Source organism: Micromys minutus (assembly GCF_963924665.1).
Source record: "Micromys minutus genome assembly, chromosome: 12".
In the NCBI taxonomy this organism is placed as follows: Eukaryota; Metazoa; Chordata; class Mammalia; order Rodentia; family Muridae; genus Micromys; species Micromys minutus.
The window spans coordinates 13,209,721-13,333,750 of NC_137981.1; the positions used below are offsets into that span (position 1 = coordinate 13,209,721).

Here is a 124,030-nt window from a genome sequence, read left to right on the forward strand (position 1 = left end):
CAGAATGCCTACCCCCAAATACGGGCTGTCCAAGGTATAAGAGATGTGGGAGGTAAAGGGGGCGTGGCAGATGGGAGGTAAAGGGGGCGTGGTAGATGGGAGGGCGTTTGCCTTTCCGCTCAGCTGCGTTCACTCTAGCCACTACTGCTAATTCCTTCATTGATATAGGAAGATGTGGCGGCAGGATGTGTTCGAACTTTAGAATGGAGAACATCACATAAGAAGCAATCCAAAAACTCTTCTTTGTTCTGACAAAACACGCTGCTGTGTGTCGAAAAGTATGGAGGAAGAAAGGAGGTGAATGGGAGCAAACCCCAAATTCAGCCTCTCATCCTCCTGTTCCCTACCCACAATTCACTTCTTCGATCTGCCCTTCTGTGAGGCAGGCAGGGTGGCTGACTGTAGCTGTCAGATACGTCCCTAAGAGAAATAACATAGTATCCAAATGAAACCTAAGTCATGGGACCTTTGGTTAAAAGTCAGAAGTTCTTTCTCAAGAGTGTGTAGTAAATTCACTGAAAGGCTGCCGTGGAACATCCTTTTATTCTGATTTCATCCCTATAGTAAGGAATTAATTGACTGCAATCTGGGATAAAATATAATTGAATCTGAAGTTAGGAAGTTCGAATCCCAGCTCTCTCCTTGGTGATGTCTGATTCTGTACATATTATTTAAACCCTCTGTGCTAAGAAGACTAATTTGCCAAGATTACTGGGAGAGGACTAGCAGGAATGAGCTGTGAGTGCAAAGGGCTTGCTGAGGTGCCTGAGACGGAGTGGGGGCTCCTGCTGCCATTTGTTTATAACTCTCCGAACCTGGATTTGCAGCTACATCAAACTCAGAGTTAAACCATGAAAACCCTCTCTCTCCCCTCAGCACACCACAACCACAGCTCTGGGAGTCCCTGAGCAAGGCAGTCTCTGCTCCTTAGAATCTTACCGTTTAGCAAAGGAGACAGGGACGTTTCCCTCAAAGCACATTTAATAATGCAACTCTACAACTATCTCGGTGTTCTATTGCTGTGGAGAGATGCCAGGACCACAGCAACTCTTATTAAAGGACAACATTAAATCAGAGGCTGGCTTACAGTGTCAGAGGGCTGGGCATGATGGCATACAGGCAGGTACAGGGGCTGAGAGCTACAACCTGATCCATGACAGACAGAGACACTCTAGGCTTGGCATGGCTTTTTGAAAGCTCAAAGCTCATTCCCAGTGACACATTTCTTCCAACAAGGTCACACTGCCTGATCCTTCTAAGCCTTTCAAATAGTGCCTCTTCCTGATGACTAAGCATTCAAATATATGAACCTATGGGGGCCATCTTTATCCAAACCACCACAGTGATGGTTAGGGATCAAATGACTCATGATTCTGAGGGAGAGGAGTCAGTCCCTCTGGTGGTAGGGGTTGGGGGAGGCAGGCTGAGAAAAGGCAAAGGAGGACACCAGATGTGAAATTCTCACAAGAATGTGACTTTTCACTTTCTAACCTCTTTCAGAAGCCCCGCCCTCCTGTCCACGCTGCCTCCGCTCCTCCACTTTGTTGAGGTTGTCTGATGTTAGCTTCTGGGTAGTCTCAGAAGAGATGCACCCACCTGAGGCACCTAGGATCACATTGGCTCCTGGCTACCAGCCCTGCCCAGATTCCCACCTCACTGTGGTAGAGGCAGCTTAGAAGTCCTCAGGCCTTACCAGATAGCTCAGTATCCATCTAAGAGGGCAGGGGGAGCTGTGTTCTCCAACTCCATCCACTGCATCTGCAATCTTGACCCTAGACATTCCTTGTTTGGGACAATAACATTGGGAATACATTTTCTTTTCTAAAAATGTATGGCTGTCCCTCCCTACCACTGTTTCCAACATGTGAACCCAGGAAGTTATTTCAAAGTGTACTTGAGAAACACAGGTAGATTGCCCTTTTTCTGAGTTTCCAAAGCCTCTAGCTGCCTGTTTTACTTTTAAAAGCAAAGGATTGTGATTTTTTTTTTTTTTTTTTTTTTTTTTTTGTTGTTGTTGTTGTTTCTGGCTCACTGCTCTAATCCAAAGGTTGGTGCACAGTAAGAGATCAATAAATGATTATGAAACAATGTAGCAAGGGTTTGGCCTAATGACATGATGAAGGGTCACATGGTTCATTGATGGATGAGCTCGGATCTTCACTTTTCTGTTCTCTGACCCTGCCTTAGTTCATCCTATTTAGCAGAGCAGGAGGCAGAAACCAGGTTGCTTTTGTCTTGCCTGCTGCAAAACCCTTCTTCCTGCTCTTCTTGGCAACATCCCACCATCTAACTCTAAACTATCATACACACACATATGTAAACAGACATGCTCTGACCAAAAATTGAATGTTTCTGTATTATTACAAAGCCAAACTTCTTAGCTGGTTAATTAAAGTATTTGTGTTTCACGTCTTTCTAGCTGTCCAGAGGTGGCTTCCAGCATTGTTGGTCTGTCTGTGTGTTTTGAGAAAGTGTTCCATGTACCTCTGGTTGGCATCAAACTCCATGTGTGACCAAGTCTGGCCTTGAGCTCCTGATTGTCCTGCCTGTCCCCACCCATGTGCTGATATCATAGGTGTGTTTATCAAACAGGGTCTGGCTTCATATACTTTAATTTGCAGGCACAACCCTTTCCCCAGAAATCCTCATTCCTCCCTCACAGGCCAGCCTAGAAAAATCCCATTAGTAAAAGATTCTTCCAACTTGACCTTGGGCTCAGCTCTCAGAATTTCCAAAGCAATATATCATTTCTGCCTCATAGTTCCTATTGTCCATCTTACTCTGCTCTCCAGGCAGAAATGCCTCTTCCCTCTAGAGACATCTCTGGGCATTCACTGACCCTCATGTCCCCACTGCAAGACACTGAGTTTTTACTGTACATGAGCCTTACAGAAGCTTGTAGGGAACCAATGGAAAGCTTAAAAAAAAAAAAAAAAAGCAATCAAACCCCCTCGCATTCTGCATCCACAATTTTGAGGATGTGTGAGATGAGAATTCTGTGTGGCCTTTTTCTCCATTACAACTCAGAAAGTCCAGCAGCAAGATCCCAGGCCTCACAGAACTGGCTCCAAGCACAGCCAAGAACTCAGCTGGAAGGCAGCCCAGTATCTTTCTCTCCAAGTACCTCGAAGGCCCAGAGTTGCAGCCACAGGAGGACTCAGCGAGAATCCCAAGAGCAGCTGCTTCATCGTCAGGACTCCAGGATTCGCCTGAGACCATCTTTGATTACCCTGTGAAATGGACTTCTCTCAAGAAACCTTATCTGTGTGAAAGCCCCTAGAGACTGATTAGAATCTCACAATACAGAGTCACAGGATGCTGCTTAATCAAAGGTCAAAATTATTGTGGGTTCTCTTTAGTTCATTTGATAGCTACTTAAATATCTCCCTCCCTCCCTCCCTCCCTCTCTCTCCCTCCCTCTCTCCCTCTCTCTCTGTACCTGACCAACATCTTTGTAGCTATTAGGTAAAGCTCTTGAAACACTAGTTAAACTTAGCTGACTGTTAGGTCCACCGGTCCTAAAACTAAGAATTTTACAGTCTGCAGCAGAAGTCCCCCTGCTCTTCTGCAAATTATCTACCTGATGTAGCCACATTAAACATACATTAGTGCTTTCTTTTCAACTTTTTTTTTTTTTTTTAAACTTCAGGTAAGTTCTTCGATAGTGGAACATGTCATTCAAGGCATCCTGGATCCTTGTTCATGGCCGCTCTTATTTGTCTCAGAACAAGCCATCTCTTACTCCCATCAGAACAAAAGCTGAGCAGTGGATAGACCAGGTAAGGGGAGAGATGGTTTCAGTGAGGGGCTCTAGCTCACTTCTCCACATAACCCTCCTCTCAGACCAACGCAGACATGATTAGAATGGGGAAATTAAACTATGCTGGAATCTGACACGTTTTAGTTCTCAACTTTCTGAGCTGAAGAATTGCCTACTGTGTTCTTTAAAATGCATGAACCCAATGGGCAAAGCGGTCACTCTCTGTGATTCCAGTGAAAGAGGCTGCATGCAGCAAGTTCAAGACCAGCCTGGGCTATACACTGGATCCCAAGGCTAGCTTGTCAAATAAACAAATTGCAGATACTTCCTTAAATAAATAAAAACAAAATGCAGATATCTGGGCCATGAACTTCAAGAACACAACTGAGTAGACTAGAGGTTGACCAGAAGTCTGCATTGAAGAAACAAACAAACAAACCCCAGAGATCTGGGGCTATAGCTTAGACGAAGGTGAGTGTGTTCCTACCATAAATGTAGCCCTGGGTTTTACTCCCAGCAGTGTATAAAACTGGGCATGGTGTCTGACACCTTACTCCCAGTCAGGAGATGGAGAATAAGAAGTTCAAGGCCATCCTTGGCTACATATCAAGTTCCAGGCCTACCTGGGCTAGAAGAGACTATATCAATTAAAAACAAACAAACAAAAAAGCCCAATGTGGTAGTACATGTCTTTGATACAATATAAATTCCAGCTCAGCAGACTAAGAAATCCTGCAGACTGGCATTTGGTCGCTGCTCAATAAAAATCTGACCACGGCTGAGCGCTAATGTCCTGGCAGGGGATGGAACCAACTGTTCAAGGAGGTCTGGGGTGGTGGGGATGAGGAATGTCCTCCATTGGGTGCGTAGATTTGAACATTTGGTCTCCTGTTGAGGGTACTCTTTAGGGAAATTACAAAACCTTTAGGAGAAAGAGGCTTGCTAGAGAAAATTCATCCCTTGAGCTGGGCTTTGGGGTGTTACAGCCTCCCCCTACTTCGTGCTTTCTTTCTCTGCTTCCTGTGTGTGGATAAGATGTGGCCTCTCTGCCCCCCTGCCCTACTGCCACACTTTCCCGACCATTAAGGACATCTAGCCTTCTGGAACTCTAAACCAAAATAGTATTTCCACAAAATAACAGAAAGGTAACCAATACAAGACAGCAAACCTCCTTCACTATTGTGATTCAAATGGATACTAAGCCATCCTGTCAGAGAATGGGGTGGATCCAAGGAATGCTATAAAAAACCAACATGTCCCATGGTCCCCTCCAACATCAAACTGGATAGTGACTCTGGATTGGGGTTGGAGGGGTTTCTTGGACACACATACACAAGTGTGCACACACATACATGCACACACTAAGGCCCAGTGAACTGAGCAGCTGATCTCAATTTGGTTTGCAGCAGCTTGTGTTCTAAGGAGCAAAAGAAACTAATTACAAAGCAGCAATGGGGAGAGGGAAGAGGTCACTTGAATTCTTCAGTCTTCCAATCCTGAGTCGGTTTCTGTGGCTTTCCAGGGACTTCACAGGGCTGTCTGGATCCTCCCTGTGTTCCAGGAGCCCAGAAAGAGTCCCAGGGCTATCAGCATTCAATGGGTGTGAAGATGTCCCAACAGTCTGGAGGTGAGGCAAGATTTCCAAGGACAGCTCTCTGAATAGCTTGGGTGTAACTTCTCAAGGTGAATGGAACCCATCAACCTATTTATGCACCATGTCTACCAGGCTCTAGGCAAGCAAGTACATAGTCTGACTTTCCCTGGCTCATTGCACCTTGGTCTAATTGACCGTCCAGATAGAGCTCAGAGCAGGCTTCCTGCGAGGATATGTTAATGACAATGGATGTGCCAGCTATGCAGGAGGCCAGCTCGGACATATCTGCAAGATAAGCCTGGTGCTCATGGATGCCCTGAGCCCCAAAGGAGTTCAGCGCTGTTAGGAAAACTGCTTAGCTTCCTGTCATCTACTACTAGTGTACAAATATTTCCAGACTGACCTCATAATGAGGGTCAGGGACTCCATGGCTAGGCCCATGCCAACCCTTCCTTGTCCCCTCCCTCACTTCAGTGGATGAGCCTCTGGGACCCGAAGCATCTGGGTTAGCAGATATGTGCAGTGGGACAGGAATCCAGGAAGGCAACACTGCTATGGGGCTGGGTGATTTCAGGAAAGCCTGTTCCTCGGCTGGAAGCTCAGATTGCTCTTCTCTAGACAGGTGTTTTCTCACCTTGACTATAAATCAGAATCGCCTGGGTGGTGGCACAGCAACCTGAGAACTCAAGGATTCCAAGGCCTCATCCCAAAGCTAAGGAACCCCCCAGGCCCCACCATCAGGAAGATTCTTAGGATTCATTGCTCCAAGCCATACCTCATCTCCTCCCTACTTCTTGGGCTCCTTTGGGCCAAAGGCGGAGTAAGATTCCACCACACCTTTCTCCAAAGAGCTCTGGAGCCTGAGGCACTGGTCATCGAGCAGTTTATTACCCATCACCCGGTCCAGCCTGCCAGCATCACAGCCTGTGCAACCTGGCCATCATCTTCATCCCAGTCAGTTCTGGTATGCTGCCTCAGGCTCCACCCTCCCAGTCCTCCACACCCTCAGACCCTTCGAGGCAGCACCAGGCCTGGGGCCACACCTCAGCTGGGAGAGAAAGAGGGTACAGGGAAATGGAAGCTGAGCAAAGAGAAACTAGAGTTGGCCCCCAAGCTTCTGGAGCCAGCACCCCAGTTAAGAGGGCAAGGAGGCGGGGCTTCTGGGGCTACTACATGTGCTTCAGGCAGGAGGCTCTTCTCCAGGACGTGCAGGGAAGCCACTCAGGTCTCGGCCAATGATCTCACTCACTGTAAAGGAGGGGCAGTTGAAAGGTGGGACTAAGGCAGGTCTTTTCCTTTTTCAGAGACATCCCCTCCCCTTCAGTTCCAGGCAGGGCTCCAGCTAGAGCACTCTGGATTCCTCTTTGGCTGGGCCTCAGTTTCCCCAATGTCTCCTAACAACTTCTTCTAACTAAATTTTGCTCAACTCCATCTATGTGGGTTCCCAGTCCCGCATCCCTCCAGCTTGGCCTACATCTGTGGTAGCAGGACAGATATCAGTGTGGTCAGTTGGAGAAAGCGACAGAACGGGAAGGTCTTCTTCACCAATTCGAACTACAATCACCAAGGAAAGATAAGGTGAGGGAGGACCACTCGGCCTGGCTTTCCACAAGTTTCCTCCCTGAAACTTACTGCCTGGATCTACAATTCAGGGAACCAGAGGGAACAAATGGTCTGGAAATACTTCTCGGGCTGTAATTATATGATTAGGGCAGAGACAGAAAAAAAAAAAAAAAAAAAAAAAAAAAAAAAGGCTGGAACAGTTACTCTGTGTGCCCTTCAGAATTAAGTTGCTGAATTCAGGTGGGACACACACACACACACACACACACACACACACACACACACAAACTTGCTCCTCACTAGCCCTGGGAGACTAAGAATGCCAAGTTCCTGAACAGCCAAGCTCCAACCTTCGAAAACATGCCAATTGATCTCTTGCACTCACTCACACCCACAGCCCCCAGTCCCACACCCACCTTCCTCCAGGGTGATACCCTGGATAGGTACATTGTCTCTGAAGCCGCTGCTGTAGCCACCCCTGGATTTCTCCTGCTCCGAAGCCCCCTCCCCAGGGGTATAGCCTGGCCCCACCTCATTGTAGCCCTCGGCAGGTAAGGGGTGAACGGCACTCTGGGGATGGAAGGGGTCTTCAAGTGGTGGGGAGGAAGGTAGTGGAGGCCTAAAGGGGGCTGGAGGGGAGAATGGAAGCCCGAGGGCAAAAGAGGAACCCTGTCCTCCATATTGATCACCAGGAAAGGGGCGCGGAAGAAAGGAGACTGAGGGTAGGCGGGCACAACCTGCGGTACCCCCAGTCTCAGGGAACATCCGCAGGCCAGATCTATAGGACGGTGGGGGACCCGTCTGGGGATACAGAGCGGGTGTGCTATAACCAAAGCCTTCTGACGGATAAGGAGTCTCATAAGCAGGGTCTTCATGGGGGTAGGAGGGGTAAGGGGGCCTGGGCGGTGAGAAGTCCATGTCAGGGCCAAAGGGGGGAGCCGATGAGGAAGGGAAGCCCCGGAGAGATGAGTCTGGTAAGGGCTCCTCCTTGAAGATCACTAGGAAGATGAAGAGGCAGGAAGCTAGTGAAGTTCTGGAGACCAATTCACACCTTCCATCCTGCCTCCCTTTGCATCCACCCCTTAGCCCCTCACATCGGGGTCCACACCCTCTGCCCCACCACAGGTAGTCTTAGAGCGCACCAGGCAGGAACTTGAAACTTTGGGTAGGACTGCGCTTCCTCCGCCCATTGGAGACATAAAAATAGACCTGGACTGGCCGGGACACCCGCTTGTTGCTGTACTCAGGGATGGTCAGAGTCAATGTCACCTAGGAGAACAGAGGATGTGACAGAAGTCCTTGGAGGTCTCACATCACCCCAGTCCTTCTGTGGACCCAACCCTTAGCTCCTAGTTCCACAGCTCAGGAGGTCCGTTGCCTGGAGATCTTCCTACTCGAGCTACTAGACCCTCCAGGTCAGAAAAAGTTACTCTGGATGCCAAACCTATGGGTAAAGGGGCTCTTGAGAACTTCCTGGCTTCTTCCACCCTTCATCCTACCAGGTTGGGTTCCCCCGGGGACAGTGGTACCTCACTGCTCTGCAGCCGGTTCACCGCCGCCTCCTCCTCCCATTGCAGTTTTCCATCTATTGGGGAGAAAAAGAGCTTCAGCCCCGCTCTAGGGTCCACCCCCTGCCAGAGTCCTCTACCCTGTCCCCTCCTGCTGGAGTCAACATCGGACTAAAGAGTTCTTAGCTGGTCTGGCACAGAGTATACTAGGTGTTTAGCCAATGAGAGAGACAGAACACCAGGCAAACCAACGCAAAGGAAATGGCTGGGACGGAGAGTTAGAAGCAGCCCAGGAGATCTCTCACCTACTAACTCACACATCCCCTCCCAGGATACCTGCAAAGTGGTAGGGAGGAATGGGCTCCATCCTGAAGGGAGGTGCTAAGACCAGGGCTAATAGCGCGGAACCTCTGGAGTTTCTTTGATCTGACTCCAGGGTGCTAAATGTGGGTCTTGGGGCTGGGCTATCAGTGGGCAAGGTGAAACGAAGGAGAAGCAGTTTGGTGGCTGGATGGAAAATCCTAAGTCTCCCATTGCTCCACCCCTTAGATTCGTCTTGGGGGACCCCACAGGCTCTCGTGATCACAGCTATGCTTTTCTCTCAGGACAGGCCCAGGGAAATCTGTGACACTGAGTTCCTCATACATTTTATCTTCACGACTGTCTCAAAGCCCCTTCCTCTTCAATAAGCCCAGTGTGCGTTTTCTTTCTTTATGGCTTATTTATCTCTAGTTTTTATTCCGTATGCTTCAAGTTCTGCCTGCAAGTATGTCTGTCAGAGTGTCAGAGCCCCTGGAACAGCAGTTACAGACAGTTGTGAGCCACCATGTGGGTGCTGGGAATTGAACCCAGGCTCTCTGGAAGAACAACCAGCGCTCTAAACCACTGAGCCTTCTCTCCAGCCCTAGAGATATATATTCATGCCTTTGCTCACTGTCCTTGGAGTTTTAGATTGTGGTCACAGCCATCTCCCCGTGAGAAGCTGTGCTGAACCAGGAGAGGTAAATAAAGAAACTGGGGCTTTAATTTGGTAGTTTTGTGACAGTGTCAGTTTTGCCTGCTGGTTGTAGGTACTCACCGGGGCCCCTCTCAATGAACACCACTTTAGAGTCTGGCAGGAAGTTGGAACCAGTCAACACTAGCTCCTCCCCTCCTCTCACGGAGCAGGCACTCGGGCTGTAGGCCTCCACCTGGGGCAGCTCCTGGGCTGAGCGCTGGGCTGCAAGGTAATAGAAGAAGCCGGGCTGGGCTGAGCAGAGGAAAGACAGCCCTCTCTACCACATGCAGCCTTAGGGGAGGAGCCCACCTTTAGCGGCAAATATGAAAGGTAACCAATAGCATCATGAAACCACACAGCTGTGTAAGGACTCCCTAAGCAGACACAGAGCAAATAGGACAGGTTCACCTGGCGTCCTGGAGTCTATAGCAGGGCCAAATTAAAATATCACCTTCACCTCTCCCTCATCGTCATAAAACAAAAGCTGAGACCTCTTTCCCCGCTACCCACTACAGGCAGTGCACAGGATACTTTGTAGCAGGAATAGATAGCAGGCAGACAAAGGAGCTGCAAGACTCAAGGAACTGCTCAGGGCCTGTTTGCTCACAGCACTCGATGGGCACCGATGCTGCCTGCACAGAGATGACCTTCCCGCCGCCCTGAGGCACGTGCACACGGAACACCAGCCGCACACGTGTGTTCTTGCGCCCGATGTCCGTCTCCCCTTTCCGTAGCTCAATGTCTGAATTTCGAAGCTTCAGGATTCCAGCACAGTCAATGCTGAAGGCAAAGGAGAGATGATAAGCCTTTCTAGCAAAAACGGGGACAAGGATGCATTTTTTCAGAAGGGAAGCCCCCTTGCCCTCAGTCCTCGAGTCATGAGTGACTAGGGGTGCTTAGAGGGACTATTTTCTAATCTAGAGATGGCCTCTTCAGAAAGCCTCCCCGTCTCAGAACTACCTAGGATCAATTCCCAGGACTTTAGGGGTGAGGAACAAGTTAAAGTTGCCTGGGGGCTTACTTGGCAGCCATGTTGTTCTCTGGGAGCAAAGTCATCTCTAACACTTTGGTACCGCTGACTACAGCTTCGTAGCTGGCTGTGGCGACCATCTTGCCAGTAATACGGTGCACCTGGTAGAAGGCATGGGGCCGTAGGCTCCTCTCATCCGCCGTGCCAATGAACATCTGTAGAGTCAGTGGCTTCTCACTGTAGCCTAGGAGCTGACAGAGGGGGACAGAGGCCACCTGTTTGAAGGCCCCAGTGTTTTTTAACCTTTATCCATCCTTGGATTTTCAGTCCAAGGACGAGAATGGTGAAAGATAAAGAATATCCTAGAAGGGATTCCCTGTGGGAAACTGGGCATCAGTTGTAGAGAAAATGTGGCCTGGAGTTCACAGTGTTATTCTTGGACAGTCCAAACTGGGCTGGGCAAAGGAGGAAGAGCTTCCAAGAAAGACTAGCCCAACTCAATATAGAGAAAACCTAACTCCCAGTGACCTTTGGCCTCCGCTGAAACCCTCCCCCACGTCTGGCAAGTCACCATTTTCCAAAGTAGACTTGAGGCTGATGTCCCATGGGATAAGGGTGGGGTGTGGGGGGGAGGAGGAGAACAGAAAAGAAGAGTAGAAAGTATATCCGGGTCCTTGCTATGTACCTTCCTCCCCCAGTTCCAGTCCCTCCCCTAGGCTGTCTGCAGGGTCACAGCTGAGAGTGTGGGAAAGGGCAGTGCCAGGATTCTGTGCACAGCTGAAGCCCATTTGCAAGAACCTGGAAGCAGAGAAGAGAGAGAACATGGGGCCTGCCTTCTGCCCTTACCTTGACCACAGGGTGACCTCCAGGAGCAGCTTTGACAGCTCCCCGGCTACCCTCAGTCTCGTAGTGAGCTCGATGGTGAGCTCTAGGCTGCACCTCAATCCTCAGCTCCAGCTGCTCATACTGGCTGGGTAAAGGCCAGTCCAGGGGAGGTAGGGCAGAGGTCCTGGATAGAAAGAACATGGTTGCCTGGAACCTCAGACCCATCAGGATCACACTGGGTTTGGGAGGGAGGAGGAACTGTGGGGATGAGCGAGATAAGAAACCACAACAGAAGTAAATTCTAAAAGTTTAGAAACAGGGGGATTAATAAGAAACGGAGTCCCTTGAAGAGGGTGACAGACAACACTCCCTTCTCCCAAGTTCTAGACATGGAATGTAGAAGCTTTACCAAGAAACAGAAGAACCCAAAGGCCATGCTGGTCTTCCCCCCTAGAAACTCAGGCACATCACAAAAATGCCGCTTTAGACCAGAGAAAGCATCAGAGACTGAGGACAGAGCCTACGTAAAACCTAGGGTTGGCTACTCGGCTACTGGGCCAACTCCTTCCCACTAGTTGGGGTTAAGTAGGTAAGGTTGCAAGGGCTAAGAGCTGCTCTTCTGGAACTGTACTTACAGATTATCTGCGAGTAGATCTCAACTGGTAATCCTGTGTGTGCACATGCACACACACACTGCTGATATTTGACAATGTATTTTAATTGCTATAACTGATGCAAAATGGGGCTACTTGTGGCTAGTAAGTAAAGGCCTGGGAGGATGCTAAACCATTAGACAGTATAACCCTGCACTTACAAACTTCCCAACTCGGACAGTAGTTTTTGAGTTTGAGAAATGTTGACCTATTGGAATCCCAGAGGACTCAGCTTCCCTCTAGAAGCCTGTCAGGATGGAGCTGTCTCAGTCTGACACCCCTCCCCCCAACCCCTGAGGTCTGAGACTATTGAAATGGGCAGAATTCTTTGAGAGTAGAAGGGATAGAAACACAAGTTTCAATGTAAATTCTTTGATTTGCAAATGTATGTAACTTTATTCCAGTGTGAAGTGATGCTCTTAATCGCTGAACCTAGAAATGAAGAGTCAGAGGAGTTTCTTGTATTGGAGGATAGGCCTGTACTATCGGTTCTGTCTAAACAGCCAGTGGCTAAGGTCAACCTGCCTGGGCCAGGCCAGAGCTGGAGGTATAAGAAACCCCGAAGGAACTCCGTTTTACTTAACTGTTTCTCTTAGACTACTGAAGGATGGGGTAAAGAGACTTTTTCTAATAGGTTCATAGAAAGCTCAGCCCAGCTGGCTTTAAAAAAAAAAACCTAAATTGCCTTAGAACCAATTTTTGGTTTTAGCCGTAGCCATGTTATTGTAGAAGCTCTTACAAGATGTGAAGAACACCACGGATTATGACTTGTTTTGAAACTCATCCTTTGACCTCTGCTAGAGTGGGTTGAAGAGCTCAGGAGTGCAAGATCTGGCCCTCACCTGAAGATGGGACTGTGTCCCCCAATCCGGGCCTTGGACCAAGCAAGGGGAGAAGGCACTGCCAGGTAGTCCATGCCAGCCACCTCTTTCCGCAGAGCCCCCGGAGCAGCCACAGAGTCCTCTGTACCGGAGGGCAGCTTCCCATTGCACGAGGCAGGTTCCTCAGACCGAGGCAGGACCACTGCTTGCTCGTTAGAAGTCCTCCGGGTTTTCTGAGGGATGCTCTCAGTTGGTGGAGCACCCACATAGTCAAAAGGGCCAGGGGAACTAGGGTCCCGTACCAGAGGCAATGGGGGTGGTGGAGGTGGCTCTGGACCCTCTTCCCCAAGGCTGCCCCGGCGGGACAAAGCTGGGGAGGCTGAAGATGGGGTTCCGGAACTGGAATAGCGCCGCTTGCCGCAAGGAGAAGCAGGCCGAGGTGAGGCTGGGATGGGCCCAGGAGCGCTGAGGAGTAGCCAGCTATCATCTGGCGCTCGGCCTCCGGAGCTTGGACCGTATAGGCTCCACGGATCCTCCGGGGTCCATGGCCTAGGAGAAGCTCGGGGCGAGGGCAGTGGAGAGCTCAAGCCAAACCGGGAGGCTGCTTCATTAAGTTCAGATTCCACCTCATCGCACGCTGCGTACAGGGCTGCCTCATCTGAGGCGTCGGAGAAGAAACTCCACGAAGACAGGCTGCTGCTGCCAGGGCTCGGACTGAAGAAGGCGCCTCCGCCCTGACCTCCAGCCTCTCGGTAGCCCCCAAAACCTTCTGGTGGAGGGTAATCTCTAGGAGAGCCGTCCCCCCAAGTTTCAGGAGTATCCTCTATTGAGGTCGGTGGGTCAGGCGTGGGAGAGATGGAGGTGATCCGGATGCTGGGACACTCAAGAACACGACCGCCCCCAGCACCCCCCGCATTACCTCCTGGGCCCCCCAGCCTCACCGACCGGGCTGGCTGGCTCTCCCAGGTGCCAGGCGAAGGGGCGGGACGGGGTGGCGGTGAGTGCATCCCTGGCCGAGGGGGTGGGGGCCGGGGAATACCAATAGGGGCAGCACCATAAGGAAGGGGTTCCCCCAGGGCCAAACGACAGCATGAAGGGGCATCCTCTGAGTCCAGCTCTGTCAAAATGGAAGGGAGGTAGAGGGAGATGGGGAGAGACAAGCTGGTGAGACGTCTTAAGTTTCTCGGACGGTCAGCCCCTAAAGCCTGACGTGCTCAGTTAGGAGAGGCCTCCTAGTCTCGGAACAAAAGCTAAGTTGAACATCAGAAGACAGAAACGAGATGCAGGCATGCCACAACCTCATACTCTGACACCCTGATCCTGGGCAGGTGGGCTGAGGTGGTTTGGGGAATGTTAGAGCCCGGCCTGGAGGCGTGCTTGCCCAGGCTCTGAGCTGGGCTGGGGGCGACTCACACATGAACCCAATTAGCGACGGTTCCCAAACCCCCAAATGGTGCTGGCAGAAACCCCAGTTACCATCGAAACTGTGGCCTGGGGGTGGGAGGGATAGGGGCATGTCTGTGGTGACGAGGGGAGGCGGCTCCTCCCTCGCCCCCCCAAAAGGGGGCGGGGGTACAGCCGATGAGTGATGCGTGCGGGGCCCAGCCAACGGGGGGCGGGGGGGCAGCGGGCAGCGCGGATTCCGTGCAAGCGGCGGCCGCCGCCCCCGACTCATTCCCCGCCATCTGCCTCTTATTGCGGCCAGACAGGGGGAGGGGGAGGGGTGTCCCTGAGCTGCCGGAGGGAGCCCCCAGCCCCAGGCATCGCGTCTGCCGAACCAGGCCGAGGTCCTAAAGCCTTAAACTCCAGAGCCAAACCTCCCCTTCCCAAGCCAGCGCCTCGGGCTCTTGGGGACTGAGGTTCCCGTCAGCACCCCATCCCAGAGACAGTCGGCCTAGCCGGCAGGCGGCGCATAGCCAACAACACCCCCACTCCCACCCCAGTCAGGGCCTAAAAAGGAAAAAATGGTGCCATGGCCCCCAGCCTCACTTCCACAGCCTTGGTAGTCCCTTAGCTCCCCTCATCCTCTGACCCACCTCACCCCCCACCCCAGGCTCCGGGTTCCCAAACTGTCCCAACTCAGACTTCCTGGCCCTTCGGTCACTGGTCAAATGACCCCTACCCAGCCCCACACTAACCTTCCCCAGGGCCCCCAGGGCCCAACGGGGGGGCCTCCTTTTCCTCCCCGAACACCAGCTTAAATTCCAGCTCCTCATCCTCGCAGCTTGCCGCCCCCATGGATCCGGCCGGAGCCCCCAGGTCCCGCCTGGGTGGGAGGGGGAGGCTCTGAACGCTGCTGTAGCTTCACGCGAGGGTAGTTCCCTCCCTCCCTTTCTCTGAGACGCCCCCTCTTCTGTCGCGGCCACCTCCCTCCGGACGCCCCCTCGTTATTATAGAAACTTTTCCAAACTTTTTTCTCCTAAACTTCTTCAAAGCGGGCCCCCCCTCCAGCCTGTCCCTGATTGGCTACCCGGGATGCACCGGCCCCTCCTCCAGGGATGAGATGGGAAAACCACGCGCCCCTAGTCCTCCCCCACTCTCCCTCCCTCAGTCATCTCTCCAGTCCCACCCCCTCCAAAGGGGGAGAAAAAAAAACTGAATTGGAAAATGGTCCCTTCAAACGTTATAGAACCTAATGGTACCTATTGGCCCACAGTTGTGACAATCATTTCCCACCGAGGGCCCAAAACCTCAGCCTATTGGGGTGTGGGGGGGGGTCCGATCGCCTTGAAGAGGCCATATTTTGCCTTCCCCCACCCCATTGTAGCAAACCCACGAGACATTCTGAATCGTATAGTCAAAAATTCCCAAGAAAGGTCTCCTCACTGCACTTTCGATTCAAATCTTGAGCTGAAGAGAGTTCTGAGCTGCTCTGAGGAGGAGGCCATTCCTCCACCGTCGCTGAGACCAAAGAGCCTTTGCACTCCTTAACTATCACCTTTCACCAGCAATTCCCACCATTCCCTGAAGATGTAGAACTTTTAGCAGGCCTCTCGGACCTTTCTAACCCCAGGAAGTCTTTGAAGACCCGCAGCCCCTGCTGGGTGTAGCTCCAGGCCAGACTTTGCCGATACCCTTGTCCCAGCCACCTAGATAGGCCATTAATTAGTCTCCACGGAGGAAGTCGGCTCTCTCCTCCCAAAAGCTGCAGACTCGAAGGACTCTCTGATCCCAAGGCATTCCGCTCTCGGCCATCCTAAATTCTTGACCCGGTTTAGAAAGGGCCAGAAGCTAAAAACTTAGGCCCACCGGCTGGACACCTGTCACCTGGGCAGGGAAGGAAGACCCGGTCTGGAGTTTCTAGGAAGGGCGGGCATGAAGAGGTCCCAGTTAGAAGAGAAAGAATGGGACTGGAGATTCTTGATTTGGACTGGAGGCGCTGCGAGGCAGGGGAGCAGTTCACCATTCTCCTTGCACCCTTACCACACGCTCCAAACTACCTTAATAAACCTACCTGGCTGGTCTCCAGTCTCTAAATCCCTCAGGCTCCGGCGCGACCTCCCCGCCCCCCCCCAACAGCAACCCCAGCCCAGCACCTAAAGGGTTAAGCGCCGGCCCTCGGGTCAGACGTTTACAAACACTCGGGAGCCGGGCGGGGACCGCGCCCATTACTCTAATGAGAAACAGGCTCTGCGGGGCAGAGGGAAGGGGGGCTGGCTTGGCGGGCCCCAGCTCCTTGGCGGCGGAGGCGGCGCCCCTCCTTCCCCTCAGTCCTCCCCCGAGCCAGTCTTGGGGACCCCCCCCAGCCCCCGGGGACCCCAGTGACGTGCGGCGCTGCTCCGGCTGCAAGCCCAGGGCCGCGAGGCGGGAGGGGCGGGGAGGAGAGGCTTGGCCGTCGGGAGAGAAGAATGTTCCGAGGCCGAGCCCGGAGAGGGCCTGGTTTGATTTCCCTCCCCTCTCTCCCCTTCGGTTCTTCTCAGGTTACATTCCCGTGCTGCTTCACCTCGGAACTGGAGGGACTCACGGTTAGGGGGCGCGAGGAGCACCCCGAGAGCATCTACCGCCCTGCGCCTAAAAGAAGGGTGGGGGGTGGGGATCCGTGGAGAACAGACCCGGAAATTCGGCCCGGGCCCTGCTCCCTCATACCCCCCGCTCAGCGGCACAAGCAGACGCGCACATTCTTTTCAAATGTCATATTTCCTTTGATCCTGGGCAGTGTTTCTCCATGTGTCTGGCTCAGCCTCTGCCCAGCCAACCGCCTCCCCACCCACCCCGCTTTGTTTTCCTGGAGAACCTTCCCCCCTTCCCTCGTCTGGAAGACAAGGGCTGGCTGACTTCGACTTTCTTTCCCTTCTCCTCCCAGTGACTCAATTTCCCCACCGTGGTGTTGCAAAAGAAAGGAGGCAAAAGAGAACGATTTGGCGCAAGTGAGGTATTAATGTCAACCATTGCTCAGAAAGACAATCTATTTCGGAGTAGGGCATCCTCTACTGCAAACTCTCCAGTCTGCCTAGGCTTAGACAGGGATGGAACAAATGACCTCTAATTTGTCCACCCTGGCCTTAGAGGTCGAGGACCGGTAGTTAAGTTTAGGTTATCCTACACTACTGCCCCCTGGCGACCACAAAGGACAGTTGCCCTTCCTCCCTCTTGGACGTTCCCCTGCCCCCTAGCGTACCCACCTTTCCGTTCGGTTGTGGTAAAACATGAGTGGTTCTCAACCTGCGGGTTTCCGAAGCCGTCGGAAATATCAGATATTTATATTATGATTCATAACAGCGGCAATCTTACAGTTAGGAAGTAGCAATGAAAATGATGTTATGATTGGCGGTCAGCATAACACGAGGAGCCGGCATTAGGAGAACCACTGTTCAACAGGCCGTCTCAAGTAGTCCGGGTTGTCTTGGAACTCCTTTTCATCTTCTTCCTCCTCCCTTCCCAAGTACTGGAATTTTAAAATAACGATGCCTTTCCCAGGTTTGTGTTCTGTATCCTAATGGGTATTATTCTATAAACTTGGAAGTGGACATTGGCTTTTTTAAAATTATAAGTATAAATTTATAATTTATAATTATAAATGATCCAAGTCAGACAAAATAGGTAGTTAACTCTGGTAGTCCAGCTTTGTATCTGTTTAGTACAGGCTTGTACACAAACATGATCTTTTGTGTGTATGAGGTCATGGTAAACATATTTTTTCTTGACTTGCTTTTATGCCCTCAGTGACTAAATGGCAGCTGGACCTGGTGTCAGGCTTGTAACCTCAGTTCTCAGGAGACTGGGTCAAGGAGATTACCAGTTAGAGGCCAGCCCTGTCTACATATCAAGTCTGTTAGAAAAGAGAGGAGGGAGAGAGTTATCTATAGATCTTTTGTAAGTATGTGTGCGTCTGAAAGTGGCGATTACTCGTAGGACTGGGAAAATCCTATGTTGGCTGCTGAGATTGGGGGAGTCCTCAACAACCACACCATGCCCTGAACCTGTGAACTACAATGAGGCAGCAATAGTGAGAGAAAGATTTGGGGGTAACCAACTTCTTTCTGGTTGGATTTAAAGCCTGTTCCGCAGGAGGAAACTTGGTACTGTAAAGCTGACCAAAAATCCAAGGCTAGGTAGCTCTTCATGGCAAACCTACCACACTGAGTCACACTGCTCTCTGAGTGTATAGTCCTACATCCTTGGAGTGCTGTGGCTCTCAGACCTCATTAGAGAAATGCCTTTCTGTGGTGGATGGCAGTTAATACAGAAAATCACAACTGGCCGTATGTCTGTGTTCGTCACAAATACAACATCTGTGCCACTCTGCACAAGGACCACTGAGGAAGATGGGGGGAGGGGATTGAGAGCCAGAAACCAAGTGAAATAGTGTCTTCAGGACATTCTAGGATTACTGCGGTCATGAACTCAGAGCAGCTGTGGTTGCCTGCACAAGGTCAAGCCAGCCAACATTTTCGAATATCAGCAGGAGGGGCTCGTGAGCTCCCCCTAATTCTGGAGGAAGGAGCAGCAGTTTCCTCTAGATGTGTGGCCTCATATCCATGAATACACGCACAGCATAAATTGGACTCTGTGTGTTATTAAAAAAAAAAAAAGAATTAGATTGGGTGGGTCTAGAGAGCTGGATGGTTCCGTGGTTAAAAACACTTGATGTTCTTCCAAGGGATCCAGGTTTGGCTCTCCAGCACCTATATGGTGGCTCACAACCATCTGTAACTCCAGATCCAGGGTATCTGACGCCCTCCTCTGGCTTCTGAGAGCACCAGGCATGTATGTAGTATGCAGACATACCTACAGGCAAAACATATACACATAGTGAGATCTTGTCTCAAGAAAATAATTTAAAAAATTAAAAACTTCTCTATAAGAAATTTTTCTAGTATTGGTTGTGATTAAGAAACACATTTTTTAAAAACCACATAATAAGCAATGGCCAGAAAAGATATGCAGTTCCAAGCATACTGACACAACCCTTTAATCCCAACACGTCACAACCACAGCAAATAGATCTCTATGAGTTCAATGCTACCCTGGTCTACACTGAGAGATCAAGGCCAGCCCAGGGCTAATATTGAGGCTCTGTCAAAAGAAAGAAACAAAAACAGAAACAGAGAATGGGCTGAGGAGATGGCTCCTCGGGTAAAGCCCCTGCTGCACAATGTTGAGGCCTGAGTCCAAATTCTCAGAGCCCACTAAGGGCACATTAGGCAGATTGCTTCTGCAATCCTGCTGTTGCTAAGGCAGGATGAGAGGACTGAGACAGGAGAAGCTCTAGAAACTCACAGGCCAGCTAACCTAATATAGTTTAAAGGGCTGGAGAGATGGCTCAGTGGTTAGAGCACCGACCACTCTTCCAGAGGTCCTGAGTTCAATTCCCAGAAACCACGTGGTGGCTCACAGATCTGTAATGGGATTTGTTGTCCTTTTCTGATGTGTCTGAAGACAGTGACAGTGTATTCACATACATAACATAAATAAATAAATAAATAAATAAATATTTCTTAAAATGGTGCACAAAGAGGTCTATGTCCAGGTGGAAAGATAGAAGATAACCAAGGTTGCCTTCTGACCTTAGCGCAGGCATTGCCTCTTTAGTATGCTGCCTGCAGACTGTAAAAAACTTGCATTGACCTCAAATACATAATAATGCCAATATATATAAATAGATCAGTAGCTAGATGGTTGTATGACAGAAAAGGTATTGGATTATCATTGTAATTATATTAATATTACATTATATATAATATATTAATTAATATCAACATTACCATTATAATTACAATTAACTGTTACAATAATATACTCTTATATGTATATGGTGGGGGTATGTATATGTGTGTTCACATATGTTTGTCTACATGTGAAGGTGCAAAGTTGATGCTGGGTGTCTTTCTTGGTTGATCTCTACTTTATATATTGAGGCATAGTCCCTCTCAGAACCTGTGACTCAGATTCAGCAACTCTGGTTAAAGTAGCTTGCTCAGTGGATACAGTGTCTCTGCCTTCTCATAGCAGACAAGTCAACATTGCAGGAGCTTGAAGTAGACAGTCAGGTCAGCCCACAGTTAACAGTGGAGAGGAAGAAATGAGCCCATGCTTACCCACTTGCTAGCTTGTGCTCAGCTCTATCTCTTCCACCGGCCAGGACCCCCCAGTCTAAGGAATGGTACCGTCCATGTAGTGGGTTGGGTCTTCCCATATCAAATAAGACAATCCACACACACGCCTCAGGCCAACCCGATGTAGAGAGTCTATCCTTGTCATTGTCTTTCCGGTGATTCTAAGTGTGACAGACTGGCAAAGCTGCCCGTCACACCCACCGAGCCACCTTCCCTTTGGTTTTAAAAAGGGGGAAACTATATCTGAGTCGAGTGTGTAAAACTACTTGCTGCTAAACTTGATGACCCAAGTTCAATGTCCAAGACCCACATGGTGAAAGAAGAGGACTGGGGGATTGAGACCTGAAAACAGCTCAAGTGCCTATTTTAGCATACTAAAATGGACCTGGCCTCCGGGTGCTCCCAGCATCCTTCAGTCCCTACCTGGCATATCCCACCCTCTACCCTGAACTTTCCAGCCCAGGGGCTGGGCTTCCCCTCCCCCCAGAAGCTCTTCCCTATAGAATCCAGACATTTTGGTCCCTGCCCCCCTGCAAGTATACTTTCTCTCTTTTTCTTCCTCCTCCCCTTTATGTTCCTCCTCCTGGCAACTTCCCTAGCCTCCTTCCTTGGGACCAGTGAACTCACCGGAGAACTGCTTCCCAATAAACCTGCAACCTGCCTTTATACATACTATAATCTAGCTTGAATTGGCTTAGTTCGGGCACAGTGGGTGACCAGTTCTGCTCTGACACAGACTGGCCTTGCTATGCCAGCATGCTAGTCCAAGACTGCACCATGGCTCACATTCTGTCCCAGGTTCGTACCACTTGAGGTTATCAGAAAAACAAAACAAACAGATAGAGATTTGATATAGGGAACTGGCTTGCATTGCTGACAATAACAGAATCCTCAGTGCAGATCTACAGGCTCAAGACCCCAGAGAGTCAAAGGTCAGAGGGAAAGCAAAGGCTGGCTGGTAGACGATCCTCTCTTGGAGGGAGTCTGCTTTGTTTCATACAGGCCTTTCAGCTGATCAGATGAGACTCACCACAGTACTAAGGGCAAGTCTGTGTTTATTTAAAATTCACCAGTTTAGATCCTAATCTCAGCAAGAACATCTTTCCACATCCATATGTAAAAGTAGTCATCACAAGGGCCATGTCTCAGTTGGTAGAATTTAGCTGCCCAGAAGGCTCAAAACCCTGAGGTTGATCCCCAGCTCAGCATAAACTGGTGGGACACGCCTTATGCTCTCAGCAGAAGGACCAGAAGATCAAGGTCATCCTCAGAGATGCAGTGAGTTTGAAGCCAATCTGGGGCAAAAGAGAACTGCCTCAAAATAACACCAAGGTTGTGCACCCAAAGGAGCAGCTTGCCCACCTCCTGCTGTGACATCCAGAAAACAGGGAAGTTGTTGCCCAATCACAGATGTTATCACAGCCAATAAAGACCTACATCTGAGGACAGTTTTGACTTCCTGTTCTTTGTGTGTGCATTTCTGGGGCACTATCCAAACCTGAGTTTAAAGCTGCTACAACATTCTCAACAAAACTCCTAGCACAGGCCTTTCCTCCTTCCTGGGTCGAGATCTCTGTTCCTTCACTCTTTTTCTGAAATACCCCATCTAAAACACTGTATAGATTCCTGTCCTGACTCAGTTTCTCCGTTTGCAAAATCTAAGTTAGGCCGCTGCCCTCTCAGTAGCTGCTCACTCCATGACTCCTTTCCCCCTGCAGTCTCTGACTTTAGTCCACTAGTCTGTATGTATGAGGAAGGGAGATTTTTCTTGTTTAGACTTGCTGGTTTGGTCTTGTTTGTCTTGTTTGTTTGGGCACTGCTGAAGATAGAACCCAGAGCATCCTGAGTTCGAACACATACTCTAGCTCCACACTTGTCTCCAACCACACCCCCTTTTAAATTTTATTGGGATACATTGCTAGCCTCGAGTTTACAGTCCTCCTGCTCCAGCCTCCTAAGTAGCTAGGGTTACATCTGTACACCATCATGCCTGGCCCACAGTGCTTATTTCAACCAGGCTTCCAGCAACCCCCACGGCCCGGTCCCATGCTTCTTCTTTCCTGCTCAGCTCAGGTCCCTTGAGACCACGTCACGTGGCTCACCACATCCATACATGATCTGTTTCCATACTTGTGTCCCTTCTACGTCCCATACCTGGCTTTATGGCCTGACCTGTATGCCAATGTCCTGAAAAATAAGCTGAAAGATTCAGATTTTCTCATCCCCCAGATTGTTCTATTAATACCTCAGAAATAACTCTAGACCAGGGTTCCTCTTCTCCATTCCCACTGCATTAATTCTGTCCTCCATACCACTTGTCCTTCTCTAACCACAGACTTTGGTTTCCCTGTCTTCCATTTCAGTAAGCATTCTCTGAAGCCATTGCCTTGGTTTTTATGAATCATGAATCGATCTGACCCTGTAACAACATAGATTAGAGCCTTTCCAGTTTCTAATATTTAAAAAAACAAAACCCTACAAGCCTCTGGCAGAGAACTCTGAAAGGGGCGTCTTCAGCCCAAAGCAGTGGGTGCATAGGTATCCTCTGGGCACATTTGAGTTATTTCTCCACGGCGCTCCAGGGAGGTAGCTGTGGTTCTGGGTAGGACATCTTCTACACAGCAGCTGACTCAAGTTATATAAATTTCCTGTTCATAGTCCTATAAAAACAACAACAACAACAACAACAAAACCAGTCAACTTGTCACTTCCAAAATGGGCTTTCTTAAAAACTAAAGGAAATTTTAAAAGAAAATCCATGAAGTACACACCAAAAGTATGGCCCACAGAAAAGAAATAATAAATAAATAATAAATGAATGAATGAATAAATAAATAAATAAAAGGACAAGTGGGCTGGATTTTATCAAAAGTAAAACTTTTGCCCCCCACATTGGGTAGGTATAGTGTCATGGTAGGTAGGTGTAATCTTGGGAGGGAGGCAGATTCAGGGGATCTCTATGAGTTCAAGGCCAGCCTGGTCTACATAGAGAGTTCCAGGAGAACCATGACAGCATAGAGAGATTCTGTCTAAAAAACAAGGGCTGGAGAGATGGCTCAGCTGTTAAGAGCACTGCTGTTCTTCCAGAGGTTATGAGTTCAATTCTCAGCAATCATATGCTAGCTCCCAACAAACTGTAAAGGAATATGATGCCCTCTTCTGGCCTGCAGGTGTACATACAGACACAGCACTCATATTAAAAATGAATGAATGAATGAATGAATGAATGAATAAATAAATAAATAAATAAATAAATAAATAAATAAATAAATGGCAAAATAATTTTGCCCTTTAAAAACTACTTTGAAGAGAAGATATACTGGTGTGTGTAGTAATCATAGCAATGAACTGGTTGAGACAGGAGTACTGTTCATTTTAGTCTAGCCTGGGGTACATAGTGAAAGAAAGAAAGAAAGAAAGAAAGAAACAAACAAACAAACAAACAAAGAAAAAAAGAAGGTAGGAAAAGATGGAAAAGAGGGAGGGTGAGTCAGGAACAAAGTATTTTAACTGACCTCTATAAAAGGCTTGTATCCAGAATATATAAATGACCTTTAAAACTTAACAATGGGGGCTGGAGAGATGTCTCAGTGGTTAAGAGCACTGACTACTCTTTCAGAGGACCCGAGTTTAATTCCCAGAAACCACGTGGTGGCTCACAACCATCTGTAATGGGGATCTGATGCCATCTTCTGGTGAGTCTGAAGACAGCTACAGTGTATTCACATACAATAAATAAATAAATAAATAAATAAATCTTTTTTAATAGGAGAGAAAGATAGAGACTAATATCTCTGCTTAAAGAATGGTCCCTCTTCAGCTTTCCTGATTAAACTTCACTCCCAAAACACAGAGAACAAATCTGGGTTCCAAACCTTCACCTGTCTGTATGGATTCGGCCTGGTTACTTAACCCACTGCCCACTCTTTCTCATCCAGCTCACCTCTCTGACAAGAGCTTGGGCTCCTGTAGACCAGGCTGGTCTGGAATTCACTGTGTGTCTCAAGCTGACACACTCCCCGTAATCCTTTTGTCCCCACCTGCCAAGCAGTGCGGTGACAGATGTACAAAGCCTTGTTCAGCTTCCTTAAAAGAATGTGCCAGTGTACATTAGATCCCAGCTCTGAGATGTTTTGGAGTTGGCTCTGTTCACTTTCTTTTTCATCTTTCCTTGAAGACCGCAGCCTGGTCCCGGGGACCATCCTGAGTGAACAATGAGGAGGAAGCAGAGAAGGTGGATCTTGGACTGTGTTCCTCTGGGAACAGGGCCTAAGACCTAGATTGGAGCCTTCATTGGGGGTGGGGGGGGTTGTCCTATTTCGGAAGAAAGAGAGGAGAAAGGGAGGGAGAGGGTGCCAAACATGCATGTGTTGTTTGCCTCTCTCTGGTCAGGACTCTGTCCCTCTGGAGACTATCTGAAGTGATATATATATATATATAGCTGTATCACAAACCTCAGGAGGACCACCCTCAGAGCACCCAGTCTCATGTCTTCTCCCCACAGTTCAGCTGCTGGAGAGATGCAGAGGCCCTGTTGAGATCAGCAAAAGGCTTCCCACTCTACAGCTCAAACCAGAGACCACCAAGGGCTTACAACACCCTGACTGCTGCCCCAAGTACAGAGCCTATCCTCAGTCAGCAATGTGGCCTTATACCAGGCAGGCAAACATCAGGGGACTTTCAGCAGTGACCACACCCTTGTCTTGATTAGGATGGCAAGCTGGAGTTACTAACTTCCTTAGTAACTCCCTCAGGCAGGTGTCTGGGAGAAAGGAGAGACTATGGGAAGAGTGAGTCACTAAGCAGGCACTAAGAGGAAAGGGTGGAGCTGGACGTTTATCAGAAGGAAGTGCAGCCATTTGGAGCAGTCGTTAAATCAGCTTTCTCTGTTTTACAGAGAAAGTTGAGTCTAAATGCACCTTGTATTGGGAATTCACTAATGTGTGTGCAGTGGCAATTACTACTTACGAAGCACGCATTATGTGTTAACTTACTTCATCCCATCTTTACAATAACCTAGTCTAGCAGGCACTGTAACCAAAACACAAAGAGATTGATCAAACAGCTGGCAACCAACAAAGCAGAATTTTATTACTAGTACCAGAGTTTGTCCCTTGACCTCTAGACAATTCCCCATTTCCTCTGTGTGTGTGTTGTGTATTTTAAAATGTGCTATCACCAGGCTGCTCTACATAGTAAGTAAGTTATAGGACAGCCAGTGCTGTATAATAAGACCCTGTCCAGAAACAAATAAATACACTCTCCAAAGCTCCTTTTCCCACCCTGATGTCTTACATGAATCCTCCACACATGTTGTAGGTTCATTCGGTTTAAGAAATAACATGTACATGTGCCTTTAATCTTAAGAGGCAGAGGCAGGTGGATCTCTGAGTCTGAGGCCAGCCTGGTACAGAGTGAGTTCCAGGACAGAGGGGACCACACAGAGAAAAAAAACCTGTCTTAAAAAGCCAGAGAGAGGGAGAGAAGAAAGGAAGGAAGGAAGAAAAGAAGAAAGGAAAAGGGAGGGGAAGGAAAAAGAAAAAAGAAAATAAAGAACCACTGGGAAGAGACTGGTTAGGAAATGAGATCCTAGGCATTAGCCGGACACAGTTAGAAAACAGAAGGGCTCTAAATTACTGGACATATTCTAAGTGCTTATGCAGCCACAGCAGTTATGACTGCTCAAAACATTTTAAGATTTTGTTGGTTTTTGCTTTAGATGTATGAGTGTTTAGCTGTATGTATGCATGCGTACACCATGTGCATACTGAGGAAGGTGTTAAATCCCAGAATTGGAATTACAGGCAGTTGTGAGCTTCTATGCAGGTGTTGGGAATTGAACTCAGGACCTCTGGAAGAACAGTCAGTGCTCTAACCACTGAGCCATCTCTCCAGCCCCCTCTAAAATTCTTTCAGTCTCTCCACACTAATAAAGAATTTTGAGGTAAGTCCCCTTTTCCAGTGCCCTTGCCTTCAGGGTTCAAATAAGGGGCTTAGGTTTTGTGAGTAGAATTTGCTAATACACACGCCATACTCCTTTCCATGAGGGAATGGGGAAGGGTTTTGCTGTCCTGAGACAGGAAGCTCGGAAGGCACTGATCCAGCGGCTTTGGGAAGGCATCTCAGCCTCCATACAGAAAAGCAAGAGGGGCTCTGTCATGTGTGATCATGTAGAAGACCATACCTTCAAAGAGGGGCTTCCGAAAGAAAGCTACCAGGAGAAGGAAGAAGTGGAGTGTAGTAGCCGCTGAGGTCTCTCCCAGACAGAAACTTACTCTTTTTCTGCTCAAATCCTGGGATTTGTTTTATGACTTCTCCAAGTGCAGCACAGTTCCTCAAGGTGTCAGACTGTTGTTACCATTTGGTTTGGTTTTTGTTTGTTTTGTTGTTTGGCTGGTTTTTTTTTTTTTTTTTTGGTTTTGTGGTATTTTGTTTTTCCCTAAAGATATTTCTCCCTTCCTGGTGATATGTCCCATCAGTTAAGGCAGAGACAGGGGACCTGTAATGTTACCTTAAAAAAAAAAAAAAAAAGGCTCCGTTCCTTAATACTTTGTTTACAACTAGGCAAAAAAGAAAAAAAAAGTTAAGGGAGTTTCCTATCTCTTCATCTGCAGTATGGCCAACCTCAGTCTGTGGCGATTTGCTGATAGTGCTTTTTAAAGAATCATCTAAGAAAAAAAGGTGAGCTCTTGTTTCGGTCTCAATGGTGATGTCACGTTGATGCCTGGACAGAAAAGAAAACAGAAAGTAATGTCCTGTGAACTTCCTTGTTAGAGCACAACACCCTCCTGTACCGGAAACACACACACACACACACACACACACACACACCTCTAAGTTTATCTCTGTCAGAATCATAGGCAAACTCCATGGCCTAGTAATTTTAGTTAGGAAAAGCAGTTGGACAGCAAAGGGCTTCAGGGTTAGAGTATTGCGGGGGGGGGGGGGGGGGCAGCTCCATCTTGGCACAGAGCCCTGGAGAACAGGAGGCTGCAGTTAGTACACTCCTCATAAATTCACCTCAGAAAGATTAGACTATCAAGTTTTAAACAAGGACACAGAGGGCTGGGGAGTTGTCTCAGTAGTTAAGAGCACTTGCTGCCCTTCCAAAGGATCCAAGTTTAGTTCTCAAAGACAGAGGCTGATGGCCCAGCCTCTGACTCTGATTCCAGGGGATCTGACACCCTTTTCCACCTTCGTCTAAATAAATAACATAAAATACAAGAAAGTAAAAAAAGTCTACCCATGAGCTCCTCCTCCCTATCTGAAAACAACTCCTTGGAACTTATTCCTACTTGACCACTAAGTTTTGTTTGAGATAAAACATTACTACATAGACCAGGATAACTAGCCTCAAATTCATCATCCTCCTGCCTCAGCCTCCCTTGTGCTGGACTGATATATCTCTTACTCGGGTATTTTTTTCTGAACAGGTTTATAAGTACTTCTTTTCTTTGTTTCTTTTCTGTTCTTTGAGACAAACCCTTTCTCACCCTGTAGCTCAGGCTGGCCTCAAATTTGGTCTCAAATATCAGAAGATGACTTGAATTCCTCATCTTCTTGCCTAGACCTGCAAAGTGTTGTGATTACAGGCACACGTTACCATTCCCAGTTTTATAGATTTCTTTTATTCCCCAACAAAAGTTAATGTCTATACTCAGCTAAAATGCTTATTAATACAAACTATTAAATATTCATTAATCTGTCTTCATATACCACTCTCCCACCCCCTTTTTGAGGCAAGGTCTCAGGTAGCCCAGGTTGGCCTTAAACTCACTATGTAACTAATAATAACCTTAAACTTCTAGTTCCCCTGCCACCACCAGGAATGAGCTGGGATAATAGGACTCCAGGCCTGCGCTGCTGCTCCTGGTTAACACACATGCTGGGATCCAACTCAGAGCTTCCAGCAAGAGAGGAAAGCACTCCACCAAACCAGTTACGTTCCCCACTCCCTAAATCTCTTTTCTGATACATTAAAACTTATCTTTATCAGATCCTTTTTACGTGTAAAATGAGTGCAGCTCAAAATGAATCATTTTACAAACTTAAAATATATACTCTGGTGACATTAAGTAAGTTCATGTGGGGCAGGTAGGCCATGTTGGGAACCCTAATTCTTGGTTGAGATGGTCAAAGCCCCAGGAACGATGAGTGACATGGCAGTTCCGAAAAGCACCACACTTCCCCTTTGGGCATTGGCCATGCCCCATATCCCTCCTCCACAGGTAGATGTGACCACAGGTCATGCAAACTCCAGGCAGAAGCAGGATCGCCCCCAAATATGTAGACAAGGTGTTCCCAAGCCTTCAGGTCAAGCCAGTGGGAAGTACTGATTATCAGACTCCGAACCATTTCAAAAGTATATATATATAGGGGTGTGGGTCAAGAGAAAAGACACGTAAGAATCATTCCACCATCATTCCACTGCCTGAGAGCCTTTGTTCTAAAGAGCCGATAACACCTCCAATTGGGAAGACATTTTTCTCTCCTGAAGCTTCTTGTGACTCCATTCAGCCTGGCCCAGCACCCCTTCGCAGTCGGGCAAGCTGAGCCCAGCAGCAGAGGCCGCCAAACCAGTTTCTCCCTTTCCGTTAGCCCAAGCTCAAGCATACCAGCCAGACCCAGCGGCAGAGGTCACTCCTAGCCAGAGAGCTGTGTGGGATTTCTGGCTACAGGTCTCACACGTTCATACTGTCGCTGTTATTATCATCCGTTACTAGAACATATTTTTTAAAAAATGTGTTTTGAAGTCCCAGATAGATGGGGGGGGGGGAGTAAAGAATAACATTAACCAAAAAATCCTGTAACTACTAAAATCGCAGAGCCAGAGTCACAGCTGAGCATCTTGGTTCCCTGAAAAAGAGTCTCCTTTAAATGAGGCAGAGATAGGCAAGGCTGTAGAAAAGCTGTGTGCGAGGAGCATGGAGGTTTAACAAGCATAAATCATGCTAGAAGAGGGGGGGAAATGTAAGTGCTGATTGTATATCCTGCCAATGTAGTTTCTCGAGTGAAAAGATGACATTTCTAAAATAGTGAAAACTCACTTCCCCTCCACAGACTTAAGCATTCCTAACAGCGGAAACTAGGATTTCAGAAGCCTTGAGATGCATCAAGGAGAGGAAGTTTTCCAGCATATTTAACCCAAACCCCTGAGCATCCTTCTGAACCCATGCTGATGAGAAGGGTGACTCTCTTGTTCCAAACAGCATCTGCTACAAGCACTGCCACTTCCAAAAAGAACTGGAAGCTAGGATCCAAATAGGCTCTGTACAATGGTATTCACAGTACCATCATTTACAATGTTTGAAAAGAGAAAACCACCCAAATTCCCAGAATAGATGAATGGATACAGATGTGTGGTATAGAGTGTGCTAGAATAGTTTCAGCCTTTACAGATATTATTTAATTTTAATACAATTCAGGAACATCCCTGTTATGGTTTGCATATGCTTGGCCCAGTGAATGGCACTAGTAGAAGGTGTGGCCTTGGTGGAGGAAGTGTGCCACTGTGGGGGTGGGCTTGGAGACCCTCCTTCTAGCTGCCTGAGGATGCTCAGTCTGCTCCTGGCTTCCTTTGGATGAAGATGCAGAACTCTCAGCTCCTCCTGCACCATGTCTGCCTGGACACTGCCATGCTCTCCTTGATGATAATGGACTGAACCTCTGAACCTGTAAGCCAGCCCCAATTAAATGTTGTCATTTATAAGACTTGCCTTGGTCACGGTGTCTGTTCACAGCAATAAAACCCTAAGACAATCCCATAACAAAATTTACCTTGAAGATTCTGTGTCTGAATCCGAATGAAGTAAACCAGTCCTATAAGATGGTATGCGTTTTTTTGTTGTTGTTGCTTTGTTTTTGTTTTTGAGACAGTGTTTCTACATGTAGCCCTGGCTGTCCTGAATTTTCTTTGTAGACCACACTGGCCTGCCTGAGTATTGGAATTAATTGCATGTCTCTTTTGTAAGGCATCTGAAGTGTTCTTCAGTGAAGAGTGGAAGGGGGTGGTTACTGGGCCTGGGAGGAAGGAATGGGGGGGGGGTGACTATGAAGTTGCTCCAGAGTGTTAGCTGGAAGCTGGATCTTCCTATAAAGGACTGAATTCTAGGGCCGACTATCCAGTTATTTCTACCTCCAGCCACAACCATGCCATGGAGTGATAAAATATAGGGATCTGTTGTCGACTTTAATTTCTTTTTTACATTTAATTTGATTTTATGTTTTATCTGCAGGTAGTCTGTGACCACATGCATGCCTAGTGCCCACAGAGGACACAAGAAGGTGTCAGATCCCCTGGAATTGGAGTTATATATAATTGTGTGCTACCATGTATATACTGGGACTCAAACCTGGGTCCACTGCTGAGCCATCTCTCCAGCCACTACCTCAAATTCCATTTTACTTATTTATTTTGAGACAAGGTTTTGCTATGTAACCTTGGCTTGCCTGGAACTCCTTGTGTAGACCAGGCTGATCCTAGAGGTCTGCTTGCCTCTGCTTCCTGCAGGTTGGGATTAAAGGCATGCATCACCATTCCTATTACCCGACACTCTGACACTCCTTGTCTTGAAAAGCCTTCATCAAGAGTGTATGCTATTCTTGCCCAAAGCATGGGTCAGAGTACTTGCTGAAGGTGCCACACAAGGGAAAGGGTTGGAGGCCCTAGGTCAGACTTGCTGCAGCAGTCCCCACACAATGGCAGTAGCTCTACTGTGGGACTGGCACACCCAGCCTAATTGCAGTGCCTTGGTTAGACCTTGGGCCTTCCGGCTCCACAGAGTAGTTCATAGATCAGAAAGTCCCTACTTAGTAGCTGCTCTGGCTGAGCAAGAATTCAGAGAGAGGCTCTTCAGTGCATTACCACATGCCTCATTCCTCCGGTAGCCACCTGCGCCACAGCTAGACCTAGATAGCCCAGAGGCATTTGCAATCAATCAATCAATCAATCAATAAACAAACTAACTTGAGCTGGGGGTGGGGGGAGCAGCTTAGTAGGCAAAGCTCTTGTCATGCAAACATGAGGACCTGAACTCAGATCTCCACAACTCAAGAGGCATTGGGGACAGTAGCCCAAGTCTGCCACCCCAGTGTTCCTACAGTAAGATGAGAGACAGGAGAACATTAGGACAGTCACACACTAGATAGCATTAGGTACGCAGTGGAGAACCTATATCTAACATGGAGGACGGTTAAGTCCGATATCTCAAGTTGTTCTCCGACCTCCACTCACACACCATGACAAGCACCCCACCCCACATACCTGGCCGTGCACACACACAAATCAATTTTAAGATAAATAAATAAGCCAAGCATGGTGGTACACACCTTCAATCCCAGCACTTGTCATGAGGCAGAGACATATGGCTCTCTGTGAGTTTGCGGTCAACCTTGTCTGTGTATCGAGTTCCAGATCAACCAGGGCTACATAGAGTGAACTTGTCTCAAAAAAATTTTTTTTTAATAAATAAATATCGGCTAGCTTGGTGGAGCAGTTCTAAACTATTTCCATACTTACTTAGCCACACTATTTAGACTGTAAGTACTTGGGTTTCCTCATCTATAGAGAAGAAAATACAGTTGATCTAAGGTTTAAAAAGCCAGTATGTGTAGCTGGCCCAAGACAAACCTTTCTAGGAGCATTACTCCGTGATCTTAGGAGATCTGAGCCTAGGACCATAAAACTCTCCTGATCTCCATCCTCCCTTAATCAAAACGAGGTTGGCAAGGGGTGGAGCTAAGGGGTCCAAGAAAGCCTGGCTGCTGTGGGGAGTTCTGGATGGTGAGAACTCCTTTTGTTGCACACGCGGTGCCCAGTTACTCAGGTGCAAGCAGAGTAACTTTTGCACTTTCGAGGCAAGTGCACAGGAAATAGCCCCAAGGTTTTGCTCGGCCCACCCCAGGGGGCGGGATCTCAGAAAGTCTTTAAAAGGGAAGTTGTTCCGTCACTTATTCAAAGTCCGGGGGAGCGACCTGGGAAGCGGAATTCGGGGCCTGAACCTCCGTGCCTTGACCGATTGGTTGCTTCCATTGCGGACCCTGCCTTCCCTCAGTCCAAACTCTCAGCCGTAAGTGGTTCCAGCTCCATCAGTGTACACACAACTCCTGGAAGGCGCTAGCTCCCCGATGTCATCTGTCAAGTTATGGTAAGTGGGGAGTAAGCTGCGTTTCCGGCACACCACACAGGTTGCCCGGGGGTACACTCAAAGGATGCCTTTGCTGAGGCGAGGGACAAAGCTGGGGGTGAGGCGGGCAGCAGTGAGAAGGCTGGACACGCTGCCCACGTGCAGTCACGGAGGAATCTCGGCGCTTGGGAGACAGAGGATGCGCTGACCTGGAGGTGGGCCCCCTACTGGACGAGAACCTTCTCTCAGGCAAAACGGTGCGTCATCGGTGCCTGTCGTGCTCCCCGAAGAACTACAGAAACTAGAGTTTGTGGGCAAAGGCGGCTTCGGAGTCGTGTTCCGGGCATACCACAGAACATGGAACCTTGATGTAGCAGTCAAGATCGTGAACTTGTGAGTGACCCCAGCTGCAGGCAGGGTGTGGTCAAGGAGCCTGGATGAGGCAAGGTTGGGTTCTTTGAGAGGCCAATCCAATTTTGGCCCCTTTTTGGCACGTAGGGAGAAGATATCCAGAGAGGTGAGGGCTATGGCGAATCTTCGTAATGAGAACGTGCTGCTCCTCCTGGGGGTCATTGAGAACCTCCAGTGGGACTACGTGTCCGGGCCGGCTCTGGTGACAGGATTCATGGAGAATGGCTCCCTCGCAGAGCTGCTGCAACCTACATGCCCTCGGCCCTGGCCTCTCCTCTGTCGCCTGCTGCAGGAGGTGGTGCTGGGGATGTGCTACCTGCACAGCTTGAACCCTTCACTCTTCCACCGGGACCTCAAGCCCTCTAATGTTCTGCTGGACCCAGAGCTCCACGCCAAGGTCAGTCCATCTGCAACCTAGTGCGGGGGCTTAGGACCATGTTGATACCCTCGGCTGTCCCTCTGAATTCAAGACCCAACTAGGTGACAAGACCCAACTGAGTTTTATCTCTAGTCATAGCAGGTGGCCTTCCTTTCCGCCCTGAATCAGTTCCACAGTCTTAAAGCCCGCCATGGACCCAGGCTGACTTATCTCAGGCCTACCCATCTTCTGTTAAGGTCTCAATGACTTTACCTTTCCTCAGGTTCTCCATACCACTTTCCAAATAGCCAAGGCTGTGTCTTCTCAGGGCAAGAGAGGGAAGATCTCTGGCTCCCTTCATCTAACACCTTCCCTTTCCTTTGCAGCTAGCAGATTTTGGCCTGTCCACATTTCAGGGAGGGTCACAGTCAGGGTCAGGGTCAGGATCCAGAGATTCAGGGGGCACCCTGGCTTACCTGGCCCCAGAGCTGTTGGCTAATGTCAACGGGAAGGCTTCTAAAGCAAGTGATGTCTACAGGTAAACTATCCACCCTCAACACACTCCAAATGTCTATACCTATTCGGGCCCTTCTAAAGGGTATGATATGGGAACATCGTCTTACCAGAGACCATCTAAGCCTCCACTTTGTGTCTGTGCAGCTTTGGAATTCTCGTGTGGGCAGTGCTAGCCGGAAGAGAAGCTGAGTGTAAGACTCAAAGTGGACCCTTAACTCAGGTGCCTGAAAGCACCTAAAACCCCAAGAGCCCTCCCTTTTACCCTGACCTACTAAGAGTGCCCTGTTTCTACCCCACCTCCCTGCTTCTGTCTGTGATACAATAGGGTGTCTCCTCATTTCATGAATCCCTTTTGTTACCCCCAACTCCAGTGGTAGACAAGACTTCACTGATTCGTAGAGCAGTGTGTGACAGACAGAGTCGACCACCACTGACAGAGCTGCCTTCAGACAGCCCTGAGATGCCTGGCCTGGGGAGACTGAAGGAGTTAATGATGCATTGCTGGACTGCTGAGCCCAAAGACAGGCCATCCTTCCAGGGTGAGTTAGCCATCTCTCCAGCAACTAGGATAGGACTGGGTCTTCAACAGGGAGCTTTTCCAAGGAAAGGAGTCCTACTCACACACAACTCGCGGTTGTCTTTCAGACTGCGAACCAAAAACCAATGCAGTTTACATCATGGTACAGGATAAGGTAGATACTGCTGTCTCCGAGGTGAGTCTCTAACACTGCCTTCCCACCCACGAACTGTTCAGGGACATCACAAGTGGCCCCCATAACCATCCAGCTTATCTCCACTGGTCACCATTATTTAGCCCTTGACTGTCATTCCTGTTCACCTCAACCCAGTCCTTAGTCTCCAGAGACCACTGGGGCTTACTCTGGCCGCCCCCAGCTCCTGACACGCAAGGTCCCCCTGTCTGCACAGGTAAAGCATTATCTGTCTCAGCACAGAAGCAGTGACAGAAAGTGGTCTGCCAGAGAGCCAAGCCAAAGAGGTATAGAAATGGATTGCCCAAGAGAATTCACAGTTTCTGAAATGCTGGACCACCTGCATTTGGAGGAGGCCTCCGGACCACTTCCTGGAAAATTCATAAGCCTTCCTGAGAGAGGAGCACAGGAATCGTCAATTGGGAATGCCACACCAGCAGGGACAGCTTCTGACACCATGGCTGCTACTCCCCAAATTCCACATATTTTACCCTCCAGAGGCACAACACCGAGGCCAGTCTTTACTGAGACTCCAGGTCCTGACCCCCAAAGGAATCAGGTGAGGTACTGGCAAGACTGGAACATGCCCTCTTACCAAGGAGAACTACTTGGTGATGAGATTAGCCCCTTCAGTAGAAACCCTGAGAACCCTGTGTTGTTTGCAGGGAGAGGGAAGACACGGCACTCCTTGGACCCCACCAAATCCAATGACAGGTATCTATTCTTCACCTTGTTGCCCTCCCTGCTCAACTCTCCGATCACCTTCCCCAGCACCTATCGATAGACTCGAGTTACTCTGGAGGTAGGAAGGAGTGAATTGAACATCTAACGCAGCCTGTCTCGTTTAATACATGAGGAACTTGACACCCACCAGGAGAGAAACCCACTGAGGTGGCAACAAAAGTTGGGATCTGCGAGTTTTCCCCAGCACCAAGTCTATGGGTCCCCACCGTCCCTTAATTGCTTAGGAAGTTCAGGGAGTTCCCATCAAAGACACCCAAACAGCAGGCACTGCTCCTTTGAGCTTGAAGACTGATTCTGAAGAGCCAGGGCTCATACTGAGTTTGTATTCCCCAGGATGAACAGAAGATGTCACTGCCCCTCTCCCCAGAGTGCTAGCTTGTCAACCTTTCCAACCTTTGAACCCTCTCACCACCACAACCTCCTTTTCCTCTTAAAGGGCCACAGTCTGTTGTCATCAGCAACTGTTCTGAAGTGCAGATCGGAGACAACAATTACATGTCAGTACAACGAAGAACTGCTTTTCCCAAGAAGAACCCAGAACAGCTTGGCAGGGGGAGAGGCTGGTAGCCCTTCCACAAGTAGGCTTCCTCCTACAAGAGCTTTAAGTGGGAAATGTACCATTTAGAGTGGGGATAAAAGCACGTTCTGAGCAGCCTGGACTGGCTAAGACAATCTTTGCCATTTCCTGTAGCTCACAACATTCTTTGACAGTTAGGCCTACGCCCAGACTGACTTTTGACCTGTCTCCAAAAAGTCAATAAATGCAATATGTTGACTATGAGTGAGTCTGAGGTGTCAATCCAGGGCATCGGGGATGGACATCCAGGCGCTGGGAAGAGGAGATGGTGTTACAGGAAAAGACGATCTGGGGAAGAGATATAGGCAGTCTCCTGGCTCATAAGGTCAGGGTCCAGCTGGTGGCTGGAAGGAACCAGTGGCTTGGCTCTCTGATGCTCCAATCTCAGGGTGGGGTACTTCCTCCAGCGCTCAAGGCTGATACCACCCTAAGCCTAGGCTGACAGGACAGAAGTTGGAGTCACACTAACCCTTTTACTCCTTGATTTTGAGCACTGGTGAAGGAAGGTGTCTCAGGAAATTCCAAGGCACCCTAGGCTCTCTAGACCACTATGCTACTGCCACACAGACTTCCTGTGCCTTGCTTTCTAGGCATGGCAGCAGTTTTATTTTGGTTTGGTTTTCTGGAGCTGGGGTGGGGGGGGGGGCGTTTGTTTCTCTGTATCCAAGAATTGATAACTATATTCAAGAAAGAGGAGCCCCAACCCAAGGAGCTGGAAATGACCGGACAGTTCACACTTGGCCACACCAGAGGGACCAAGAGTAAAAGAGAAATTGCCCTCACCCACATCCCGGGCCCCAGCTGGTGCCAGGACTCTTCCCCACCCCCACCTCCCCCCAGCTTTCTCCCAGGATTTTCTTGGCCTCCCGACTTGACACAGCCCCTTTGCTCCCCCACCCCATTACCTCGTGTTTCTCCCACGGCCCACATGCTCTTCATCAAAGAAAGAGGGAAGGTGGTGATTAGCGAACGCAATCTGGGCATGGGAAGCAGCCAGGGGAGACAGGCTCCAGAACGGGAAGGGGCCGGACTGTTTCGCAGGGAAGTGGGAGGGGGCCTTGGCGCCAAGAGGGAAGTGCCAGTCGCCCAGCCGGCCCTGAGCCACTAGCAAAGCAGTGAGGGTGAATGGCAGCCAGCCCACCCAGGTTCCCTCCTGGAGCTTAGCTTTGCTGTGAGAACTTCAGGAGCTTAAAAAGCAGTGAGTGGATGGTGGAGAGGGAGTCTGGCCCCTTTCTCTTCAGCTCCAGCCAGGATACCAGCACGGTATGGTTTGTGGGAAGGAGAAAGAAGTCCTGCCACAGCTGGGAGCCCTATGAGAGAGCACCTGGGGGGGGACCCCTATTGCTGCTTAAAAACTTAGTGGCTTGGGTGAGGGGTGGGAAAACGCGGTGGGACGGGCTGGGTCTTTAACTCAGCGCCCTGTGGTCCCCAGGGCAGGGGCTTCGGGCTGGGGTGGGGGAGATCATGGCCCGCCTCTTCAGTCCCCGGCCTCCTCCCAGCGAAGATCTCTTCTACGAGACTTACTACAGCCTGAGCCAACAGTACCCACTGCTGATACTGCTTCTGGTCATTGTGCTTTGTGCGCTCGTGGCACTGCCCATCGTCGCCTGGGCCAGCGGCAGGGTAAGATGGGCTAGGTGTGGGAGCCTGCTCGAGACAGGGGCTGGGGACATTTGCAGATCTGAGATTCGCGAGGTCTCTTAGTTAATAATGTCTTTGCTGGGAACGGAGAAAGACGCATTGAACCTCGTCATGAATTGTGACTCTAGGAACATGCGCTCTGCCCTCTAAGCTTAGTCTCTGGGTCTGTACTAGGAGGTAAGTGATTCCCGAAGGCTTCTCACTGTGTTCTAGAGTAAATCCAACACCGGATTTTCCATTTTTCCAGAGAGGAAACTCTATTCACCGTCCCTGGGGAGATTCGTTTCCGGGCATTTTCTCTCCAGATTTGGGAATATGGGGCTGCTAGCTGTGCCCAGAGACTTCCAAAAGACAGTTTTTGTCTTTCTCCACCATTTTTTTTTTTTTTTTTCATTTTCGTTTAAGCAAGAAAGGTGAAATACTCTGCTCTGAGTTTCCCTTTTACTCCTTGGAGGCAAAGTAAGGCGAATTACTGGGCACAGCTAATCCCAGTCTACCCCAAGCCTTGAAAGAGGAGGGATGAGGGGTAGGGTTGGACTGGGATTTATAGGCTAGAACTCAGTGCTGGGGTGGCAAGGGGTTGCAGAAACTTGTACTGTCTGGGTAGACATTTATGAAGTTTATTGGCATGACTTCAGGAGAAAGGATTCTTCCTCCCGAGCACATTAGCCATTCGGGTGACATTCCCTGGGGAAGCCAAGAAGATGCTACTGTTCCCTTTAACCATGGAATAACCAGGCAAGTCTAGAATCCCAGCACTTGAGAGATGGGGACAGGAAGATCAGGAGTTCAAATTCCTCAGCTGCAGTGAGCTGGAGACCAGCCCAAACTACATGAGCCCCCTGCCTCAAAACTAAACAAACAAACAAGCAAAGACACCTGAGATGCAGGAAGAGTGGGGGCTTGCTAATAGCCAGGAGTAGCCAGGTCTTCTGGGTAGCTCTCCCTGGTCCCACTGCCATGCTTGAGATATGTTAGGTTGAGTCAGGTGGGACTGTTGACCTTCGGGAATAGAACAGGAGGGTTTTAGAAACATCTTTTGGTTCAATCTATTGTGAAAAGCAGGCATCAAGGACCCCTGGTGTGTGTGTGTGTGTATGTGTGTGTGTGTGTGTGTGTTTCATTCATTCATCTAGTTTTGTGTGTATGTGTGCCAAAAAAAAAAAAAAAAAAAAAAAAAAAAAAAAAAAAAAAACAACTCAAAGGCGTGAGCTCTCATCTCTCACCAGGTGGATTCTGGGAATTAACCAGAACATCAGGTTTGGTGGCAGGCACCCTTACCCACTATATCCTCTCATTACCCCTATATTCTTCGTATGTGTTTCAGACAGTTTGCTGAGCTGGTTTGAAGGACACCTACCTTGATCCTTCTCACCTGAGAGAACTTCCAAGTATCTCCTCCCAGCCTGGTTTCAGATATCTTTTCCCCACAGGAGCTGACCTCAGACCCAAGCTTCCTGACAACTGTGCTGTGTGCTTTGGGCGGTTTCTCTCTGCTACTGGGGCTCGCTTCCCGGGAGCAGCAACTGCAGCGATGGACACGACCTCTTTCTGGCCTCATCTGGGCTGCATTGCTGGCTCTGGGCTATGGGTTCCTGTTCACTGGGGGTGTGGTGAGCGCCTGGGACCAGGTAGGAGAATCTCAGCCAAGGGCTTGGGGGAAGGTGGACCTCAAACTTAGACCATATGCCACACAACCCGGGCCTTCACTTCCCACACCCTTCTCCAGGTGTCCTTTTTCCTCTTCGTTATCTTCACCGTGTATGCCATGCTGCCCTTGGGCATGCGGGATGCTGCGGCTGCGGGGGTTATCTCATCCCTCTCTCACCTGCTGGTCCTTGGACTGTACCTTGGGTGGCAGCCTGAGTCGCAGAAGGATCTGCTACCACAGGTAAAAATGCAAGTGGTGCAGGTCGGGTGCCCAGAGCTGGCTCAGCTGCTTGAAAATGCTTGTGAGCATTTGCTGAGCTGAGACTCCAAGGCAAGGGCTCAATCCCTCTAGAGCAGGATCCAAGCTCAGCTAACACCCCTCCCCATAGCGCCCTCTTGTGTCGCTTCTACATCAGCGTCGTTGGCTACCATTCCTGCCTTAGCCAGAAGGGGGCACTATAGCCATGGGGAAATCAGTCAAGATTCTCTTGCAGGAAGAGAAGTAAAACGTGGAACGTTCATGGAAAACGGGAATCAGAACTGGAGTAGTTTCTTGCAGCTGGAATGGGCTCGGGAGATGAATATGGTGGAACAGCATTCTAGGCAGAGGAAATATACATGCAAGATAGCTAGGCCTAAGCGGCCAGGTTGGTCCCGCAGCCAAAAGTCTAAAGCAGAGAACACAGAGGAGAAAAGCCACCAGCTCTCCTGGATAGATGTCATAGAGTGGCTCCAATTGTTCTGAGATACCTAGATCCTTAACCCGGAACCACTAGGGTGGGAGGAGTGGTACAGTTTCTAAGCCTGGCCTTTGCCCACAGTTGGCAGCAAACGCGGTGTTGTTCCTGTGTGGGAATGTGGTGGGAGCGTACCACAAGGCCCTGATGGAGCGAGCATTGCGCGCCACATTCCGGGAGGCTCTTAGCTCTCTGCACTCACGCCGGAGGTTGGACACTGAGAAAAAGCACCAGGTCAGTGGGACCTAAATGGCAGGAAGACACAGCAGCCTCAGAAAGAACAGCTTTTTAGCGCCTTCATTCTGAGTGGTTCTGGGTAATTCATTTGCCTTCCTCAAGTATCTTCCTCCTTTTATACGAACTGTGACTGTTGTCCAACCATGGAAAAGTGTTGCTAGGTACCAACTGAAGCCCAGTGGAATAGCTGAGGGTAAGGCTGTTGGTGTACAAGCCTGACAAGGTGAGTTCAGTTCCTAGATCCTAAGTAAAGGTAGACAGAGAAAACGGTCTGCAAAGATGACCTCTGACCTCCACCCATACACGGTGGCACATGTGCCCACACATGCCATAGTGATACAATTAAATCTTAACCGGGTAAGTGGTGCGCACCTTTATTATGAGCTCTTGGGGGGCAAGGGCAGACATAATATGTCTCCGTAAGTTTGAGGCCACCCTGGTTTAGATAGTGAATTACAGGCCATCTAGGGATACACAGTGAGATACTGTCTCAAAACGATGGTGTTGATGATGATGATCAAAGTTATTAAAGGATTTCAGATTTAGGTGTTGATTTTAGTCCCTAAAAGTGACCAGGACAGATTGGGGTGCTGGAGTCCTGCTGGGTGGACTGGAAAGGTCGGGGAGCTACTAGTAGGTAGCACGTAATATGTGAGAGTAATTTAGTGGTCTAAGGTTCTTGGCTATAGGGCACAGCAGGGTAGGAGGGGTGTCATTCACAGGGGCCTTTTCCAGGAGCACCTCCTCTTGTCCATCCTTCCCGCCTATCTGGCCCGGGAGATGAAAGCAGAGGTCATGGCGCGGCTGCAGGCTGGACAGAGGTCACGGCCAGAGAACACAAACAACTTTCACAGCTTGTATGTCAAGAGACACCAAGGAGTGAGGTATGAGAGAAGCCAGCTGGAGGGGAGGGACCCTGGGCTGTGGCCCCGGCCCCAGTAACAGCTCACCCTGCGCAGCGTGCTGTATGCTGACATCGTGGGCTTCACTCGGCTGGCCAGCGAGTGCTCCCCCAAGGAGCTGGTGCTCATGCTTAATGAGCTCTTCGGCAAGTTCGACCAAATTGCCAAGGTCAGAGGGGTTTCCCTTTCCACCCAGGGGCCTCAAATACCGTATGCTGGGGGGAGCCTCTTGCAAAGAAAGCACCCATCTTCTGAGAAGTCTTACACTGGAGCCAGGACAAGCTCCCAAATAATGCAGCCGTAGGAAGCATTCACAAACACTCCCACTCAGGAAACTGTCACCATCCCTGAGAGACCTCTCCACATCTGGCATCCTCAGCACAGTACCTCCGCATCTGTGCAGAGATTTCCAGACATTCTGCCCTTGGGAGGTCTTTCCGGGAAAAATTCCCATTCCCTCTAACACTTAGACACGATGGATGGAAACATATAGCTTGGGGTTTGCCTCTATGCCCCGCATCCTGATTCTGATACTAAGGCACCGTACAGATACCCAAACTGGGGAGAGACATAGACACTCCAGGGACGCCATACATCCGACCTAGGCATTCTAAACTTCGGAAGTTCTTCAGGAACACACAGTTGCTCCCCGACTTCCCAACTCCCTCCTACCCCTCTGGCCTCTAACCAGGTTCCTCTGCACACCCACACACATACTCTCAGGAGCACGAATGCATGCGGATCAAGATCCTGGGAGATTGTTACTACTGCGTCTCCGGGCTGCCCCTCTCACTGCCTGACCACGCTATCAACTGCGTGCGCATGGGACTGGACATGTGCCGAGCAATCAGGTCAGCTCGGGCGTGTGAGCAGGAGAAACCGAGAGCAATAGCGCCGGAGGGGATGTGGGGTGCAGGGCGGCGGGGTCCTCCTTGGGAACAGGAGAATCGTGGCAGCACTAAGTTTGTCCCACACTCTGCTCAGGAAACTTCGGGTAGCCACCGGTGTGGATATCAACATGCGTGTGGGAGTGCATTCAGGCAGCGTTCTCTGTGGAGTCATCGGGCTACAGAAGTGGCAATATGATGTCTGGTCCCATGACGTCACATTGGCCAACCACATGGAAGCAGGCGGTGTACCGGGGTAAGGCTTGGAGCCTGGGACAGCTGTCACAAATGGCCAGTTGAATCTCTCCCTTAAGCCAAGTACAGGGAAATTCTGAGGTGTTGGGAAGCTCTCCCTGTAGCATGGGTCTTTCTTGAAGAAGACACAGCTTTGGAATGGGCTCTGAGGGAAACTAAAGGTCTTTCCTCCTGACTCTCGCTCTTCCTTCCTTCCAGACGAGTGCACATCACGGGGGCCACACTGTCCCTGCTAGCAGGAGCTTATGCTGTGGAGAAGGCAGACACAGAACTCCGAGACCCATACCTTCGTGAGCTTGGCGAACCTACATACCTCGTCATTGATCCTCGGGTAAAAGCTCAGTTTGATTCTCACAGATTAGACCAAACAAACCACCTCGTCAACAAAGCCGGTCTTTTCTTTTATGCCCGAAACAGAGTTGCTACATTGTGATGTGGGTGGAGCAGGCCTGTAAGGATGTGGAAGTGGGGAAATATCTCCATTTGACTCAGACTTCCCATGTCCCAGGCTGAGGAGGAAGACGAGAAGGGCACCGCAAAAGGATTACTGTCTTCTCTAGAGGGGCACACCATGCGTCCGTCACTGCTGATGACTCGTTATCTGGAGTCTTGGGGTGCAGCCAAGCCTTTCGCCCACCTAAGCCATGTTGACAGTCCTGTATCCACCTCCACTCCACTTCCGGTGTGTATACCTCCATTACATGCCCCACGTTTAGGGGAAAACAGCCTCCACTGTCCTGAGGCTCCACCCCCAGCCTCCCTTCACCCACAGTGAATCACTTGGTAATCTGTGGCCTTCCTGAGCTGCCTGGTTGCCCCAGTTCAGGCTTTCCCTTCCCTCCCTTTCAGTTTACTTCAAGTCCCCGTAGACACCATGTCCACTGCGCCTCAACCTCCCTTTCCCCTGTCACCCAAAGGAAATAGCTACCTATGCCCCACTTCCTTCTGATACTTCCTTCTGATTCAATGTTGCCAGCCCACCAACGGATGCCTCTGTCAGGGTCTACTACCACAGTTTCCTATTTTCTTTAGTCCTTCCCAAAGTTAAGTTTGGGTGGGTTAATGCCTCAACTCATCACTTACACACAAAGCAAATGAGGCAACAGCAAAGAATTGCTCCCGGCCTTGAAGAAGAAAGGTGCTGTGAGCAGAGGAGAAGGAGCCAGCTTACAGCTTATCTGGATGAAGCTAGGGCAGGGCCTCTTACTGAACCTATTTATAAGACTTGGAGGTAACCTGTGACCCAGCCATAGTGAAGGTTGTTGAATCTTTTCCACCCACAGCTTCTCGGGGTTGGTGCTTAGGACAGAGCCAGGTCATGTTCCTAAAAGCATTAACCTCAGCATACTCTCCCCTGCTTTTTTCTCCATTTACCTCAGCATACTCTCTCTTGTTCTCTCCATTTACCTCAGCATACTCTCCCTGTTCTTCTCTCCATTTACCTCAGCATACTCTCCCTGTTCTTCTCTCCATTTACCTCAGCATACTCTCCCCTGTTCTCTCCATTTACCTCAGCATACTCTCCCTGTTCTTCTCTCCATTTACCTCAGCATACTCTCCCGTTCTCTCCATTTACCTCAGCATACTCTCCCTGTTCTTCTCTCCATTTACCTCAGCATACTCTCCCTGTTCTTCTCTCCATTTACCTCAGCATACTCTCCCTGTTCTTCTCTCCATTTACCTCAGCATACTCTCCCCTGTTCTCTCCATTTACCTCAGCATACTCTCCCTGTTCTTCTCTCCATTTACCTCAGCATACACTCCCCTGTTCTTCTCAGCATACTCTCCCTGTTCTCTTCATTTACCTCAGCATACTCTCTCTGTTCTTCTCTCCATTTACCTCAACATACTCTCCCCTGTTCTCTCCATTTACCTCAGCATACTCTCCCTGTTCTCTTCATTTACTTCAGTATATTCTCCCCTGTTCTCTCTATTTACCTCAGCATACTCTCCCCTGTTCTCTCTATTTACCTCAGCATACTCTACCCTGTTCTTCTTTCCTCCCAAACTTGCTCCATACCCCAGCCACCTTTCTGAAGCTCTTCTAGAACATTCTCTCCCAGAACAGCCTGGTTGGGTTTTTGAGGCATCTTCAGAGACTTCTACGTTACATTCCCTCTCCTTCCTTTTCCACCCAGTAGAAACAATTCTCGGTATCAGTAAACAGTGGATTCTCATGGGCACTGGAAGCAGTAGCTCTAGGAAGGGCTTATTCTAAACATCAGCCTAGTGAAAGAAGAGGTCATAGGGGTTAAACAAGCGGGAGGAAGAGGAAGGAAGACTCCAGGAGCCCACACCCTGTTGCAGAATGAGGCCTCGAAGGTGCAAAAAGAGTAGCATGTGGAGTTGGCCACAAGCCCAAGGCCCATGAGACAACCTTGCGTGCCAGTCCAGCAATAAAAAGACTCACCAGAGTGTTGTTGTGGATGCCAAGAGGTGTCAGAGTTGTAGGACAAGCACAGCTTGTTTGAGTGTGTCTCTTGATTGAAGTAGGGCCTCATCAGCCCTGAAACTGTCCTCTGAAGTCAGTCAAATATTAGCAATTCCAAAATTGACCATTCAGTCTCTTTCCCCCTCTGTATCATGTATCTTAAGCTGGCTTTGAACTTATTATGTAACCATGGAAACCTTGAAGTTTCTGATCTTCCTACCTCTGCCTCTCAAGTGCAGAGATTACAGGTGTGGTCCACTACACCTAGTTTTGTATGCTGCTGAGGATCAAATCCAGGGCTACTTTAGGCTAACATCTGCTTACTCCTAACAGCGTGCAACTTTGGAGGCAGAACAGTATTTGTGCTGAAATGTTCCATCCAAATGCTGTTCCTGTCACTGTTTTGTTGACTGAGACAAGACCACACTATGTAGCCCAACTGAAAGCAACTCTCCTGCCTCAGGCCTCATGGGTGCTTATACTAGTGTCTGACACAAACCTGTCTCTCTTGTTTTGTGAATGCTTGAATGTGAGACACTGTTATAATTCCTGAGAAGATAGAAATTAATAGATATTTTTCTGCTTTCATATAACTTATAGGCATGAAGGAATAGGTTCAGAAGAGCCAAGCCTGGGCATCTATGTGTACCTGGATCCCAGATCTCATTCTCCCCTTCTCCTCCTCCTCCTATACATCCAAGTTTGATTTGCGATCCTGTTCCCATCAAATGAAGCAAGGAGGGTAGGAAAGAAGAAGAAACAGTTTCTTGTACTGGTCTGGGGCACACAGGACATCCCTTTCTCCCTCAATGGATGCTCTTTTATGCGTAGCCATTTTTATATTGTGTGCCCCTTTGGGTGAGAAAAGAATGGTGATGTGGCTACAATCCGGTTGATTTCCCTTCCATACCTTGTCAGCTGTCAGCTCAGCATAGCTGATTTCATAAAAGGTCAGAGATGGGTCAATATTTTCTGTATAGTCATTTTAGTTAAAGCCAATGAATTCTTTTAGCATTCAAGGTTGATGGAAAAGTCCCTGCCTTTAGAATCTATGGTTTTCAAAGAGACACAGAACTAATGTCCACCCAAATCTAGAGAAGATAAAGGATTTACCCATTAAGTGATGTTCTCCAAGAGGAAAAACAATGGCTTTAAAGATGCTGAAAGTCTATAGAGTTATGAAGAAATCTAGTTTAAAATGTTCCTTTCTGGGTAACTGGGCTTTAGCATAGGATGGGATGAAAGCTATTAGAAACAGAAGAAATGGCCGGATCAAATGCACAGGGTCAAGGACATATGTAGAAAACGTGATCAGGTTCACAGTCTGTCTTGGTGAAAAGAAAATACTCACCATCCCCCCACCGCGTGGTGTTCTCTCCACAGGAGAAAGCCTTCAGCCCCCAGTGGAGCCTGGACCGGTAAGGAGACCTCATCTTTGACAGTAGGGCACACTGGGTGAGTCCTCCCAGGAGGACTGCTTTGCTTTGTCTGGGCACTTTTGAGGTAACAGGCTTGGCTGTCACTGTGCAGGAGTCGCACCCCCCGCGGGCTACATGATGAACTGGATACTGGGGATGCCAAGTTCTTCCAGGTCATCGAACAACTCAACTCTCAAAAGTATGGAAACCAAGGACCCGAAGCCTCTGGTGTGGTGTGGCGGAGGAGAGTGGGTGCTCCCCTTAGGGTCTATTGGGAGTCGAGGAGCTGTCCTAGAGAAAGACCTTCCTGAGGACCTCCACCTGCCCTGTCCTGCACTTACACCCCCTTCCTCACACCAGACAGTGGAAGCAGTCCAAGGACTTCAACCTCCTGACGCTGTACTTCAGAGAAAAGGAGATGGAGAAACAGGTGAGCTGGAGATGTTCCAGGCTTGGCCCTTGCCCATGGGAAGGTTTAGGACGTCTATCCCTACCGGCCTTCCCCGGGTCTGCATAGTTTTTGACCCTAGGATGAGGGGATTGTGCCTCTCACAGGAAAGTCATGTACAGGCCAGTAAGTAGGTGGCAAGGGCAGAGGGAGGTCGGGAGTTCAAGGTCATCCTCAGCTACACAGAATGTCTGAGACCAACTCAGGTTACATGATTTTAAAAAAATGTCGTCTGTAGAATGAGTTATCTTGGTAGGTAGTGAACCCAGTGGGGACATCTTGAAGAAAACTAGCAAGGCTACATAGCTGAATTGGAGGGTGGAAAGCAAGATGGGGACCCACCCCTTGCCTGGGGTTGATACCATCCTGGCCATGCTCAACACCAGTACCTTGTCACCATCCACCCCTTTGCCTCCAGTATCGGCTGTCTGCACTCCCCGTCTTCAAATACTACGCTGCCTGCACCTTCCTGGTTTTTCTGACCAACTTCACTATCCAAATGCTGGTGACAACCAGGTGAGATAAATTCAACAGTGGTGCTGCCTCTTCTGTGGAGAGCCCTTTGCCCTTCCTGACCCATGACCCATACTGTCTTCCTTTGGTACCTTCCCCTGCACTTGGCTCACCCACATCCTCCGGAGAATAGGTACTAATCAGTCCTTATCTTAACGCACATCCCGGGCTGGGTTTGTAACTGGGTGGCAGAGAGCCTACATCCATTTCGTGAGGCCTTAGGTTCAAACCTTGAGCAACAATAACAAAAAGTACATCCTGACCACCTTTAACCCCTTCTATCTTCAGACAGTAACAGCACACCCCTCCTCGTGTTGTCTTCTTATCGAGAGGCCCGAATCTCCCAGAAAATGGCTGAGATCTAAGATAAGCCCTCAAGCATTTAGAGGGCTAAAGGGCTCCAGCCCAGAGGTTGATCTGATTCAGCAAAGGCATTCCTGTGAACCCTCTGCCTCCTTCAATGCTATCCAGACTATCCGTTCCTATTGCACTGAAATACTGCTCTAGACTGTTCAGTTCCCAGAGCATTATATCCTGCCTTGGACACACCGGTGGCTAGTCTGGACACCTGAGATGCTTCCTGTCTCCCAGCCAGATGTCAGGCACAGTCCCTCACAGCAGAGCCCATCCTGGCACTTCAAAGCCTCCCTCTTGTCTTCTCTTAGGCCCCCAGCTCTGGCCATCACCTACAGCATCACCTTCCTTCTCTTCCTTCTCCTGCTCTTCGTCTGCTTCTCAGAGCACCTGACGGTAAAGAGGTCTGGGGATCGGGGGCATGGCAAGCTGGAGCCCTGGCCTTGGCATGGCCCGGAGACGGAGCCCCAGCCCCGCAGCCTTCACACCCATTCTCCTTCCACAGAAGTGTGTCCAGAAAGGTCCCAAGATGTTACACTGGCTGCCTGCACTGTCCGTCCTGGTGGCCACACGGCCAGGATTGCGAGTAGCTCTGGGCACAGCTACCATCCTCCTGGTGTTCACTGTGGCCATCGCCAGCCTGGTGAGGACAAAGGGGGTCCTTTCTGTCACCATCAGGGCACACTGTACCTGTTGGGGGTTGGAAGGGAATCCCCTGGATATAGAACAACAGTGAACTAAGACTTGGGGATGCTGAGAGGAGTGTGTGTGTATGTGTGTGTGTGTGTGTGTATACCATACCCCAAGAATAATCACTGTTAACACTGAGTTAAATGTCCTTTCTGTCTTTTCTGCCTCTATAGGCATACATCTTTTTTTTTTTTTTAATTTAAGCTTTATTGGATAGTCTCTCTGCATACATCATTCTTAACTTACTTGGATGAGTTTACAGAACATATCATTGTTCCTAGAATTTAATAGGAATCAGCCCCCAGGCAAATCACAAAACTAACTAACTAAATAAAGGGATGAAGGCAGGAAGGTGGCCTGGAGTGGTTAAATAGTTAGCAAGAGCTGACGGTGGTGTGATGACACACTAGCATTCATGACAATGCTCACAATCCCTCCTGCCAATAGGGACCCATCTGGAGTTCTCTTTACCAAGCAGGAGTAGCAGAATATGCCCCTTTGAGGAGACTTAACCCATCCCTAGTTCAGGTGCAACCCAGCCGAAACCTCCTTTGTGCCCAAGGCATTTGCTCCCCTTTGACTCATGTCTTTCTGTAGCTCTTCTTACCAGTGTCACCAGACTGCCTTCTCCTGGCTCCCAATGTGTCGTCTGTGGCTTCCAATGCTTCCTGGGAGCTGTCAGCATCCTTGCCTCTCATCAGCATACCAGTGAGTGTGTACAGCCCGGGGTCTCCTTCTCCAGACCCCTCCTCAGTAGTCCCCAAATTCATAAGCTAAAGAACACTCTACCCAAGAGACATCAGTCATATCTAGTGTGTATTTCTGTAAATGACAGCCCTGTTTGTCCAAGAACCCCTGGAAGAATGGGGACCCTAGGCATTCTCCCAGTACATGTAGGGGGTGTGCCTGCTGACTTCTGACCACCTTTCCCGGCCCCACAGTACTCCATGCATTGCTGTGTGCTGGGTTTCCTCTCCTGCTCCCTTTTCCTGCACATGAGCTTTGAACTGAAGCTGCTTCTGCTTCTGCTGTGGCTGGTGGCATCGTGTTCCCTATTTCTGCACTCCCATGCCTGGCTGTCCGACTGCCTGGTTGCCCGCCTCTATCAAAGCCCTCTGGACTCCAGGTATGCACAGCCACATGACGCGCTTGCTCTAGCCCTCAGGAGTGTGGCTAAGATAGGACACAGCAGACTGCCCTTACCCCACAGACCTGAACCACCCACAACGTGAAGGGGAAGGGGTGCTGAGGGCTCTGTGGGTACTGGAAACAGGAAGGCCAACAGGGCAAGTAACAAACCCAACTCTGATCTCTCAGGCCAGGGGTACTGAAGGAACCAAAACTGATGGGCGCCATCTACTTCTTCATCTTCTTCTTCACGCTCCTTGTCCTGGCTCGGCAGGTACATTGTTTACCTCAGTCTTCCAGGGATTCCCTGTGAAGGGCTGAGGCTGGGGCCCCGTGTTGGTAATTTGTGTTGCTCACCTCAGGGCTGAGCTCAAGTAATCCATCCACTGGGAACATCCAAGAGAGACTTCCAACTCATCTTACTTCTCAACTCTCTAAATACCTCAAGTTCTTACCATCACTACCCTCCCCTCTCCTACCCCCAGATCTAAGGAAAACCATGGTAACAAAAAAAAAAAAAAAAAAAAAAAAAAAAAAAGTCTGCTGTTGGTTCTGTAGAACCTAATTTGAAATAGACCTTAAAAGCCATGTCTCTCCAGGACAGCTGTACCTCGAACTTTACTTCTAAGCTGTGTATGGGGACTATTAGGGGGCACTTCTCTATCTCCCCAGAATGAGTATTACTGCCGCCTTGACTTCCTGTGGAAAAAGAAACTGAGGCAGGAGCGAGAAGAGACTGAAACGATGGAGAACCTGACCCGGCTACTCCTGGAGAATGTACTCCCTGCACATGTGGCCCCCCAGTTCATCGGCCAGAACCGGCGTAATGAGGTGACTCCCAGCCCCACACTCCAGAGCCCCAGATGCCACTGGGGCTAAGCTTGGATGAAACTTTTGGAACTTACTCACTCTTCCTGGGGTCCCCGAAGAGTGGGTCAGTTGCCTCCCAGGCCCTGTCTTGTCAGAGCATAACCTTAGACCTTGTCCTTGGTGACCACAAGATCTGTGCTTCAAGTTTTTGTTGAGAAGGAACATCTTTTGGACTAATAATTCAGTGGTAGAGCTACCTACTGTGTAGAAGGCCCATGGCAGGGAACAAAGAACGGGAGGGGGGAGGAAGAGGAGGGAAAAAAGCAAGCATCTTTCCAAGTCACAACCACGCCATTCCTTTCAGAAGCCTAGTCAAACAGTGCTGGAATTGTCTAAAGAACAGTTTACCCATCCCCCCAGCTCCGCAGTACTCAGTATGGTAGCTGTTAGCCACATGTGGCCATTCAGGCTTAAATTTTAATCAATTAATTAAAATAAAAATTCAGTTCTCTGCAGCTTACCGGGTAAACTCTGGCAATGTGGAATACTCGTAAAAGTATCCCCCTGTGAAAGGCATGAGGCTGCTGGCTCGGGAGCTGAGTCTTACCCCCGCCCTCCTGTCTGTAGGACCTGTACCACCAGTCGTACGAATGTGTCTGTGTCCTCTTTGCGTCCATCCCTGACTTTAAGGAATTCTACTCTGAATCCAACATCAACCACGAGGGGCTGGAGTGTCTGCGGCTGCTCAACGAAATCATTGCTGACTTTGATGAGGTCCAATCTCTCGTCAGCTCTACCTCACACTTCCCTCTCCTGACCATGAGGCCTAGCCTACTCCTCCGACATCTCTGACCCTCCCTTGTCTTCCAGTACATGAGCTCTATCCCTTCATTGCTCATTACCAACAACCACCTCCTTCCCACCGTCATCTCCAGCCCTACGAACCTGGTCCCTTAGCCTGCACAGGCTTGTGGCAGGCTTTTGGAGAAGGGATGGTAAAAGCAAGAGAGACAGGAAACACAGCCTCTTTTCTCTACAGCTGCTCTCCAAGCCAAAGTTCAGCGGAGTAGAGAAGATCAAAACTATCGCCAGCACCTACATGGCAGCCACAGGCTTGAGCGCCCCCTCTGGACAGGACACACAACAGGTACAGTAGCCTCTCCAATCAGGCCCATTGTGGGCTTCCAGCGGTGGGCTCACTCACAAGGTGGACTTTTGTTTTCTGTGTCCCCATTGGCCCGTCATGGCGGATGGACCCAATTACCAGGATGCTGAGAGAAGCTGCAGCCATCTGGGCACCATGGTGGAATTCGCAGTGGCCCTGGGATCTAAGCTGAGTGTCATCAACAAGCACTCGTTCAACAACTTCCACCTGCGTGTGGGTGAGGGACCTCCTTTGCTGGCACAGCATGGTACCTCCTCTCTCCTCCCTTCACTGGCTGCTCTCTAGCTCACCCCTGGACACCCCTCCTCTCCTCAGACATACTCCTTGGCTGAAGCATAAAACTGCTAGTCCAAGAGCTAAGAAAGTCACCCTTTCCTTCCTTAATCCACTCTCCTACAACCCCACAGACCACCTTATAAAACCACCTGACCTTTCCATTTCCCCTAATCTTTCTCTCCAGCGTGTCCCCACTCCCCCCCAAAGTCCACATTTCTTATCAGGGTTAAACCACGGACCAGTAGTAGCAGGGGTGATTGGGGCGCAGAAGCCACAATACGACATCTGGGGGAACACGGTGAATGTGGCCAGCCGCATGGAGAGCACAGGAGTTCTCGGCAAGATCCAAGTGAGAACGGTTGGAGGTGTGGGGCAGGGGACAAGAAAAAGGCCGCTCTATACGCCCTTACACCTCCCAATTGCAGGTGACTGAGGAGACAGCGAGGGCCCTGCAATCCCTGGGGTACACGTGCTACAGCCGGGGCGTTATCAAGGTCAAAGGCAAAGGGCAACTCTGCACCTACTTCCTGAACACAGACCTGACACGAACTGGATCTCCTTCAGCATCGTAGACCCTTGAGCTCCCCTCCACTGAGATCTCAATAAAATGTCTCCGGGCATCTGAAGCCTATATCTAAGGCACCATGTCTTCCCTGCCTGTCTTCCTAGGCCTCTCTTTCTGGGGGATATATTTTTACTAGGGTTTGCTTCTGAGGGATGACAGGTACTGATATCCAGAATTCTCGACGATAGCATCTGATGATCAGAGTCCCCAGTGAGACTTCCTTGGGAGACAGAGAGAAGAAAAACCGTCTCCCAGGACTCAGCGGAGAGGATGAAGCCCACTGGTAGGAAGTTAGGTTTGAACTATCAAGGATACTCACCCTGGACGTCAGCAAAGACATTTCACAAGAGCTGGTTTTCTCAGAAGGTCTTTGAGTCACGACTCTGGAGTGATGATGAGCTTGCACATAGAGTTTTCACAATAAACTCCTTCAGGAGTCAGTGGTGTGTTTCTTGACGTCGGACGTAGCTGACCTATTTCAGAATTAGGAACACAGGGATACCCGTACATCCCTTCCAAAATTGTAATCGTGGGGAAACCAAGGAAATGTTGAGAGGGACTTCACCAGAGTGGTACCTCTCTGGGACCAATGAACACCTCAGTGTCTCCACAATACACACCTCACTCACAGGCTTAACCTGATTTCATACTTTAGTTTTAATCATAAAGCTGCCTGCAGAAGCCAGGCAAGAGCATGCTATCTCTCTGCCCTGACTTGCCCCATCCCTCCCTCTTTTCCGCTTAAGCCCAGTCCCCAACATGTTCTCCTCCAGGTACAGAAGTGGGTCAGGATGGGCTGTGTCATAGCCCAGCCTACTGCAGTTCACTTCGAAGACTCAGGAAGGGTGGAGGATGTCATGAAGCTGTCGGTGGGGCCGGGCTCAGGACAATCAGGTGTGGCCTTTGGGGTCTGGGTCAGAGTGCCCCCGCGGCGGGTGCTGGACACCTCGGAGCCAGTGCCCTCCAGCAATTTGACTACGAAGCCCACGCCCGCCGAACGCAGCAGGCCGCCGCCCGCGCATGCGTACAGCACCGGATTCACGCTGCTGCTCAGGAAGGCCAACGCGATGAGCACGTAGCGGGCCAGCTTCAGTCGCTGCCCTGCAAGGTTGTCCTTGCCCCAGCCGGCCAGCGTGCGACCGGCTTCCACCAGGTTCACTATGTGGTAAGGCAGCCAGAAGGCGGCGAAGGCCAGGATGATGAGTACGACCAGGCGGCCGGTGCGTCGACTGCGGCGGAAGCGCCGAGCCTGCAGCCGGCGCCCGATGTCCGAGTAGCTGGCCACCACCGCCACGAAGGGCAGCAGGAAGCCCGTGATGGCTTCAAAGAGCAGATGGAAGGCTTTATGCCCGTCGCTGGGATACATCGAGTCGCAGATCAGAGTCCTGTTGTTCCGTTTTACTGTACGGTACACAAGGACCGGTATGGCCAGCAGAAAAGACACCACCCAGATGCCTGCCAGCACCCACCGGGCAAAGGTCTTCGTACGAACCTTTTGGGACACAAAGGGGCGGGCCACTGCCAGTGAGCGGTCCAGGCTCATGATGGTGATAAGCAGGACGCTGGCATACATGCTTACTCCACACACATAGTGGCACAGGCGGCAACCGGCCACTCTAAAACTCCAGGTGCCTCGAGCCAGAAAGTGTAGGAAAAAGGGAGCAGTGAGCAACACGGCCAGGTCGGCCAGGGCCAAGTTCAGCACCAGCAGGGCAGTGACAGAGCGTTTCTGCATCCTTCTCAGGATGCTCCACACTACAAAGCTATTGCCTGGAAGTCCCACAGCCAGGGCCACAGACAGCAGGACAATGGGCAACAGAGACAGGGAGGACATGCCACCAGGAGAAGGTGCTACAGAAGGTGTAGTGTTTGCAGCCATCAAATGGACCTAGAGAGTGAAAGTGGACACACCCATGAGGGGAAAGCCAAAGGATTCTTGACACCCCCCCCCCCATCACATTAGGGTGAGTTATCTGGTCTCCACAATCAGATTTTTCAGAGGCAGCTTCAAAATATATCAGCCCATCACTGTCAACCTCATCGTCTTAAAGGCACCCGGTTGAATAGAAAGACTCATTTCCTAACCAGGCTGTGGGGCCCCTTCTTTGCCACAGACCCAGTTGCAAAATGTACAGCAGTATTTCCAAAACCTTCACACTCCTTCCCTTGAGAGACCCTGGAACCCAGCACCAGACTGGGAGACTTTCCTCAGCGCTGTGCACGCCTTGAAAGGCTAACTCTTCTGTCTCTCAAGAGGCCACTGTCCACTTTCTCCAGTCACCTACTCACTCTCTCTAGAGCTGGCCACGGGGCACAGGAAAAGTTAATGGACAAGCCCTGAGAATGGTCCGTTTACAGTGGTCAGATTTTCTTGGGGATTCCGTCTCACCATCTCTCCAAGCCATACTTGCCATACACACACACACACACATACACACACACACACACATCCATACTGTCCTGACATACACTAACACAAATACTCACATAGACACACTCACAAAACCCACTGCATACACACTCAAATGCACAAACACACACACCATACTGACATACACTCACATACATACACACAAGAAAACCACACTGACATACTCACATACATACACAAACACACACAAACTATACTGACATACACTAACACACACAACACACTGACACACTGACACACTCAAACACACACCATGCTGACATACACTCAACCACACACACACACACACACACACCATCCCATTCCTAGGATACTTACAGAGTTTTCCAGATGCTGATCAGAAGGTAATGCCATGTCTAGTTGTTGGATATCCAATCCTTGAATCTGTCTTAGTGCTAGGGTCTTGGTCCCACTTCTAGTCTGACAGCTAAGTCAGCCAGAGAGGAAGTACCACAGAGCAGAGCAAAGGAGACAGGGGTGGGGGAGCATCTTCCTGAGGGTGAGGCTGAAAACCCCCACACCTCCCTTTGCTTTTGGGGAGGGACAGTCTGTGTTCCAGAGCAGTGCAGAAGGGAGGAAGAGGCTCCTTGGGTGGAGCTAAGTGAGCAGTAAGCGGGAAAAGATGGTGAGGTAGGAAAGAGGGGTGCTAGGAGTGACTTGGCTTGGGGTGTGGTCTAAAAGTGCAGGTCTAGACTGGAGAAATGAGCAAAGTTGCAGATTGTGTTGTAGGAGAAGGAAGCAAGGCAGAAGGTTCGGATTGAGATCGCTGATTTTAAAACCATTATCTTTACACTTCACATTAACAACGTGCGAATGGTGTGGATTTTAAGATTATTGGGTTTTTAATGAGGTTGACTGCCTATGTTCTGTGTATTGTTGTGAGTTAGGGTAACATCATGATCTAAAAACAGCATATTGGGGTCAAGGCCACCCTAGGCTGTATGAGACTGAGAGAGATCCTCAGACAAGGGAGGGGAGGGGTTACAGAGAAAGGACATCAATGAGAATGTGACAAAATGAACAACCTGTTCTTGATTTCAGGTCAGACCATGACTGTGGTGTGGTCACAGGAGACAAGCACCGCCCATCGCAGGCTAACCAAATCTCCGTTCTTTGTGAGAGACACCAAAGTCTAAGTGATCTCCTTCGTGACACAGAATCCCGATGTCTTCCCCTTACCTTACCTGCTTGACCCTTTAGCAGCCCTGGTGGACTTTCTTACTGAGATCTAGGCAAGAATCCACACGTCTTTCCTACATCCCTACAGCCTTGCACCGTCTAGCTTCAACTCAGAGAGAGCGTGGGCTAGGCTGGGAGACGCTGAGAATGAAGAAGAGACAGGATGGTCAGCAGCACCTTCCTCCAGCCCTGCCACAAGAGCATCTAAGAATTTGGGAAGATACACAGCCAGCAAAGCGTTACCCTTCTACTCCCCTTGGCGAAAGAAAGGATGCTGGCTGTCTTTGAAATGTCCTGTGGCACCAAGAACACGTTCCTTCAGTCTGCCAGGAGCCTTCCCGTTTGTCTTTCGACCTGTCACTTCTCAGGAAAGGTGAGAAGCACCACAGTGGTGCCACGGATGTCCCGTATGTGCTTTCTCCAGTGCCCACACTTGCTGAACATTGAGAAGAGCCAGATCAGCATTGGCCTAGTAACTGCCAAGCAGAGGATATGATGAAAAGGGGGCTGAAACCACAGCAAGAACAGAGGGCAGCGTTGAGGAAGGATCTCTCTGACCACATGGGTGTGTAAGGTGAAGAGGATACAGCAGCGGAAGTTCAGGAACCTCTGCTCCAGAGCAGCAGGGCAGGAAGGATTCTGTGTTTCAGGGTGAAGCTTTGGGCTCAGAGCTCCAGGGTCATCCACAGCCCTACCAAACAGGCAGTAGGTGTCTTTGCACTTTCTCCTGGGCTACTCCTCACTCCATCTCCTTGGGAAGCAGTCGTTCCTCCTCCTCCTAGGCATGCTAAGCACACTTCCGCCCTGACTCAGAAGTCACGCCAACCCTGATTTTGGTGTTTGTAGCATGACCCTGAAGACTGGGTTTCCGTGTGTCAGTCTCTGTCTGAAGGGTGAGAAATGTTGTCATTGAAGTAGAGCCCAGAGTAGCCACTGGGAGGTCAGCTGTCTCGGTTCACTGGGTCTGAGAACAAGGAACTCTGAGGGCTAGTAAGAAAGAGCCAACTAGGTCCTGTGTGTGCCCATGGTGCTCCCTAAAGGGAAAAAAACAAACCTTGCTTTCTACTGTCCCCAAAATCAGAAGGGTCATTCCAGTTTTAGATCTGATGATAAGAAGATTTCAAAAGACGAAGGCTAGAAGTGATGGAGAAGGGCTGGGTTCATCTAACACCTTGGGAAGAGGGAAGGCAACAGAGAGAAGAGACAGAGAAAGGAAAGGTACCACCCTCCCGAACGCGCCTTTCAGTTTTCCAATATTCCTGCCATGCCCCACATGTCTTCCTAGTCAACTTTCAGACCTCCTCTTGTAAAACCTTTGTAGGCCTGGTGGCTTTTACAGGGTCTGCAGGGGTGAGCCCAGGGTCAGAGAGAAGGATTAAGTCTTGGAACCCCAGGTCCCTGTACCCCCATTCAGCCATGTGCTTTGGTCACACTGCCAACCACAGTCGGGCAGTAACATTTCCCTTCACACTACTCAGATTTCCTTTCCTGCTTGTAGGCCAGTTTCTTCCTCCTAAATGCTCCTAAGAATAGATTTTATCTACCCCCATCCAAACTCTAGAGTGGTTCTCCGGACCTGGAGAATCAGGTAACCTGGATAGGGAGGCAGGGCAGAAAATCGCTGAAGGCTGACCCTTCCAGTCCTGACCTGTCTCCGTGGAGAATGAGATCGCTTCAGTACAATCCAGGAACACACTTAAGCCACCAGCTAATGGCTTCCCAGTGTATTTCACAAGAATAGCTACTGGCAACGTGTAAGTAGTGTTGGTACACGGAACCAGGCTGTACCGCAAGCACAAATATTGAACATGGGATACAATCACCCTCACAATCCCATGGTTTAGGGGAATTAGGTCCAGATCGAAAAATCCTTATTCAACCAAACCCAAACTGCAATCAGAGAAGGGTCCCCAGGTATACCAGAGCTCTGGGAACAATGAAAAGTGGTAGGGGAACCCTGAGGTGGGGTGTGGGGTCTTGTCTACCATTCCTGACTGTCTTTCTCCATCCTGCCCCCTCCTCCAGGGTCTCCATTGCCCTTGCCCTGCACCACTATTTTTAGCTTAGGAGTAGTTCGAAGCTCCATGGTACCCTCCCTAGAGCGGCTACCCCCTCGGGCCTCTCCAGAGCCCTCGAAGAGTCGAGTAAGGAACCGAGGTCCCGCCCGCGGAAGCAAATCCCCCGCAGTGAAGACGTAGAGCACAGGGTTGACGCTGGAACTGAAGAAAGCCAAGGCTGTAGTTCCAGCGCGCGCCGCCTGGCCCGCCCCACCGAGCCTGGCCAGGGGTCCTTCCGGCGGAGCGAGCGCGGCCACAGCCTGTAGGAGATTGACCGCGTGGTAGGGGGTCCAGAGCAAGCCAAAGGCCAGTACGATGGCGCTCACCAGACGACCCACCCGCGTGCCTTGTCGCCCTGAGCCCCAGCGCGCTCCCCGCAACCGCGCCAGCGTCACGCTGTAGCAGCCGAGCACAGTCCCAAAAGGCAGGACGAAAGCCGTCAGGGTCTCCAGGCTCAGATGAGCAGCGGCGTGCACCGCCGATGGGTGACACAGCTGACACACGCTATCGCCCCAGAGGTGGCGGTAGACCGCGGCCGGCACGGCTAGCACCAGGGCGGCCAGCCAGACCCCCAACAGCAGACGACGGGCCAGGGCCGGGCTGCGCAGTCGGGGAGCCAGGAAGGGCCGAGTGACCGCTAGACAGCGCTGCAGGCTGAGCAGGCCGGTGAGCAGCACGCTGGCGTACATGCTGAGCGCGCACACGTAGTACACCGCCTTGCAGCCCACCTGGCCCAGGGGCCAAGCCTGTCGGCTCAGGAAGGCCACAAAGAGCGGCGTGAGCAGCAGCACCGCGCCGTCGGCCAGCGCCAAGTGCAGCACCAGTGTGGCCGCCAGAGGCCGCCCGGCGGTGGGCCGCCAACCCGCCAAGCTCCACACTACGAAGCCATTGCCTGGCAGTCCCAGCAACGCCGCCAGCAGTAGAAAGGCAGTGCCGGTGGCCCGCGAGCCCTTCCAGCTCAGCAGCGTCTCATTCCCAGGCGGACGGTAGCAGACAGACATCCTTTTAGAGGGGAGCTGCAAGAATCCATGGAATGGGACATTCAGGATTGGGGCAAAGGTCCACACTACCTCTGATGCTAGATGAGAAGGAACTGTGCCTCCCCCAAGTTCTCTGCAGCTTGCCTCTCTTCTCTCCAAAAAAACCAATTCAAAGGGCTCCTTAGACCCCGTGGCTTCTGTTCTCAGTAAGCTAACCTTCCCTGCTCTTGATGTGTTTGTTCCCAGAGGCCGCTGGTACCAAGGCGTCCACAGTAGACGGTCACTGTCTCCACTTCTGGCCTTCTGCATACCTGCCTCTGTATCCAATCCCAGTCATTATATCGCAGTACCAAGGTGACTGGTAGAGAGTAAAGGAGAACGGGCAGATCTACTTACCCAGCAGGGAAGAACAGCGTTAGGGGGTGCGGGGAGATCTGGGGAGGCTGACAGGTGACACTGGCTGCGGTGGATGAGGTGCCTGCTCCTGCCCTGTGCCTGTCACATTTGCGGCGAGAATGAGGCAAGAATGAAGAGGGACAAGATGGTGCTCATCCTGGGCCCTCCTTCATCCTACTCCTTCCCATCGCTGACAGGCCCAGGCACGTGGAGGCCAGCCTCCCCAGGAAGCAGGATAAGGTGCGCTCAGCCTGCGAGAAGAGTCCCTGCTAACGGCTACTCCCACGTCTCCCCACCTCTGGCCCCAGTCCTTCCAGCCCACTTTCTGCAGTGTTTAAGTTCCCTAGCCTCCATGGCTTGCAAGCAACAGAGAAGCAACCCAAACAAGGCACTCTCCTGGCTTCTCTCCCTTGCTTGTTTCAGCCTCCTGTCCCTGCAGAGTCCTCCACGGCTTCAGTCTCTTTGGGGGGCCTGTCAGAGTCCCTCCACCCTGCAGTGGCAACTTCTCCGTGTAAGACTTGATGCCCAGTCCCCAGGTTAAGCATGTAGGTAGAAAAGCTTACAACCTGGTTTGGGGGTGGAGATCATAACACGGGGGAATGATGGAGCACGTTAAGATCCATTAAGAAGAGGAAGGACTGGAGAGGTGGCTCAGTGGTTAAGAACACCTGCTGCTCTGCCAAAGGACCTAGGTTTGTTTTTCAGCACCCGTGTTAGGCAGCTCATTGCTATTTGGAACATTGCTGGCCTCCACACGTCACACAGACACCCCACACCAGGAAGGGGGGAACTTGACGCATTGCACCTCATTACAAGCCTGAGGTATACAGAATACCTAAGGCAAAATAATATGGGGGCATGGCCATTGCTGGAGAATTGTCCTAGAGGCATTATACCCTATAATTTGCCCCGACTGGTACCTGAAGTGGCCCTGGCTGGGGCTCCAGCTGCCATGAGAAATGAAGATGGCTAGGTCACAAAGCTGTCCAGATACTTTGTGTTTCTCAGGACTCAGGGAGCTAGGAAGTCTGTGAGGCTCCCGGGCAGGAAAACAGGGACTGTGCTCATTTAAGGGGTTCATTAACAGTTAAACTCAGTTTCTGTGCAGTTGTCCATTGTGGCTACAATTAACATCAGAAATAAAACCTTGGGCATCACAACTAAAATGCTTAGGCTGGGGAGAGGCTCAGTCAGCAAAGTCCTTGCTACACAAGTGTGAGGACCTGAGTTCAGCACCCAGAAACCATGTTGAAGTGGTGCATGACAGCTGGAAACAAGTGGGTTTCTAGTGCTCCCTGGCCAACCGTCCTAACCAATGGGTGATCTCCAGGCCTAGGAGACCTTGTCTCAAAATAAAATAAAAGAAAAGAAAAAGAAAAAATTGTGTTGCCCAAGAAGCAATATCTAAGTCCTCCAGCTTCCATATGCTCTCCCTCTCTCTCCCTCCCTCCCTTCACCCCACAGCTAAAGTCCTGACACTCCTCTGATTAGTGCAGTGGGGGGTCATAGCTGGGGATACATTATTAGTTAATTAGCAAACCAAAAAAGATGAGAGCAGTCTTGGCAGGCATTTCTAGAGAATAAAGCCAGAGGGGGAAATGTTTAGCCAATCCTTCTCCAACCAAAGAGCAGGTAAGCAGGAAGGCCAGGGTTCCAGAAACGATCCTCGTGTGGCTGGTGCTATAGATCAGAATCCAGCTTTTCCTCTCATCATCTCCAGGTCTCTTTCTCATGTTTAGCCCAGGCTTTTCCAAAGACTGCCGTTTATAACTCTGCAGTAGGTGGCCACAGTCAACAGGGCTCCCATGGAAAGTCCCATCCCTGGGAGTGTGGGCCAGAAACTGTTCTAACTGCTCTAATACAAAGATCAGTTCGAGGTGGCCAATGTGGACTACAAAGTTAAACTGTATTTGGATGAGGGGTGAGGGATCAAATATCTAAATCTATCCTTCACACCTCTAAAGAGACAGAAACTGCTGTGGCTGTGGCTACTTCCACCACTCCACATAGGCTCCTCCTTCTTCCCTCCTCTTAGACTTTGCCCCTCTTACTGACCAGGCAAGGTGGGGCAGAGTCCACGCTTGACTCATCTCTCACTTCACCAGGGCTAAGATCTCAGCTTTATACAGAAAAACACAAGACTTTAGCCTCCGAACAACAGAGAAGCACCCAACCCCAAAGCGACAGGGAAGCCGACTCACCTTCTTCACCCCTCTGCTATGGAGTACCTCTCAGCCTTGAACCCCAATGGCCTGATAAGGTGATTTCTAACCCTTTCCTCTGTACTTCAATCCTAAGGATATGGGCAGCCAAAACAGCCCCTGGAAGACTCACTTCCCCTCCCCTACAAATTTCTCTGACTCTTAAGCTTCTCTAAGTCTCTCCTTTGGATCTGTAAACCTAGACCCCCTAGCCAGCCCACCCCCATCATCACTAGTTTGCCAACCCCCTCCTTACTCCTTCTGGTGTTTTGTTCCCAACTACCAGGTCAGTATCCACTATGAGTTCTGAGCTTAGCCGTAGGGTCTGGAACTCAGCTCCTCCACCTCAGCGACCCTTCCGTGTCTGTGATCATAAGCGGACAGTCCGGAAAGGACTGACAGCCGCCACCTGCCAGGAACTGCTAGATAAGGTAAGTGGTCAAGCTTCTGGGTTCCTGGAACAAGGAAGCCATGGGACTCAGTGATAGTAGTAGGATTGGGGAGCAGGAAGTGTGCAGGCTGCATGATTGCCACCCTTCAGAGGCCTAAGAAACAGCCAGTGACCTATGCTGCATTTGAGTACAACGTTTAGTCTCGGAGTAGCAGGCTTTCTTTGGCAGAGAAACAGCAGGTAAGAGCTGGAGAAATGGGTTCAGAAATCATTTAGATGATTTTGTTTTTTCTAACTCTAGGAATCAATTACCAGCTATGAATTATTCTATGAAAGTCAACTTCAAATCCTGGTTTTGTTATTTCTAGCTGTCAAACATTGGGAAATCATTCAACCTATCAAAACCTGTTTTGTTTATTTTTAAACAGGCTCTCACTTTTTAGCTCAGACTGACCTTGAACTCAGAATTCTCTTGCTTTAGGCTTCCAAATACCGAGATTAAAGATGCATGCCACAAAATCTAAAAAAAAGTTTTCAGTGTTGGGCATTAAACCCAGGTCTTTCAGCATGAGGCAGTTTACTTCTAAAGCACTCCTCCAGCCTTCAGTTTGTCTACACAGGGACTAATAAACTTTTATGATTACTCAATAAACGGGAAGCCCTTATAGATATCTGGCAGACACTGGAGAGGGGATGCATCTCAGCTCTTATATTCTTAATGAAGCCAGTCAACAGACAACTTGGGATGTTTATTTAACAATCTCGTTAGTAGAGCTGAGTAGGATCCTCCAGAGACCGGAGTGGCTGCCCTGAAGAGGGAAGCAGCCTGAGCTGGGTTGTACTAGGTGATACATTCTTGAGGTTAGGTGACTCTTTCCCAAATCACGGTGGATGGGACCTTCTTTTTGGAGTATTTTCTCATGTGGTCCCCACAGAAAGAGGTGTGGGGCTGGGGAGATGGCTCAGCAGTTAAGAGCACTTACTGCTCTTCCAGAGGACTGGGTTGAGTTCCCAGCACCCAGCTAGTGACTCACAACCACAGAGCTCCAGCTCCAGAGAATCTAATGTCCTCTTCTCCATACACTCACACATACCTCACACGCAGTTAAAAATAAAATTTTAAAGGAAGCTGTGTCAACCCTCAAGGTAAGTGATATGAGGTCATGTCTGTTAAAGATTCAGACCCTTTGTTAGTGTTTAAACCCCTGCCTGTTTCTGGTACACAGGGAAACAACTTAAGTGCAGCTTCAAGAATGTTTAGCCTCTTTCTCCATGGGTGCTCAAGGGTAATGATTCCTAGGGCAGGCAGGGCTTTAGAAGCTAGCCTCAGGATTGAAGTGGAGCTGGCGTTTGTTCCTCAAGAGGGCCTTACATGAACGGTCTCTCTTGATCACCAGAGCCTTTTCTCTCTCATCCTATTGTTCCTAGCTTAAATCTGGCATTCCTTCTACGGCCCACAAGTTTTCAAATAGTTTCACTTGGCCCCAGTAAGGTTAAATAGTGCTAACTTTGAAAACAGGGCTCCCACCGGCTCATGTCTATCAACAACCACCATTTCTGCCAGGTGGTGGCGGTCACACACACCTTTAATCCCAGCACAATGGAGGCAGAGGCAGGTGGATCTTGAGTTTGAGGGCAGCCTGGTCTACAGAGGAAGATCCAGGACAGCCAGGGCTACACACAGAACTGGCATTTTTAGGAAGGATGCTCATGTCTACATCCCAGGACCCAGTAAACTAGCACAGAATTGCTAAGGTTGGGAGCAGGCTGCACTACACCAACACCGTCTCAAAACAAACCAAAAACCAAACAGAACACAGGGAAGATGGCAAAAATGCAGGAAGTAGAGCTGACCTGACAACCAGGGTCTGAGGCTGATGGGGCTAAGGCCTGCCCCACCCCCAACATGTCACTCAACAGGTAGTAGAGACCTTGCCGCTAAGTGGAGTGCTAACGCTGGTCCTGGAGGAGGATGGGACTGCTGTGGAGAGTGAGGACTTCTTCCAGCTGCTGGAGGATGACACATGCTTGATGGTGCTAGAGCAGGGACAGAGCTGGAGCCCCAAGGTGAGAAGTCTACAGTGGGGCGGCTTAGCTTCTCTGCTCCTTTCTGGTTCTCCCAGGCTTCTTCCCTAGCCTATCACTGACCTTGGGGGCAGAAGCACTGGGGAGTTGTGAAGGACACCAATTAGACAATATTGGGAAGACAGATCCAGCACTGACAGGATTAGCGGTAGATGTCAGGGTATGAAGGCAGGTCCACTTCAATGATGGGGATGTCCCACAGAGTGGGATGCTGTCATATGGCCTAGGACGGGAGAAGCCAAAACATAGCAAGGACATCGCCCGCATCACCTTCGATGTGTACAAGCAAAATCCTCGAGACTTCTTTGGCAGCCTCAATGTGAAAGCTACATTCTACGGGCTCTATTCCATGAGCTGTGATTTTCAAGGAGTTGGCCCTAAAAAAGTACTCAGGTAAGAGACCCACATATCAAACAACCTTAGAGTTGAATCGTCCCTCAAGTTGTTTTAACCTCTCGGGCCCATGACCCATGAGCTCTCCCTTATGAGCCCCCCATCCAAAGTGTTCAACCCTCGGCCTCCTCTCAGCTTCCCTTAACCATCTAATCTCATCTCTGCCCTTCAGGGAGCTCCTTCGTTGGACTTCCTCACTGCTGCAAGGCCTGGGTCACATGCTGCTGGGAATCTCATCTACCCTACGCCATGTGGTGGAGGGGGCTGAGCGATGGCAATGGCACCGGCAGAGTCACCTCCATTCATAATGAAATCATGCTTTGAGCTGTGGAAAGACTGGTCCCATGTGACACGTGAGGACTATTAAAGGGCATTATCAGGTTGGGGGTCTGCAGTGTAACCTAGGTAACTAAGCTGACTCCATCTTAACAGATCAGCACACTGCCTTGGTCCTCTAGCCTGTGCATCTTCCTGAAGAATGCTACTTATCTTCCCTACATCCCCTGCCTTCCACTACCCTGCAGAACCACAACCTCATCCCCTGGCATCCTGACCCCACCATAACTGCTGCTTCATCTAGGTTCTTACTAACTCCTGTCCCTAAGATCCTGCATACTAATGACAACTGTCCCTAGCTTTACCCCAAGATACCTTTCCCCTAAAAAATAAAAACATTTCCAAGAAAAATACAAAAGTCTTTACCACATGCCTGGGGGAGGGGAGAGAATGACAGAGGGACATAGGGATTAACAGGATCTGGCTGCCACAGCCCAAGCTGACCTTGAATTCTTGATATTCTTGTTTTAGTAGTTTATAGTTTTGTATATTTACTACATCTGGCTCCAGTAAGACTTTTGGCTCCAATTTAAACCAGGAAGGATAAGAATGCCTCTCATCCTCCCAGTCAACACCTATTCCCAGTTGCAAGGCCTCAGTCTTCAAGTATAGAGTTCAATGCCCGCCTCCGCTTGGCCACAGTGCTTTGCTGCTGTTCCCAAGCCTCTCGCCGCTTCAAGAAGGTAGTCAGGGCCACATTTCGAGCCACATGGTGGCCAAAAGGATCTTGAATCAACTCCTGGTTCTGCTCTCCTGCAAAGAGAACCACTCCTATTTAGCAACACTCATGCTCAAAGACAAACTGTGCTTGAGGTGAAGGCCCCTCCATTTCCCTCAGTGCTGGCTCACAAACTACAGCATGAAAGCCAGATGAGGGCGGAGAGAAAGGGGCTGCACGACGCTGCAGACTGTGGAAGCAGGCCTTGGAGAACTTAGCAACAGACTGCACTTTTGAAATCTGCTGAACCAATCAGCTACCAGGCACAGGAGCTTGGAAACCACCCAGGGGCAATGGGCAGTGGTACTCACCCAATTCAGCTGCAATTTCCTTCCGAGCCCCCAAAGCTGCTCCACTCCAGATGGCATCTAATACACGGCTGCCATGGCGGCTACACGCAAGAGCCACATACTGTCCCTGAATTGAGACAAGTAAGGTAAAGTCCCTCCAGGGAAGTATACAAATGTGTTCTGGGAATGGAGAAATAAATTCAGAAGCCCTGAGAGGCACAGTTTAAACAACACAGGAACTATGTATTCTGCCTGCAGCTCTCAGATTCAGTGATAGGGACCAGAGCAGAAGTCTAACCTTTAGGGTCTTCAGCACTCGACGACGCTGCTTGTGTGTCACAGAGGGACTCGTCAGGATGGCATCAAACACATGAGAGCCAGCAGGACTCTGGGCCAGAGTGAGAAGCTGTGGTCCGGTCAAGGCACTCAGACTTCGAAGTACAAGTCCAGGGTTGGAAAAATACAGCAAATGCTGGAGCAGCAGAGACCCAAGTACTGTCACTTCCCGGAGAGCTCTGGCTGTAGCCACTTCTACCTGGGAGTAGCAACAGGGAATTAGGAAGCAGGGACTGAACCAGGTGGATGACCTCATCCCTAGGGTACTGCACCCTTTCAAAGGGGTTACAAGTCTCATCTTAACCCAAGGGGCTTCCCAAGCCCTAATACGCCTGGACCCAAATGCCCCTATCTTACCTGGTGTTCTGCAGGCACCGCCCCCTCCTCCTCCATTAGTTCATAGTAGACCTCATAAGCCAACAAACAAGCAAAGAGAGGTACACAGGCTACTTGCCGAGACGGGGGCTCTGCACAATGGAATGCCTAGGTAGAAAGACAGAGCATGACTCTTGAGATTGATCCCATCTCTAACACCATGATTTTGTAGACAGAGAAATGTTCAAGAAAGATGAGATCTGACTCAATAGGAAACAATGCTCCATGACTGTAGTCTCAACTGCTTTGTTCTCTCTCCTAGCGTCTGCACTCATAACAGGGACCAAATTCATTTATCCCTCAAAGTTCTCGATGATAAATTTCACCTCAGGGCTGTTCTTAGGCTCATCTGTCTCCATATCTGTAACTTCAACACGAACCCTCCCACATGCAGATTAGACAGATCCCGACTACAGTTAGGTCAGAAGGGCACTGATGGGCTGCAAACACCCACTCACCTCAAATAACAGCTGCAAGACCTGGGCTTGGTGAGTGCCAACCCTGCGGCAGGCTTCCACCAGAGCGACCACTACCCCTGGGTGGCCCCGGGCCAGCACCGCTTCCAAGGCAGGGCTCAGCTCCTCAAACACAAGGGAGAGCTAAGAGGAAACATGGATTGAAGAATCTTTGACAATCAATTAGTGGTTTCCTATAAAGTTAATCAGGAAAACAAAAAACAAAAAAACCAAAACTACCTACTTAAAAAAATGTAGATAAGACATAAACAAAAACAAAAAAACACTAAAACATGTTCACTGTGCTGTGTCAAACCCAGAAGACGACAGCCATAGAGGTGCCACCCTAGGGGCGAAGTCTAAAAGTTCCTTCTGTAGAAGACAGGAAAGGAGAGAGCAAGGCACATCTAGAATTAAAGCCACCCTTCTACTCCATGTGCCTACCCAAGGACCACAGGAAAAGCCTCTTGGTGGTAAGCAGTAAGAAAGCTACGGCTAGCTTCAGCACCCCTGTGGATTTTTAGACAAGCCACAGAACTTTCTAACCGCAGACTTGAACTTAGCAAACTGGCAGTCAGATCTAAGAAGCTAAAACCAAGCTCTAGGAGAAGGGGACCTCCACCCTAGTCTCTGGGAAACACCAAAGAGTAATTTCTCATGAGTACTAGGTAGTAAACTGTCAGAGAAGTACAGAGACACACACACTATAAAATAAGGCCCCAAAGCAGGGCATTGGCGGTTCACATCTTTAATCCCAGCAGTCAGGACGCAGTCAAAAGTGGATCTTGTTGAGTTCAATGCCAGCCTGGTTTACAAGGCAAGTTCTAGGGCTACAGAGAAACCCCGTTTTGAAAGACCAAATAATAATAATAATAATAAAATAATAATAGCAATAACAACAACAGAATAAATAAATAAACGAACGAATGAATAAAGTCCAATGATTAAGAATAGCAGAAAGAGACCCAGGCCATATTTCCAACTTACCAGCTCAGGGGAAGTGACTGCATCCAGTAAACGCTGCAAAGGGAAGTTAGCAATGGGATGCTCAGCCAAGGAATACAGCTGACCCTGGAAGTGATCCTTAAAGAGGCGATGGAGCCTCTCTGGTTCTAATACCAGCAGCACTTGCTCCAAGAGTCTGGAGCTCGTCTGATCCCGAAGAAACAGGAGTAGAGGGCTAGAGGCAAGAAGAATGAGACTGTGGCTAGAGAGTGTTGTGGTTGGTTGGTAGTCCTTACTGTTCCTGCAGAGGACCTGGCTTCACAGGCCCTCTCCTGCCTGCCACAAACAGTGCACATACATATACACAGGCCAAAGACTCATACAAGGGAAGTATAAATACAGTCTTTTTTTAAAGAGCTGGGTTTGGTGATACACACCTTCAAGCACAGCATTGAAGAGGCAGAAGCCAGTGAGTTCAAGACCAGCCTGGCATATATAGTGAGTTCTAGGCTAGCCAGTGCTACACAGTAAGATCCCTCACAGAGATGAAGGATGAGACTGGAGCTCGAGAGATGGCTCAGTGTTTAAGAGCATGTACTTACTGCTCTTGCAGAGGACCCGAGAAGTTCAGTTCCCAGCACCCACAAGGCTGACAACTGTCTGCAACTGCAGTTCCAGGGGTTCTGACAGCCTCTTCTGGCCTCTGTTGATACTGTAAACATGTGGTGTACATCATACATGAAAGCACAACTTCATACACATAAAATAAAGATATATCTTAAATAAAATAGGTCAGGCATAGGTAATACACGGCTTTATTCCCAGTACCCAGGAGGCAGAGGAAGGAGGATCTTTGTGAGTTTGAGACCAGCCAGGGCAACAAAATGAGACTGTACCTCACAAGTACTGGGGTTAAAGGTGTCTGCAAGCACCTGGCAATAAATATTTTTGGGGGAGAAGAACTTAAGAGTGTAAACTTCACCCAGAAATAGCTATACCATATTATCTCATTCATTTCAGACACACCCCAGCTGCGATGACCCCTGAAGACATCACACCTGCCATCTGCTGAAGGATTCCGAGAACTCAGGTAATCAATGACTGCATCGCAGAGGTGGGCGCAGTGTTGAGGTAATTTGTGGTGAAGGACTTGTAAGGCCACTTGAAGACAAAAGCTGGAGATCTTGTCGGTGATAAATACTGTAGGAAAAGACAGAAATAATTTAATACTTTGTCCCAAATCCAGATTACCTGTACAACCTCAAAACTCAAGCAACAAGGGGGACTATACATATAAAAATGTCAACAGAGAATACCTTACAGCATTAAATCAGACAGGTGTTACGATAGAATTGATCTGATATAAGGATCCTGCTTAGTGGAAATCCCCAAAGAAGACTCTAGACCCTTTTCCTACTTCCCTTCTGTGATGGTGACTCTGGACTGTCCACTAACATCTGGGCATTTCTATCTCTAGAGTAGGTCAATGTAGGTGGGCAGGTCCACCCAAATGTGGGGGCACTATCCCATGAGCACAGCTACCTCTGCTTCCTAACTTGATACAGTACAGCTTCTGCCATACAGACTACCCTCTAACTGTGAGTCCTTTTCCCTTAGGTCACTTTGGTTGGGCATTTGCCTCTGCAACATGTAAAGTAATTAATACATCTTTTTACCAGCAATGTCCTTCAGAAAGCAGGCGCTCAGGTCCTGAAGGTGACTCAAGAAGGTTTTAGGAACCTCGAAATCAGTTGGTTTACATTCCCGAGCTGAGGTCCTCTGTGTTTCTAAAGAAAGACCAAGAATGTGAACAACAGTGAGATTACAGAGAGCTCCACAGAAGAATAGGGCTCAGCTTGGAGATGCAGGACAGATGTGTCTCCTGTGGAGGAGTAAAATATTCTTTCATTTTTCCCCAAGCATCCTTAATGCCCTCCCCTATGGTCCAGAGTTCATTATTTCTCAGTCAGGATTTAAAGTATACCAAAGCTAGACTTCACTTATACTCTCCAACCACATTCTCCAGCATTTTTAAATGTACGTCACATCCTATGACTGCAACATAAAACAAAGTTAGTGGTCTTAAGTAGCATTTTTATTTACATTTTTATCTTTTATATGCATTGTATCCTGTTTCCCTTATCTCTACTCCTACCCGGCCCCCACCTCCGCACATCCTCTCTGCCCAGATCCACTGTTTCCTTTCAAAAAACAAAACAAACAGGCCTCCCAGGAATATCAATCAAAAATGGCATAACAAATTACAGAAAGACTAGGCACAAATCTAAGTGTAGGCAAAAGACTTAGAGATAACCCCCCACCACCATTAGGAGTCCCACAAGAACCTTAAGCTGCACGACCATAATGTATTTGCAGAGGGCCTAGTTCAGACCCATACAGGATTGGTGATTATTGCTTCAGTCTCTGTGAGCCCCTACAAGCCTGCTTAGTTGACTCTGTGGGTCATGTCTTGTGGGCCGCAATCCCTCTGGTCCTACAATCCTTTCTTCCCCACTGTGGGTCCCCTGGCTCTGCCTAGTGTTAGCTATGGGTCTCTGCATCTGCTCCCATCAGTATTGAGCATGTTTTAAAATAGAGAATAAAATGTAAAAGGAAAGAAAACATCAGAAAAAAGAGGTGGCATGTGGTAAGGGTATCTTTTTCTGAACGTCTGCTTGGATCCAACATTCACACACAAGTCACATCAGGATTAAAAACAAACTTCCTAGCCAGGTGTAGAAGCACATTCCCGTAATTTCAGTATTAGACAGGCTGAGGCAGTGGTGGTAGGCTCCTTTACTCCCAGCACTTGGGAGGCAGAGGCAGGCGGATCTCTGAGTTTAGAGCCAGCTTAGGCATGGTAGCACAAGCCTGCAATCCCAGCACTTGGAAGAGAGAAGCAAGCATGAGCACCAAGGCCAGCCTGTGCTACATCACGAGTCAAAAGCCAGTTGGGTTATAGGGGAGACTCTGTCTTAAAATAAACTATCAGGGCCAGGACGGTTATAAGGGTGATGCTGCCAAGCCTGACAACCCGAGTTCAATACACAGAACCCACACGGTGGAAGGAGAACCGACACCCACACAAACACTGCAGAAAGCACAGACATTTGAGTGATAACACATGCCCAGACATATTTAAAAGTTTTTTTTTTTTAATGACTTTCTTACCGTGAACTATGGAAATAAGACTGAAATTCATTGCTCCTCCTGTGCCCGTGTTAGTTAGTGGCTGTTCCCTGAATGTAAGTACATCCTTCCTAGGCACACCAGTGTTTGACCTTCCAGGTTCTGTCCTAAGGTTCTGCTAATTCTTCATGGTCAAACTCCACCATGAAGATTAACTCTTCTATTTACCGGCTTTTGAACTTCGTAAACGTCCCTTTCTTACAATACTTACCAGACGACTGGGAACCGCGGGGCTTGACTCTCTCAGACTCCAGAAGAATACCTCCCAACACTTGCAGCAGAGTTCTGACCACGAAGCTGCCATGCGTGTCTCCACAGAAGAAAAGAAAATCATCACACACTTCAGTGGCTAGTCCCAGGACTAGCTCCTCCAGAGTCTGCGACGGACCATCCTCCTCCTCTTCCTCCTCCTCTGCTTTTGCAGGACTCTTCAGCAATCGAGGTAGCTGCAGCAAAGCACTCTGTAATACGTGGACCCCACACCGATGACAAGCCACGAAGCGCAAGTTGGGGCGCAGAGCGACCCACACTCGACACAAGGGTTTCAAAGGACTGAACCCCAAAAGCTCCTGCAGCATTTCACTACCAGTCCTATTCGTAGCCAAGGCTAGAGCCTGAGCCTCCACTTCCTTCAAAATATTGCGCGCCATCAACTCTGAAAAAAAAAATGAGGTCATAAACAAACCGTTAGACTAAGAGAATAAGACTTAACCCATCACTTAGCCACGAACTCCCCGGGGATCTCTCTGAAAGTTCCGTGTGTGTTTTACACTTAATCCACGGCGTAGCTGCTCCTACCTCGTTCTTCCGCGGCGTCGGGGGCTACTTTCAGCGCTGACAGCGCCCGTCGGAAATATCCGAGCGCCTCCGGGCTCAGGTGCGGGAGAGCCTCGGGGGCCTGCTCCGCACGCGCGGCGGCCGGCAGCCGGGAACAACCTTCGCGGCCGGGAGGGGGACGCCCCGAACCCCGGGCCGCGCGTCCCCGCCGGCCGGCACCCGAGAACTGGCGCCGCGCTTTGTGAACGGAACGCGGGCCCAACCCCATGAATACTTTGGGTCCAGACGTTCACGCTTCCCGGTTGCAGCTCCCACAACCGCCGGCGCGCTCCTGGCGCACGGAGACGTCATAAGTCTGCGACGGGACGGGACGGGCGGACGCGATGGGCGTGGCTACAGATCTCCCTCCCCCATTTGTGGGTTCCACCCCCGTGTCTGAACTTGGAACTTCGGGAGTAGCCTCAACTTCTTCTCGATCATCCTCACCCGCACCGGGACTTCCATCCAGGCGAGCACTCCGACGTGGCCAGAATCAAAGTTCAACTATAGATCTGGCGATCTGGGCAGAAAGAAACCCAGAGGCTGCGTCTGCTGCAGGTAAGGTTCTGTCCACTTACGATTCAGTGCTTCGCAGCTCTCCGTGGGACTGGACGGGTAGCAAGAACTCCAGAGAGCCCAGGACTGTATCGCCAGATTCCCCACCAAGTTAGCCCCACTCAGAGGTTCGTAAGAGTCTCCACCCAGCCCTGGGATTCCTAAAAGGACAAGCTGGCCTGAGATTTTGACTCAGTTATCCTTCTGTCAAATGTCTCTCCCCTCAAAACAGTCCAAGCTTAGCAGCCCCTTCTAGCCCTCACAGAGACCTGCCTCAGCACACAATCTACCTGATTCTCTCAAAGCGACTCTTTACTTCCACAGATAACCCCTTTGGTGTGAGTCATGGTAGCACCTATGAAGGGCCAAGTGTGTGTGGTAACCGGGGCCTCCAGGGGTATTGGCCGTGGCATTGCCTTACAGCTTTGCGAAGCGGGTGCCACGGTTTACATTACCGGCCGCCATCTGGACACCCTGAGAGCTACTGCCCAGGAGGTAAGTGATGAGTTAATCATTCTGATTGCTATATCCCCCTTCAACAAATCATTAATGTCTACTGAGTACCATAAATAAGTAATGTAGGATTGAGTTTTTCTACCAAGTGAGCTTAATGGGAAGAAAAATCTGAGAGTTTCAGGTCTTGCAAAGAAAAAATTTGTATTAGTGCCTTCCTCTAATTTAGGCAAGACTTGTTGAACTGTACTTGTTTACTTCCTTGTTGTTGTTTGGGGGTTTTTTGTTTGTTTTTTGATACAGTCTCTCTCTACATCTCTACATGGCCCTGACTGCCCTGGAACTCACTGTATAGACCCAGGTTGACCTCGAACTCACAGATCTGACTGCCTCTGCCTCCTGAGTTCTGGGATTAAAGGTGTGCACAACCACTTGTGGTGGTTTTTATTTTGTGTGCATTGATGTTTTACCTGTGTCGTTATCTGTGTGAGGGTTTCAGATCCCCTGAAATTATAGTTACAAACAGTTGTGTGGAGGTACTGGAAATTAAACCGGGGTCCGCTGGAAGAGCAGCCAGTGCTCTTAACCAATGAGCCATCTCTCCAGCCCTCTTGAAGTGATCTTGAACAAGTCTTGGAGAGGAATTAGGTAAGGAAGTTATGAAAAACATTTCCAGCTATTTAAGCAAAGGGCAATAGGGAAGAGACCAGAGAGGGAGTCGTTCTTAGAGGCCATCAGGAGGGGCTGGGGCACAGGTTAGTGGATTTGCAGGGTTTGATCCTGAGCACTAAAAACAAACAAAACTCACCCTGGCAAAGGGGTTGGGTTCTGCATACCTTTAATCCCAGCACTCAGGAGCCAGAACCTCTCTGTGATGTCAAGGTCAACATAGTGAGTTCCAAACCAGCCAGGGCTACAGAGTGAGACCCTGGGGGACTGGGGGGCAGCATGGCATGCATGCCCATATAACCCAGCACTGGAGAAGTTGAGCTGGAGGGTGGGGGCGCTGAAGGCCAGCTTGTGCTATAGTAAGACCCTATCAACGCTTTTAGGCTTTCATTGGCTTGGATCGTTGATCCTGTTAGAAGATTTTTTTAAAGAGTTATTTATTTTTTATGTATAAGTACACTGTAGCTGTCTTCAGACACACCAGAAGAGGGCATCAGATCTCATTACAGATGGTTGTGAGCCACCATGTGGTTGCTGGGATTTGAACTCAGGACCTCTGGAAGAGCAGTTGGTGCTCTTAACCACTTCTCCAGCCCAAGATTTTATTTTTAATGTGCATGTTTTCGATTGTTCACACTGACTAAATTGTGAAGAAGTGTCTTAAGGAAAAAAGACTTGATGTCAGGGTGAGCCGTAAGGGGGCATTGCTGCAGGTTAAGCAAAACAGGAGCAGGGCCCCAAACTCACCTCTGGAAAATAGGTACTCTTCTTCCTCTGAACCTGGTGAGTGGGTCACATTTTTCAGAGGCAAAGCAGAATAGGAAGTAGCAATAGTTTATGCCTAATAGCGCTGATTTTTTTTTTTTTTAAATTACCAAGCCAGAGCATTGGTTGAGTGAGGGAAAGATCTGGAGCTGAGTAAGAATTCCAGATGAGTGGTAAGAAAGTCGGAAAGGACAAAGAGGACAGTCACTTCTCTCTGAGAGTGGACGCCGTGCCTCTTCTAATGCTGGGGCTTGCAGAATAACTACTAAGTAAGGTCTTGCATATGGTAGTCCTCAGTAAATGCTGATGTTAAACCTCAGGTCCAGTCTACCTTGCCCTTCTGTGGGAGGTCCCACTATGGTGAAATTCCTAAAATGGACACCAGAGGGCGCCGTTACATGCCGTGTTCTAGCTGTGGGGCTGAACCCTGAGCTCCCGGTTCTTAAAGGCAACCGCAACCGAGTTAGGAAAACAATTGCTGTGAACTCATACTCACCGTTCCTTGCCAGGCACAGTCCCTCGGGGGCCGGTGTGTACCAGTGGTGTGTGACTCAAGCCAGGAGAGCGAGGTGAAAAGCCTGTTTGAGCAAGTAGATCGGGAACAGCAGGGACGGCTCGATGTTCTGGTCAATAACGCCTATGCTGGTGTCCAGGTAACCTTTTAACGTGATCCAACTCTTCGTTCTAAACCCACCCCCACCCTCACCCCACCCCCACCCTTGAGTCTTTATCTCCATTCATGGTCCCATTAACCAGCCCTTTATATCTTCATGCCAATTAATCACCCAATCAATCACCCTCATGTCTTCTAGGCAATCCTGACCACAGTCAACAAGTCATTCTGGGAAGTACCTGCCTCCATTTGGGATGATATGAACAATGTCGGACTCAGGTGTGTGCTTCACCGCCAGAGCCTGAGCTCCTCTTTTTTTCTCTTTTTTAAAGAATTATTCATTTTATGTATGTGTTGTGTATATGAGCACACTAGCTGTACTCAGACACACCAGGAGAGAACACTGGAGGCACCCCCCATTACAGATGGTTGTGAGCCACCATGTGGTTGCTGGGAGTTGAACTCAGGACCTCTGGAAGAGCAGGCAGTGCTCTTAACCACTGAGCCATCTCTCCAGCCCCTCTCTAGCTATACCTCCTGTGTAGCAGCCCCAGAGCCTGGGCCCTTTCCTAAAAGGCCTCTTTTTCCTTAGGTTTCCCGTCTTTTTCATCTCTCTTCTCCATTTGTCCCACTTAATTCTGGAGAAGTCCCATGCCTGTGGGTTTGCATCTAAGAATATCACTTTTTTTTCTTGTGCATGCATGCGTGTGTTCACCAGGTGTGGTGTGTTTGTGCTTGTATGTGGGGTGCATATGTGGTGTGTTTGTGTATGAGTGTGTGTGTGTGTGTGTGTGTGTTCTCTTTCTCTTCATCTTTCTCTCAGTTTCAGGACTTGAACTCAGCCTTCCCGGTTTGCCTTTACTTACTGAGCCATCTCGGACAGCCTGGGAAGGTCGATTTTTGCTCTGTCTCAGTTTGTCTTTTTGGTTTGGTTTAGTTTGGCTTTGAGACATGGTTTCTCCGTGTAGATGATCCTGGAACTCTCTGTAGACTAGGCTGACCTTCAACTCAGAGGTCCACCTGCAGGTGCCTCCCAAGTGCTAGGATTAAAGGTGTTTGCCACCTCCTATCTCAGGTTTTTCTAATAAGATGTCGCCCTGTTCTGGCCTCATTCTTTGCCCATCCAAGTACAAGTCCCAGAAGGAAGGATTCTCTCAGTGTTGCACATAGCCCATGGGCTATGTTTTTAAAATGGTTAGAAGGAGTGATCAAATGTAAAAGGATGGGCCAAGGGTCGTCACATGTATATATGGTCCTGTCAGTTCTGAGCTGTCACGACTGTCCTTACACTTCGTTCTCATTCACTCTCAGCCCCACTGACCTCACCACCCCTCACCCTCTCCAGCTAGTTCTCCCTCTTCCTGTTAGTCCTGTTACTTGTTTCTTGTTACCCTCTCTGTCTCGCTTTCCTTGGAGCACTTCCTCCCCTGTATACGAGTGTGTGCACATGTATGTGTGTGCACATGTATAGTTTTGAACCTAGGATCCACATGTGAGCGATAACACGGTATTTGCCTCTCTGAGCCCAGCTCACTTTGTTTAGTGGTTTCCAGTGTCAGATATGGTGGTGCACAGCTTTAACCCCAGGACTCAGGAGACAGAGAGTGGCAGTAAGCTTGAGCTCAGGCTGGTGCACTAGTATCAGGACACCCAGGGCTATGTAGACAGACCCCTGGTCCCAAAACTAGTAACCACAATGATAATTGTTTTTCAGTTCTATCAGTTTTCCTGCAAACACTGTGGTTTCATTTTTTCCCATTTAATTTATTTATTCACTTTACATCCCAGTTGATCCCCCTCACCCCTGTTTCGTTTTTCTTTACAGCTGTTTTTTCTCAGACCTTTTTTCTCTTTCTTATTTAAAGATTTATTTATTTATTATAAGTACACTGTAGCTGTCTTCAGACACACCAGAAGAGGGCATCAGATCTCATTACAGATGGTTGTGAGCCACCACGTGGTTGCTGGGAATTGAACTCAGGACCTCTGGAAGAGCAGCCAGTGCTCTAACCACTGGGCAACCTCTCCAGCCCATGAATTGTTTTCTTGATGAAAGCTGTATTTATTTGGCTATTTACATCCCTTCTTTTGAAAACGTTTTATTCAGCTTAACTGCTCATTTTGTTGCATGGTCTCGTCTCACCCAGGCTAGCCACAAACTCACTGTATAGCCAAGGATGTCTCTGGATTCCTGATTCTCCTGCCTTTATCTCCACAGTGCTGAGATTGTAGGTTTGTCCCATGAACCCAGCTGACCAGATACACAGCTTACACCCCTGAACATCTTATGTCTACAGTGCAAGAGCCCCTTCGTTCTATGACATGCATCCTCTCTCTTATCTACCGTGAATTGTACCCATTTTCCCTTGGAACGGCCTGCGCCTGATTCCCCAGGTCTTCGGCTATTGCTGTGCAGCCTCTGTGCTGACCACAGACACTGGGGACTTGGGAAGCAGCTGAACCAGCATTCACACAATCCATTCCTTCTCTGATCCCTTCCAGAGGCCACTACTTATGCTCTGTGTATGGGGCGCGACTGATGGTACCGGCTGGCAAAGGACTCATCGTGATTGTGTCCTCCCCTGGGGGCCTGCAGCATATGTTCAATGTCCCTTATGGTGTGGGCAAAGCCGCGGTAAGGACCAAAGCCCAGGAGTTGGGGAGGTATACAGCAGTGTTGGCGGTTGGTTCAGCCCACGGTTCTCAGAGCAGTAAGAATGGTGACCTTCACCGCTCTCTCTGTCCCATGCACTGATGGTTCCTTTGTGTGAACCTCCCTCCATCTACCAGCATAGGCATCGAATGTGGGAAGATGGTGGCAGAGACATCAGGGCTCTGGGGAAGGATGGGGGCCTGGGGTATCCTCTTGGACTCAGGGAGGGCAGAAGAGGAAGACGAGGAGAACAGGCGTTCAGGTTCTCATTTCTGCCTTCTCTCCCTCCACAGTGTGACAAAATGGCTGCTGACTGTGCCCACGAGCTTCGGCGTCATGGCGTCAGTTACGTATCTCTGTGGCCAGGGCTGGTGCAGACAGAACTGGTGAGGGAGTTTGTAGCCAAAGAGGAGCAGCCTGAAGATCCTCTGTTTAAGAAGGTGGGCAAGGGAAGGGGAGGCAAAATGGAGAGCAAAGGCGTCTCTCCAGTCTCGGGGCAGGTCTGTAACCCCAGCTCTCACAAGGCAGAGGCGGGATCTGTGTGACTTCAAGGCCAACCTGACTGTGTCTGGGCCAGCAGGGCTACATAGGGAGACTCCCAAAGGGAGAAAGAGTTGCTGTTCCCACGTACCAGGTGCTTCGTAGGGCAGACACAGGCTGAGCACGCAGAACTTCACTTCTTTTCATCCTGTACAGCAGTTAATAACTCCAGTTTATACTGAATCAGAAACCCAAGTTGAGAAACTTGAGCCAGGGCTGGAAGTGTAGCTCAGTGGTAGAGCATTTGCTTAGGTGTGCTGGTACAGGCTCAGTCCCTCACAATGAGAAATGACAGAAGGAGGGAAACGTGAAAGGCTGTCTGACACCAAAGCCCGAATAGTGACCTTGCCCTGATCTACCCTAGAAGGTCCAGACACTACTTGGGATGCTCTGATCCTTCCATTTATGTACATGGGAAAGGGAGCTCTAATGCTTTCTAGGACACGGCCATGCAAGTCCTGCAAGACAGGAGAAAACGGGAAGGCACAGGCAGTACTCGTGGAAATTAACCCTTAACTTCTCAACCCATTTTTCAGATGAAATCAGTTTTCCCATCGGCCGAAAGTACAGAAATGAGTGGCAAGTGTGTGGTGGCCTTGGCAACAGGTGATGGCACTGGGTGACAGAGTGCATCTTTGGAGCACTCACGGACAGTCCCTAATTTTGTTGTCTTTTCTGTCTGGAGGCTCGGGGTCAGGATTCCTTGTTTGAGGTCTGCTGTAAACTGCTGCAGGGTAGTGTGAACTCAGAGAACTCCTGCTCAGGGCTGCAGTGTATACCTCAGCCACACCCTGTACCAGCCAAACTTTGTCACTCTGCACCACTCCCAATGCCCACCATCGCTAATTGTGTGCCCACAGACCCCAATATCCTGAACTTGAGTGGGAAGGTGCTGCCATCCTGTGACCTTGCTCGGCGCTATGGCCTTAAGGATGTCGATGGTAAGTGCTTGCTCTGGGCCAGCTTTAACCAGCGACCGTGTTCCCTACTCCTTTCCCCCACATTTTCAGCCAGAGTTGGGGTATCTGAGGAGTAGGAAACAAGGGTCTACTTGCCCTTCTGTTATCCCCAGGCCGTCCTGTCCAGGACTATTTTTCCTTGGGCTATGCGCTCTCACACGTCTCCAGCCTGAGATGGCTGACCTCCTACTTGCCTGGCTTCCTCCGTGTACCCAAGTGGGCCATCTCCCTCTACACCAGCAAATTCTAACCTCCTGACCTGATGTCCCAGCCCTTCCAGAACCTCATCTCATTGAGACTCAGGTGGGTGGGGCTGTGTTGGTGGAACAAACCCAGTTTCCCACACACCTATATCCTCACCATGAAGAGAAGGTGCCTGCTGGGTATCTAGTGCATCTTGGGGGCTCTGGTAGGTTCTTTGTGCCTTGGTTTTTCCCTGTCCCTGCATCTTTTTTTTTTTTTTTTTTTTTTTTTTTTTTTTTTTTTTTAGTTTTAGTAGTAACATTTTTTTTTGGATATTCTCTATTCAAATGTTATCCTCTTTCCCCCTCACTCTCATCCCCCACTCTGTCCATATATCTTAATATTTTGCTTGAGTAATTATAAGTGCTTATAAATAAAAATTAATAAAGGCTTCATCTTTCCTTCAATTTGTGGTAAACGTTTGAGAAAAAGATTCAACGCTGTAAAAATGTGTAGGTTTGGGGCTGGAGAGATGGCTCAGAGGTTAAGAGCACTGTCTGCTCTTCTAGAGGTCCTGAGTTCAATTCCCAGCAACCATATGGTGGCTCACAACCATTTGTAATGGGATCTCATGCCTTCTTCTTGTGTGTCTAAAGACAGTGACAGTGTACTCACAGATATAAATAAATCTTTTAAGAAAACATATTTAAAAGAATATGTAAGTTCTCAGGCAGAGATCTTTCAGTGGATACAGCTCTCTCGGAGCAGGCTGAAGACCAGACTCCAATCCCAGAACCCTTGTAGAACTGGATTCAGCGGCAGCCTGTATGTAGGCCCGCGGAGCCTGTGTGCAGGAGGAGGTGTGAGTGGGGGAACCCCTGCAAGCTGTCCTGCCAGCCAGCCCCGTGCACAGTTATGGTGAACAGCTAAAGACCCTGCCGGAACAAGGTGGAGGTGACAGCCAGGATTGTCATGTGTCCACTCACATTCACATGCACATGTGAACACACATACCAGATAATCATATTAGCTAGCTAGAGTGGTGAATTCCCCTATAGCCTACACAGCGAGTTCCAGGACAGACAGAGCTACACAGCGAAACTCTGCCTCAAAAACTTAATTAAAATTAATTTAATTTAAAAATTGAAAGTAGGGCCAGGCATGATGTGTGGCACACACTTTGAATCGCAGGACTCAAGAGGCAGAGACAGATGAATCTCTGTAAGTTTGAGGCCAGCCTTTTCTATGTAGAGAGGTCCAGGCCAACCAGGGATACAAAGTGAGATCCTGTCTCAAAAAATAAAATGAGAATCAAATGTCTAGGTTCTAAAGGGCTCCAGTCCCTCCAGTCACCTTCCGAGCTGCCCCTGCTCTTCCTCATAAGACCCCTCTCTCCTGCTAGTGGACTAGCATCTCCCAGTCTCCAGTTCACTGTCTTTCCAACAATCCCTGCTGCCTCTGGGCTTCCGGCACAGGCAGCTCCATGGCGTGTTTAACTTCCTGGAACAGGGAGAGAAGATACTGTCTGCTTCCAATTAGACGGAAGGAGCTGGTGGTGGTGGCACCCTTGCCCTTCCTCCTGGGACGGGATCACCTGAAAAGTCATCTTCTGCAGAAATAAGTACATGGACCCTTTAGGGCTGCCTCCCAGAGCCAGGCATTTCTAGGAAGCCAAGGGCAGTTCTGCAAGAGTGACAGACTGTGGACATTTATCAGGCCCCAAAATGGAAACGCTTCCTCAGGAGGTGGGTAAACATTGCCAGCTGCAGGAAGATTGGCATGATCAGACTTGTAGTAGAGGAAGCTCCCAGGAGTGTGGGCAGAGGGAGAAGAGGTTGTAGTCATGGGAACCTGGCCTAGTGTCACTGTCACCAGCAGTATGTTGATACATAGGTGTGGGCTGAGGGAAGTGCAGGAAGTGGTGTCTACAGACCGGAGCTGAGCCAGAACAAGACTGCTGCTGTCCCATGCTGTGACCGTGGCCTGAAAAGCATAAAGGGGAAAATGTCCTACTCTGTCTCCAAAGTACCCCGTGCCCAGCCCAGAGGTAGCCATGGGAAGAACCCATTCTCTACAGACAGACATATTCAAAGTAGAAAGTTCAACTTGGTACCGATGGCATTTCGCAGTGTCCAAGTTCAGGTCTGGCTCTGTACCGCACCCCCACTCCACCTCTCCATTTCTTCTTGGTCTTCAGGTAAAGGCTTCTGTCATCAGAAACCCCCACCCTACCAGCAGGGGATAAGAGGGAAGGGCTTGAGAAAAGGGCAGGGGGAACTCTGACAGCCTACAGACCTCTACTGAGCCTGCTCTCCTCACCAGCCAGCTCCCAACATGGATATGACCTTCCCCTTCTAGTCAGATAAATTAGGGGTGCCAAAAATTAGGAATGCCTCAGCCAATAAGAGTATTTGCAGGGGCTGGAGAGATGGCTCAGTGGTTAAAGCACTCACTTTTCTTCCAGAGGTCCTGGGTTCAAGTCCCAGCAACCACATGGTGGCTCACAACCATCTGTAATGGGATCCAGTGCCCTCTGCTGGTGTGTCTGAAGACAGCTACAGGGTGCTCACATACATTAAATAAGTAAATAAATATTAAAATTTTTTAAAAAGAGTACTTAGAGGTTTTGCAGAGAACCTGGGTTCAGTTCCCAGCACCCGTATGGCATGGTGGTTCTACATAATGAGTATATAGTGATTTCCAGGACAGAAATGTGGAGAGACCCTGTCTTCGGGGCGGGGGGGGGGGGACAGGAGGGCTGGGAGAGAGACAACCATGCTGAGACCCAGAGTAGGGTTAGGATGCTAAGGAACAGGAGGAATCATACTAGTCTCCCCTCCCCTGTTCTAGCAGGGTCTACCTTCCTGGGGGGTTATGACATTCTTTTCCACCGCAGCTTTCTCTTGTAAGTTTGCTTCTGCCTGTGTTCCTGACTTCAAGGAGCCAACAGTATCAACATCCATCTCTGTCTGCCCTGAGTTCCCACCTGACATATCTAAGCTCCCCTCCAACCCCCCGATACATGGTGTGGGTGCTTCCATCTGAGGATCATGTCCAGAGCCTCATGCTGAGCTGCAAAGGAAGTTAGATTTGCCCAGGAATGAACAGGGACTAAGGATGGATCAACAGTAAACAACTGTTTACTGAAGTTGAACGTGATGGAGCACATATGTCCCCCGGGATTGGGGTGACGGAGGCCAGCTTAGGCTACTTAGTAAGTTCTAGATCATTTGTCGTTCTGAATACATAAGAAGACCCTGCCTCAAAATGAAGAGAAATGGAAAAGAGAGAGAAAAAAAAGATAAGAAGGAGGGAGAGGGACAGAGAGACAGAAAGAGGAGGAAGAGAAATTTCAACACAGGCAAGTATTAGGTAGTTTTGATTTTCATTTTTTAAATGTGGACTCTGGAACTGGAGAGATGACTCAGAGGTTAAGAGCACTGACTGCTCTTCCAGAGATCCTGAGTTCAATTCTCAGCAACCACATGGTGGCTCACAACCATCTGTAATGAGATCTGGTGCCTTCTTCTGGTGTGCAGGCACACATGCAGGGAGACTATTGTCTACACAATAAATAAATCTTTAAAAAAAATAATGTAGCCTCTATTCCAATTTTTATGTTTGGTATTAACCTTTGAATGTAACAACAGATTGTGGTTATATAAGTAAACATTACTGAAGAAGAACAATAAAGAAATGGCTAGATCAAGAGTCAGAAATTGTGGGTGATTACTGATAATGATTTGAACACAGTGCAAACAGAAAACATTTTAAGATTTATTTTATGTATGTAGCTGTCTTCAGACACACCAGAAGAGGGCATCAGATCTCCTGAGTCTGTTTCCCAGAAGGGCTCTCAGGTCCTTGAAACATGCTCCCGCTTGGAAGAGATCATCCTGTTGCTCTTTTTAGTAAATGGCCTAAGAATAGGTCAAGGGCTTTTATCAGGTCAGGCTGGAAAGCAAAGCAAACTTTCAAGCGACACAGGAAGGCTCTTCAAGGAGCTAGGGTCACGCTAAGACATGGCCCTCAGAGGCCATGCACTAAGCTACACTCTGGTCATAAGTGTCCTGTGCAGGGATCAGCTTTATCAACATGACACAAACTGAACTGAGGTATCACCTCTGTCTGACTGGCTACGGGCATGTCTGAGAGCCATCTTCCTGATTAATGTTAGGTGTGGGAGAACCCAGACCACTGTGGACGGTTCCATCCCGGGGCAGGTGGTGCTGGGTTTGTGTCATAAATGAGCTGAACAAGGCATGAAAACCAAGCTGTAAGCAGCCTCCTTCCACCATAATCTCTGCTTCAGCACTGCCTTGGCTTCCCTGGGAGTGACAGACTTCAGTGTAACAGTGACACTCAGATTAACCTTTTCCTCCTCAAGCTGCTTTTGGTCATGGTGTTTATCACAGCAGCAGAAAGCACACCAGGACAGACAGAGAGGCCTGTACGTCTCAGTGGGCTGCTGCTGCCTCCTACTCTCGCCTCACAGCACCTAGGGGACTCAGCCCGTGGATGGGAGATGAGCAGGTTTCTCTAGCCAGGGTTCGGCTCCAGGCTCTGCTTAGAGTTAAGCCAAGGAATCACAGGTCTGCCTGCCCTTAATTTGATAATGGGGAATCAGAAGAAGAGGCAAAGAGAAGAAATGAGGCAACTTCATGTAACCTCGGTCTGTAAGTACTATGCCCGGTGAGGAGGGCTTGATGTTCCTCTTGTTGGAGAGGTAGTTCCAGAGGAAACAAAAAAGCAGAAACAGACAATGCCTGAACCTCCCTCAAAGGGCCTGTGCCTGAGGAACATGGATAACTCAACTTTCCTGTCACTTTAGCATAAAGGGACAGCTGGAGTTTATTAGGAGCTGGCGGTGACTACCTAGATCTTGTCGGGTTTGGGATGGAAGCCAAGAAAACTCACTTCACATTCAGAAACTTAAAAATGAAAGCTTTATTTTCTGACTCAGGGAGTCAACCAGTTCAGGATCTGAGCCAAGTTCCCGGAGGGAAATTGTACAACATATTTAAGGGTTTGGAACACAAAGCAAGGGGTAGCTGGGAAGAGCTGCAGTGATATCTAATCGTGTTTTGACATTTTGGGCTAAGCAAGGCAGTGCCCATTGGAGTCTGGGCTGTATCCAGGGCGCCTGGCTTCAAGATTCTTAACTCATTCTCCTAGATATTAGGTCTGGAGCTCAGAGTGATGTAGGGTCAAAGGAGCAGGTCAGCTGCATATAGCTAATTAGGGAAGAGCAGGCTATTGGTTGTGTATTTTTTACAACGTATGCATCTTGGTTTAGATAACAGCAATTTCTATATCCCTTACCAGTTGATAGACAATTAAGAAAACATTTGGAGAAATGGAATAGATGTTCATTCCTAGGCCTGGGAACCTGAACTTTTTTGACCCTGCCCACAAGATGGAGCTGTCCCTGAGATGTCCAGACTAAGAAAACTGTTTACAACAGAAGCTGTGCAGCTACAGGGACATCCCCAGCTCTCTAGGGCATAAGACTGACTGTGCCCTATGATTAAATGAAGACTGGAAACGAAATAGTGGTACTTAGAAGATGTTTCTTCTGCCAAAAATCCCAGTCCATCTTTCGCCTGCCCTGTAAAGCAAGGCTTTGCAGTAAAGGAAACCACAGCTTAGAAGAGTTGAGCAGCTTGTGCAGGTTTGCAGCTCTTTGCAACAGAAGAGGCTGGATTCAACCAAATATATGTGATCCAGAATGCAAGCTCTTTCTGCTGCATCAGGCCTCTCTGATGCTTAGCTTCCTGTTTGGTTTTGACTTTGGAGAGCTTTGTGTGTGTGTGTGTGTGTGTGTGTTTTCTGCAGAGGGAATGTTGAGGTTAATAGACAATTGTACAAAATCAGTTTATTCCCTTCCAGGACCTTCCTAGCTAAATTCAGTCTTGGCCGTCCCTAGGTCCCGCCACACTTTCTTTCCTCCAAATCTCTACTTGAGCATGTCTCCAGTACCACTTACTTCCCAGGGCCCTCAGGCCCCCAGCCTAACTCCTAGGCCTATTTCTGCCTGCCATAATTCATTCTGCAAAGTCCATCTCAGCCTTCCAGAAGCTTCTGGGTTTCTGACCTTGCTTTTGCCCCCTTCTGGGAATTTTTTCCTGTGGCATCCACTTGGGTCTTGACTAGAATGAGAGACATGGATATCCTTATCTACTTCCTCGGTGAGACTGAGAAACCATACCCCAGCCAGTCTTGGGGCTCTCATTCCTACTTCCCCTGTTGCTACGTTCCCCCCAAGCAGACGTCTATATCCTGAAGCACGGAAATGAATAGTGCTAAGCCATCCAGAGTGTGGCTAACCTCAACCTCGCAAATCTGGGGAGAACCAATGAGAGCCCCCCCCTTGGGTGGGTTGGCAGCCTGTGGCAGGATCCATTCCCAGGTACTAGCTTTCTGAGAGCTCCTGCCTCCTAAACCCATCAATTCTTCTTGCCTGCTCAGGGACCTGGGGATTGGGAGATTACTTCCCGGTCAATAGGGCTATCAGCTGTGGGAGCCATGAATGTCTCTTGGGTCCTTCCAGTCTTCCTTATCTCTGTGCCAAAGCACTAGCCTGAGTCATGGTGTACAAGGGAAATGCAGTGACACAGCCTTGCTTCCGTCAGCAATCCTGAGCAAGCGTTCTCCTTCTTCACTGGGAGTTCTAAGCTTCCACACCACACCCGGTTTGCTCCCTCTCGGTGTTCCTGTGAGAACTAGAGTACCCACCCCGCCTGACTCACCTGGCCCAGGCTTCTCGTCATCACCCCTGATATGCCCAGCTTCTCTCTTAATCCCTCACCAGCCCAGGGAGGTACAACCTGTTTTGCTCTAGCAGCCATGGCTCACCAAATATTCAGCCCTGGTTGTCCAGTAACTCAATCGGTAGCCCAGGCTGGCCTCAAGCTCACAGAGATCCACCTGCCCCTGCCTCCCAAATGCTGGGATTAAAGGTGTACACCACCATACCTGGCTTTTTTTTTTTTCTTTTGAGATTCTCATGCTTGAGTATTATATTATCATGTCTACCCTTCTCTCTCCTCCTCCAATTTCCTCCAGTTCCCTCAACTCCCTTTTAATGTTGCTCTTATGTCCATGTGTTTAGGGGCCACCACTTGGGGTTGGATAACCTATTGGGGAGCTCATCTTTAAAGGAGATCAATTCTCCCTCCCTTGGCAGCCTTTGATTCCTTGTAGCTCTTCATCTAGGGGTGGGACCTTGTGACATTTCCCCTGTTGGCACTGGCATTATGCATGTTGTGTAAGTGACCATATTGCTGAGACTTCATAGTTGCAGCTTCCCCGTCCTATGTCTAGACACCATTGCACAGCAGGTGCCCTCTCCTCTGGCTATTGTCTTTCTGTTCCTCCTCCCTGGTTTCTCCCTAGCCTGAGGTATAGGGGGCTGCACTGTAAATGTATAACGCTCACTTATTCTCTGTCTTTTGACCAGTTGAGGATCTCTGTAGAAAGAACCCTCCATCTACTGGAAAATAAAGCAGCTTTGGTGAGAAGTAAGAGGTACAACTTGTCTGTGGTTACAGGGGTAAGTATCTAGAATATTGTTAGAAACTATATTTGTTCAGGGAATGGCAGCAGTAGGTTCTCTTCTGGGGTCTATGACGCTCCAACCAGTGGCAGTTGGCTGGGTTTACAATACCAAGAATGATTTTCCTCCTATGGATCATGCTTGAGTGCAGTCAGACAGTTGTTCAGTTTGGTTACACCCAAGGCTTAAGTGCCACTATTACACCATTGGGGACATCTTGCCAGGCCTGTCATCATTGTGGTTCATACAGCTAGGATGTATCTCTGTGAGTTCAAGGCCAGCCTGGTCTACAGTGACAGCCAGGACTACACAGAGAAAGTCTGTCTTGGGGAGGTGTGGGGGAAGAGGTTAGAAAAGAAAATGCCTCACAGTTGGATATTATGAAGGCATTTTCTCAATCAAGGTTTCTCCTTTAAGATAACTCTAGTCTGTGTGTCAAGTTGACATGAGACTAACCAGCCTAGTGTGTATATATACTTCACATATATATGAAGTGCATACACAAATATGTAAACATACAAATATATTTGTATATATGTAATACACATCTGCATAAACATGTATAATTAAATTTGCTTTTATTTTTACACAAATGGATGTTGTGCGTGGATGTATGTCTGTGTATCACAAGCGTACAGTGGACACAGAAACCAGAAGAGGATGTCAGATACTCTAGTACTGGAGTTTCAGATGGTTTGAACCATGTGGGTACTGAGAATTGAACCTGGGTCCTTTGGAAGAGCAGCCAGTGTTCTTATCTGCTGAGGCATCTCTCGAGCCCCTTGTATATGTATTATTAGGTGAGTATATAAAATAATGCTTTCTTATAGCCTTTTAAAACAACTTTAGTAGTACTTAGCTTTCTTTTTAATAAAGACTTATTAATGTGTATATGTCTGTGTGAGTCTATTCCACAATGTGTCCACAGATGCCAGGAGCATTGGATCTTCTGGCTCTAGAGTTAGGAAGTTGTGAGCCACCCAACATGGGTGCTGGGAACTGAACCCAGGTCCTCTGGAAGGACAGCAAGTGGTTTTTTTTTTTTTTTTTTTTTTTTTTTTTTTTATGTATGTATGTGAGTACACTGTCATTCTCTTCAGACACACCAGAGGGCATTAGATCCCATACAGATGGTTGTGAGCCACCCTGTAGTTGCTGGGAATTGAACTCAGGACCTCTAGAAGAGCAGTCAGTGCTCTTGAGACATCTCTCTGGCCCACAGCAAGTATTCTTAACCACTGAGTATCTTTCCACTCCTTTCCAAGACACCCCCCTCCCCGTGTAGTTACAAAGCCCAGCCAGCTATGTTCAATATAGGGTTTGATTTCCTCGGGATGCTTATGCTGCTCTGAAGTCACCTGCTGTATACATTTTCTTCTCCAAAGTCTGTCTCCCTGACTAGAATGTAGATCTATGAGAGCAGGGCTCTTGGATCACTTTGTGGAATAGTGCTGGTACCCAGTCATTTCAGACTAGCTGAATTATGTTTACTGAGTAACTGCTATGGTGAAGGAACCTCGATGAGGAAGGGAAATACAGGCAAATGAATCTCTTTGGGTAGTTTGCAACCGAGATGGAAGCAGAGTACTGCACCTCACATGATGAACTAAAATGTAGTCACGGCACCACAGGACCTGCTGCCAAGAGGCACAGAGAAGGTGTGCAAACAAGCCCCCAAGCCAGCCCACCTCTGGGCTGTCTTCTTGCAAGAAGCCTACTTTAGTCCTAGATAGCTCAGTCCCCCAACTCAGTGCACACCCAGCACCATGCTCCTTTGCTTATGGGATGATTTCCATCAGTTGGACAGCCCTGCTGTAGGCAGGGATTGTCTCTGTTTGTCATGGCCATAGATCAGTTCAAGGCCCTCAGTTACCACTGTACAATGACTGGATGAGACAGGAAAGAGCAAACATTTATCCTCTGAGCTCACCTCCAAGTCAAAGAGCACACATTCCCCAAGTGCCCACAGTCTCTCCTCCTGTTCCTTGGCTAGAGTCAAATCTTGCTTCCTCGTACTAACATTGTATGTGTCCTAAACTAAATTCAACAGTGCCATGCTAAAGTTACTCAACAGCTTTGCCAGGCTGCCGGGCAATAGGCACCTTGGCCATATTCCCAACCCTACAGCACAATCTTAAGCACAGTCCTCAGCCTCATCAGCCACAATGCAGAGTCTAGCTCCCATGGCGGGGGCTCAAGTTCTGGCTCCAGGAGTCTTTTGAGCTCTTCAGTCTTATTTCCCAGCAGCCTGAGTCAGTACCTACTACTTCCTAGGTGAGACAGGATGCTCTCTGCCCCAGGGACTTTCCCTGTGGGGTCCTTTAGGCTTTTAGGCTCAGCCCTTTATTCACTGGCTTCCCTAGCCAGGATGTACGCTGTGTGCACAGAGTAATACCATTGGTCATCAAGAGATTTCCCCAGACTGACTCAGAAGGAACTGGGGTATCAGGATGCTAGAAAGAATCCCAGTTTTCAAAGAACCTTAGAACTTTCACGGAAGGACTGAAATACAGACATTTGTGAGCCAAGTCATCCGCTCTTCACAATCAGAATATTGGAAAGCTCAGGGGAGGAAACGCTGGTCCCTGGATGTCTTCTATTACCTCTGTCTTTGTCTTTCTTCCTTGCTTTCTTTCTTCCCTTTTTTTTCTTTTATTTATTTATTTATTTATTTATTTATTTATTTATTTATTTATTGAGACAGGGTTATTTTTGTGTAACCCTTGCAGTCCTGAAACTCCATCTATAGGACAGGAGTGAGGAGCTTGTGTTCCTCATGTCGAGGACCAGAGTTCAGTTTCCAGCATCCAGATCATGTAGCTCTCAGCTGCCTGTAATTCCAGCTCCAGGGATCCAACATACCTCTGGTACTCAGCACACACACACACACACACACACACACACTCACACTCACTCACACACAAACACTCAATCACTCACACACATACACACATACACACAGGGGTTTAGTGTAGCTACTGTGTCAAGATTTTGAAAACTTGGGCTGGAGAGATGGCTCAGTGGTTAAGAGCACTGACTGTTCTTCCAGAGGTCCTGAGTTCAATTCCCAGCAACCACATGGTGGCTCACAACCATCTGCAATGAGATCTGATTGTGTTTGAGATTCTGGTGTGTCTGAAGACAGTTACAGTGTACATATATATAAAATAAACAAATAAATAAATATTTTTAAAAAAGATTTTGAAAACTTATCTTCTGCCACCTGAGACTTCTAGTTCAGCCTCTAAGGTCATGGACTCTCCTTACCATCCTGACTTTTCTCTTCTGACTATAGGCTATTTCTGTGCCTCTTATACTTGCACATAACTGCCACGGAGCCTGGGGCCTAGGAGCCCTCCCACTCTGGGCACTAAAGCTCCCTTAGAACCAATCAAGGACACACTGTGCTCTGCTAAGCAGAATGCAACTCTGAGGCTGCCAGGACCCCTGCCATCTCAAGCTCCTGGGTCACTGCACCTCCCACACCGCTGCTCTGATGCAAAACTATTTGAGAACCAAAGACCTTGACTTTGAAATTATTCAAGCTATCAAATCCATCCCAACAAACTGGCCATCCCATAATCCAGTATTTATCCGTCACTGGAAAAAAAAATGCCATCCCCAGGGGCCTGGCACAAAACTGACTTAGACACTAGTTAGTGTTATCTGATGCAGCCCCACCTAGCTCGCCACCCTGAGGCTAATCTATGCTGATAAGACTGCTAATCAATACAGACGCACTGTGATTCAGAAACCTGACTCCATCCCTACCCTCCACCTCCAGTTCACCGGGTGCACGACTTTCTTTGCTGAGCATCTTTGAGCTGCTGGGAACTCGGTGGGCCCTCCTCCTCTGACACCTTGCTCAGTAGAGGCCAGGGTTACAAGATTCTGTAGCTGAGTGCAGAGGCAGATCAGTCACAGAAAATAACAACCAGGCGCTTTTTCCCCAGAGCCCAGAGAAGGAAGGCTCCCAGCCTGCTGCACAGCAGATGTCTACTCAGTTTTTCCTCTCCCAATTCCTTTCCTGTAACCTAGTTACAGCCCCACACTTGCCAACCTTTGACTTCTCAGGTCCTCCCGGAGCCTGCGTATGCAAATGTCTAAGCACTTGAGACCTGCTAAGCAACACCAGGCCCGGTCCCCTTTCCGCTTGCTTCCCCTATCCCCAAGGTAGGAAGCAACTCCTCAACATGCCCAGAAACCTCCAGCACACCGCTGCTCGCTTCCTCCCACATTTCCTGCCTTCGTCTGTTTTAGTAAAGTGCAAGTTCTCACGCTGGAGAGAACGGAAGCTAGTGTCTCCTGGAATCTGACAGGCCGGACACCAGACTCGATCACCTCTGAGCACACAGCCTCGGGCAGAGTCCATCTCCTTGCCGGACCAGCTATAATTGTGGCCATGGATAATGGCTTGGGGAACACAGACACCCTCTCTCTTCATTGTTCACTTCTCTCTGCTTCCCCAGTGAAGCTGCTCCATCCAGCCAGCACTCCCAGCCCTGCCCTAACCACGACTCTACCAAAGCTCATTTGTGGGTTCCCTCATCTTCCTTCTCCCTGGATGGCACATTCCCTGCCACGGTGTAATTACTATGTGCAGTGCACATGCCTGACACCCACGCCGACCTCTTCTGCTCTGACCTCTCTCCAGGCAACTGTTTCTTGCGCCCCAGGGCACCCCCGCGTCTAACCCAACAGGGTAGAAGTGGTCCTTTCTCCTCTCACACCGCCCTCCCTGCCACCTTCCAACAGCTCCATGGAAACGAAATTCTCAGATGTCTCCTTTATAAACTCTTGGAGTCTCCTGATCCTATCTACTCCCGGCCCTTCTTGTCATTCCTCCGGAGCAGGTGCCCTTCCCCGCCCTCGAAGCACACCTGTTACCATCCAGGCATCTTGATTGGGTTCATTTTTCTTTGCCAATTAAAGAATCAAAGGGTGAGAGAAATATGGAGCTCAACAGGTGGCAGCAGGAGAGATCTCAAGCGCAGCAGACAGAAGGCGGGAGTCAGTAAAGAAGGCTTTACATCCAGGGCCAGGACGCCCATGCAGCAAGCCGAGGACCGTCTGCAGAGCCGAAGGCCAGTCTGTCCTTGAGGTCTGGCCGCCTTAAGGGTCTTGGAGGGGAGTCTTCCTCCCCCAGTTTAGGATTGATCAATCTGAATAAAAACAGAGAGGCCAGTGGGCTCACAGATTTGGACTACATGTATAAGGTCTAGCCTTGGTCTTATCAGGCTGTACCACAGGCAGGGAGCCCTATTGTTGGGAGAGAAAGTCCACCAGGCCTTTGTTTGAAGTTGTAAGGGTTTTGTTTGTTTGTTTGTTTGTTTGTTTGTTTGTTTCAGGAGGGGAGGGTAAAGAAGAAGCCAGCCATCTTGGAAGCTCACCATCTTTATGATCTGGTCATGGGTCCTCTTCCTATCTGTCTACCAGAAGTCTGGTCTGACTGCTAGCCCTTCCCCCGCCCACACGGCTCTGACTGACAAGCTCTGCCTGTATCCCACTGAGAACGATTTCTAATCACCCCATACATTCCTAGTCCCTCACTAACCCAATCTCTCCTCTGTGCCTGGGAGAATTTTAAATAGAAGGATCAGATTTGCAATAGTATGATATGTGTACTCTTAAGGTATGTATATGTTATTCTTCTTTGACAACTGTAGGAAAAATAAAAGAAACAACAGAATTTTAAAGAAAAAAATCATTACATATCAACAATTAAATTTTTAGTAAGTGTTTTTGGTTTAACCTGAGTCTAGGAAACACTTACTCCAGTTTTAGGTTCAAAGCCTCGACTCTGGCTGGCTATGCCAAACAGCTATGCTCAGTCACCTGTCCCCAGTATACCAGTTAAGAAAGAAGTAGTATATCTTCTTCCCTGTCCGGACAGTGACAGTGAAGGGTCCCTTCTGTAGGCTCCCATGGGCTCCCTCCCAGTGGCTATTTAATCTCTTTCTTCTTCTTCTTCTTCTTCTTCTTCTTCTTCTTCTTCTTCTTCTTCTTCTTCTTCTTCTTCTTCTTCTTCTTCTTCTTCTTCTTCTTCTCCCTCTCCTTCTCCTTCTCCTTCTCCTTCTTCTTCTTCTTCTTCTTCTTCTTCCTCCTTCTCCTCCTCCTCCTTCTTCTTCTCCTTCTCCTGCTCCTCCTTCTCCTCCCTCTTCCTCCTCCTCCTTCTTCTTTTTCTTCCTTTTCCTTCTCCTCCTCCTCTTCTCCTTCTCCTTCTTCCTCTTCTTCTTCCTCTCCTCCTCTTCCTCCTTCTCTTCTTCTCCTTCTCCTCTTCCTCTTCTTCTTTTTCATCTTCTTCCTCTCCTTCTCTTCCTCCTCCTTCTCCTCTTCATCTCCTCCTCCTCTTCTTTTTCTTCCTCTCCTCCTCTTCCTCCTTCTCCTTTTTCTCCTTCTTTTTCTTCTTCTCCTCCTCTTCCTTCTCCCCCTTTTTGGTTGTCTCAAGACAGGGTGTCTCTGTGTAGCCCTGGTTGTCCTGGAACTCACTCTGTGTAAACCAGGCTGGCCTCCAACACAAAGATCAATCTGTCTCTGATCCCCATGTGATGTGCCTGTGCTGGGATCAAAAGTGTGTACCACCACTGCCTGATTCCAGAGTTTTCAGAAAATAACAATTCAACTGGGCGGTAGTGATGGTATGTACTTTTAATCTCAGAACTAGGGAGACAGAGGCAGGCAAATCTCTCTGAGTTCCAGGCCAGATTGACCTGCAGTGTAAGTTCCAGGACAGCCAGGGTTATACAGAGAAACCGTGTCTTGAGAAATAAATTTAAAAAGGAGGAAAGAAAGGAAAAAAAATTAAATTCTTCTATTGCATTAGCCGTACCTCAGCATGGGACTTAAACAACTGTTTGAGACAATGCAGAGAACGAACATTTTCCATTGCCAAGAAAGTCAGAGGGCTAAGAACATGGCTCATTGGCACCATTTCCTTAATACCAACAAGGCCCTATGATGATCTCCAGTACTGAAAAGAAAGGGGGGGAGGGGTGCAGGCTGGGGAGGTGGTTCAGTGGGTAAAGTGCTTGCTATATGAATGTGAAAGCCTGAGTTCAGATATCCAGGACCCTTGTAAAAAAAAAGCCTAGATTCACCCATAAGATCTGCAGTGGGGGTAAGGGAATAAATATCATACGAGCTTAGGGACAGCCAGCTGAAGTGGCAAGCTCCAGAGTTAATGAAAGACCCGGTATCTTTTTGGTTGGGTTGGTTGGTACATGGTCTCACTATGTAGCCTTGGTGTGGTGGCACTGTGCAAACCAGACCTCAAACTCATAAAGGTTCACCTGTGTTTGCTTCCTGAGTTTTGGGATTAAAGGTGTGACAGCTCATGCTGCCACAGAGAGTTCTATTACACAGGGCTTCAATAACTTTTACCTCTATGATGGCAGACACGAGTTTTGGTTTTCACATGGTTTGGTTGTTTTGTCTGGCACTGGACCACTAGAACCTTGCAGTTTGGCAGGTCAGGCCTGATGCTAAAGATCAGTGCGGTAAGTTACAGGGGACCCCATGCCTGCCTCTTCCTTATTCCCTCTACCTTGGGAGCATGGATGCCAGCCCAGCTCTGTGACACATTGTCCCTCCCGACCCAGTCTCTGACTGCTCAGGGTCCTGGAAATATTGTGTGTGCCGATGCACTCCACCCCCTCTGTTTTCTCAGTGTGCGATGTGGGTGATGATACCTTCTAATGTCCACAGTGCTTTAAGCAAGCTGATTAGTCTCTACTGATGTTCAAATCACTGCTTTCACAACAAGCAGGAAAATCTCTGCAAATACCAGAGCGCATCTGCTGGCTTCCCACTACCTCGTAGAGAAGGCCAAATATAACTCCCCACAACTCCTCTTTCCACCAAGTAAGAGGCTTGTCATCAATTCTTTTATTCTTATCTAGGAGGGCACCTGGCTTAGCTTATCTCTGCCAGCCAGCTCAGCCAGTTTGGTCTCTCACCCCCGGCTGCAAGCCACACACGTCTGAAATGCCCTTCCTGCCTTCTCTTTCCAAAACACAGGCCCCACCTTTTCGAATGCAGATGTTTTTCACAAGACTCACTTCCTCTCAAGCCTGCCTGACTCAGCTTTGCCAGTTTCAAGATCGCTAATTATTAAATAGTCTCTCCTGCTTACCTCACCTTCACCCGCCCCCTTCTCTCCTCCCTTAGCGGCTATGATGTAACGCTGTGTTTGGCAAGCCTTCCCCAGCTGGCACCCTATTCCTGGTATCTGGTTGTATGTCTGAGCACCTATAGAACAAAAACCAAGATCTGGAAGTAGCCAAACAGCAGCAACAACAAAATAAATGATGAGGGGAGACAAGCCCAGAATCCTGGTTCAGTCTTACCTGGTACTTACGACTACTACTTGGGTGGCCCTCAGCAAGCTAGTCATCTTTTTGAATCTCTGTTTCTTGCATGTTTGTCAGGGAAATTAAAATAATAACTAATATTCTTGCTATATTATTATTTACTAAGAATTTATTCAATAATGTCATTATTCAAAGCACTTCCCACCCACAGTTTATTTAATCACGATGTCAACTCAAGCATCTAGATACGTTTTTTTTCTTCTATTATTGTTTTTGTTGTTGTTCTTGTTTGGGGATTTTTGGTTTTGGTTTGGTTTGATTTTGGGTTTGTTTTTTGGCTTGGTTTGGTTTTTGTTCTTTTGAGACGATGTAGCAGAAACTAACCTGGAACTCCTTTACTAACCCAGGCTGGTCTTGAACTTGGGATTCTTTCTCTCCTTCCACATCTTGAGGTTATAACTATTCTCCAAGACATCCAATCAGCCTTTTTACTTTTTTACTTGGCATGTTAGTACACAGCCCAGGCTGGCTTCAGACTCAGGGCCCTCCTGCCTCAGCCTCCCAAGTGCTGGGATTACAGGTGTGAGCCACCAGCTTAGGCTGAGTCATGTTTTTAATCACTCTGCTTTGGCCTCTACATGCGATCCTCTGTGTGTGTGTGTGTGTGTGTGTGTGTGTGTGTGTGTGTGTGTGCGCATGCGTGTGTGTGATCATGTGTGTGCTCACACACATCAGAAATCCAGAGCTCCCATCACAGTGCCAGGAGCAAAGAAAACCAGTAACTTAGCTGTTTCCCCCACTGGGACCAAAGTCCACAAGGCTGGAAAAAGCATCCCTTTTCTCCTAAAATATGTGACAGGACCTAGAAAGGGCTGAGTAGCTAGTGGATGGATACTTTATCTCCAAAGCTCAAGGTGAATGATAGTAGAGAGGATGTAGTTAGAGCAAAGAACATCTCATTGGCTTTAGTGGTAACAGGACTGGAATGGTTATTAGGGGACGGAACGGGTTTGAGAACAGCTACTGTCATTTAATATAACCAGAAGGATGAAGCTGACTTGGGGGAGAGACCAGATAGTGCCTTTTACCTTTTAGTCTGACATATCTGTGATACTACACTTTAAAAAAAATTTTTTTTTGGTTTTTTTTTTTTTTTTTTTTTTTTTGAGACAAGGTTTCTGTGTAGCCCTGGCTGTTCTAGAATTTGTTCTGCAAGCCAGCCTGGCCTCTAACCCAGAGAGCTGCCTGCTTCTGCCTCCTAAGGGCTGGGATCAAAGGCGTGAACCACCACTGCCCAGCGACACTCAAATTTTTAAAAATTAGAAGTTCCACTATTATTTAAAATTCTAGAACCTCCTTGTCAACCTGAGAAGCTGACATTACAAACAGTACCACTGTGTTGTGTGTGTGTATCATTATGCTTGTGAACATCTGGACCAGAGAGAGATTTGGGTGTCCTCATCTTCTAGATAGTAACTAGGAATGTAGACGAAAGCAGAGAACAGGAAGAAACCTGAGAATTTTTGATAGCCGGAACTCTGATAGGTTGCTGGAGAAACTTCTTCACCTAGACTGGGAAGGGACTCTGGCCAGTCTTACTCCCCATTCCCTCTGCCTTGCTAAAAACCGTTAGGTTGTGTTTCTAAAGCTAGTCAACAAGGAACAGTCCTCTGTTTGGCCACTTCGTCCTCATGAGGCTGACTACCACGGTGAAAGTATTAAAGTTCAGTAATCAAAGGTTCTCTTTGGTTCACTTAATTAAACATGCCCGATTACTATTAATCACCTCATTCTAACACAGGATTTCCCCTTTTACCTTTATAAACTGCCATTTTCCTATCTGCCACGTCTGTCTCCTCTTTATCCCTTTATCCGGGAGGGGGTTCTTTGTCCCCTCTGGGGAGAAATACCTGTTCCCTCTCTCTCTTGTTCCCTTTCCCCTTCTCCATATCTCCGGTCTCTATCTTATTCCCACACTTCGTCCCTCTGGGGCAAATAAAGCACCTTTGTCCTGAGAACTTGGTCCTGGGGTGTCCTGAGGCTGTCCTTTCAGGCTGCAGTTTGAGTTGCTAATGGGAAGAGCTTGTCCCCATTTGTCACTCAAACACACCTGGGCGCTCACAAAAACTAATTGACACACACGCAGCTCCCTCGCCAGGCCTGCAGGGGGCGCAGCGCCTGGTCTCCGCGCCTCACACGGCGCAGAGCCGCTCTAGACAGACTGGGACTCTGTGGCGGCCGGAGTTGAACGTCCCAGCACCTCCTCCCTGCGCCGGTGGGTTCGCCCGTGGAGGAGGGGGTGCAAGGGTCCGTGGGGCGGGCGGGCACTGCTCTCTCTCCCCGCGCGGCGTGGGCCTCAGCCCTGGCGGCCCTGGCAGGTGGAGCTTCGGAAAGATCTGTGGGAACCGAGGCCCGGGTTGTGGCGAGCGCTTCCTCCTGACCTCACAGTGCCAGCCGCCGGCCCCCTTTTACATGCGGGGATCCTTAGCCTCGGCCTGCTGGCAGCTTCCGGGAACCACCTGGGGGCGGGGCTGTGTGGGCGGGGTTCTGTGATTGGCATCTCTCTCCACAGATTGAACAGGCTACCTCTGGACCCCTCCCCTGTCCCCAACGCTGAGCCGAAACCATGGTGAGACCCCTGAACTCAGCCCCTTGCCCCTGCATGCCCATGCCCTCATCCTGCGTGGCTGTCTCGGCGAGGCTTTCTGCAAGTCTGTCCTTGCAAGGCAACCTGCACTCTTATCTTCCCATCCGTCCCTGTAGCATGGGCGCCTGAAGGTGAAGACGTCCGAAGAGCAGGCAGAGGCCAAAAGGCTAGAACGGGAGCAGAAGCTAAAGCTCTACCAGTCAGCCACACAAGCTGTCTTCCAGAAGGTGGGGCCCTCAGAGGTAGTCCCAATGCCCAGTTATAACACAGAGACCAGAAGCTTGATCCTAGAGTCAAACTGCAGGGATCTAAATCTTGATTCTGTCTGTTGGCTGTATTGCCTTGAGCGAGTTACTGAATCTGTCCTCAGTTTATTCATCTGTAAAACGGAACTACTGATGGCAGAGCCTGCAGAAGAGTATTGCAAAGATTAACTGAGAAAACACCTGTTAGGCTGTGTAAGGTTTTGCATAGTACCTGTTGCACAGTGCCACTATTGACTGGTTCTGAGTTTTTAACTCCCCCAGCCTAGAGCTGGAAAGATGCTGTGGCCTCTGACCTATAACCTGTCTTCTCAGCGGCAGGCTGGCGAGCTGGATGAATCAGTGCTAGAACTCACAAGCCAGATTCTGGGAGCCAACCCTGATTTTGCCACCCTCTGGAACTGTCGCAGAGAAGTGCTCCAGCAGCTAGAAACTCAGAAGTATGTAGTAGTTCAGGTCTCTGCTCTGGCCCTGCCTGGGCGGAACTGGGGGAGGGTAGCCGGGTACAGAGACAGGGTATGGGGGGGACCAGATATAAGAAGGGAGACATTAGGATTGGGTATTGGAAGAAGGCTCTAACCCCCTTTCTCTTGGGGTACAGGTCCCCTGAGGAGTTGGCTGCTCTTGTGAAGGCAGAACTAGGCTTCCTAGAGAGCTGTCTGCGTGTGAACCCTAAGTCCTATGGCACTTGGCACCACCGCTGCTGGTTGCTTAGTCGCCTGCCTGAGCCCAACTGGGCCCGGGAGCTGGAGCTGTGTGCTCGCTTCCTCGAGGCCGATGAGCGAAACTGTACGTGTCCACAGTCCTGTCCCTACAAACTTCATGGGACCCACATCCTGGTACTGGGTCCTCAGAGTGGGGAGGGGTATGCAAGATCCAGCACCAGCATCCACTTGGGTGGAGCCACTTCAGTCTAAGTAGTTTGCATAGGGCTCTCTGAGGGCATTCTGGGGGCTCTTGGGTGAGTAGTTCCTCTTTGTCCTGCTTCCTCTTTCCCTCACCCCCCACCCCAGTTCATTGCTGGGACTATCGGAGATTTGTAGCCGCACAGGCTGCTGTCGCCCCTGCAGAGGAACTAGCCTTCACCGACAGCCTCATCACCCGTAACTTCTCCAACTATTCCTCCTGGCATTATCGCTCCTGCCTCTTGCCCCAGCTGCACCCCCAGCCAGACTCTGGCCCACAGGGACGGCTCCCTGAAAATGTACTGCTGAAAGGTAAGTGGGATGGCAGTTCTCAACCTGTGGGGACCAGCCCCTTTGGGAGATGACCAACCTTGTCACAGGGATCGCTTAAAACCATCGGAAATATCAGATATTTGCATAATGAGTCATAACAGTAACAATTAACATTTATGAAGTAGCAATAATTTTATGGTTGGGGGTCAGGGCCACCACAACATGAGGAACTGCATTAAAGGGTAGTGGCATTAGGAAGGGTGGAGACCAGTGGCTTAGAGGATCCTGGTAAGGATTCTGCAGGACCACCTCAGTCCTGATGCCTGTCTCACCCTGCTCTGATCCACCTTACTGAGCTCCTACTTCTTACTGAAGTTCCTGTGTGAGGGCAGGGTACGAATGAGAGAGCTATGGGGGGAGGGGAGAGCTATTGGGAGGTCTAGGATCCTACCAACATGCTGATGCAACCCCATACCTTCCTGGCCCCCACAGAGCTGGAGTTGGTGCAAAATGCCTTCTTTACTGACCCCAATGACCAGAGTGCCTGGTTCTATCACCGCTGGCTCCTGGGTCGGGGTAAGCAGTGGGGAAAGGGCAGGACGTTTGAGACTTAGAAAGAAATGAAGCCGATTTAGGGCAAACCAAGGCTGTCTCTCTCTCCCTAGCGGAGCCCCACGATGTTCTGTGCTGCCTGCATGTGAGCCGGGAAGAGGCCTGTCTGTCAGTCTGCTTTTCTCGTCCCCTGATAGTGAGTCAAGTAGTTTTCTTAAGTGCAGTCATGAGACCCTGAATCTGAGGCTGTTAGAACTAATAAGTTTCTCTTTGTTCCCCGTGGCAGGTGGGCTCCAGGACGGGGACCTTGCTACTCATGGTTGATGAGGCACCTTTGAGTGTGGAGTGGAGGACTCCAGATGGCAGGAACCGGCCCAGCCATGTCTGGGTATCCCAGGATTGGTGGGGCAGAAATGAGGGCCTGGGGCAGGACTAGGGTGGGACAGTCAGAAAAGCAGTGAAGTAGTACATTTCCTTGACCCAGTGCTCTGAGCTCTGTGACCTGCCCGCTGCCTCTCTCAATGACCAGTTGCCCCAGCACACGTTTCGTGTCATCTGGACAGGAAGTGATGCTCAGAAGGAATGTGTGCTTTTAAAAGGTGATGCTGTCTAAAGCTCCTCTCAGCGTGCCATTCCCCAGCCTTCTCTCTCCTCTCCTCACAGTGTCTCATCCTGTTACTTAACCTTTCCCTAGGCTGCCCAGAGTGCTGGTGCCGAGACTCAGCCACTGACGAACAGCTATTCAGGTGATGACAAGGAGCCCATGGACAGAGAGAAGGGTTCTAGACACCAGGCAGTTGGGGCCGGAGGCATGGGCCTAGGGGAAGGAGGATTGCATAGAACTCTAGACTGTGGACAATACACCTTCCCTGACCTACCCGCTTCCAGGTGTGAGCTGTCCGTAGAAAAGTCCACGGTGCTACAGTCTGAGCTTGAGTCCTGTAAGGAGCTGCAGGAGCTGGAGCCTGAGAATAAATGTGAGACTTTCCCCTCAGCCAGCTCCCAAAAACCACACCGAGAAAGCCTGTCCAGGGAACCGTGAGCAGAGGAGACTCAAGAGACTGTGACCTTCTCTCTACCTTCTTCCCAGGGTGCCTGCTGACCATCATCCTGCTGATGCGGGCACTGGACCCCCTCCTCTATGAGAAAGAAACACTGCAGTACTTTGATACCCTCAAAGCAAGTTAGCCCTGGGGGTGGACAGGCGAGGGGAGGCCCAGTGGGTAACCCCCATAACTGTCTGCTTCTTCCCCACCAGGCTGTGGATCCGATGAGGACAGCCTACTTGGATGACCTGCGCAGCAAGTTCTTGCTGGAAAACAGTGTTCTCAAGATGGAGTACGCTGACGTACGTGTGCTGCACCTGGCTCACAAGGTGCGGATACAGCATGGCTGCTTCCCTAGGCCCCTTCCTCCGCTATCTCCCCACCAGGGTGACTTCACCATCTTTCTTTTAGCCTGCTCCGTCATTAGGTCTTGCTTCCTGTCAGTCAGTTTTTCATCCTGCTTGTTCTCTGGTTTTAAATCCTGGGTTTGATCAAAGCTGGACTAGGAGTGTATAGCTCACTGGTAAGGCCTTGGGTTCAATTCCAGTGCTGAAAGCAACTTTTTTTTTAAGCCTTTTACCACCCATCTGTGTGTTCCTGTGCTTCTCACACTGGACCAGACCTCAGAACCTACAACCTGAATCAGTTCCAGAGATTTCTGAGAGCCATTCAGCCTCTGCTTTTCCTGTTTCTAGTCGTCTTAACAAATCCGTTCTGCCTCATCTCTGCAGCCCAGCGTAGGCCCACGCCTGCCTTTCTGTTTGCTGTAGGACAGACCACTATCCCCTCCCCCACACTTGAGGTTCCCTCTCCCTGTCTCCTCTCACTAGCCACCGCTCTGTCTGTCCCCTGTCCCTGACATAACATATACTCCTATTTGTTTCTTACGTGTGGCCATCCTCTAACAAGGGTCTTGTAATGTAAGGATGTCCTAGCGCTTGCTGAGTTTTTCACCCCTCCCCCCACTCCTAGGATCTCACAGTGCTCTGCCATCTGGAACAACTGCTCTTGGTCACTCACCTTGACCTGTCCCATAATCGACTCCGAGCCCTGCCCCCAGCTCTGGCTGCTCTGCGCTGTCTTGAGGTAAAGTATACATCCCTCCCATTCTGTCTGGGGTGCCCCTTTTCCACTTAGAAGTTTGCCTATGTTACAGCAGGACCTCCTGACCTCCGACCCCTGCAGGTAACCACTTCACCACCCTTGACTATATAGGCTGGCCCTGTGAGCTTTTTCACACACCTAAGCTGGTCACTCTGGGCTCCTCCATGGCTTGCACTGGTCCCAGGCTGCCTGCTTGACCTTGCGTTTCCACAACTTCCTGCTCCTCAGGTGCTGCAGGCCAGTGATAATGCCCTGGAGAACTTGGATGGTGTGACTAACCTTCCCCGGCTGCAGGAGCTGTCGCTATGTAATAACCGTATCCTCCCTCCAGTCGCCTTGGTTTCTAGGGCAGAGAGCAGGCTGCAGGGGGACAAACCGCACACACAGACAGGGTCATCTCAAGGCAGGACAGGAAACAGGGCTTGGGCAGGATGAGCTGAGGAGAGATGACAGCCTGGGGCTGTCCGCGACTATTATTAACTTCTACTCTGGAGTTCTGCAGAGAGTGACTTCCACAAGCCAGAGTCCACAGCCAGCCAGTCTGTAGAGATTCTTAGGAACTACAGAGTAGCCCAGAAAGTTCCATATTTTTAAAAATTCTTTGATCTCTCTTGAAAATGGAGGGTTAGAGCACCTTTGACCCGCATTTCCACATGGCCACTTATAAATACTAAGGGCCACTTGCCAGCGAGCGCTGCCCACCTGTCTGTGATCCCACAGCTCCTCTTCAGCCAGACATTCTATAATCTCTGCGAAGGGAAGACACCTCAGACTTGCTTCCATGCAGCAGCAGACAATGGGTGGGGTAGACTCCTGAGCTTTCCTTGACTCTACTGCCCAAGGCCTCCAGCAGTCTGCAGCACTCCAGCCTCTTGTCTCCTGCCCCAGGCTAGTCCTCCTCAACCTACAGGGCAACTCACTGTGCCAAGAAGAGGGCATCCAGGAGCGTTTGGCTGAGATGCTACCCTCTGTCAGCAGCATCCTCACCTAGGAGGTCCTGCTCACCCTCACCCTTTAACTTACTGGGACTGAATAAAGAATGGAGAGGCCCCTCTAGAGCTACCATGACCGTTGCCATGACAACACTACCTCCATTGCCACCACTGCATTTTGAAAAAAGGAAGGGAGGGGCCCTGGGGTGTGGGTCTACTGTCCTGTGATACTGTCTACCCAGAGCCTCGGTGTTTATGACTGATCAGGACCAGAGCTGGATTTGTGTTCACCATCAGTTTTGGGGCTAGCGAGGGGTCTGAGCTTGAGGCTGGGATAGGAATTGGGATCGGGTTGTGTGGGGTTGTGGTTTGGGCTGAGTGTCAGGACAGCTGTCTCTAGCTGGAAGTGAACCTTTCTCCTGTGAATCTGCCAGCTTCAGACTTTGTGCCCTGACCACCTCAGGACCTCAGTGTTTGAGGAAGAGTGTGTCAGGACATCTTGTCCCACCTGGTTAAGATGACAATATTGGCCCCTGTGGATTATATTCTATGATTGAAAAGCCCTTGGGAACCCTTGGTTCCATTTGATCCTCACACACAGAGGGATGGGATGAGTAGAACATGTGAACGACCCAGGGTTGCTGAGCTCTGCATGCCGAAGCCGATACTAAATGCTTTGCTTTAGTGATTTAGCCCTTTTCCTGCTTCTGTATTAATATAGAATGATTAAACAGAGGCCTGGCCTCAACTCGCCAAGGTATTTAAATGGGAGTCTACTCTGAGGTACATCCACACCCCACCACTCCGTTGTGACTTCGAAAGCCGCAGGGAACAAGGCCTCCAGGGAGTGGCTCCGGGGTTTAGACACTGAGTCAAACTTGGCACAGTGGGGAAAGGGGTTGACTGGTTTAAAACAAGAGTGTAGCAAACCAGGCATTTTCCTGTTTCACTAGAATCTGCCCGGGCACACATGTGCTCTCATAATACCCCGCCCCTCGAAACCCTGCCTCTTCTGGTATCCCAAGTGATACACAAACAATCAGAGTGAGGCCTTTGGCTGACCCGCCACACACCTGTCTTGATTTTGACTTCCAGTGGTATGTGTTGGAAGTGGCACAAATCCCAAGCTAGGCTCCAGGGCTTGCCATCTGAACAGGAAAAAACTCAGGATGCTTAGTCTGTTGGCCCTCTTCTGTAACCCCAGCAACTGGGAGGCTAAAACAAGAGGATTACTGTGAGCTCAAAGTCGACCTGGGCTATATGTGAGACTATTTCAAAGCCAACCAAAAATGTCAGTGTATATGTAGATCCTGGAGTAGTTCTTACTCCCCAAGATACCTCTGTACAGGATGCGTTTCCAAACGATTGTTGCCAAATGTTGCTTTGTGTCTTTTTCTTCTTCCTGCCAACCCGGCTTTCACTATCCTTGACCGTGGCCCATAGCTAGAGATAATATACTAAAGAGATGGAGTGAAGAGGCCCTGGCTGGAGGTGCAGGGCCAGAGAGAGCCTAGCCTCCCAGAAAATGTCTGGCTCCTCTCTGCCTTGGGGCTGTTTTAATGACATCTCTTGACAGTTCACCCAGAGCCGGAGCTAGCGCTGGGAAATAGAGAGGGTAGGTTCCTGAAGCCGGTTGGTCTGGATTCTCAAGAAGAATTCCAGGCTGCAGATGAGGGGAAACGCTCACCTCCAGCTGATGAGACACTCAGTGAAAGAAGAGAATACCTGGGCGCCTGGGGAGGCTCATCCACCCAGGCCTGAACACAAAGACCCAAGTCTCCCGAAACTTCCAACCTGGGAAGGGAAAACAAGGCATTGTGTCTCTTGTGACACCCCCTCCCTCAATCTTAAACTTAGAAGAAACTCAGGGACAGCCCACTCATGGGGTGGGAGGCTATGGAACAGCTGGAAAGAGATGGGGTGCAGTATGCTGAGGGGCCTGAGAAGGCCTGGAAGAGCTGGCTGGTCTGTCTGGCAGGCGGAGCTAGTTTGAAAGCCTGGATGCTGATGTCATCTGTCTGCAGCCTGAAGTACTGGGACCTTCCTAGGCAAAAGGAGTTCCAGTCCCAGGGACCAGTTTCACAGGGCCCTATGAGAACACAAGTAATCATCTCCAGATTAGAAACAAATGTCCTACAGGGCTGTGCGTGGAAGAAAATCCCGTCTCTTGCTTGCTGAACACCTAGGGTGGCAAGAATCAGATTGGTGTGGGATCGTCACCAAATGCCTTCCCTTTCACCTCAGTCCCAGAACTTTGACCAGACCCCCTCCTTAGCATGACCTCAGTTCCTAGAAAGGGGAAAGTGGGTGGAGCCAGTCTTTCCCGCCCCTAGCAGGGGACAGCCCCAGAGACTGGCCTCTTGACAGGAGGGATGAAGCAACCATCTTCCCCTTTTCCCAGAAGCTCAGCCCCGCCTACCCTCCCCTCATAAACTACTTACCGGCCCGCCCTACACCTTCCACTCGCGTGGCTACGTCCAGCCTGTTGGTCCCGTCCCAAACGTCCTGACCTGCTCCACCCGGGCCCGGGACCCGGTGGTGCCATCACCAACATCGCTGCCAGGTGAGAGGCTCCAGCTTATACCTCAGTGCTGAGCCACAGCGGGCCTTCGCTGTCAAGGGACACATAGCCCAAGCCCAGAAAGGACCGATCTCCAGTGCGTACCTGTTGTGGGCTGAGACCCAATTTTCCTGGGGCCAATCTCTGCTTACGCCTGCTGTAGCCTCTCCACAGCCCTGCCTGAAGTTTGCCCTGACGTGAGGAATGTGGAGGCACTCTGCCCCCCTATGCCTCCTACCTGCTTATGGAAAGAACTTTATTAAGAAATAGTCCTAGAAGCTGGACCTCTAAACTGAGAAGCCAGCAGGTGGAGAGACCTATACAGGGTTTGGAGATGGGGACTGCGACAGGTGTTCTCTTGGGAAACTGCATTTCCTCAGATGGATCCTTAAGGGTTTCTCCACTGGATATGTTTTTTGAATATGATTTGAGAGTGTCTATAGGAAGGTGAAGAAAAGGTTTTTCTCTGCAGTATGAGGTACTTTTTCTGGGTGACTGAATAGGGTCTTTGGGGCATCTCAGGGTTAGAGTGAGATTATCCCAGTACTAGCTGGTACTGAAGCAATTTTCTCTGGGTAGAGTTTCTGGGTGGGTGGAAAGAGCATCCCAGGCACGGGAGATCTGAGTGGATGAGCACCCTCTCTCTGTCTCTTCCACACAGGCACAATGGAAGGTCCTCGCTCAGATGTGGGCCGCTGGGGTGGGAGCCCCTGGCAGCCCCCTACCACACCATCGCCAGAGCCAGAGCCAGAGCCGGACAGACGCTCGCGCTCCCGCCGAGGAGGAGGCCGCTCCTTCTGGGCTCGTTGTTGCAGCTGCTGCTCGTGCGGGAACAGAGCTGATGATGACTGGGGACCCGAACCTTCTGGCTCCAGAAGCCGAGGGACCAGCTCCCGGGGTGGGGACTCTCGGGGTAGGGACTCTCGGGGTGGCCGAAGACCCGAGTCTCGGGGCGGTGGTGTGAATGCAGCTGGAGATGGCACCATCCGAGGTGAGACTACACACCTTGCACACCTTAGCTTAGAGCGGAGCGTGTACCGAGCCCAAGATTTATCCTGGCATCTCTAAAGGGGCCGAAATACTTCTGAGGAGGGTCTAGGCTCCTTGTGGACTCTTCCCTGACCCAGAGGTGTGGTTTTACAGAGGGAATGCTGGTTGTGACTGGTGTGGATCTGCTGTGCTCACGATCAGACCAGAACCGCCGAGAGCACCACACGGATGAGTTTGAGTACGATGAGTTGATAGTGCGCCGTGGGCAGCCCTTCCATATGATCCTTTTCCTGAACCGGGAATATGAGTCCTCTGACCGAATTGCCCTTGAGCTTCTCATCGGTGAGTGGGGCTTGGAATGGGAAGGGTGAAGCCCCCAGACTTGCTGAAGGGCTGGTGTTAGGTTAGAGAGGTCTTCAGGCTCCTCCCTGGTACCCCTCACCTCTACTAAGAGGCTGGTGCCGGACCGATAGTGCCCCTAGTGGTGCTCACAGGAAGGACGTGGTGCTGCAGTTTCCTCAAGCCTCCAAGAGCAACTGTCTCACAGTGCTTTCTCACTGGGCTGGCCTCAGTGTCTCCTATGTGCCCTTCTTTCTGGGTCTTTCTGGTTCATTCCCCTGACCCCCACGTACCAATCAATCTCTCTGCCTCTCTCTCTATCACATGGCCCAAGGCAGGTGCCTCCCTCACCAAGTTGCCTGGTGGCCGTTGACTGCCCAGGCTGGTGATTATGCAGCTGCCGGGGGCGGGTGACTCTTCTAACCCTCTGATTACAGCCCAGCCATGCACACCCCAGCCTCTAATTTCCCAGGTACCCCTACTACTTCCAGAAATGCTCTGGGCTCTAGAAGCTGTGACCCCAGGGAGCCACTCTGCCCTTTAGTAACTGCAGTGTTCTTTCCTATAGGGCAAATGGACTTTGCTCAGTTCCCCCTCAGTCCCGTAGGACAGTAGGTGACAGTGGCCTCAGTATCCCCTCCCTACTTGAGTTCATTGTCAGGGGAACAGGTTTGGGATGTTGGACTGGGGTTCTGCCCTGACACGTAGGAGAGCATGGGGCGGCCACCAAGCCACTCTGAGGAAGATTGTCACAGACTGATGTGGTAACCATACTTAGGGACACAAAAATTGGCTCACAGACATTTTGGGTGGGGTGGAAAGAAGTCTTAGTCTCTCTCCCACTTCCAGATAAACTCTCTCACTGCCTAATTGCTGATCTTGTTACTCTAGGAAACAATCCCGAGGTGGGCAAGGGCACTCATGTGATCATCCCAGTGGGTAAGGGAGGCAGTGGTGGCTGGAAGGCCCAAGTGACCAGGACCAATGGACACAACCTAAACCTGCGCGTCCACACCTCCCCTAATGCCATCATTGGCAAGTTTCAATTCACCGTCCGCACTCGCTCAGAGGCTGGAGAGTTCCAGTTGCCCTTTGACCCCCACAATGAGATCTACATCCTCTTCAATCCCTGGTGCCCAGGTAAGCCAAGTGGGGTCAAGAGCAGAGGACAAGGTGGGCCAGGGTTTCCTTTCCCGAGATCCAGGTGGGTGTCTGATGGGTGTCTGCATCATAGGAAAAGACAACCTCCCATTGTCCAGGAGAGGAGACTGAGGCCTCACTTATGACAAAGGGTGCTGGCCACAGCCGGTCTTTCTCACCATCCCTCCTTAGGGCAGTCTGTGTTTCCCCCTGTGGGTATGAGTTCTGCGGACCTGGATAGGATCTGCAGTTTGTTTTCTTGGGGGGTACAGAGGACATAGTGTATGTGGACCATGAAGACTGGCGGCAAGAATATGTGCTTAATGAGTCTGGAAGGATCTACTATGGGACAGAAGCACAGATCGGTGAACGGACCTGGAATTATGGCCAGGTATGACTGGGCTCAGTTTTCTGTCTGTCTGTCTGTCTGTCTGTCTGTCTGTCTCTCCTTCTGATTTCTCTGTGTAGTGTTGGCTGTCCTGGAACTCACTCTGTGGACCAGGCTGGCCTCGAATTTACCGAGATCCACCTGCCTTTGACTCCTGAGTGCTGGGATTAAAGGAGTGGCCGCCACTGGTCTTGTGCACTTACTAAAGGGAGATAGAAATGAGGGACGTGACGTACTGACACTAGCTGGTGGTTTGAGCATCCCTCGAGGAGCTGTCGCTACCTCTGCCCTTCTGCTTTCCAGTTTGACCATGGGGTGCTGGATGCCTGCCTGTACATCCTGGACCGGAGGGGAATGCCATATGGAGGCCGTGGGGATCCAGTCAGTGTCTCTCGGGTCATCTCTGCCATGGTGCGTACCCCTGTACCTCTAATCCCTTTCTGTCTTCCTGCCCTGCCCTTTATGGTTTTCCTATCCCTGTCCCTGAAGACCATATTGAGGGAAAGGGTTCTCACCCCTTATCTTTCCTCCTTTGCCTGCACCCCACTCCACCTTTTATTGTTTCTTTCCGGGCTCCTTTGGAATGTAAGGCCAAACCCCAAACTTGGCACGCCCAGTGTTCACATTCCAGTGTTGCAGCAGATGGGTTGGGGCAGGGTTAGGGGCTGGGGATTGCAGAAGGTCCTGAGCAGCTCCCCCAATCCAGCCACGCCCCATCTTTCCTGGGCAGGTGAACTCTCTGGATGACAATGGAGTTCTGATTGGGAACTGGACTGGCGACTACTCTCGAGGCACTAACCCCTCAGCGTGGGTGGGCAGTGTGGAGATCCTGCTTAGCTACCTACGCACCGGCTATTCCGTCCCCTACGGCCAATGCTGGGTCTTTGCTGGTGTGACCACCACAGGTAGTAAGAGGGAATAGGCCAGGAATAGCCTGGCCTCTGGAGGGAAGGGTTCTGTTTCTGCCCAGCCCAGCTATGGCTACAGGATAGGGTGCCACTAAGGGCGGATGATAGCATGGCCTTAATTATCATTAATTAGTGTCAGCAACTGAGAGAGGTCTAAGGGAGAGAAAGAAAAAGCAACAGTCAGGGTCTGTACCAAGCAGGTGGCTTTGTAACCCACACTGCTTTGCAGCCCAAGGCCACCAGGGTCTTCTGACCCCTAACTCTGGTGGTCCCTCCGAACTTGGCAAACTCGGTGCCCTTTTCTTCCTGCGGATGCCACACCCACAGCCAACCTCCGCCCCAGCCATTAACCCTGGCTCCTCCACAGTGCTCCGATGCCTGGGCCTTGCGACCCGTACCGTCACCAACTTCAACTCTGCTCACGACACAGACACATCCCTCACTATGGACATTTACTTTGATGAGAACATGAAACCACTCGAACATCTGAACCATGATTCTGTTTGGTGAGCACGGGGCGAGGGGTGGCCCGCCATGGGCCCTAACGGCATGGTAGGGATGCGTGCTGGGAGGACCTGAATGGGAACCTCGGGCCCAGAGCTCCCTCCTTGCCCCTCTAGGAACTTCCATGTCTGGAATGACTGCTGGATGAAGAGGCCAGATCTTCCCTCAGGCTTTGACGGGTGGCAGGTTGTGGATGCCACACCCCAGGAGACCAGCAGTGGTAAGGCAGGCCTCGCCCAGACCCTGTTTGGGACATCTCCTCCAACTCCTGTTAGCCCAGGATGTAGCTGGAGAGTTCTTTGTATGGATTTATCAATGAAACCACCATGAAGCCATTAGTTTATTTTCCTCTCTTTAGCTACTTGACTTAATTCTATTTTATAATTTGTAATGATTAATATACTGATGGTTCAAAAGTTAAAAGAGATTCAAGAATATTCAGTAAGAGGCTTCCTTCTCCTGATAAGGTTATTATTCATGTGTTCATGGTTATTCCTTTTGTTTGTCAAGACAGGGTTTCTCTGTGTAGCCCTGGCTGTCCTGGAACTCACTCTGTAGAACAGTCTGGCCTCGAACTCACAGAGATCCACCTTTCTCTGCCTCCTAAGTACTGGGATTAAAGGTCATACCACCACCACCCAGTTCTTACTTGCTTTTGTCTTATATAGCCCAGATATAGTTAGTTAAAAGATACACACACACATACACACACACAGACACACAGAGAGACAGAGTTATAAGTAATAAATGCATGAATGAATGGGAAAAATTATTAAATTGAGTAAGATAAAATATAAAAGTTCCTTATTCTCTCTTAGATGTCTTCAAAGTAAATTTCTATTCTGTGGGGTTCCCACCCAAAATCTTACCCTCAAACTGATCCATCAGAATGTCTAACAACAGGATTTAGTAGTATGTATGTATTTCTTCCCAGAGCTGCTTTTGAACCTGGGGCCTTGAGTATGCTCAGCATCCATTTTTCAATTTCTATTTCAAAAGTTCCCCAGGGAAATTTTAAGGCCTGACTTACAGTCTTCTGGCCATTTCCAAGATCCCGCCCAGACAATCATCTATGTAAAGGGTGTCCTGGTTTGCATGGCTTAGCAGCCATGCTTGCAGTGGACTGGAAGAGTTGATCTCTGGTCCAGCTCTAAGAAGTAATGGGATAGGTGTCAGGCAGAGCCCTGACAGGATGGCCAGGGGGCTTCAGTCTACCAGGATTACTTCTTAAATGAGTGATATCAGCAAGGAGGCACCTTTGTGTTTTGTATTCTTGTGTAGAATACTGTGTGCTTGCATGTGTGCATGCACCACAGACCATATGGTGGAGTTGGGATGAATGAATGGACACCATATATCATGTAGCATGCCTATAACATCACAGATGTTCAGTGAGGAGAAGCTTTTCCAGCTGTCTCATAAGATCCTGCCATCCATCGCACTGGCTGAGTCTGTTTCCCCATCTGTAAAAGGAGGCCAGAGCGTTAGGTGCTAAGATTCTTTCCTGTTGGATAGCCCTCACTTCCTGTTTACACATCCTGTCCCAGCCTGCCCACTTCAGCCAGCTTGTCCATCCTCTCTTCTTGCCCACCACCCTTCTCACTTCCCTGTCAGGAAATAGAGCATGCTGCAAAGCTGGGGTGTTTCTGAAGGAGCAATGGAGCTACGGCTGCTCTCTCAGCCAACCGGAACCATTATAGGCCCCGAACTGATCGTGCTGAGAGGTTGGGGGAAGGCTGTCCTGTACTCTGGACAGTGAAGCCTAACAGTGCAGAGAATGTGCTGGCTGTCCACAGGCCCCTCCCACTCCCACCCTGCCCTCTGGGTGGCTGCTGTTGGAGCTTTGTGTGGCCTCTGACTGGAGGACAAGGGCTCCCACTGATCTTCTTAGACCTGTCATCTGCTTCACTCCCTAGGCATCTTCTGCTGTGGCCCCTGTTCCGTGGAGTCCATCAAAAATGGCTTAGTCTACATGAAGTATGACACACCTTTCATTTTTGCAGAGGTGAGGGCTGGGCTCTGGGTGCCTCCTCCTCTAGCAAACAGCCTGAGGTGACCAGAGGCTTGACTTCAGTGCTGAGCACTCTGGTCTTGACTTCCCCGCTGACTGACTAGCTGTGTAACCTCAGGCAGGCCACTCATTCGAGAGTCTTGGTTTCCTCAACTGTAAAGAGGGGATAATAATGGCTGCCTTGCTTCCTGTCCTCGGGATCAAAAGAGATAATGGATACGGGGCTGCTTCATTAGTTGTGAAGCAAGCAAATAGGCACAAGGAATTACTGTTATTAATGTCAAGATGGGCTACAAGGAGCCTCGTAGACAAGCTTCCTCCCCTGCTTTCAGACTGTGGCAGGTTCAGCTTGGAAACTCTCTCAGTTGGGCCCTGCCTGCAGCGCCTGGGGTTGAGGGAAGGCACCGGGGTCTCGCTCGCCTGTCTTCCTGGCCCTTCAGTCCTGCTACTCTTTGCTCACCACAGGTAAATAGTGACAAGGTTTACTGGCAGCGGCAGGATGATGGCAGCTTCAAGATTGTGTATGTGGAAGAGAAAGCCATTGGCACACTCATTGTCACAAAGGCAATCAACTCCAACATGCGAGAGGACATCACCCACATCTATAAGCACCCAGAAGGTAACGTTCTCCCGGCGCAGCCCCAGGCCGAGGGCTCCCACAGAGCAGTTGCCTGTTCCAGCCAGAGCTCAAACTCACCTTTGACCTCAACCCCCAGGCTCAGAAGCAGAGCGGAAGGCTGTGGAAAAGGCTGCAGCCCACGGCAGCAAGCCTAATGTGTATGCCACCCGGGACTCCGCTGAGGATGTGGCAATGCAGGTGGAGGCACAGGATGCTGTGATGGGGCAGGATCTGGCAGTCTCTGTGGTGCTGACCAATCGCGGCAGCAGCCGACGCACCGTCAAGTTGCATCTCTACCTATGCGTCACCTACTACACTGGTGTCTCTGGGCCGACCTTCAAGGAGGCCAAGAAGGAAGTGACATTAGCCCCAGGAGCCTGTAAGTGGACCTTCTCCGGTACTGCCCCTAGACAATGCTCCCAATGGTGTTCCCTCTCCAGCCCTGCCCCTGGGTGCCCAAGTACCATGGCTTTGGAGTCCCTATAGCAACAGGCAGCAGCTCTGGGGAAGAGGCCTGTGATTGCCGTGCATTTTCTTCCCAGCGGACTCTGTGACCATGCCTGTGGCCTACAAGGAGTACAAGCCTCACCTTGTGGACCAGGGGGCAATGTTGCTCAACGTCTCAGGCCATGTCAAGGAGAGTGGGCAGGTACTAGCCAAGCAACACACCTTCCGTTTGCGCACCCCAGACCTCTCTCTGACGGTGAGTACAGCTTTTTGGGACTCATGGGGTGAATAGAGAGCCAGAGCTTGAGGCTCAGGAAAGTCGTGGGCAAGGGGAGAGCTTGAAGCCTGAAACTACCCTGATGAGCCTTTTAGGAGAAGGTTAAGGTCCAGACCTGGCCTTAGTTTCCTCATCAATAAAATGGGTTCTCGGGTCTAGTTCTGTTTCTTACTCAAACTGTAGAAGAGATATGAGTTTCCTCCTCAACTTTTGAGGGGGCTCCTCTGAAGGACAGAACTGTGGGACTTGGCCAGTTTTCGATCCTAACACATTTCTCCCTTGAGTGCAAAGTACGGGCTGGCCAGGGTCTCTGACAAGCGACGGATTTCTGTTTCCTCAGTTACTGGGAGCAGCAGTAGTTGGCCAGGAATGTGAAGTGCAGATCGTGTTCAAGAACCCCCTGCCCATCAACCTTACCAACGTCGTCTTCCGGCTCGAAGGTTCTGGGTTACAGAGACCCAAGGTCCTCAATGTTGGGTGAGTCTGACTTCTCTAACTCTGCCTGCATCCTCCCTTTCACCCAGGCTGCCCTGAGCCTTGGGGTTGCTTGCTTCTCTTTTTTGATCAGGACCCCATAGAGCAGCTTGGGGGCAGCTGGCAGTCTCTAGCGTCTGACGCCCATTCGGTCTGACCAGGGTTCAAGACTTGCTGAGTGCCCAGAGTTGCAAGGTGTCCCTGCCCTGCCTCGCCTGTTAATTAGGGAGCTGGAACTCACAGGGAAAGCATTAGTAAGCCCGTCCCTAACGTCTGCCAAATACAGAAGTGTTGATCGTGCACTTGCGGGAGTATTATCTCATTTGGAGATCATGCCGGCCCTTTAAAGAACATATAGAGACCATCCTATAATTAAAAGGAGAGCTGTGGAACTCCAAAGACTTAGGTTTGAGCCCCTGCCACACTGCTCTTGACGAGGTCTCCTTGGGCAGGTGCCTTCCTGTCTTCTAAGCAGGTGTGGGCTCGCTTGTCCAGTGACGATAACAAAGCCTGGCCATTACGTGCGGCCTCTGGTATAGCTAGTCTCCACTGTTTCCGCCCTCACCCTCACTGGATGGATGGGAAAGCCAGTGATCTCCTCATCCCACAGCTCCGAAGGGCAGGCTTTCTCCTCTTCAGTGCCACACACTACCCTGGGTCTCTGCTGCTGCGTGGTGTGTGCGGTGAGAACTGAGCCCTAATTCTCAGGGACTCAGCTGCTTGGGTCTGATCTCCATCGGGTGAGGCTCTGGACCCAACGAGGGCACACAGCACTTGTGTTCCTGTGCCTGTTGCTGTCACCTGGCACAGATGTGTGTCCCTCGTCTTTCTCGGAAAAAAGCATGGAGGGGAAGAAAGACAGAGGAAGCCAGCTTTCTCCTGAAGGAGTTGGTGTCCTGTTCTAAAACAGGGGCTGTGAGAAGGTGTAAGGTAGAGGACCCTAGCCTTCCTTTCCCTCCATGCCTTTTGCTGTTAGACACTACTTTTGTTGTGAGGCCAAAGAGGAGTTTATTGTCTTGTTCTTTGGCCTAGCCTGGGACTCAGGGGCTGTGACATCACAAAGTAGCACATGATAAACCCTAAACAGGCCTGTAGCAGCTCAGATGACAGGGATGTGCCCTGGGACATTCACACCACAGTGGAAGGAGTCTTCTGTCTTAGGCTCCCTGGATGCATATACCCTTGCCAGGAGCATCAGGCCTGTCTCTCGGGCTGCCCCCTCTAGAAGGAAAGGACTACTGTACTTGGCACGAGAAGAGCTGGCCTCTCTTCTGTGGAGGCTGGCATGGTCTCTGCCTTACATACCCTCATCCTCTCATCTGAGGACTCCAAATTCCAAGATGGGTGTTACTCTGCCTCTCATTACACATCAAAGGCTGTGGTGTGCAGCTCAATTATCCCACAAGGTGTGACACCCCAGCCTGGTGACTGGCCACTAAGTAAACATTCCAGGACTCACTCCTCCAGTTGACTGTGTCACTGGGGAGGCTGGAAGTGCTTGGGAATTTCCCCCAGAACCAGAACCACACACTCTCTAAATCTTTGGTGTCCTGTATCCCTTCTGGAAAGGTGGGTTTGACTTTGGAGACAAAGCAATTACCACTGGGAAGCAAACAAGTAGATGTTAATGTGTCTACCATTTAGAAAGTGTGCATAACACAAAGGAGACATAGTGTGAGAGATGGAGTGGGTGGAGCTGGAGAGGGCGGAGGAGACTGGTCTGGAGTATCTGTCGCCAAGGACAGTTTCATTACCAGTCAGCAGTAAGGGTCAGCTCAGCTTTAGAGCTGACTTGCTCTCAACTTAAACTCAAAAGCGGGAGGGAGCCAGACATGGTGACAATGGCTGTTAGTGCCACCCTTCAGAGGCAGAGACGGGCAGGTCTTTGTAAGCTGGAGGCCAGCCTGGTCTACAGAATAAGTCCAGGACAGTAAGGGCTCTGTTACACAGAAAAACCCTGCCTCCAAAAACCAAACAACAACAATCGATGTTAACAGGGGTCTCGTTTGACCTATAAGAATGAGTCTGGGGAAGATTTTGACATTCCTGCTTTAAAAGTAGATTGCAGGTTTTTTGGTTTTTGTTTTTTTTTTTTTTTTGTTTTTTGTTTTGTTTTGTTTTTTTTGGCGGGGGGCAGAAATAATGTTAGTGGTTGTAATACGAAGGTTAACTTCTGAAACACAACAACTCAATTATGGTAGACTTTTGAAGGCTGCTGTAAGGCTAAGCAACCTTTAACTGTTCATCTGTAGAGAAATGGGAAAAAACTGAGAACACAAATATGTGGCCAGTCAAAGCATAACCTTTTAAATTATAGACTTAATTTTGCTTCCTATTGGACACTTCAGAAACCGTCTTATCCCCTCATCTCACTTTGATTCATGTCTGGATAAGGAACCAGCAGCAAGTGAGGACAAAGAAGTAGCTTGTCTAAAACCTCACAGCTAACTAGTAGACTACTTCTTAAGTCCAGAGAATCCTCCAAGCCGAGTGTTTTGCCTCAAAAAAACACTCATCTTCAAAATTAGAGATGCCAGCTCACTTACCAGGCAGACTACTTCATGGGGTCTAGTGCCAAAAAGGAACCCTGAGGCAGGTGTGGGTTGAATTGGCTATCGGAAGTGCAGGTTTAGGGAGAATCAGACTCCATAAAAATGTTCATACTTAAAACACGAAGTGTGTCAAGTGGGATGGTAAATGCCTGTAGTTGTAGTACTATAATTGAGAGGCAGAGACTCAAGGGTTGAAAGTTCAAGGCTAGCCTAAGCCACATAGTAAATTTGAGTCTAGTCTGAGCTTCATGAGACCGCCTCTTAAAAACACAATAAATAAAAGAATAAAGTATGTAGGTTGAAGGAAATGCCCAGAAAAAGAAAAGATACATTTTCTTGGGGACAGGAGGTGTTGGGGTAAGGTGTGAGCTAGGACTTGGAGATAGAGCTGGGACTGACAGAGCTAGGAGCTCAGGGGAGGCACGGTCAGCCCTGCAGAATTAGACGGAGGTGAGTTTGAGTAAGAAGAGATACTCGGGCTGGTCCACAGGAAGAACGGTGAGGGTGATGCAGCTGTGCCAGGGTGGGAGCTGACTCAGAGTGAGCCTGTATGTCAGGTTAGGGAGTTGACATCTCTTTCAGTAAGTGCCAAGGATGCCAGCCCTTGAGGGATTTAGTTCACTTCCCAGTGAACAGCAGGCTAGGGAAAAGGCGAGAAGAGTCTGAAGAACCTGTGATTCCCAGGGGTGTTTGGGATACAGCTTTAGAGCTCCTGGAGGGAAAGGCACACAGACACAGAGATACGAGAACACAGAACACCTGCCATCTTAAAACTGCTGACTGTCCCTGCTTGGGACAACCTTTGTCCTGGATAACCTTCTGTTAATTCAGTACATGAACTTATTCCTTCTTTGCGAGGACAACTGGACAAATTTCTCTAGCTTGCTATTCTGGCAAAACTGGAAGCATTCGGGATCCCAGTTGGGCCTTGGCCTTGACACCCTAGTGAGATGAGATGCTTGAGACCAGCAGCCGTGGGAAGGAAAGCGGCCCAGGCTACTGTGGAGACCATCCACAGTCTCTGGGTGGGAGAGGAGGGCAGAGGGGATCTGCTGGGGACATTTTTAGTGCAGGGTGTATAGGTGCCATCAAGCTGTGTGGAGGTGGCCTGGGGTGGAGGCTTTGTCCAGGTTGTGGGTGTAGATTCCAGAGGAACCCAGAAATGCCTGTCTGACCTCACCTCTTGTTTTCTTACTGGCCATTCTGGATCAGTCCTTGCTTGACTGTACCCTTGGTCAAGGCTCATGACGCTGTTTCTGTCTACAGGGACATCGGGGGTAATGAGACAGTTACACTGCGCCAGACATTTGTTCCCGTGCGACCAGGCCCCCGACAGCTCATTGCCAGCCTGGACAGTCCACAGCTCTCTCAAGTACATGGTGTCATTCAAGTGGATGTGGCCCCAGCCTCTGGAGGCAGAGGTTTCTCAGATGCCGGAGGTGACAGTCGCTCTGGGGAGAACATACCTATGGCATTTCGAGGTGGAGCTTAGCCCTGGGCCAGGAGCAATGGGACTGAAATCAGATGAACAAGGACATTGCCCCAAGATGGGGTCCCACCACAAAGTAGCTCCGCAGGCTCAGACAAAAAGGCTGGGGCACCTGGGGAGGCGGTTGGTCTTCACTTGTGCAGATAATAAACTGTTTTTTAATGAAGATGCTGTTTAGTATTTCTGTCTATCTAGGCCAAAAAGTATGGAGTCAAACTATGGTGGGGATTTATGCAGAATTTATCTTTTCCTTCTAGTTCTCCGGGACAGGTTCTTGTTCTGGTTCTTGTAGCCCTGGCTGTCCTGAAGCTGACTCTGTAGCCTTGAGGCTGGCCTTGAACTCAAAAGATCCGCCTGCCTCTGCCTCCTAGGTGCTGGGATCAGACGTGTGCACCATCACCACCCAGCTAGGTTGGAATTTCTTGAGGCTCTCATTTTGGGAATTGTGGCCAGATGGTACCATCTCAGTCACCCTTGAGATAACGCTTGCTTGATTTCATGGCCATTGCACCTAGCCCAAACTGTTTTTCCAAATATTCCGGTCTAGATTAGGTGTGTTAGCACAGGCCTGTGGTCCCAGTTACTTGGGAATTAGGAGGGTCTCAGTTTAATACCTACCTGAGTTACAGAGAGGGAGTTCACTGTCAGCTTGGGTAACTTAGGGAGACCAGGTCTCAAAATCAGAAGTGACAAGATCTCTGGAATTATAGTTCAGGAATATAGGACCAGGCACAGAGTCTGCCTGGTACACTTGAGGACCTGGATTTGAGGCCTTTGCACTAGAAAAAAAACTTGCAGAACTTTAATAGAAGTAATTACGTTCTGTGTTGGAAATTAGCAGAAATAATAGGGACAACGAGGAGGGTTTATAGGGAAAGATGCTGCTAACAAGACCGACAATCAGGGCTGGAGAGATGATGGCTCAGTGGTTAAGAGCACTGACTGCTCTTCAAGAGGTCCTGAGTTCAATTCCCAGCAACCACATGGTGGCTCACAACCATCTGTAATGGGATCTGATGCCCTCTTCTGGTGTGTCTGAAGACAGTGACAGTGTACTTATAAATAAATAAATATTTAAAAATAAAACAAAAGACTGACAACCTAAGTTCAGTCTCCAGGACTCAATGGTAGAAGGAGGAAGCCAGTTCTGAGTCTCACAAGTTGTCCTCTGACCTCCACATATGCAACATGGCAGCATTCAGAAGGCTAAGGCAGGAGGAGAGTCATGAATTTGAGGCCAGCCTGTGTTACACAGCAAGACCCTCCTCAAAACCAGCAAGCAGCTAGGCATGGTGCCACACACCTTTAATCTTAGCACTCCCAAGGCCAGCCTGGTCTACATAGCAAGTTACAGAGCAGCTAGAGATGTATAGTGAATCTCTGTCTCAAAACAAACAAATGAGAGAGAGAGGGAGAGGGAGAGGGAGGGAGGAAAAAAACAAGATGACAAGACAATAGTTTTGCTTCTGGGCCACTTTCAGATTCTCCAGAACCCCTGTGACTATGTAAGTGACTCAGGGCTCCCCTTAAGTACTTTCTTATCCAGCTATACCTTTCTACACAATATTAGCCATCCTCAGGTTTTAAGGACTACCAGCTATCAAGTTTGCTCACCTTTTTTAATATTTAATACCTTTTAGATTTATTTATTATATATACACTGTTCTGCCTGTGCATAAGCCTGATCTCATTACAGATGGTTGTGAGCCACCATGTGGTTGCCGGGATTTGAACTTAGGACCTCTGGAAGAGCAGTCAATTCTTTTAACCACTGAGCTATCTCTCCAGCTCCCTACTTACCATCTTCTTATACCTCTACTAGATATCTGATGGACACTCCAGATGCAATATGACCAAAATTAAACTCCTGTCTCTGTCATATTCTCCTGCAGCCACTCTTATCTCTGTAGATGATGGCTCTGCTGTCCCCAAATCCTTGTACTCGAAATCTTGAAGTTACATTCTTCTGTATCCCATCAGTCTGGGCGAGTCTGGCACGCCTCTCTTTACACACCTATGCCCTGAAGCTGACTGTGCCCACTACCTCTGCAGCCACCAGCCATCAGAGATCCTTCCATCCCTTCCTAGTCACCCTCCCCACTTGTCCTTTCTTGTTCATCACTCAGCCATCACCAGAACACAGTGAATGATCACATCACCCTCTACTCAGAGCCTGGTTTTTCTGACTTGTTCCTCTGACCAGCACCTTCCTGTCCTCTAGTCTCAGTCTGTGCTTCTGTTTCAGGGTCTCTGTGTGACTTCCTCCTCTACTGGGGAAGTCCGTCCCCAAACTCCTCAAAGTCTTGCTCCTTCACCTCTGTTCACTCTTGTGTGAGCCACGTTGGTGGGATTCTCCTTACCACTCCATTTAACAATTACAACACCTTCATACACTTCTTATCCCTATGTAACTCACAGCATATATCCAATTCTTTGTATGTTTGGCCTGTTAGCAGATTCTCTTTTCCCAATTTGTCTATCACAATTCATGCCTCAACCTTGCAATCCTCCTGCTCCAGTTCCCCAAGTGCCATTTAAAAGCTCATGTATCTGGCTCAAATGTCTTTTTTTTTCTTTTAGATTTATTTAATGTATGTATATGTGTGTGCTATGTGAGTGCCTGGTACCTTTGGAGATCAAAAGAGACTGTCAGATGCCCTAGCACTGGAGTTGAGACAGGCTGTGAACCACCATGTGGTGCTGGGAACTGAACACCGGTCCTCTGCTAAAGCAACAAATGTTCTCAACCACTGAGCCATCTCTTCAGCCTCCATGTATTCTTCATGGAATGTTATGTGTAGAGGGATTTTAATCCAGCAACATAACTCTGGCTGGAATACAGACAGGCCCTTAGCTCACACTTTTAATCCCTCTTGCTGAAATACAGATATGCCCAAAGTATCCCAAACAATGAAGACAAAGTTAGTTTGTACAAGGAACTACCAATGTTTGAAAGTGATGTCTGAGTGGCAGAAGAGGTGATGAATCAGAGAAAGATTTGACAGAATAGGGTATGTCCAGTTCTTGTGAGAACAGAGAAGAAAGAGAAGTGAGTGATTAAAGAGGAAGCAGCACAGAGAAGGGCAGTCTTACTGGGATAGTCGTACAGAACCAAGCTGCAGAGAGAGAACAAGCTAGACACATGTGAAAACAAAATCAGCCAGAGAAGGAGGAGCCAGAAGATTAGAATGGACTGCCAAAGGTAGTATGAGGCCAAGCAGAACAATTCAGTCAGAAGCTGAGAGAAGCCAGTCTGAATCAGTCAGCATGGAGAGGAATTTTGAGCCAGAACAGCTGAGCTGAACCAGCCAGCCAGAGTTCAGAAAGAGCTAGGAAGGGTAAGCTTATTTAGCAATAAGTCTCAGAGGCTGAAAACATTCTAGGCTTACATTAGATTGTACAGGGGCTAAAAGCTTCCAGGACTAGGCCCAGGTTAGCAGACAGAGGCACTTGCTTCCAAGATGACAATTACTGCAGGAGAATAAAAGTTACTCTTCCAGTTATGTATTCATGGCATCAGGCTTTTCATCCATTCATAAGTGAATTTAAAAAGGAGGACATGGGTGCTCCTACAGACGGTGGAGGAGAAGGTTTCCTGTAGATATGAGGGAAAACACAGCCAAAGGCCGACTGTCCATCTGGGAGAGTCCAGAGGAAGCATGACCCTGAGAAGAGAGGACAGAGACAGGAGACTGGAAGACCAAGAGGCCAGGAAGGTAAAGGCTATACAAAGGGCCAGTATAGCCAAAATGGCTGGATTACATAGGGAAGAGCTCCTAGGGGAAGGACAGCCCAGCCCCTGGGCTTGAGAATTAAGAGTAGAGATGGAGTATGCCAGTCATACCCTGTAAAGGACAGGGACTAATGGATGCTGTTGAGATAAATTAATGTTACTTCTATATGGCGCTCCAGTGCCCGGACCTAGTGTAGGAGCAACAGTAGGGGTCAGAGAGTACCAAGGAGTGGCGTGGAGCGGTGACTTGATGGAACTGGTTGCTGATTTTTTAATATTTACTGCAACACCCCAGTTAGCTGTTTGTCCTGAATTTGAGACTTAACAGTAAACTTACTCTAAATTAGCAGTTTTCATATGACTTTAAAAGTAATTGATGTGGCTGGGTGTGGTGGGGAAGTCCTTTAGAAACCAGTCCTCAAGAAACAAACAGGAGGCCAATTCAGCCAAAGCTACATAGTAATAGATGCGTTTGATTTTTGTTTTGTTACTGTTTTTTTGTTGTTGTTGTTTTTAAAGAAGCTGTTAAAAAGTAACAGACTTATTTTCAGATGATTTTTTTATACTAAGTAATGTTAAAATGTTTTAAAATGTTCAAAAGGTGCCCTCTCCTCCTCCTCTTCTGTGTATTTATCCCTTCCTCTTTCCTTCTCAGTGGGTAAGGTGCTTGCTATTAAGCCTGACAACCAAGTTTGATCCCCAGATCCTCCCATGGTGCAAGGAGAGAATCGATACTTGCAAGTTGTCCTTTAACCTCCAACTAAATGCTACAGTATGTATAGGACCCTCACACATACTCACCATTAGATACAAAGAAAGTATGGAGAAGACTGGGTGGTATGACGGAACACATGGGTCATCCTAACATTTGGTAAGCAGAGGCAGGAGCGTTTCAAATTTGAGGCCAGCCTGGGACACATAGCAAGTTCTAGCTCAGCCTGTACTCAAAAACTTATCTCAAAAAAAAAAAAAAAGATAATATAAATTTAAAAGTTTATAGGATGGCGAGTGGTTATGTGCATATACTGAGATTATTTTATGTGTGTGAATGTGTACTGTGTGTGCACATGCCTAGTGCCCCTAGAGATAAGAAGACAACATTGAGTCCCCTGAAACTGGGGTTACAGATGATTGTGAGTCACCATGTGGGTGCTGGGAACCAAAGTTGGGCCCTCTACTTTCTCGGTATGATTGATTGGTTCATTAACAAATTCTCTTTTACCAATCTGTGCCTCATAGTCCAATCTTTAAGTGTTCCTAATCACTGAGCCATCTACCCAGCCCCCAACTACTAAGAGACTTTATATAAGGAACTAGACTACTGAAGGCCAACTTAACTTTAGATGTGTGTGTGGCACCTGCTAAAAGCCAGGCTCTGTCCCAAACATTGTATTCATTATGATGACCACATAGCTACTGCTACTCTGGTCATGGTGGTGCCCAGAATGCTGAGGGGCCTAGAGTTCTCAACCTGCCTTGTCTGAGCAAGAGGGCTACATGAAGGTGGTTATTAAAACAGGTCAAAGGTATACCAAAATGGTCAGAGTACCTGCACAGCATATGGTGACACCTAGGTTGAAATCACGGGCCCAAAGGGGGGGAGGGGAATTCCCAGAAGCAGAGGATACAGGAATCATCCTGCAGGTGTGAAGAGACAAGAGCACATAGCACACTTGGAAAATGCAGGGTTGTGAAGATTGGCCGAAGTGCTTTCTGCACTCTTGAGTATCTCTGTGATCGAACACTTGCCAAGCATGGATCATGAGGCCCTGGGTCCAATCCATCACTGCCAAAAATCCTTGTCACCTTTTTAGGGATTCAAGCCCCCCCTTTTTTTAATGTGGGATCTCATATCCTACCTGGCTGGCCTGAAACTCAAAGTGCTGGAATTATAGACTAGCATGCAAAGAGGACCTTCCAGTTGAGGATATATGATCAGTTTTTCAGTCCACCAGATTTTGATGACACCAGTATGTTAAAAAAAAAAAAAATACAGGAATAAAACAATCCAAGAGTGGTTGGGCTGGATATATAGAGTGTGTAGTCCGCACAGGATGAAAGACAGCAAACCGGAAATAGAAGAAATGGGAATGGCTCAAGGAACTGACAAAGGCTTCCCTTGGTCTGGCATGGATGCTGAGCATGCGCAGAAAGTACTAACCGCCATGTTCGTCCTCAGGAACAGGGACGACTGTAGTATTAGACTACTTCTCTATAGAGACTCCTATGGGGATTTGCTACGCATGCCTTTTTGTTCAGCTGTATATAATTAACCTGCCTCCGCGATCCATAAAAGAACGGCACTGGATTTCTGGGTTGCTGCTTTTGTTGGTGCGTGTCCATCAGAACACACCACCTGCCCATCAGGCTCCACCCTTTCTGTACTTGTGTCTGTGTTTCGGTCCTTTCTTCGTTCCCTCAGTGACCCTGTCAAGTCGATCCCTGTGCCATCGAGTGCAGCAGGCTCTGTGGCTTCTTCGCACATGTACCCAACAGAGAATCACACTCACAAGATAACAAAGTTAATAAAAATGGAATGAGCTGTAGAACAACAACTCTGTGCAGATTATGAGAAGTGTGGGCACAAGCCAGGTGTGGTGGCTCACATCTGTAATCCAAGCACTCAGGAGACTGAGAATGGACATAAATTCAAGGCCAGCCCAGGCTACAAGGGGAGTTCCAGGGCAAATTGGGCTACAGAGTGAGACTGTTGTCTGAAAAAGAAAGGAAGGAAAATGTGTGAGTACAAGACAAACTGCTCTCCCCAAACTGGAGAGGAGGAGGAAGACACGAAATCCCAGCTTCTTAGCAGCAGGAGAGCAGGGATTCTGTGGAAACCAGTACAGGACTGGGCTGGAACACATGAACTACACGGGACAAATGGCTGGATATTCCACATAAATCAGCATGAGTTCTAATCGCCAGGGGCCGGGTCCATTCTTAGGTGTCTCCATTTTTGCTGCTTTGCCCCTGGAAACTTTCCCAGCTACTCAGTGAAAACTAGAGGAAAGTCCCCTCAAACCTTCCCTCAGTTCTTCCACAGACTCCCAAACCTCTATCTAATGTTTGATTGTGAGTTTCTGCATCTGTTTCAGTCAACTGCTGGGTGGAGCCTCTCAGAGTTATGCTGGGCTCCAGTCTGCAAGCATAAGAGCATCATTCATAGTGTCAGGGACTGGTGCTTGCCCATGGGATGGGTCTCAGGTTGGGCCAGTCATTGGCTGGCCATTCCCTCAGACTCTGCTCCATCTTTGT

The 124,030-nt window shown here is 49.3% G+C and overlaps 10 protein-coding genes across 11 annotated transcripts; 6 read left to right on the forward strand and 4 right to left on the reverse strand.

Annotated features, from left to right (window-relative positions):
- Positions 1-6,343: 6,343 nt before the first annotated feature.
- NFATC4 (nuclear factor of activated T cells 4) lies at positions 6,344-13,803 on the reverse strand. The gene is made up of 9 exons (XM_080926420.1): positions 12,713-13,803; positions 11,239-11,401; positions 10,444-10,643; positions 10,030-10,202; positions 9,504-9,644; positions 8,447-8,502; positions 8,060-8,186; positions 7,334-7,915; positions 6,344-6,602 (listed from the first exon to the last, which is right to left on the reverse strand). The coding sequence occupies exons 1-9, from the start codon at positions 13,696-13,698 to the stop codon at positions 6,535-6,537; spliced, it is 2,496 nt and encodes an 831-aa protein (XP_080782546.1). The 5' UTR covers positions 13,699-13,803; the 3' UTR covers positions 6,344-6,534.
- An 18,432-nt stretch (positions 13,804-32,235) lies between these two features.
- RIPK3 (receptor interacting serine/threonine kinase 3) lies at positions 32,236-35,848 on the forward strand. The gene is made up of 10 exons (XM_080926983.1): positions 32,236-32,393; positions 32,622-32,765; positions 32,871-33,180; positions 33,528-33,679; positions 33,802-33,848; positions 34,029-34,196; positions 34,303-34,370; positions 34,585-34,926; positions 35,033-35,081; positions 35,548-35,848. The coding sequence occupies exons 1-10, from the start codon at positions 32,374-32,376 to the stop codon at positions 35,676-35,678; spliced, it is 1,431 nt and encodes a 476-aa protein (XP_080783109.1). The 5' UTR covers positions 32,236-32,373; the 3' UTR covers positions 35,679-35,848.
- A 966-nt stretch (positions 35,849-36,814) lies between these two features.
- On the forward strand, positions 36,815-52,193 carry ADCY4 (adenylate cyclase 4). Its single transcript, XM_080926570.1, has 26 exons — positions 36,815-36,951; positions 37,121-37,311; positions 38,763-38,960; positions 39,059-39,220; positions 39,801-39,950; positions 40,689-40,837; positions 40,913-41,024; positions 41,579-41,706; positions 41,840-41,998; positions 42,196-42,328; positions 42,506-42,679; positions 45,812-45,846; positions 45,959-46,045; positions 46,207-46,276; positions 46,713-46,810; positions 47,473-47,557; positions 47,667-47,804; positions 48,449-48,559; positions 48,793-48,977; positions 49,169-49,253; positions 49,652-49,810; positions 50,417-50,563; positions 50,829-50,936; positions 51,057-51,171; positions 51,455-51,579; positions 51,656-52,193. Exons 2-26 carry the CDS (start codon positions 37,153-37,155, stop codon positions 51,800-51,802), a joined length of 3,219 nt encoding a protein of 1,072 aa, XP_080782696.1. The 5' UTR covers positions 36,815-36,951; positions 37,121-37,152; the 3' UTR covers positions 51,803-52,193.
- A 425-nt stretch (positions 52,194-52,618) lies between these two features.
- On the reverse strand, positions 52,619-53,674 carry LTB4R (leukotriene B4 receptor; the record flags this gene model as incomplete). Its single annotated transcript, XM_080926174.1, has 1 exon — positions 52,619-53,674. One exon carries the CDS (start codon positions 53,672-53,674, stop codon positions 52,619-52,621), a length of 1,056 nt encoding a protein of 351 aa, XP_080782300.1.
- Positions 53,675-57,386: 3,712 nt separating this feature from the next.
- LTB4R2 (leukotriene B4 receptor 2) lies at positions 57,387-58,463 on the reverse strand (the record flags this gene model as incomplete). Its single annotated transcript, XM_080926058.1, has 1 exon — positions 57,387-58,463. The coding sequence occupies one exon, from the start codon at positions 58,461-58,463 to the stop codon at positions 57,387-57,389; it is 1,077 nt and encodes a 358-aa protein (XP_080782184.1).
- Positions 58,464-61,057: 2,594 nt separating this feature from the next.
- CIDEB (cell death inducing DFFA like effector b) lies at positions 61,058-64,216 on the forward strand (the record flags this gene model as incomplete). The annotated part of the gene is made up of 5 exons (XM_080925931.1): positions 61,058-61,098; positions 61,326-61,470; positions 63,351-63,497; positions 63,718-63,908; positions 64,081-64,216. The coding sequence occupies 5 exons, from the start codon at positions 61,058-61,060 to the stop codon at positions 64,214-64,216; spliced, it is 660 nt and encodes a 219-aa protein (XP_080782057.1).
- A 388-nt stretch (positions 64,217-64,604) lies between these two features.
- On the reverse strand, positions 64,605-71,644 carry NOP9 (NOP9 nucleolar protein). The gene is made up of 10 exons (XM_080926275.1): positions 71,351-71,644; positions 70,764-71,207; positions 69,040-69,150; positions 68,422-68,563; positions 67,406-67,598; positions 66,422-66,562; positions 65,946-66,071; positions 65,551-65,787; positions 65,274-65,379; positions 64,605-64,997 (listed from the first exon to the last, which is right to left on the reverse strand). The coding sequence occupies exons 1-10, from the start codon at positions 71,595-71,597 to the stop codon at positions 64,840-64,842; spliced, it is 1,905 nt and encodes a 634-aa protein (XP_080782401.1). The 5' UTR covers positions 71,598-71,644; the 3' UTR covers positions 64,605-64,839.
- A 126-nt stretch (positions 71,645-71,770) lies between these two features.
- DHRS1 (dehydrogenase/reductase 1) lies at positions 71,771-79,016 on the forward strand. Its single transcript, XM_080926188.1, has 9 exons — positions 71,771-71,926; positions 72,248-72,418; positions 74,320-74,463; positions 74,623-74,702; positions 76,926-77,058; positions 77,370-77,516; positions 78,153-78,222; positions 78,477-78,557; positions 78,689-79,016. The coding sequence occupies exons 2-9, from the start codon at positions 72,269-72,271 to the stop codon at positions 78,823-78,825; spliced, it is 942 nt and encodes a 313-aa protein (XP_080782314.1). The 5' UTR covers positions 71,771-71,926; positions 72,248-72,268; the 3' UTR covers positions 78,826-79,016.
- A 17,833-nt stretch (positions 79,017-96,849) lies between these two features.
- Positions 96,850-103,539, forward strand: RABGGTA (Rab geranylgeranyltransferase subunit alpha). 2 transcript variants are annotated; one of them, XM_080925907.1, is made up of 17 exons: positions 96,850-96,897; positions 97,195-97,251; positions 97,386-97,496; positions 97,848-97,972; positions 98,134-98,321; positions 98,546-98,749; positions 99,203-99,286; positions 99,376-99,458; positions 99,549-99,650; positions 99,756-99,861; positions 99,957-100,008; positions 100,151-100,239; positions 100,353-100,441; positions 100,521-100,637; positions 101,281-101,394; positions 101,641-101,728; positions 102,255-103,539. In XM_080925907.1, the coding sequence occupies exons 2-17, from the start codon at positions 97,249-97,251 to the stop codon at positions 102,401-102,403; spliced, it is 1,704 nt and encodes a 567-aa protein (XP_080782033.1). In that variant the 5' UTR covers positions 96,850-96,897; positions 97,195-97,248; the 3' UTR covers positions 102,404-103,539. The 2 variants fall into 2 exon arrangements, with proteins under 2 accessions (XP_080782033.1, XP_080782034.1); XM_080925908.1 differs by having other exon boundaries at positions 100,521-100,610.
- A 2,031-nt stretch (positions 103,540-105,570) lies between these two features.
- Positions 105,571-117,045, forward strand: TGM1 (transglutaminase 1; the record flags this gene model as incomplete). Its single annotated transcript, XM_080926664.1, has 14 exons — positions 105,571-105,895; positions 106,048-106,236; positions 107,125-107,373; positions 107,646-107,764; positions 108,065-108,172; positions 108,492-108,666; positions 109,037-109,175; positions 109,290-109,393; positions 111,090-111,178; positions 111,650-111,803; positions 111,901-112,182; positions 112,346-112,506; positions 112,868-113,004; positions 116,820-117,045. 14 exons carry the CDS (start codon positions 105,571-105,573, stop codon positions 117,043-117,045), a joined length of 2,457 nt encoding a protein of 818 aa, XP_080782790.1.
- Between the last annotated feature and the right edge of the window lie 6,985 nt (positions 117,046-124,030).

What these genes read in the sequence shown, in the direction of transcription:
- NOP9 (XM_080926275.1), bottom strand. Translation starts at nt 71,597, where the DNA reads ATGGGGTTGGGCCCGCGTTCCGTTCACAAAGCGCGGCGCCAGTTCTCG. An exon ending in CTTTCTGAAGGACATTGCTG is followed by an intron (nt 68,564 to 69,039) that starts GTAAAAAGATGT and finishes CTTTTCCTACAG; the next exon opens with TATTTATCACCGACAAGATC. An exon ending in GAGTGCTGAAGACCCTAAAG is followed by an intron (nt 65,380 to 65,550) that starts GTTAGACTTCTG and finishes GTCTCAATTCAG; the next exon opens with GGACAGTATGTGGCTCTTGC.
- ADCY4 (XM_080926570.1), top strand. Translation starts at nt 37,153, where the DNA reads ATGGCCCGCCTCTTCAGTCCCCGGCCTCCTCCCAGCGAAGATCTCTTC. An exon ending in CAAAGCCCTCTGGACTCCAG is followed by an intron (nt 48,978 to 49,168) that starts GTATGCACAGCC and finishes CTGATCTCTCAG; the next exon opens with GCCAGGGGTACTGAAGGAAC. An exon ending in CAACTTCCACCTGCGTGTGG is followed by an intron (nt 51,172 to 51,454) that starts GTGAGGGACCTC and finishes ATTTCTTATCAG; the next exon opens with GGTTAAACCACGGACCAGTA.
- DHRS1 (XM_080926188.1), top strand. Translation starts at nt 72,269, where the DNA reads ATGGTAGCACCTATGAAGGGCCAAGTGTGTGTGGTAACCGGGGCCTCC. An exon ending in ATGAACAATGTCGGACTCAG is followed by an intron (nt 74,703 to 76,925) that starts GTGTGTGCTTCA and finishes GATCCCTTCCAG; the next exon opens with AGGCCACTACTTATGCTCTG. An exon ending in TGTGGTGGCCTTGGCAACAG is followed by an intron (nt 78,223 to 78,476) that starts GTGATGGCACTG and finishes GTGTGCCCACAG; the next exon opens with ACCCCAATATCCTGAACTTG.
- RABGGTA (XM_080925907.1), top strand. An exon ending in CACAAGCTGTCTTCCAGAAG is followed by an intron (nt 97,497 to 97,847) that starts GTGGGGCCCTCA and finishes CTGTCTTCTCAG; the next exon opens with CGGCAGGCTGGCGAGCTGGA. An exon ending in CGAGGCCGATGAGCGAAACT is followed by an intron (nt 98,322 to 98,545) that starts GTACGTGTCCAC and finishes CCCCCACCCCAG; the next exon opens with TTCATTGCTGGGACTATCGG.
- RIPK3 (XM_080926983.1), top strand. Translation starts at nt 32,374, where the DNA reads ATGTCATCTGTCAAGTTATG. An exon ending in ATGTCATCTGTCAAGTTATG is followed by an intron (nt 32,394 to 32,621) that starts GTAAGTGGGGAG and finishes ACCTTCTCTCAG; the next exon opens with GCAAAACGGTGCGTCATCGG. An exon ending in AAAGCAAGTGATGTCTACAG is followed by an intron (nt 33,680 to 33,801) that starts GTAAACTATCCA and finishes GTGTCTGTGCAG; the next exon opens with CTTTGGAATTCTCGTGTGGG.
- NFATC4 (XM_080926420.1), bottom strand. Translation starts at nt 13,698, where the DNA reads ATGCACTCACCGCCACCCCGTCCCGCCCCTTCGCCTGGCACCTGGGAG. An exon ending in GTTCATTGAGAGGGGCCCCG is followed by an intron (nt 8,503 to 9,503) that starts GTGAGTACCTAC and finishes TCTCCCCAATAG; the next exon opens with ATGGAAAACTGCAATGGGAG. An exon ending in ACCGGCTGCAGAGCAGTGAG is followed by an intron (nt 8,187 to 8,446) that starts GTACCACTGTCC and finishes CTGTTCTCCTAG; the next exon opens with GTGACATTGACTCTGACCAT.